Source organism: Bacillus rossius, chromosome 15, assembly GCF_032445375.1.
Source record: "Bacillus rossius redtenbacheri isolate Brsri chromosome 15, Brsri_v3, whole genome shotgun sequence".
Taxonomy (NCBI): domain Eukaryota; kingdom Metazoa; phylum Arthropoda; class Insecta; order Phasmatodea; family Bacillidae; genus Bacillus; species Bacillus rossius.
The window spans coordinates 42,167,128-42,289,023 of record NC_086342.1 but is presented as its reverse complement, the minus strand read 5'-3'; the positions used below and the strand labels follow the sequence as shown (position 1 = coordinate 42,289,023).

The 121,896-nt window shown below is 40.5% G+C and overlaps 3 protein-coding genes and 1 long non-coding RNA gene across 6 annotated transcripts; 2 read left to right on the top strand and 2 right to left on the bottom strand.

Moving 5' to 3' along the window:
* Positions 1-21,787: 21,787 nt before the first annotated feature.
* Positions 21,788-27,654, bottom strand: LOC134539491 (CCHC-type zinc finger nucleic acid binding protein-like). 3 transcript variants are annotated; one of them, XM_063381565.1, is made up of 2 exons: positions 27,451-27,654; positions 21,788-22,736 (listed from the first exon to the last, which is right to left on the bottom strand). In XM_063381565.1, exon 2 carries the CDS (start codon positions 22,729-22,731, stop codon positions 22,318-22,320), a length of 414 nt encoding a protein of 137 aa, XP_063237635.1. In that variant the 5' UTR covers positions 22,732-22,736; positions 27,451-27,654; the 3' UTR covers positions 21,788-22,317. The 3 variants fall into 3 exon arrangements, with proteins under 3 accessions (XP_063237635.1, XP_063237637.1, XP_063237636.1); XM_063381567.1 differs by having other exon boundaries at positions 27,510-27,640; XM_063381566.1 differs by lacking the exon at positions 27,451-27,654 and adding an exon at positions 27,343-27,405.
* A 6,621-nt stretch (positions 27,655-34,275) lies between these two features.
* Positions 34,276-37,072, top strand: LOC134539490 (uncharacterized). The gene is made up of 2 exons (XR_010076319.1): positions 34,276-34,774; positions 35,270-37,072. It is a non-coding gene; the product is annotated as an uncharacterized LOC134539490 (long non-coding RNA).
* LOC134539488 (putative nuclease HARBI1) lies at positions 35,249-42,619 on the bottom strand. The gene is made up of 4 exons (XM_063381564.1): positions 42,152-42,619; positions 41,910-41,966; positions 41,223-41,438; positions 35,249-39,942 (listed from the first exon to the last, which is right to left on the bottom strand). Exons 1-4 carry the CDS (start codon positions 42,440-42,442, stop codon positions 39,442-39,444), a joined length of 1,065 nt encoding a protein of 354 aa, XP_063237634.1. The 5' UTR covers positions 42,443-42,619; the 3' UTR covers positions 35,249-39,441.
* Positions 42,620-42,808: 189 nt separating this feature from the next.
* On the top strand, positions 42,809-99,709 carry LOC134539487 (serine/threonine-protein phosphatase PP1-beta catalytic subunit). Its single transcript, XM_063381563.1, has 8 exons — positions 42,809-42,898; positions 43,093-43,224; positions 50,044-50,274; positions 63,167-63,343; positions 65,749-65,900; positions 68,877-69,011; positions 87,717-87,829; positions 98,870-99,709. Exons 1-7 carry the CDS (start codon positions 42,847-42,849, stop codon positions 87,813-87,815), a joined length of 978 nt encoding a protein of 325 aa, XP_063237633.1. The 5' UTR covers positions 42,809-42,846; the 3' UTR covers positions 87,816-87,829; positions 98,870-99,709.
* Positions 99,710-121,896: the final 22,187 nt, after the last annotated feature.

Below are 121,896 nucleotides of genomic sequence, written 5' to 3'. Positions count from 1 at the left end.
ACTGCCCCTCCCACTCATAGTCCTGGAGATAGCGAGGGGCCGTCACGCAGCGCGTGGACCGGCGTACCTCGGGCCCATCTCCCGCGTGCATCACCATCGTCATCTCCTCAGGGGGCATGTCAAGCACCACGGGCTGCGCCCGGTCCACGTCACTCTCCCCGCTGAGGAGTCGCACTGTCAATTCGTCGGCCGTCGTGTCGCTTGTAGTCACCGGCCCCACCCCCCGGCCGTCGCACCCACGGGCGGGTGCACCCCCGTCGGCGTCTCGTACCATGGTCAGGGGGGGTCACCGTCGGGTCGTTCAGGTCGACCAGGTCCCCGGGGACGGTGTCGTCGGCGGACACCTCCTCGATGGTGACGTCTGACCTGCGCGTTCCGTCATCGTCGTCGTTCCGGAATATCGTGTCCACGAGGCGCTCCAGCTCGTCCAGGCTCGCACCCCGTGGTCTCCCTCCGTCTGACGCGTCAGATGTCATCGCTCCCCCCTTTGGCTCCTGAATTAGGCCGACGTCCCCCACCTGGTCACCCTCAGGGATCGCCTGGTACTGCAAGGCCCTGTCAGGCTCTTCTGCTGGGTCGTCGGCAGGTACGGGGGTCGGTAGGTCGTCATCGTCGGTCGAGTCCGCCAGTCGGAGGTTGTCCCTGTGAACCTTCGTCGTGCGCCCATCAGCACGACGGACGAGGTATGTCGTGCTCCCCAAACGAGCGACCACCTCCTGCGGCCCCGTCCACTTGGGCGCGAGTCCAGCGCAGAACCCCCTGTCGCCCGACGACAGATGGTGGCACCGGACGTAAACCCACTGTCCTGTCTCGAGCCGACCAGGGGGCCGGGTCGTCTGGGGTGTTCGTCGTGCCAGGAAAAGCTCCTGGTGTCTTCGGGCATCGTCACGTAGCTCGTCAACAGGTGTCACGTCGGTGTCGGCGAGTGCTTGCGCCTCCCCGGGCAGGGCGAGGTTGCGCCCCTGCACCAGTTCGGCGGGGGAATAGCCCGTGACCACGTTCGTCCGTCGGCGCAGGCAGTACAGCAACGTCGGCAGGTGCAGGTCCCACTTGGTGTGGTCCTCGTCCAACCGTATGCGAAGCTGAGTCTTTATGTCCTGGTTCCGCCTCTCGGTCGGATTCGCGCGCGGGTGGTAGGTGGGCGTCGTGCGATGCTCCACCCCCCACCGCTCACAGGACATTCGCCAGTGTCTCCCCACGAACTGCGCCCCTTTGTCCGTCAGCAGGACAGCGGGGTACCCATATCGCGGGAAGAACTCGCGCTCAAGCAGGGCAATCACGGTGCCGGCCTTCACGTTTGGCACTGCGAACGCCTCCGCCCAGCGGGTGAAGACGTCCGTGACCACCACGATAAAGCGCCGGCCGCGGGACGTGCGAGGGTACGGCCCCATGATATCCACCGCCACAGTGTGGAAGGGATCCCCGGGCCGTCGTGAGACCTGCTGCTCCTCGCCGTCGGGTCTCCCGGACTTCCGCTCCTGGCAACGCTGGCAGGCCCTGACATAATGACGTACCTCCGCCGCGTCCCCCGGCCAGCGGAACGTCCGTCGGATCTCCCGCAGTGTCTGCTCCGCGCCGGGATGTCCAGCCAGGGGGTGGTCGTGCAGGTACCACAGGGCCCACCGCCTGGCCTCTGGCGGCACGTGGGTCCGCCACCTGCCCGACTTGTGCGGCCCCCTGGTCTGGAGCACGCAGTCAAGACTCCGGTGGCCCGGTACCTCTTTCTCCCCGCACTCGGCCAGCCGGGACTGGGTGTCTGGGTCCCGGAGCTGCTCCGCCCGCACCCGCGAAAGCAAGTTGGCTAGCGTCTCCGGTGGCGTGTCTGGTTCGGGGACAGCGGGGCCGGGCAGCGCATACAACTCGCACGGCCGCGGCCCCGGGTTCTCGACGACGGGCTCGTGAATCGGGGGAAGCACCTCCTCCCAGCCCTGGTCGTCGCGGAACACACTCGTGGGATCCGGATTCCTGGACAGCTCGTCGGCCAGCTGATTTTCCCGTCCCGGGACGTGTTCCACCGAGAACGAGAACTCCTGAATCAGCATGGCCCAGCGAGTGAACTTGGACTTCCGGCCCTGAGCGGAGTCCAACCAGTGAAGGCACTGGCTGTTGGTCCTAAGCGTGAACGAGCGGCCTTCGAGGTGGTGCCGATAGCGCTGAAGAGCCCAGACGACTGCCAGGCACTCCTGCTCGTTCACGTGGTACCTCCTCTCAGCCGGCCCAAACTTCGCACTGGTGTACTCAATCACACGCCGGACACCGTCGCCGTCAACCTGGTACAGCACCGCACCCATCCCCTCCTGACTGGCGTCCGTCTGGACGAAGATGGGTTGGTCAGGTTTCAGTCGCGACAGCGTGTGACAGTTCCGGAAACGGTCTTTGACCTGGCGCAGGGCCTTGTCCGCGGCGGGCGTCCACCGGAACTTGGCCTTCGCGACAACAGGTCAATCATCGGGGCCGTGATCGTCGCGAAGTCAGGCACAAAAGACCGCAGCCAGTTCAGCAGTCCCATAAGATTTTGGAGCTGCTTCCTAGTCTTCGGCGCCTGCTTCTCCTCGATGAGTTCCAGCTGGGCAGGACGCGGACGGCACCCCTCCGCCGTCACCAGGTGCCCCAGGAACACGATCTGCTCAGCCCCGATGTGACACTTGTTCGGGGCACAAGTCAGTCCATGTCTGGCCAGCCTTTCCAGGACCAGCGCCAGGTGGTGCGCATGGTCCTCCCACGTCCCAGAATAGACGATGACGTCGTCCAGATAGGCACTGGCGAAGACGCTGATGTACCCGTCCAGGACGCGCACCATCATAGACTGGAACGTGGCCGGGGCGTCCATGAGCCCGAACGGCATGGCACAGAACTGGTACCCGCCGACCGTCTGGCGCAGTGAACGCCGTCTTCGGACGGTCGGCGGGGCATACCGGCACCTGCCAGTAGCCCGACTTCAGGTCCAGCGTCGTGAAAATTTTTGCGTCCCCCAACCCGGCCAAGGCGTCAGTGATGTTGATCTGCGGGGGTGGAGAGCGCGGATCGTCAGTCTGTTGACGGCCTTAACGTTTACGCAGAAGCGTAAATTCCCGTCCTTCTTAGTGGCCAGCACCACACTCGAGTTGTATGGGGAGGTGCTGGGCTCGATGACCCCGTCGCGCAGCATCTCATCCACCTGGGACTGGATCGCCTCAGGTGGGGGTTCGTGCCTACTGTGGCCGGGACCGGGAGCTGGGGAGAGGGGGAGGTGATGAACAGGGCAGGAGTATGGGAGTGGAGATCGAACCAGGAAACGTCCGCTGTTAGTCTACAAGATGTTTTATTTAGTCCTTTTCCCTGAGCGCGCCTGACCCACAACGATGTTACGGGACACGTCCCCCGCCGTGCTGGGAGCGAACGCAAATTGCAGGTCAACCACGAAGGTGCACTACTCCGCGACTGAAGATGTCGAACGTGGGAGCTAACCGAAACGACGGTAGCGACGCTAGCAACGCGCGTGGCAGAGGGCCTACGAACTCGCGGAGCGCAGCGATACAGGACCTCCCTCGAGGCAGCCAAGCGGCGACTCACGACTCTCCGCCCCGCGCGGCCGCAGCGCCGCGCGAGACGAGGAGGGGGGAAGGGGGGAAAGCGGCACGGAGGGTCGCGTGTTTACTGCGGGCCAGGCGCGGCCCCTGTACAAAGCTACACGATTCAAACAAAACACATAACTACCCTATTTGAATACACAATTACACGTTAAGTTTTTACAAATAATTATACAAAGATGTCCGTCCTTGAGCGGTCCAGAAGCGAAGTTAGGGCGCACGCGGGTGCGTCCCTAGCACGGAGCACTCACTGCACTGCACAGAGGGGTTAGGGGGAAATAGCCCCCCTCAGGTACCCGGCGGTGGGCAGAAACGGCCTCTAAGTCTATGAGGGCACGACGACTGTCGTCAGTTTTGCTGGCTGACTCATGGAGCCAGCACCTGAGCCGTGGCTGTGGTTGTAAACAAACTTTCACTTTCGACCAGGAGGGACATGTAGTAAACACTTTCACTTTCCCTGGAGCGGCCTCTGTTTACATTCAGTCTTGTTACACCTGGCCTGCAGGACTGGCATGACGTCTAACAGTAATGTGGAGTAAATTTCAAATGGCCGACATGAATTTACTTACCTCTACGGAGTCTCCTGATATGACACTAAAGCATACATGGAATGATGGAGCAAGAGGTATTTCTATATATGGCGGCTGGGATATTTTATGGTGATGATCATAAAAAAAATTGGTTGTAAAGTCGATTTAAGGACGATAGTTTAACGTGACAACGTCATAACAACACATTGATGAAATTATTGATCCAGAAGAAAAGGAAATATCATATTCGGCCTGAGACTGAGTCGTAATAGGTTTTTGCAACCAAACCATTTAGGCATTAATAATATTATATTGTTTGAGGAAGAATTTTTATTTTTTTTATTTTTCTGTCTGTTGTATGATAAAATCTACCTCTACATACTTTTATGAATAAAATTTAATCATTTTTATTGTATTATCACTAATTTGTATGGATACAAAGGAGTGAAATGAAATCTACATTTTTATTAATACATTTACTTTTATTTGCATTAATTAATTCAAATATATTTATTACTTTTGAAATGTGTGCTGGAAATTTGGTATTTCGACACATTTTTTTTATTGTTTATATAATTTTAAATTATTTTTGGAAATTTTATTTTTCTTTATAATTTGGTTAATTTGGGTGATTTACTCTTTGTTAGGCTGGTGTACCCCCCTTAGTTAAACTTTGTGCCAGTAGACCGAAGCACCTTTCCCAGAGACGTATCTGAGCTTTTGCAAATATAAGACTTCGTTGGCAGCCCATTTGACATTTTCCTTGCTTACAGGCACCCAGGTTTTGCCGTCACCCGACCTATGGTAAAGGCCCGGGGGGTACCTGACGGGCGCTACGGGCGTCGCGGTGCTCTTGTTGTCCGGAGGGGCGCCAGGCTAGCGGACTGCTAGGCCGTTGATGTTGGGTCGTGGGTACTCTGCCCCCGCGTGCCCCGCCAGGTACACGGCTTGAACTACCCTGAATGGTTCTCTCTTGACTATGAAGGCCGCTCGGCCGTGTGGAGGACGGGAGACTCCGGAAAATTAGTATATACGAGTTGGTGAGAATTACCTTTAATCTAGTCCCGCTACAAAACACTCTCACCAACACTTGGCGACGTCTAGCCGTTACACGATTAATACAGAAAAAACATAACGCTAAACGACATTAATGGTTACCGCGGCAGTCTCGCGGGACGCGGGTCGATGCTCGCTGAAGACGGCCAGCGCCGAACATTAATGGGTGCAGGGAGTGCTCTATGAGCGGGCTCCTAAATTCGGCGAAACACTTACGTGTGTGCAGCCGGCAGGCATATGCACGGCGTCCTTAAGTAAAAACACTTTCGCTGGAGTCGGCCAGTACCGTACGTTTTGTGCTACGATACGTATCGCGGTATCACACTGAAGACGGTCGGGATAGGCCCGGCTCCGCAAAATACGCGCCGAGTCGACGTGGGCAGCGATGAATTAACAAAAGGTTTTAAATTTAAAGATTTAGTACAGAATAAAAAGTAATAAAATGAAAGAAACTTGGATGCTGCCCACGGACACACGTCTGTTCCCGGCGCGGAGTGGTTCGAGACTGCCGGACATGGCCGCCTCGCAAGGAAGAGAAACTTTCTCTTCTTTGTGAGTCGGCGTCAAAAAACTTATATTAATTTAATTTACTATCTTACCAGTTAAAACATGTTCCAGGTGCCCAATTAAAATGTAGCACCTGGTAATTGGTGCTTAAGGCTTAACAATAGTTTTAATGTATTTAATTATTTAAAATGTGACATCAAGTTGGCGACTGTAAATTTACTACCATGTTGTCCCACTGTGAATTGTTTTAGAGGGACTTATCCTATTCCGACATTCACGGGCATTTTAATTTAGGCCAGTGGCCGCGGTGACTGTTAATTTGGTTTGTTGTCTATTTGGGTCACGCCCGAGGCGCTCGCCTGACTCAATCCGGCTGGGCAAGGGGCGCGCTCCGAAAACGGGATACGATACTGGCGGTGCGGAGCACGGGCTTAAAGGCCATGGTCGGTACGACGTCAGTTTGTACACTGCCCACAGAATAAGATGATGCCTGAGTGACCATTACGGTAGCCTTGCCTGGGAGGGGCGGGTAGGGGTGTATATGGGAGGGAGGCCCAGCGCGCATGTGCAGAGAACGTATTCTGAGACTTTCACTTCGCATACCACCCTGAATGAAAACATTGACCAGTCCACTACGTGCTATCGTGACGTGTTTCATGTTTATAGCTAAAGAGAGAATAGTAAACTGAAACGTATTAAATGAAAGCTATCAACAAGTTCGCAGTAGTTGTTCTTTGTTGTAATGTATAAAATACTAGTAATTGTTTGTAAAGTGTTCTCTCGCAACGTTTTTTACCCCACGTGCTGAATATAAAAATGCCGCCTACGTTATCTAAAATAACACAGAAAAAACTTCATTCGCAGGCGCGAGAGGTAGTGTTTAATGTGTTAAATTTTATGGAAAATGAAGCTCGGAATGGTGTGATGTCGTTATCTATTCCTCTTGAACGTGTGCAACTGCGCACGGCGCAAGCAACGGGAGTTTCTCGTGCTACTGTACAACGTATAAAGAAAGAAGGTCAACACATTAACGAAGATGGTGAAGGATTGTTCGAGACGCCTAACAAGAAAAGAAAAAAGTCTTCAAAATATGAACTGGATGGGTTTGACGAAGTTCGTAGGATAATTTATAACTTTTAAATCACAGAAAAATGTGCGCCAACAGTGCCAAAGCTTAGGGAGAAGTTGAAGATGGTGTGCCGTTAATTAGTAATTTCGACACGAGATATTATAATTTTTATTATGATTTTAAATTTTTTGTGTGGAAATTTTATTTGCTCTACTATAGTGTGATTTTACTTTGTTAGTCTGGTGTACTCCTCTGAGTTAAACTTTGTCTCAGTGCTCTAAAGCCCCTTTCCCATCGGCGTATCGGATATTTTGCTGGCCTAATCCCTGACTGGCTGACAGCTTACCATTTCCCCGCCTTCAGTCACGCCTCAAGCCTGTAATATCAATTCTCTTCGTGACCCTAACTGCATAGACAAGCCTGTAGGTTGCAGGCGACCAGTTCTCAGAGACGAGCTGAGATTGGCCTTTTTCATCACGTATTAGTGTTATGTTCGCTCCTCTGCAGCCACGACGGGGCGGAGATTCCCAGCAGCGTTGCATTTTACCCTCCCCCCCCCCTTCCCAGTTCCAAGTAAGACCAATGACCGGTCGTAACCCCCTGGGCAACAGTGACCGTTCTCAAGGTCTCCGCACAAAAACGAGGGCCTTAAAACTGATCACAAGCGCTACCTAGCGACCAAGTCGCGAACTTCTCCGCTAGCCTACCCTCTAGGGCGCCAGAGAGCAGCACCTGCTTTCCCTTGAGTTATATGGACGCCGAGGGGCGAGTCGATTGTTTTCAACTCAGACCCCTCCGACAGATTTCTCTACTGTCGCCCAGTGATGCCAACTTCAAAACTACTGCCAGAGTTTTTTTTTCGCCCGCATTCGGGCAAGTTCGGAATCTTTCGGCGGCCCAGACCCCCCCTCCACCTGTAAGAGCCGGCGGCCACTTTTAATTACGAGACACGGTTTGCCGCGACACAGATCAACTCGCGTCGCGTCTGCAGACAGATCTCCAGCGAGTATCGGCGAATCGGCAGACTCTGCAAGACTTCATCCGACCGCTAACGACTATGTAGTCGCTTTGTATAAGGGATGCTATCCCTCAAGTCAATCCTAGTAGATTAGTCTGTCTGCATAGTTTAATTATTTGCCTTCGAAATTTCTATCTTTAAATGTTATCATGAAGAAATCATCCGCGTCCTGCCGCGCAATTCGCGAGCTCCAGACCCTGGCTGACTCCACGACTGCAGGGTGCTGGGCAACTCCCCTGTTTTGACAGGGTCGATGACAGGGAGAGACTGATTGCTCCCATCTCGTGGCCCCCCTCCTCCTGTTCCGTGGGTCACATTAGAATGACGCCTTCTGCCTTCTGCCAAGGTGATGTTGAGGGTGTGGAGTTGCTTCTGGGCGCCAACTAGCAATAATAGCTACGTGCTAGTGCGTAGCCGAGACTCTTGAATCAGGGCGTGACGTCGCCACGAGGCCGGCAGGCAGTAAGGGTCGTTCCGTCAGAGTTACCCCCAGCTGTTTTATCCACCAGGGACGCTATACTAAGGGCGTTGTGAAAGATACGCGGGGCACGATTCAAAGTGGTTTATTGTCAGGCACGCTATACATGCGCTGCGTCGTGCATGACCCGCTTACTGGGAGCCGCGCTCTACAGGACACGTTTCTGATGTGCTGAAAACTCACGCAATTCCGAGAGAGATGGCAAGGGCGGAGGTCGAGAAGCTCCGCGGGCGACTCGCGACTAGTCTCCTTGGAGGGCGGTGATTAACTGGCGATGGCTGTGACGTCCGCACGACTCCCCAGCCTCGCTCCCGCGAAAACGTGTCGTGTGCAAAAGTAATCCCGGGCCATGCACGCCGCCTGATCGCGCTAAAGTCCAGAAATACAATTAATATTTAAGCATAGTCATTACTTAATTAATATTGTTTTTTAGAGTGCTGAATGTTAATTTCAACGTCCAGGTAATCAGGTCACCTAACAGTACCCCCTTGGTCGACTTTCGCGCAGGCGACAGTCGATTACGCAGGGCAGCTTACGTTCGAGGCGTTGCACCACCCTGCACCCAGGTGCGTTCACGTCGCACACGCTCGGGGCGAGGCGGCGATGCGCCATAGCAATCTGTGCGGATTCGAGGAGCACTAATGTTTGGCGTCAAATGCCCCCCTTTTCCTGAGGCCGCTATGGTCATCGACGCCCCGATCACACGCATTGCCTCGTTGCACTGAGGCCAACACTGTCTTGGGGGATTGGTCCCGGGGCTGCTGTGTTTTGGGCGAACGGGGGAAGCAGAGATATGACACTGAGGCGGGGTACGTCGGGGTGTGGTTTCCGGTCTACTGGTGGTCGTAGTGGGCGCCAAATGAACTCCCTGAGGTGCCCTGGATTTTGGCGGACCCGGGTGGACTGTCGTGGTCCCTCGGCACTAATGTTCCCCCCTCCCACTCCGGGAGCTGTCTGGTCACCACCCTCCCCCTTGCCGGGGGGAGCAATGGGTACCTCTTGGCTGCTGCCCTCGCAGCATCCTCTCGTCGGCGCCCTGCGCGCTCGGTGGGACTGCCTGACCTCTGGCTGGTCGGGGGGGTAAAATACCTCGGGGCATGGCTGAGGGGTCATGGTAGTTGGCCCGCTGGGGCATTCGCCCCCTGGGTCCAACCGGTCAATTATACGCCCAAGTCTCCTTAGCTTGCTCCTCGCACTTCGGCTAAGATGGCGGGAAGTCGTGACAGGTGACATGGTCGGTGACGTGGGGCGTGTGACTGGTGATGCGAACGGTGACATCGGTGATGGTGCGTCAGCTCTGATGGTGGGTCGGCACACGTCCTGCGTGTCGGCGGGTGAGGTGATGGGTGGTGGTGTGGCTGGTGGCATGGCTGGTGGCGTAGGATGGGGAGCTGGTGATGGGGGTGGTGATGTCGGTGATGTGGTGTCCATGGTGGTGGGTTGGTGGTAGGGTGATTGGCCGACTGGTGACGTGGCATGTGAGGCTGGTGCGCTTGGGGTGGCGGCCCTTGGGCACTCCCTACCCTCAGAGGGATCCTCGGCAGTGGAAACGAGGTGCAGGTCGTCCCTGTGGATTTTTGTGGCCCTATCATTTGGGAGTCTGATGAGGTATGTGGTGGGGCCTAGGCGTCGCAAGACCTCCCGGGGGGCTGCCCACTTGGGGCTCAGCCCCTCGCAGTAGTTCTTTCTGCCGGACGACAGATGGTGACACCGGGCATAGACCATCTGCTCTGGCTCCAGTGGTGTTGGGAGAGTGGCTGACTGCGGGGTTCGGGTGGCCAGGAACTGGGCTTGGTGCCGTCGTGCCTCTTCCCTTAGGTCAATGGCTGGTGGGCGGGTGACTGCCCCTGCTGACTCAGCGACCCGCAGCTCGCCCGGTAGGGCGAGATTCTGACCGTGGAGCAGTTCCGCGGGGGAATGGCCGGTAACGGCATTGACTCGCCGGCGCAGGCAGTAGAGCAACTTAGGCAGGTGTACATCCCATTTCGAGTGATCATCCCCCAGGCGGAGGCGCAACTGAACTTTGATGTCCTGGTTGCGTCGCTCCGTCGGGTTCGCCCTCGGGTGATACGTCGGGGTAGTGTGATGCTCAACTCCCCAGCGTCGGCAGTCTGCCGCCCAACGTCTCCCTGTGAACTGGGTACCGTTGTCTGTTAGTAGCGTCTTTGGGTACCCATAGCGAGGGAACACCTCGCTGTCCAGGAGGGCCACTATCGTCCCTGCGCGTGCGTTGGACACGGCGAACGCCTCTGACCATCGCGTGAACACGTCGGTGGTCACAACGAGGAAGCGCTTTCCCCGGGTTGTGCGGGGGTAGGGCCCCATGACGTCGAAGGCCACAGTATGGAAGGGCTCCTCTGGTCGTCGGGGGCGCTGCTGTTCTACCCCGTCCGCATGGCGCGCCTTGCGTTGCTGACACTGTTGGCAGCTGCGCACATGCACGCAGACATCCCGCGCTACCCCTGACCAGTGGAACAGCTTTCGGAGTGCATGTTGGGTCTGTTCAGCCCCTGGGTGGCCTGCCAGATCATGGTCGTGAAAAAATTGAAGGACCCCTTGCCTCGCCGCAGGGGGCACATGGATCTGCCAGCTGTCCATAACACTTGGGGCCCGATTTTGCAAAACCCCGTCCAGACTACGCTGATGGGGCTGAACCCCTTCCCCACACGCGGCCAGGTCGCGCTGCGTGTCGGGGTCGTTGACCTGGGCCTGCCTCACATGCTCCATTAGGGCGAGTAGGGTGGCTGGTGTGTCTGCCTGGGTGGTAGGGTTCGCCCGCTGGATGGCGTAGAGGGCCGCTGGTGCGGGTGCCGTGGTGCCGCTGGCTGGTGGGTGAGGTGGTGGCAGGAGTTCCTCCCAGCCCTGGGGGTCCTGGAAGACAGTAGTGGGGTCAGGGTGACGGGACAGCTCGTCTGCCAGCTGGTTCTCCCGCCCAGGGACGTGTTCGACGCGGAATGCGAAGCCCTGGAGCATGAGCGCCCAGTGGGTAAATTTGGAATTCCGCCCCTGGGCGGAGTCCAGCCACCGCAGACACTGGCTATCAGTGCGCAGGGTGAACGGCCTCCCCTCGAGGTAGTGCCGATAGCGCCCTAGGGCCCACACCACCGCAAGGCACTCCTGCTCGTTTGCATGATAGCGGCGTTCTGCAGGGCCGAACTTGGCGCTGGCATACTCGGCCACTCGCCGCTCCCCGTCCCCCCCTTCCTGGTAGAGCACCGCCCCCATGCCCTCTTGGCTGGCGTCCGTCTGGACGAAGATGGGTTCGTCTAGGTCCAGGCGTGATAGGGTGTGGCACTCTCTGAATCGCTGCTTCACCGTGGTCAGGGCCTGCTCGGCGGCGGTCGTCCACCAGAACTTTGACTTGGGCGATAGGAGGTCGGTCATGGGTGCGGTGATAGTGGCGAAATGGGGTTTGAACGACCGCAACCAGTTGAGCAGCCCCATCAGTTTCTGGAGCTGCTTCCTGGTGCGGGGTGCCTGTTTGCTGTCGATGAGGTCGAGCTGGGCGGGAATGGGCCGGCATCCCTCGGCGCTGACAATATGCCCCAAGAATTCCAGCTCCGCGGCACCGATGTGACACTTGGGCGGCGAGCACGTGAGTCCGTGTGTGGCGAGCCGTTCGAGGACCAGCGCGAGATGGTGGGCATGGTCCTCCCACGTCCGTGACCAGATGATCACGTCGTCCAGGTACGCGGTGGCAAACTCACCGATGTACCCGTCCAGGACGCGGACCATCATGGTCTGGAACATCGCGGGGGCGTCCATCAGCCCGAACGGCATCGCACAGAACTGGAAGCGCCGCCCATCGGGGGCCGTGAACGCTGCATTGGGGCGGTCTTCGGGACGTACTGGGACTTGCCAGTACCCCGACTTGAGGTCGAGAGACGAAAATATGCGGGCGTCCCCCAGCCCGGTGAGTGCTTCAGCGATGATAATGAGGGGTGTTGGTGCTGGGATGGTGATGTCGTTGACGGGCTTGAAGTTAATGCAAAAACGGAGAGATCCGTCCTTTTTGCTAGCCATGACGATCCGGCAGTTGTATGGGGATTCTGTTGGCTCGATGACGCCATCCTCTAACATCTCTGTGATTTGATCCCTGATAGCAAGCCGCTCATGAGGTCCAAACCCAAAGGGCTTCTCGAAAGGGGGCCGGTGTGGTATGGTTGGTATGCAATGTTCTGTGATAGTGGTGCGGCGCAGTAGGTCCGCGGCGGCAAACACCTGGGGCTGCTGCCCCAAGACCGCATCAAACATGGGCACATGTACGGGGGGTACACCATGGCGGAGGTCCACCAGGTGGAGGGGCTCGCCCCGCGGTGGTGGGGTCCTGTAGTTGAGTCCATATACCGTCCGTCTGCCCCTGGTCCCCACATGGACCCGCTTCCCCTGGACCTCGACTGTGGCGTCCTCCTGCTCCATCCAGGGCAGCCCCAGGATCAGGTCGTCGCGGAGGTCGTGCACCACTAGGGCACTGGTGCTACTAACAAAATCCCTTATGCCGACCCTTACCTGGGCACGCCCCGTCGTGAATGTGCTGGCCCCAGTGGTGGCCAGCTGGACGATGTCGACCTCCCGCACAAGGTCCGCCTCAAAGTTGAGGTGGGCAACGACGTAGGTATGCGTGGCCGCGGTGTCCACCAGTGCGGTGATGGGCTGGCCGTTCAGCTCCACCGGGATGCGGATCAGCGCCACAGCCTCGGGCCCCACTCGGCCCAGCCTGGGCCGACAACCCTGGGTGGCCCCCGCAGCAGCGTGCAGGGGCGGCGCCGATGCCAGGTGATCGGTGTCACTCGCCGGCGACCTGGGGCAGGCCGCGAACGGGTGAGGCGGGCCGCCCCCACCCGCGCCAGGTGGGTGAGACGGCAGCTGAGTGGCCCCCGCAGCTGCGTGCGGGGGCGGCGCCGACGCCAGGTGGACGGCGTCGCTCGCCAGCGACCTGGGGCAGGCCGCGAACATCGCGAACACGTGAGGCGGGCCGCCCCCACCCGCGCCAGGTGGGTGAGACGGCAGCTGATTGGCCCCCGCGGCAGCGTGCAGGGGCGGCGCCGACGCCAGGTGATCGGCGTCGCTCGCCGGCGACCTGGGGCAGGCCGCGAACGGGTGGGGCGGGCCGCTCCCACCCGCGCCAGGTGGGTGAGACGGCAGCTGAGTTGCCCCCGCAGCTACGTGTAGGGGCGGCGCCGACGCCAGGTGATTGGCGTCGCACGCCGGCGACCTGGGGCAGGCCGCAAACGGGTGAGGCGGGCCGCCCCCACCCGCACCAGGTGGGTGAGACGTTAGCTGAGTGGCCCCCGCAGCAGCGTGCGGGGGTTGCGCCGACGCCAGGTGGATGGCATCGCTCGCCGGCGACCTGGGGCAGACCGTGAACGGGTGAGGCGAGCCGCCCCCACCCGCGCCAGGTGGGTGAGACGGCAGCTGAGTTGCCCCCGCAGCTGCGTGTAGGGGCGGCGCCGACGCCAGGTGACCGGCGTCGCTCGCCGGCGACCTAGGGCAGGCCGCGAACGGGTGAGGCAGGCCACCCCCACCCGCGCCAGGTGGGTGAGACGGCAGCTGAGTGGCCCCCGCAGCTGCGTGCGGGGGCGGCGCCGACGCCAGGTGGACGGCGTCGCTCGCCAGCGACCTGGGGCAGGCCGCGAACATCGCGAACAGGTGAGGCGGGCCGCCTCCACCCGCGCCAGGTGGGTGAGACGGCAGCTGAGTGGCTCCCGCAGCAGCGTGCAGGGGCGGCGCCGATGCCAGGTGGACGGCATCGCTCGCCGGCGACCTGGGGCCGGCCTTGAACGGGTGAGGCGAGCCACCCCCACCCGCGCCAGGTGGGTTAGACGTTAGCTGAGTGGCCCCCGCAGCAGTGTGCGGGGGCGGCGCCGACGCCAGGTGGATGGCATCGCTCGCCGGCGACCTGGGGCAAGCCGTGAACGGGTGAGGCGAGCCGCCCCCACCCGCGCCAGGTGGGTGAGATGGCAGCTGAGTGGCTCCCGCAGCTGCGTGCGGGGGCGGCACCGACGTCAGGTGGACGGCGACGCTCGCCGGCGACCTGGGGCAGGCCGTGAACGGGTGAGGCGAGCCGCCCCCACCCACGCCAGGTGGGTGAGACGGCAGCTGAGTGGCTCCCGCAGCTGCGGGCGGGGGCGGCGCCGACGTCAGGTGGACGGCGTCGCTCGCAGGCGACCTGGGGCTGGACGCGAACATCGTGAACAGGTGAGATGGGCCGCCCCCACTCGCTACAGGTGGGTGAGACGGCAGCTGAGTGGCTCCCGCAGCAGTGTGCGAGGGCGGCGCCGACGTCAGGTGGACGGCGTCGCTCACCGGCGACCTGGGGCGGGCCGCGAACTTCGCGAACAGGTGAGGCGGGCCCCCTCCAGCTGTGATAGGTGGGCGGGGTGGCGGCTGGGTGGTTCCGTGGCGCCGGGGTGCGTCTCTCGATGGAGCTGGGCTGTTAATTGGGGGGTGGTGGCCAGCTGCGTCACCGCCCCCTAGACGGAGTTTCCCGGGAGCTTCACCTCGCCCCCTCGCATTCGCCAGACTGCTTCGCGGGTCGGGCACACCGTGTGCCAGTGGTACTGCTCTGTCGCGCATTAGCGGCAGCGGGGTGGCCGGCTGTCCTGGGCGCCCTGTGTTCCCCCGCGGTGGTCGTCGCGACGCGTCTGTACCGCGCCACGGTGAGGAGGGCCCGGTAGGGGCATCCCTTCCCCCATCGGGGACGGGTTGGTGGGCCGGTAGTTGCCCTTCGGCAGAGGCGGGCCCGTGTACGGCACTACGGCACGTTCGTCCTCTGCGCGCGCCGCCCCCTTGGTGGACGGGGCTGACCGGGGCGTCGCGACGCCCTTGGCGCTGCGAGCTGATTGGAGGTCATGCTCTACGGCTCGTGCTCGTGCGAGAAAAACATCCAGCCCGCGAGTCACTGCTTCGCGCAAGAATGGGCGAAGTTCGGGGGACACTAGCTCCACTATGAAGGGCAGTATGTCGCTAGTTTGACCCCCCGGTGTTAGGCGGCGGTATAGTCTGAGCTTGTTATAAACAAACGTCTCCACCGCCTCCCCGTCCCCTTGGCAACGGCTGAACATCTCACTCCGACATGTGTTCAGGGCTCGGGTGTCATTGAAGCGTGCCTCCAGCTGGCGGGCGAAGTCCTCCCAGTCTGCGTCGTAGCTGCCCGCCTGGGCCCACCACTCGCGCGCCTCCCCGCGCAACTGCGCGCTCACGCGTTCTGCCCGCTCTTCCCGCGGTATCAGGTGCCGCACGAACCTCGCCTCGCAGGCTCGCAAAAACACGCGCGGATCCTCGTGGTTGAGGCCCGCGAACTCCCGGAGGATAATAGGCCCGGTGAGGGGGCGGGACGTGGTGGCTAGCTGACCCCCTGGGTGCCCTCGTGCGCGTTGCTCGCACCCCCCACACAGAAAAAGTCCGTCCCGGAAATTTACGAATTCCAGCGCGTCTGCGCATGCGCGGTGTTTAATTGTTCCGCACTGCAGGCATCTCGCTATCTCGCCTCGGTAGCCGGGACAGTGGACAGCGGCGCACTGGGAACCCGCTTGGGTTCTGGGTTGCCCCTCCATCTTGACGCGTACCGTTTCGCAGGTGCAGTACAGGTGGGGGTACTCACCGGTGCTGTGGCTGGTGGTGTGCGGCTTGCCGCACCCGGCGCAATAGCCCTCCATGGTGATGGCTATGTCCGGCCTCTTGTCCATGCGCGATCCGCGGCTGTCCGACCCGAGCGTCGGGATGAAACGTCGGTGGCAGGCGCGGGCAGATCCGGGGGTGCGCCCCCTTGCGCTTACGACCGAGCGGTCTTGCCCGCACGCACGCGCCTCGCGGTTGTTTACGCGGCCGCGGCTGGTGACGTACTCTGGCGTCTCGGTGATCTTCGGGCGCGCTCGTTTGTCCTCGGCGCGCGATCGGTCGAGGGACGAGGAGTGGGGGTGAACCGTGGAATGCCGGGGGGAGTGAGCGAACGATCATAGTCGGGAGGGGGGGGGGGGGGTGGTGGTGTGGCCTGATTCACCCGGCGCGTCCCGTTCCGCGGCGCCTGCACGTCTGCGCACGCTTTCTCTCCCCTTTGTGCTGTCCCTACGCGTAACTCTGCCGGATTTTCTGCGATTCGGATGGCGTTTGCGGCGTTGTTATGTTGCCACACTAGTTGGGCGCCATTTGACGCCTTCTGCCTTCTGCCAAGGTGATGTTGAGGGTGTGGAGTTGCTTCTGGGCGCCAACTAGCAATAATAGCTACGTGCTAGTGCGTAGCCGAGACTCTTGACTCAGGGCGTGACGTCGCCACGAGGCCGGCAGGCAGTAAGGGTCGTTCCGTCAGAGTTACCCCCGGCTGTTTTAGCCACCAGGGACGCTATACTAAGGGCGTTGTAACAAATACGCGGGGCACGATTCAAAGTGGTTTATTGTCAGGCACGCTATACATGCGCTGCGTCGTGCATGACCCGCTTACTGGGAGCAGCGCTCTACAGGACACGTTTCTGATGTGCTGAAAACTCACGCAATTCCGAGAGAGATGGCAAGGGCGGAGGTCGAGAAGCTCCGCGGGCGACTCGCGACTAGTCTCCTTGGAGGGCGGTGATTAACTGGCGATGGCTGTGACGTCCGCACGACTCCCCAGCCTCGCTCCCGCGAAAACGTGTCGTGTGCAAAAGTAATCCCGGGCCATGCACGCCGCCTGATCACGCTAAAGTCCAGAATTACAATTAATATTTAAGCATAGTCATTACTTAATTAATATTGTTTTTTAGAGTGCTGAATGTTAATTTCAACGTCCAGGTAATCAGGTCACCTAACAGTACCCCCTTGGTCGACTTTCGCGCGGGCGACAGTCGATTAGGCAGGGCAGCTTACGTTCGAGGCGTTGCACCACCCTGCACCCAGGTGTGTTCACGTCGCACACGCTCGGGGCGAGGCGGCGATGCGCCATAGCGGTCTGTGCGGATTCGAGGAGCACTAATGTTTGGCGTCAAGAAGAAACGTTTCTACTACCCGAAGTGATCGTTTGAAGACCCCGGGTGGTAATGTAAATTCAACACTTCCCCCTTACCTAGCTACGAACTATCTTAAGCGGATGACCAACCCACCAGCGACCAGTGTTTTCCTCAAGAACATGTAGAACGAATAGAACTAATTATCAATGTAATCATCGGATCCATCCAATTTTGGGTGAGAAACTCATAATGCAAATGTTTATATTTAAAACTAAGAATGTAAATTGTTTTAAATAATCGCGGGCCGGCCCCTTTTCGTTTTCTTTTTTTTAATCTTTGAAACTTGTTAAAACCTTTTGTATGTAAAATAATAGAAACAAGATAATTCATCAGGGCAAATAAAACAGGGAAACTATAGATCAAGTTAATCGTGTAGTTTTTATTTATTGATTTTAACGATCCACCCACTTCCTCCTTGCTTGTTACAGGAAGTTCCTAAATTTTGTTTGTTCCCCACCTCGTGTCGCCTCTGGTAATTCAATTTATTTAACTTATTTTTCTTACCCAGCAGTTTCCAAGGCTCCTTTTAAAATAATTCAATTTTGAGGCACGAGGGGTGTTCCAATGGAGATAGGGTTTCAAGGTTGCGATAGCGCACCCTTCGTAAAATTCTGAAAAGGTTAGGCTACCAGTGGCGTAAAACGAAATCTCACCGCCTCGTTCTTATCGAGAAGCATGATATCAGGCAGAAAAGAATTAATTATATACAGAGCATTATGCGTTTCAGAAATGAAAACAGGAATATAATCTATGTAGATGAATCGTATGTGTTATCCTCGCATGTGCAACAAAAAAGCTGGGCAGATGAAACATTAAACAGTGTCCTTCGGCCAGTAGCGAAAGGGCAACGCCTTATTATGATACATGCTGGCCGTAAAGATGGATTCGTGCCAAATGCCCTCGTTATGTGGAAATCACATCAAGCTACTCGTGACTACCACAACCAAATGAACCAGGCCAATTATGAGAAGTGGATTAGGGAAAAACTCGTACCAAACATACCAACAAACAGCGTCGTGGTATTGGATAATGCACCCTATCACAATGACCGCGTAAACAAACCGCCAAAATCTTCGTCAACAAAAGATGATATGAAAAAATGGCTGCGAGAAAACAAAATTTCATTTACTGAAGACATGCTGAAGCCAACATTGTACGAACTTATTAAGATAAATAAGCCACGGCACATAGTGTATTCCGTCGACCAGATTCTTGAAAGTTTCGGTCACACACCGCTCCGACTTCCATCCTACCATCCCGACTTGAATCCCATTGAAGGTATATGGGGTAAAGTTAAGGGTATTGTTGCATCAAAAAATGTGTCCTTCAAAATAGATGATGTGAAAAGACTTTGCGGAGACCAATTTGAGAGCATGGGAAAAGAAGATTGGGTTCCATTTTGTAATCATGTTGAAAAATTAGAGGAGTATTACAGCCGGGATGTTCGTTTTGACATTGAAATCGACAAAATAATAATTACACTTGGCGGTGTAGACAGTAGCAGTGAAGATTCGAACTCTACCGAAGATGAAATGGAAGGAATTGGAATTCTTGAGAAGCGCGAGTAAATTGGTGACTTTATTATTATTAATCAATAATAGACTGTAAGTTAAAATTTTTGGTTGTGTAAACAACTCTTTTTTTTTTTCAATCGAAGAACTTGGACTTTCTGTTTTTTTTTTTTTTTTAAAGTGATTTTATTAACCTATAATATACTCAATGTTTTTGGTTTGTGTATACTACGCCAGCTTGCTTCCCTTCCCCCTACAAGCTTTCTGAACGTTCGTGACATCACCCAAGCATCAAGTTATCCTGCGGGCAGTGTAATATTACTTCACTTCATGACTAAAACTGCATACAACAGCTCTGGACGAGTTGTTACCATTTCTCAGAGACGAGCTCACCGTAGCCTTTACCGTCACGAATACGTCTTAGGTACACTCCCCGAAAGTCACGACTGGGACGCTCGTTCCCAGCCTCATTGCACCCCCACCTCTCTCCGGTTCTCAGAATTTAGTCCAAGTCCAATGACCGGTCGTACACCTCGCCAGGCAGCGACCGACTTCCAAAGACGACTGGCATAAAAAATGTATGTGCAAAGATGGACAACACACGACTTCTAGCGGCAGAAACCGTAACGTCTTCTCTTGGCGCCAGCTCGTGGAGCTGACGCTCGCAACACCTGTGGACGAGCTTGCTAACTCCCCCCCCCCCCCCTTGTCCCCTGTAGGCCGCCAGAGTGCAGAACTAGACTTCGCCCTTAACCCCTGGTTTAAGCAGATGTCTTGGGCGAGTCGATTCTTTTTTATTTCAGACACCCCTCAACAGGTAGTGCTAAAGTCGGCCAGTGCTACCAACTTTGACACATCTAAGTCAGAGTTTTTTATGATGCCCACTCGGGGAACTTCGGAAACTTTCGGTCCGGACGTCCCAGCTCCCAGTCCTTCCCCCTACTTCTGATTGAAAATTTACTTTTAATTACGAGACGCGGTTCTTCGCGTGACACTTCGCGTCGCGACTGCAGACGGACCGTTTGTGATTATCGGCGAGTCGACGAGACACTGCAAGACTTCCATCCGGCCGCAACCGACGATGTAGTCCATTAAATAACGGATGCTATCCCTGTAATCTGCTGTAAGTAGTTTAGTCCGTCTGCATAGTACAAAGTGTAATAGTTTTCTTTTAAATTATTTATTTTGAAATGATGAAAACGTCCGCGCTCAGCCGCACATTCGCAGGATCCAGTTCCTGGCTGGCGACGCATAGGAAAATAGAAGCCTATGTCCCTGTCTGACAGGGTCAGAGAGCCGGACGCTGAATTGGCATTTTCATCACCCTTCCTCTACAACACACAGGCGCCCTGGCATCATTTTCCCGATGGATCTCCGGGAAACGAAGCCCCGGCCTCCGGTGCTTCTGTATCTTTTAACCTTTTCTGAACTTTCTTAAACTATGCCGTTAGACGAAGTTCATCAGATAAACGTCATTTCTGGACTTTGAGAATACTGGGATGGTTTAAATATATTTGTATTTTTTTTATGGGTTTATGTATTTTTTTAAGAAACCTTTTTATAATTTAATTTGGGTCGACCCATATTTTTTTCTTTCTGAATATACCTGAGATCTGTTTAAGTACGTAATTGATATTGTATGTTTATATTGTTTAATACCTGTTATAAATTTTCCTTTCATAAATTTTGACGTAATTATATTCAGACGGAATCACACCTTGTTTCTGTTCATTTTATTTTAACATTGTGAAACCTTAAAGATCGCCAGCTCAAATGTTGCATGCGCCGTATTTATTTTTACAAGTACAAAAAAAATTTGCAGCTGTCGGGACTCGGGACCAGAGAGATGCCACGCATGCGTAAGTGGGACATCCGTAGTGGGACAATTTTTTGTGCGTGCAGCCAGCATTCATTGATTTATTAGACGTTGTCACATCAAAAAAGGTGTAACTTTTAGACGTGTATTAACTATGAGAAGTCAAGGTCACCGAGATCCAGGTCACCAAAGACAAAGTCACAGATAAAATTTACTACATAACGCCGTACAGTTACTGCGGTAATATTTATACACTAATTAAGTTCAATAAATCTTACACACTCTTAGCAACTAGTTAGCAGCAAGTTAAACGCTAAGCGACATTCATTTGTGCTTCTGTTGTCAGCTGTGAACAGAATGGGCGAAAGAACACGTGGCAACAGTGCAGTGTTGTCGGCTACCTGCCGCGCCACCCTTCGGTCAACAACACTCACCACACATTCTGGTGAGGGAAAACCGAAACTGTGTTTATAATGCACAAGCGGTACACAGTTTGTTTTCAGCACAGCAGAGAAAATCTCCATAATTACAAAACACATAAAGCATTTGAGTAATCCTTAAAAATTGTTTTACCTAGCAGCATACAATATTTCTATTATTTCCACTTCTTTGCACTTAAAAATGTTGAGTTTTTCACAACATGTTTTCACTACAATAAAGAAAATATAATTTGTTCTAACAATGTGACAAACTAAAGAAAACTGGAGGTATAAGAGCCTTTAGAGAATGTACTAGAGAAAAAAATTCCATTAACATTTTATCATCAAACAAAAATAAAAAGTTATTGTTAAAATAATGTCACTGAATGATAGCACTTTAAGCTTATACTCTAGCTCCAGTTTTCAGTCTTAAAAATAATGTTATCACATTAATAACAGCTTTAACTGCAAGAGCAAAGGTTATTCTTCATATAAGCAGCAATAGAATATATAACATTTTCAAACAGATTAACAGTGAACTATGCAATGAGAGCAAAATTAAAAAAAAAAAAAACTTTGAACCATTTCAAAGTCTTAAGTCAACTTAGCAAAATGAGTAAAAAATAAATACATACAACAATCACATACAGCTTTTACTCAACAGTTAATAATTTTTTTAAAGGGATTTATTTGAAGAAGCGTACACTTTTTTTTTAATTTTACGCTTCAAACATTTATAATAAGCATTTGGATGTCAAACATTTCTTACCAGTGAAGAATATAACATTTAGGAACTACATAACAACACAGGTATGTTTCAAAAAATAGAACAATTTTCAATGGACAAGAAATATATGTATATATTCAAGCATACAACTTAGTAACATAAATACAGAATCAGCTTATTTGAAATTTGTTCATAAATAATAAATCTGTTATTCAGCATACTTGGGTTCTTCTACTGCACAGGAATACAAGTAATACATAAAAGATTTCATCCCCAAAAAAAAAAAAAAAAACATTATTTTCCAATTTTACTACCTACTAAAAATGGAAACAAAATAATAATCATCTGTTTGGATTAAACAGCAAAAAAAATAACAATCAACATGTCAGATAATCCTTCCCTAACTAAGAACCATCATACAAATAACATTTTTATACATTTTTCCGTGATTATGTGAAATGCTATTTCTTAAACATAAATTCTCATTAAAAAATTTAATTATGGTCATGAAATAATGCTATTTGAAACAGGAAACCTTACTATTTACACATCAACTGAAATCTGACAAAGAGAAACCGAACTTGCAAGCACACGCACGGCCGGAAGGATGAGGTGGGCCACGTCGAGGGGAGATGGCTAGTTGTCGCCGTCGCAGTCGCGGCTGATGTGCCCCGTCTTGCCGCACTTGTAGCAGGACTTGGAGCCGGCGGTGGGGCAGTCACGAGCGATGTGGCCCGGCTTGGAGCAGTTGTAGCAGGACGGTCCCGCGGACGCCGTCTCGGGGCAGTCGCGGGCGATGTGGCCCGTCTTGGAGCAGTTGTAGCAGGACGGCTCTCCTGGGGCCTGCTGGCAGTCCCGGGCGATGTGCCCCGTGCCGTTGCAGCGGTAGCAGCGGTCCTGCTCCTCCTTGCAGTCCCGGGCAAAGTGTCCCATGCGGTTACACTTGTAGCACTTCTGCTGCGCCGCGCGGCGGTCTGCCCCGCCCCCCTCGGGACACTCGCGCGCAAAGTGGCCGGTGCGGTTGCACCGGTAGCACACGCTGGAGCTCATCCCGCCTGCAAGCACACAGCCCACGTTCCGCCCTGCAGGAGGCTCACGTACCACCCAGTTGCATCTTTAACTCTTATGCAGGACATTCATACAAATGCCCAATTGAATATTTAAGCACAAATGTCAGTAGATGAACAAAAGTTAAAGTTTTTTATATTTGATTACGATAGTTAAGTTTTCGGTGAGTCACATTTTTCAGGTATTATGTTCTAACACCTTAAAACAATGTAGGAAAAATGATCAAACCTTTATCTTAGCAGCAACACAATTTTATCTATTTAACGCAGTAAGAGAAGCTAATTTTTTTCATGGAAATTTGGACTGCCTGACATATAGGCTGCCGCGAAGCATTAATCACGTGAAGCTATCTGGCAAAGAAGTAGTGCGGGTTATGGCCTTGCCACCTCTCCCAGATCAGGACGTGAAACAGTACACCTGTCACTCACACACAAGACGCCAGCCTAGCTGCTCACTTGCACCAGGGGAAGTCACAACACGGAGAGGTAAAAGTAAGCACCCTCGGGGACGGAACACAGGCCCTCAAATTGCACACAGCGCAGACGGGCTGAGCTGTCAGCTGCATGCGCCTGCTAGGAGCGAATCCACGACCTTGTAACTGAACCAACAAGTGCAGGACAGGAGGGACAGGGGTGTCACACCTCTCTCACTCTGCGGGAACCCGTCCACACCAAGCGAGACCACTCAGTCATCTAAGCCTCTGTCAGTGTGATGGACGCTCTCCGAGGGCGTGAGAGTGTTGCCGTCATCATCCATTTGCACCTTCATAGCATTCATTAATTTGGTAAATATACGAACAAGAACTGCTTAATGTTGGAAATGAATCTACAGTGTCTTTGGCAATTAATCTACACTCTACAAAATTCTGCAATGAATCTAAAAAAAATTGTTTGGACAGTACACCTAAAACTGCTTCCAATGGGATTCAAACACATGTTCCCGAATCTCATTCAGTTAATTTTCCCCACATTACTTTTTTATTTGCTCTCAGCATAGCACGGGTTCAATCCCCGATAGTAACCCCAGCTATTTTTCAAATCCAACACACTTAGTCTCTCTACATCCTTTATTTTCCACTAAATCAATACCTAACTTCAACATTTCATAAACAACTGTAATGGACAGCAGTCCATGGCTCGCAGTCTGAAGCCCGGTCCGGGCAGTCAAACGGGGCTCGCACTTGCTACGACTACAGTACAGTCGGCAGTGTAGTCTGAACAAGCAACAGGTCTGGGCATGAGCTGCTTCCTCGGTTATTGTGTTAAACATGCTTCCAATAAACAGTTGTGAGTACATATCTGTTACTGACCTTGTGGTTAGATGTGTGAACATCAACTAAACTTTCTCTGAGTATAAAGTTAATTCAGCCATGGCACAGTGCAATGATTAAGTCAAAACAGCTAGTGTTTTGTATCACAGCTTTCCTGAAAGTGAGGAGGTTGGGTGAGCGTCGGTGTCGCACTGCAAGCCAAGCGGCAAGTTTTATTCATAACATTAAAGTCTGTTCTGTACATTTCTGCACTGATGACTGAAAAAGAGACATGCGGAATTAACTTTTAAAATTTCCACAAAGAAAAATCTTCATATAAATGCTGTTCTATTTCTGTGTATTGCAAACAGGCAGGGGAAATAACTTGCAATTTTCAGATTAGCCCTGCAGGTGATCCTGTTAAGTCAGGTAGTGATCCGATAACACACACACACACACACACACACACACACACACACATACATATATATATATATAAATGTATTTGTTTGTATTTTTGTGGAACAAAGTCCATTAGCAAAACGTCCTGGTGCCTAGAGGTTTGCGAGCAGACAGAGTGGTTCTGCTGCCCCGTCCTAATCGTGAGAGCTAGAGGCTCACAAACGTGCACCTCCCTCCAGATATCACATGGCAACGTCGCATAGCCCCTTCCCCCCACCCACAGAATATGGTGCCGAGGAAGATGATATGCCCATGATGAGTCTTCCACCAAACACAACTAACTACTAGCGCTCTCCAGTGAGACAGACTCACAACCGTGACCGTGAACAGAGCCCTTAGGCATTCAAAAAGACATTGAGAGAGATGATTTGACGTGTTAAGCATGCCATGTGTTTCTTAGCATAACTGTACAGTTGTTGAGAGAAAATTTAGTTTTGGCCAGAATATGTGTTCAAATAACTATCCTAATGTTCCTGTTAAAAAATATATTTACTGCCAAACACACCCACAACTTAGCATTTAGCGACTGCAAAAGATAACGCCAGATAATTTGGCGATTTCAGTCATCCGGGACCTTCAACTCCTGAATATGCTGGATTATCACACGATACCATTTTTGGAATATTTTTTTATAATGAGCAATTTTAGGAAATTACAACCATCCACTATATGTCTTTCCATTCTTTAAAACAATTACTCAATGCGCCTCCACAGTTGACGGTGTAATCACTAACGCCATTTCACTGGTGACTGGCGGACGCTATAGGTACGTGGAATCACGAGATCTTCAATTGCGTCCAGTCAGTAGTGTCTGCTAGTTCCATTTTTTGTTAAAAAAAAATTCATTTTTACTAATATTTTCCTACTTAAAAGTTGACATGTGCGTTACTTACCTATCTGCCTCGTATGTTCAAAATGAATTACATTTGCTTACATTCTAATGAGGTACAAAATAAAAATGCTCTTGAAGTTCGAAGGACAATCTAAATAAATAACATTAATATGTTCATGAATTTAAGGCAAGAGCAAGTAATTAGGTACCTAGAAGTGCACTTTGAAGGGGAAAAATGAAATAATTTTGTGAAAATATATATATATTTTTTTTTACTTCTAATTCACATTTAACTTATATCTCTTAGTACCTACTGGTGATTGTTTGATTTCACAGGTAAATGCTTTCAAGATTAGAGTTCCTCTAAGTGTTCCTGATTCTGCGATTGATTATCGTAAGAATGACACTAAAAATAAAAAGTAAACACCCAAAAATGGATTTATTCAGTTCCTTGTCTTATTTAATTAGAAACTCTGTGGAGGTGCATCCTGATATTTCTAAAACTTGACAGGCAACTATCGATTTTAAAGTTTGCCTGTGCAGTAACGCGGGTTTCGCCAAAGCGAGTCCCACGAAGCTTGCTGACAGCTTGTTCGATAATAACACGGACCCTCTCATGGCAACAAGCATCTAGTATTGTTACTAAGATACTTGCTGCAATTTTCAAATCAATATTTTTCTCATTTTTATTCAATTTATGAGAAACTCGCTAGTGGGAAGGGCTATGAAACCAAAGTAAATTGTGGGGGAAAATACAATGACATTCTGTTAATACACCACTTCACCTATAAATGTTAGTAGTTTATAAAAATCCAGTATAAATTTTAAAAAACACAAGTTTTGGATTATTTTTTTTTTTAATAACAAAATTCTTACATCTCGGTTTCACCATAAATAAGATAATAAACTCCAAAAATGGTGTTTTTCCAGTACTACGGCCATTTCCACTCTACCATTAAAACAGTGTTAGCAAATTCCTAATGGTTTCTGAGAAATTACTGTTCATAGGTTACATTTGGTAGCCTGTGCAGTGACATAGCCACTGCCATTGTGCTTCAGTGTAGCAACTTGGGTAACCTAAGATTCACACCAGTCCATTCCAAGGCCTGGAAAGTTCCGAAGTTCACTGAAGTTCACCACTCAGTAATACAAATTCAGTAGCGCATAAGATAAGATAAATAATGCATGTGATAGATGTTGATATCATTTTTTTTATAGACTTTAGTGACCAAGAAATTAGACAATGCAGCTATTCTAACCAAACCAACAATCCACTATTTAAATCTTTTTAAAATGCAGACTACCTAACCAAGCACAATTAATTAAAAGTATTTTTTAAGTAGTTACTTATCCAACCATTCTCATGATATCACAAATTTGTAAAATTTTTACCAAACCTTAAAATAATCTTTTTGTAATTTATTGTATTTTCCAAAATGTTGCCTTCCTTCAAAATTACCAATGTTTTTAACAAACCTGCAAAAAACTTTTAACCAAATAACCTGAATATAGAATTTAAAATTCAAACCCCCCAATGTATTGAATTAAGAGGGGGGGGGGGGATAAACTAAACATGAAACAATGCAGCCTCAGAATTAACTTTTCTAAATATTAGGTTTCCCAAGTAGCGTCAGCTGTGTTAATGCACAGGTAATGTACATATTGTAACCTTTAGAAATTTATCAATGCTGTTTCGAGAGTCAAACAAGGAACATAACCATTGGGAATTTATCATCACTGTTTTAGAATTGAGCCATATCTAAAACACTATTTTCGGAATTTTATTTATGAAAAAGCCAGAAAGAACTTCATTTTTTTTTCCAATTAGTCGCTAAAGTTACGAAATTTACTTCCCCCCCAACCACCCCTAGTAGCCGGTAAAAAAGAAATTTACTACATTGAGTTCAACTGTTGGTATAATACTGTTTTGTGATTCTGAAAAGATAATGTTGATTCTGGCCGGGTCTTACAGAAAAATTAAATGTAATTTACTTGATACAAATAGTTGTTAACTACATCAGAGACTAACAAAATCACAGTTCACGCTTACACGATACATTCGTGATTCCACACAGGCTAGTCCTACATTTCTTTCCATACTAAAAAATTACAAAGAAACAAGTATTTTAAAAAACTACAAAAAAAACCTTTCAATTACCTCAAGTGTACTTCAAAACATGAATTAAAAACAGATTCAGCTTCATTTAATAAACGCACCTCTTCAACTAATACCCTCCGAACATAAAATTATTTTGAGATGGCGAAATTTGATTCAAACAATACACTAAATCAATCACAAGCAAATTCTAAATTCTTTACGTTCTCTGTTGGCAAACCTGAACAATGAAGTAGAAAATTTCACAGATAAAATAGGAAATAAAAGAGCATTTTGTTAAAGGTTTAAGGTGCAATTTAAAAATTAAGAATTATAATTTAGGGATCAGTAATGTTATTACGTTATGACTTTAACTGAATACACAATTGAAAAAAATAAAAGTAACAGTTGTTAGTTTGCACAAGAATTGACCGCCAACGATTTTGAAACTATTGATTCACAAAACCGCATAGAATGGTCGTGTGCATAAACGAGAAATAAATAAATGCACAACCACTACTGGGAATTGAATACAATTTTGGTGGGATTACAGATTTTTATATTATTATAAATAATTTGGTGCAAAAAATTGTCAAGATAATACAAATTCAGGTGTGTGTAATTCCTATAATAAAACTTATTATTGCTATTACTACTTGATGTCGTCCGGCCGGAGGCCGTCTTCAAGCCCGACTTGCGACTGCCCGTACTTAGTCCCGCTAACGAAGCGCGCCCCTAGCCACCCGGTCGGAGTCAAGTGAGCTTCCCGCCACTCCATACCACAAAGGTAAATTGCGGTAATTACTGAGGGCTCGAGTGCCCCTCGCGTAAAGACGAGTAATTAAGGGAGCCCAGTAATTACCCTAATTTTTACAAACTCTTCACAAGAAAAGTGCGTCGTAGGAGTGTGCCACTTACTTCCGTGGGGAACTTGAAATCACACGTAGCAAGTGCTCCCTTTGCGGCCTTCCGCCTAAACTAATTAAATGACTCTTCCATCATCATTTCCCCCCCCCCCCGTACTAACTTGTCTGTAACTGCTGGAGTAGTTGGTTAACTAACAAACAGTCTCCAACTTGACTCTCCTTCCTTTTAAGTACATTTAAATACAATTAATGTAACTACGATTATTATAGGCCTTCCGCCATTAGAATTAAGCCTTAGTGATTATTGTGTGAACATTGTAGTGGTTATGATCGCTTTAAGTTATCTTTAAATAAATATAACAGTAAACGGCGAACTTTGGCACGCAGGATCAGCCTACCTCTCCCCCGCGCCAAGGCTACCACGCCAGTATCGAACTACTCGCGAACCGGGCCGGACGTCCTTAGTGCCACGGGAAGCCATCATCGCTTTGCAACCACCAAGTAACGCTGGTAAATATAGTCACTAACCAAACCTTCCTTTTTCAGCTTCCCGTGTGCGTCCGCGTTCATTTACGGTGCAGGGCTTAACCCGGCCGCTCCAACTTAAACTGGGCGACGCGACTCCGGTCCACCGCGCAGTGTCTATTTACGGTACGGGCCGACTCCCGCCCCTCATTTACTACAAGTAATAACATCGTGCACACAAGTGCCGATGCTAACTTCATGGGCATTCGCAAGTAATTTAACACGGACCGCGCTCACACAAGTGACCCGGCCGCTGCTAAGAACTAAGCTTACGGGATTGGCCGCCCCCAATCACCCCCCTTCCCCCCGTTGCTATGGGTGGAAATGGCGTAACGGCGGAACTTTCAAGTGTATAATGTAAAGTATAGTTCCTCTCCAATTGTCTGAACTGTAACGTGTAACTCAGTGCTCACAGCGCAAAAGGGGTCAGCCCCGAATAAAACCCAGTAACGTAATCAATTGTGTTCTTCCGTAGTGTTGTTTGCCCCCTCCTGCTAGGGATCAGTGTACTATATTGTGTAAGGAGAGTATTAGATAACTAGCTCTACGAAAAAAAAACCCTCTTAAATTCAATCACAGCCGAAGGCCTAGTGGTCCACGCTGGGGCAGAAAGTATCCACGCCCAAAACCATTGGTTAACGACTGTGCTAGCCTGTCGCCCACCGGAACATACCCACACACCACCACTTCCCACTAGGCCCCGCCCAGGTCTCGAAGCCAAGACCGCGGGTGACGGCATACTAATAAAAATGTGTGCGACGGAAGTGAAACTTCTTACTTATTTTGTACGAATAGAGATAAAATATTAATATTTTTGTATTGAACAAGGGATAATAATTGAGAATAGTAAGGATGCGCGTATGATCTCAAAAACATAAACACTTTTTTCTGCGCCACGTACTCCCGCATACATTAACTGGCACATTTTTTCGCCTCTTTTGGCAGTTTGTAGGCACATTGATATTGATAATAACTTTTATCTGCTTCTGCCTTTTTTTTTTCTAGGCATGATGTTAAATCACTATCTCCAGCTGTATAATGAACGAACAAAATATCACTTCATTAGAACATAAATTATACTTATTGACGTCGTACCTCCGTGCCTCTGGGTTAAAGCCCGGATCACAGCCCTGTCCGCAGCGCGCCGCGGCTTTGGGAATGACGTCACTTCCGCTCCGTGCGCGCGAGAGCAGTGTGCCGGCGTCCTGGTCTCCAGTCCCGTGCGAGCCACCTTCGAGGCTAGACGCGGCCGCGAGACGCTCCATAAACTCGCCGCTATTATCGCTTTTGGATTCTGTTCTATAGTGTGTATAATCTCTTTTATCGTTTTCTTTACCGTGTGCGTGAGTGTTGTTTTGTATCTGGCGTGTCCGCGGGCCAAAACACGTGGACTAACACAACTAGCCTGCACCGCACATTTCTCCAGCGCGCGACGTCCCTCGGCAGCTACACGGGCCGGACGGTCCACCCCTGCCTCTCCGCAGGAGGCTGCTCTACGCGAGAGAGCTGGCGCCGGGCAACACTAGAAAACGACCGAGCGACGTCTGCCACGTCTCCACGCATTCTACGGAGGCGGGTACGCGACATTATAAAGACTATTTCACAAGTCCCATAGTACTTTTGGCACTTCAAATAACAGTGTTCACACACAAAAATAAAATTAATTATAAAGCTGGCACATTAAAGGCCCTGGCAGAATGAACAGTGCTGATGGCAATGCTGATGGCTGCTAGCTGCTGATTGGTGGCAGAATCAGCCAATGAATAGGGCAAATGCGATGCTGATGGCAGATCCCAAATTCACTAGGCACATCACGGCCGATGGCTGATGGACAGATCGCCGCATCAGCGGTAGAATCGGCAGTCATGTTGTAATTTCGTCTGTCAGTTGTTTGTTTGCAAACTTTGACGCTCGTGTTATCTGCTGTGATGAACAGCAATTCTCGCTGCCAAACACAGTCTATTAACAAATCAGTAATGTCGTCCAGCTCCATACTAATTATTAAGAACAAACTTGTGAATATCCAGTACAGAACTCAGCAACAACTGACCAGAAAAGTCGTTTTCGCGGCAAAACGACGAATAATGAAGTGATTGTCGTCTTTTGTTCATATAAACATTAAGAACAGGAAAGGGTTTATTTATTCCTCCGTTTTAAACAAGGAATAATGTTAACACATTTAAGTTGCATTACGATTTATCTTATTCTGTAGGTTCCCAGTTGACAGCATATTTTAATGTAAACAAACGTCCACGTCTGCTGAAAATCTATGAAATTTGTTGCGCCCAAACCAAAACATAAACACAGTTTACTGCGCATGCGCGAACGCACAGTTTTCAAAATACATTACAATTGGTTGCTGGTGGTTGTCACATGATGGCTGGTGTGCTGACCAGCCATGAAAAGATGAAGTTGGACGAACTTGGCCAGCCATTAGCCATCAGCCACATTCGAATGCTGGTGGTGACGTAGTAGTGGAACAAATGGCCAATCAGAGTTCACCAGCCATCAGCATTGCCATCAGCACTGTTCATTCTGCCAGGGCCTTAAATCTATAAGTCTCGTTTACATTTTCAATTATACTTTTTGACGCCGACCGCCAATGCTCCTCTATGTCGCATAGACCACAATGCCTCATCAACATCTCGCAAAGGCGTGTGCACCGAACGCGATCGTGCGTGCAACAAAGTGTAGTTCGTGCGACGAGGCGAACGCCAGGCAACGAGTGCTACGTCGGCGGAAGGATCCGGCCGGGTGTGGCATATCCCTCCGCCGAACTACAACAAATGAAATTATGTATATTTTTCCACAGGTTTTTATTAGACATTATTTTCATCAATTAATATTTCAGTCCTTTCAAAATCATGTTTCACAGTGCGTCTTGTCCCGAACCTGGCCGGTTCAGTTTCCCGCGAAATTCACACTTTTCCGCGGGAGGGCTGGCGGGGTGAAGGGGGGTCGCGCGCGGCGACACCGGCAGTGTCCTTCAGGAGCTCGGATAGGCCGGCAGCCTTCGCGCGACGCGGAACCATCAACTCTTGCTTTCACCGATATGTAGCTTTAATAGTTTTAATCTGTCTTAATCGTTTACGAACAGTTCTGCGGTCGGCCTCAATTTACCATGAGGTATTTCACTTAAATAAATCAGTGCTCCAAGATGGGTGTTCAACGTATTATGTAAGTACTGTGGGGAAGTCTATGAGACATTACGACGGCGCTTCATGCGACAACTTAGCTTACCGGATATTTAGTTGTAGCCCGCACGGGGCAGCCAGAAGGCGACACGTGCCACCAAACGTACTAACGAATCAGTCTCTGGGACACATCTAAGAATCACGTAGAGTTGCCAGAGATACGGGCCTACGTGCCATTAGCCCAGTATAATAAGTATTGTGTATTAGTGAAGTGTTTATTCGTCGAAGTATAAGTTGTCATGTTAGAGTTTAATTGTAACCGCTGCACGGTATTGTGCCACCAAATGTACTAACGAATCAGTCCCTGGGACACGTCTAGGAATCACGTATAGTCGCCGGATATACGGGCCTACGTGCCAATAGCCCAGTATAATAAGTATCGTGTAGTAGTGAAGTGTTTTGTTCGTCAAGGTATAATTTGTCATGTTAGAGTTTATTTTGTAATCGCCGCATCTTGTGCAAGAGTACGTCCTTCACGCGCAGTAAAATTGTGAGCCGCCACTGAGGAAGTGGGCTGCGCGTGTGACTATTCTATTCGGGACAACCGTTACGGCCAGAACGGGCAGCACTATGTATAGGGCTGTGCCATAATAAATTCGTCAAGTATCCACCAGTAACTTTGTGTTCTTCTTCAGGCGTCCCGAGTGGCCATAACAGCTCGGGGGGCCCTACTGCGTTAACCCCTACCTCTAGCCACAAGGCCGAACCCTCCCTGAGATCTCGAACCCAAACAAAAATCATGTAAAAATCATAGGAGGTAGCGGGAACGGCGTCATTTTCACATAAAAATTAATGATACTTATAAAGTTTATTGCACAACTCATTAGATTTTCCCACACGAATAATAATAAATTGTAGATTCTTTAAATAAAAAATTTTGTAGCATCGTAATGCTCGAAAATTCTAGCCCTTTCAACAAACGTCTCTACAAATTGGAGGCTAACCCCACCAGGCACTGGTTGACACGGCCGCCAACCTATCGTTTGTCGCGGAACATTTGGTTTCTCCTGCTGAGCTGGTGCACGAGTGGGGCCCTTGCAGCTGGTCACACAGGACGGTGTCAGCACCACGGTGTGTTATGCAGAGCTCACTATCCAGATCCAAGACTTGGTAGGTATTACTACCGCGCTTGTTCCTCGACTACGAGGTGACCTAATCTTTGGAATGCTATGGCTGACACAGGAGGATTCCATGATTGAGGTCCGAGAGGGAAAAGTGCACCTGGGCATCAATGGCCACCACACTGTATACACTTTGGGAGTGCTGCAGCCCGCAGTTCCCGAGGTTAGGAGTTTGTTGTTCCAATTGAAACACGGTGATCCACAGAAGCAGCAGGATGCAATGAATCAGTGTTGCAGCAGCAGCCATCAGTGTTTACAAAGGTGGATATGCCATGCTGCATAACAATGGCTGTTCTGCGTGACATACCACATTTTCTTAAAGCTAGTAAATTATTAAAAAGTTAAGTAGAAACATGACATATTTAGTCCTTAGACAGCTCACGGGCAAAGTTAGGAAGTCCACAAGTAAAACCTCCTACCTGAAGATAGGTGTGCATGCAGCCTGTCAACTACAAGGAAGGAAATGCAAAACTTGAAAACTCGTAATACTGAATTAAATAATTAAGTTATTCAGTGGGTTCCTTCAAACCACACCGAAAGTGGGGCAAGCCAGAAACCGACAGTATTGCGGCTACATACAGTAGTGGCAAGATGTTGTGGGCCCCATGGTGTTTGGACGTGCCTGTCCACTGTGCCATTGGTGTGGCCTCAGCAGCTCGGGGCCCCTGAGGGCCACGTTTTCCACTTGTAGTATGCGGAGCACGAGTAAGACTCGGGCCGAGATTTGTGGCCTAATCACACAGTAAACCAGTAAACAATATTCTTTTAAATATTAAGACTAATTGCCAATTAAATAATTACATAACAAAGTCTGGAACCTTATCTGGTGGACGAATACAAACATGGCGATGGTGGATGAACACATTATCATTTAATAGCTTCACTGGTGTCCTTTCGACTCATCAACCTCTGGGTCATTCTTTTCACTGCATTCACAGTACCGATGCGTTTTGGTACGCACACTTTACAGGGGAGGGTGTCGATGTGGTTTACTGACGTGTGCGACAGAGGAGCGCCGATGGTTGGAGTCAATTATTTACAAGTCCTTGAATTCTGTGCATTTATTTTACAGTGTTTCTGAACATAATTGTACGGTGAGTGTTATTTTGTAGCAAAATTTGCGAATAAGTGTTGACTTAACTTATTTCGAAAATTTGTTTAATCTTTATAATTTAACTTATTGGGCCGTATGCACAGATTCTACTAGAAGCCAAGTGTCTACTCGTACTTCCTTTAGTGAAGGATTTGAAGTTCACTAAATTTCGTATGTTAGAAATATTTTAGTATAAGCCCGGCTAGGTTTTACAAAGTAAAGTGAAGAATGCTACTTAATTACGAAGGTGGCCGAGTTTACTCGAATAAGGCCCGAAATCAATGACGTCGTTCATGACGACATAACCTCGGCCAATAGGAAACCTATATTGTATATTTGTTTTTTTGTATGTGAAAATAATAAACATTTCTTGTGTATCCACCGATCCACGTGGTCGTTATGGATTGTGCTCCGAGGCAATTTGCCGAAAGGTTTTCTATGAATGAGAAGTCAATTTTATTTTCATTAGTGGAAAATAGGGCAAAAATAGTGGAAGCCAAAAAAACGGATTTCAAAAACGTCGCCGAAAAGCGGAAAGCTTGGCAGGAGATTGAAAAAGATTTCAATTCTTATTCAGAAGTCTCCAAGGTTAGTAGCAAATTATTAAAATAAAGGAACGTACTTTAGTGTTTTTATATCATATGATCTGTTGGACTGCATATAGTACCCAATGTTTCATTATAAATTTTTTTATTAACTGCCTCTCGTTAATCCAAAGTTGATCATGTATTTCTGCATAATTCTAATACACATTATTGAAAGCAGCGACATTAAGCAGTTAATAATTTAATTATTTTACATTGAAGGGTGTATAAAAATTTTCTAAAATATCTCATCTGCAAAGATTATTTTTGGCCGATTTTTTCTTTCACATTTAACTATCACTTAAATTAACTATTTAAATAGGCTAATAAAATCAGATTGTGGTATTTTAGATGGATTATATTCTGCATAAAATATACATTTTATGCTTTCAGAAGTTTGTGTTTTTCCATCATTATTGAAATAATAAAACTGTGCATGTTGGAAAAGTTATCAGAACTTATGGCATTACTACAATTGTTTTTACTTTTTTTGTTGCAGCGTACTGCATCCCAGCTAAAGAAATGTTGGGAAAATGAGAAAATGAAGAGGAAGAAGATCCTTGCTGCCAACACAAGGCAGCGAATGGCCACTGGTGGTGGTCCATTTGTCCAGGAGCCCTCCACGAACCCCGAATTGGAAGTGGCATTAGCTGGGACACAGCACTTTATTGTAGATGGTGGCGATCATGACATGGTCGTTTCCGCAGACAGTGCTGAAAATGCTGCTAAGTACCAGGCAGTAATTGCATTGGACCATGACTATGAGCTGCCCATTTCAGAATCTATGTCTGAAGAAGAAATTACTTATGAGGTGGAGGTTGACAGCCCACAGGTGAGAAAGAAGGATGCTCTCCTTTCTGGACGCTCCAATAAGTCAAATACACGTCGTGAAGTAGCAATTGAAGATGAACTGCAGCATCGCCTGCATAAACTTAACAGTACAGAAAAGCGGGAAATTGAGCATCATAAGCTTTTGATGCTTGAGCAGAAACTGCGAGTGAGGGCAGCAAGAACTGCTGCAATATATACAAAAGAGCTTCACGAGCAGGCAAAGAATCATCGTGAAGAAGAACACAAGTTGCGAATGGAATTAATGAAATCAGGAAACGGGAAAACACTGTAAATTGCTTGCATATTACAGTCGATAACCATTTTTATATTATGCCCTTATTTGTATTTATTCTTTCCTGTGGTTTCTAAATTGCACTTAGTAAAATTCTGCAAAATGGCACGGTAAAATTGAAAGAAAGCCTCTTAGCTGAAAAAAAATCCAAAAACCAGTTTTTATTAATGTCCTAACATATTTTCCAAACATTATCTAAGAGGGCATTGCGATATTGTTTACAATTTTCCAGATTGAATCTTTTTAAGGAGTGGTTAGATTAAGTTATATAATAGATAGTGTAAAATTGTGAGAGTTGTTGGTTATTATGTTAGCTAACTGTGAAATTGTTTAAACAGTTAAGTTTGTTAAGCCATATAAAAATATACTGTTTGAAGTTGTGTCAGCGACTGGTTAGGTTAGTAGCATTACAAATATTAGAGAGTTAGGATGGTGTGTTGGGTTAAATGAAGAGACATTTCAAATTGGTAAAACTAAGAAATTATTTAAATGATCTGAAATGTTTCTAGCATAGCTTAATTAAATACTAATGATCCATAATACTTAATCAAGGATTTTAAATTGAACTTACCACACCTAATATATCCCATGCCCACTATTTGATGTAGCAAACCCATCCCTTTTCATAGTATCACACAGTATTTGAAATAAATATACCTGACTTATCTACTTGTTAAAAATGTAAACTACTGCAAAATATTTGAAGTATCTTACAGAGAAAAATTGCATAACATGTAAGTAAAAACATCAGAATTTTGATTAGTTTTTTTTTTGTTCAGGAAAGAGGCTTTCCTTTAAAATTACCAAATGCAGCTGAAAATTCAATGTTCCTAAGAGAAGGTGTATACAACATAAATGAGCAATGTGTTATTTATTTTTCATATGTATGATTAGGAATCCAAATTATAATTATTGGGACCATTTACAAATGACAACATTCATAAGCAGACAGTAACTGAATTTATTAAAATTTTGGGGGTTCGTTAAAATATTGACAAGTGTGGTCATCTGTGGTGTTGTGGTGTACTCCAACTAATGATTAGAAAATGTGATTGAAAACAACTAGTGTTGGTAGGTATTGAACAGTGTATTTTATTTGTAATTGTATGTTTTGCTTGACCATAGACAATACTGATTCAATTTCCAACTGAAAATATTGAAATAAAAGTCTGAAAATTATTTTATTGAGCTTCTCTTATTTAGTTTGATAATGTTATCTAACAACTTTGTGATATGTCAAGGAAATAAGTGGTTTAAAATACTTTTATACATTTTTGCAGATAAGTAATCAAAATAACCATTTTTGAATTTTGTTTCTCCCGTAAGTGCACCTACTCTTGGAAATTACTGTATGTAGTCTTAAATATTTTTGCAAATATGTTTATAAATTTTCATGTAACTACATTAGCACCCTCTGAGACATATATGTATTAAAAATTAAGAGAAAAGACTGTTTAGGGTAGGTAAGCAACATTAATGACTAATAAATTCCCTAAAATTCCAAGATTTATACAAATAATTAATACAACTGACATAACCAACCATTTACGCATGTTCCAATTCATCTACTTCTAAGAAGCTGCTCAGAAAATTTTTTTTATTAATATATTGAACAGTTTAGCATAGATTTAATTTATTATTAATATAGCTTATATAAGAAAAACATTCAATTTAGTTATTATTCACTTTATTTCCAAAGATCTTCTCTTTTTAAAATTAATGGCTTCTTAAAAAAATAAAATATTGTGAAATTTTAGAATGACAATTAGTTGTTTATTATTGTACACATTGTTAAAGATCAAACATTTATGCTAAGCTTCAAAAATGTTGTTTCTTCCTTTATTTATCTCTGTATATTTATACAGCGATGTTTATGCATTTTGAACCTTGCCTGGTTTTGCACTGGTCCAATGTGATATTCTCTTGAAACCTAATCTAGCAATAGGTTTGTTTTATATTGCTATGTTATTTAAATTAGTGTTAGAACTTACTGTGTTAACTGCTGCTATAGTTTAGTCCCGTTTATAAACTGCAGTGAAACTTTAATGTTAAACAGCAAAATAGACAATTAAAGGCATAACAGTATGCATACAACATTTATAATAAGAGGAAGGTTTGGCTAATTTTTAAGCACATTAAACAGTGTACATAGTTACAACTCTAACATCAGACTAATAATAAATGTAAATATTTGACATTATTTCGACTTTCCATCATTTTGTAATACCTGCAAAAATGTTAAAATTGCAACAGACCATTCCAAGAGGACTCATTAGCAATTTATTGTTTTTTGCATAACCAATGCTTTTATGACCACTAATCTCTAAAAACAGATCTCTTGTCTCTCACTCGACTTTACCATACACAGCAATAAATGGTGCTGAAAGCAGGGTGATAAGCTATTTATATATCTCTAGATAGTTGGTTAAAACTTTTTAGAACTTATTTTACTGCTATATACATACACTAATTCTAAGAGTATCTGGTATCTACTATTGTCAATTTTTCTTTCATTATTTAGAAAACCAGGTTTCAAGGATACTAAAAATTTTTAACTTGCTGCAAAAGGGCTGAACACTGGCCAATTATATTGTCAGACACACTCCTCCATTGTGATCACTCTCATCACTGTGGACCTTTTAGCAGTAATCTTTCCGTTACCTGCAGTGTCAGTGTGTCTAGTCTGTCTCCAAGCAAATCTCACCCTACACCACACAATACACTTACATTGGCACAAGGAAAAGGGGAAAAAAGACACACATGCTTTTGTATTAAAATCATTGAGACTTTATTCAGTGCAATATAAATCTTGTTGAAGTATTTATTCTGCATCTATATAGCTTGGTAATTATTATGAACACACAAATCACTTTATTTTAAAATCAGTAATTACGAGGCTTGAGAAATGCAGCTGGTTAAATTAGGGTATGTTCTATCACGACATTAATATGCATGAATAATTAATAAAAAAACTCATTGAAATTCATTGATAATATGCACTTTTCATTTATATACATAAGGCTTAACTATTTCTCCGATTCCCATAGGCCTCACATAACCCACATCATGAAATGCTAAAGTTTTATTAGATACTTAAGATTTGCAAAGTGGTTAAATAAATGTTAGGATAAAGACTGCTAACTGACACCTTAAAAAGGTATATTTTTTATGTAATCGCTTAACAACACAGAAACCTGTTAAAAGAAAACAAAAGCTTCACTAAATTTCAATTGTATAAAAAAACTGAACAAATAAACATCATTACATACACATTGCAGGAAACTTACCCATTTACTCACATTTTTGACCCATTGCACCAGTTTCCACATCACCTTAGAGGAAGCTCTCTGGAGGTATAGTGCTCAATGCGTTATCTCCTATATTTATATACATGGCGAGATTCCCCAAGAGGCCTATTACATTCCATGTTCTAGACTGTGCCTGGAAAAATAAAAAAAAATTAATTCACTACTGAAACTATTAAAAAAAATTAAAAAATACATTTGAAGCAGTTATGTACAGAAAACCACGGAAACTACGTAATGCATTCACACAAAATGACGTTCAATAAACATTGCTCTCATTGCAGCTCCTCGGTGGTTGCGTGGACGCAAGTTTGCAACTGGCACTATGGGTAAAACACGAAGTTCTTCTACTGGAGGTGGCAAAGGCTCTTCATGCTGAACCGCAATGTTGTGCAGCACAGCACATGCAAGAATAACCTTGTTTGAAGTAGCCAGTTTCGTTCGTAGTTTTTGCCCAAGGCATGCAAACCGCCTCTTCCACACTCCAAATAACCGTTCCACAATGTTTCTTGTTCTTCTGTGAGCTAAATTGTATCTGATCTCAGCTGCTGTCGTTGGAACCAGTACTGGTGTGTACAGGAATGGTAACTGTGGATACCCATTATCTCCTAGAAGTATTCCTGGGAGTCCTTGATTTTCAAACCTAACCATCACCCTGCTGTTACTAAATATCCTGGCATCATGGGTACTGCCAGGCCATCGTGTTACAATGTCCATGATCTCGAGGTTAGGACCTGCAACAACCTAATGTATATACATACATTTGTTAAATTACCCAAACACTTAAAATTCATATAATGTTTGGCTGTACAAAAAAAAAGTAAATACTAAAGAATCTCTAAAAATGGTTAACATTTAAAAATCTATATGATTAACGGTTTAATTTAATTTTAAACTTGTTTAAGGTTTTTACCGAATGCAGAAGCAGGTTACTAAAAATAAATTCTCAATTATCATCTCAAGTACAGTAATGAATTCAATTTTTTGTTAAATTCTCACACCGCTGCATTTTCCATTCATTAATAATAAAATTCCTAAATAATTTTTTTGAACACCTGAAACATTCCTGTAATTTTCCTGAAAATATAATTTCTAAATTCCTACCAGATTCCGAATATTCAGTTTATAGTGCACATTACAATGTGTGTGCACTGACACACCTGTAGCCATTTTTTCTTTCCCACATGGGTCTGTGTATATGATTTCGAGAACTCAAGTCAAATCATGAGACTGGTCTATTAAGTTAAATAACCTACACAAAAAATACTGTAAAATAATGTTATCAGTTGCTAAGGAATTGCTAATATAAGATACAGCTATCCTCACCTAACCAACCACACACAATTTATCACTATTTTAAATGTAGCTAACGTAACCTAATTACCAGCCCACACTATTTTTAATATTTTAAACAAAGCTCAAAAATTAATTTCTCTGTCATTTAAGTATATGAAAGACAATATAGACATCTTTTATTCACGTTTTTATTTATAGTATGTACAATTATTGAAGTTGCTTGTGCGAACTGCAAACTTCCGTGACCTCCAATGAATTTAGGAACTGTTTAGGCCACAGAATGCACTGATATTAATTGGTTGTTATGCTACATGGCAATTCCAAAGCTACCATTAAAAACATCTAACAGTATTTTTATTGTAGCTATACTAATTATATCAACCCATTGAAATATTTTAAAATAACTTAAATGTTACTAACTTAACCCATCTCCCATTCTCACACTATCACAAACTTGTAATATTTATGCTGAACATGCACAAATGTGGCCTCGGAATGGATGTTGTGAACGTGAGGTTTGCCCACCTAGGAAAGCAAAAAATGAGAGTGGCCACATCAATGCAAAGGTAATGTAATGTAATCAATAAACTGTGATTTTTCAGAAATCAGTAGCAATTTATAAACACTATTTTCAGGTTAAAATATAAGAACAGCTTTAGTGCTCCAAAAAAGTGTTTTCGAAATTACCTCTCTTTTACGACACAAACATAATAATTATCTACACAAACCTGAACATTCAAGGACATGTACTGTTTTCTGTTACGGTACAACTCAGGAAACTGGCCACCAGGATTACTAATACAGATGTGCGTGCAGTCAATACAACCAGTGACTCCAGGAAATTCACCCAAATCGTAGAACTTCCTCTGGTTACTACGAATACCTCCTGGTCCTGGGAAGTGTGCATACTGCAGCAAATGTCCTGCCAGCTCATTTGAAGTTACCTGTAAAATATGTTTCACATACTTATAATTTAAATATAAACTACTCACTCCAAACTCATAAAAGTGTAGGTAAATGCCTCGTAATTTTAACAATTTAAACAACTGCTCTATAATATTTATTGCCATGATTACCAACATTAATAGGGCAGCACAATGTATTACCATGACAAATTAACTTGTTTTGTTAGTCACTACTTTATCGGTTCATTTAGCATGTAAACAGTAATCCACCTACAAATTTTTCCAGAAAACTCTTAATACCAAACTGTTATTAGATAGACAATTTGGGGTAATAGCCTAGTTTGGGGTCTCTTGCTAAAAAAAAAAAAATTATTTCGAAATATTTATTTTCAACTTTTTTCCCAAATGCCCTGCTCCTACTTTTTAATGGAAATTAACATGTCAAATGAAGGGCACAAAACTGTCATCCAAAATGATGATGTACATAACCTAAACTTAAGCAACTCTAACCTTGATAATTCTGCTTACTGTTGCTTGATTCAAGTGGATAAGGTCACCACAAACAATCTGAAAAATAACGAACACAGGTTAGTAATTTCTCTCTTAAAAGAAATATCGGGTAAATAGGCATGTTTATGACAGCATTACGAAAAAAGACAATAAATAGGTAAATGTATTTCTATCAGTTACACCTCATTTACAACCAACATACCTGTCGTCAGACACTTTAAATAAATTTTACTCTCACGTACCTGAAAACTGTTACTACCATAAAAGCGTAGTGCAGTGGTAACTTTAACAATTGCTGGCACCGGCAAACCACGCTTATCTCCATTGTCAGCCGCAACAAGGGGCACGATGGTACCAATTACAGTTTCTTTTGTGAAACGAAAACGTTTCACAAACTCTTCATCACTAAAACATTCCAATGGATTATCCCCATCTCGAAGATACTTTCTAGGCGGCGGATTGTAGGGAACATCCCTAGCATATCGCACAAATTCCACAAACTCGTCATCCACAATGCGTCCTACAGCTTCCATGTTGTGAAAAGTAGCACTAAATAGCAATTTAGTACGGCCAATCGGCGACTAAATATTCTCTGCACGAATGCACTTAAAAAATAAGCCCCACTAATACTTCACAACCTGTGCATACCGAAATTCCGATTTAGTTAAACTTAATACTAAATTTTAGTAATAGTATGGTCTATGCATTCGGCCCATTGTAATATTTGTGAATTTTTTTGTAAAAATATCCATTCTAAAGACGTTAACAACCAAGAAAGGCCAATTTTAAAATTCAAATTTTTAAACATTTCAATTAAATGGTTGCATTTTAAAACATTTTAGCGCTAGTTTCGATGGTTGTTTGTGTACATATTTTGTATTTGTTGTTCTTCTGTTTAGCCTACTCGTTCTCACTTCTATAGTGATAATTTAAGAAGATGGCTGACACAGATTTGAACGTAGATAGTTTAATACAGCGACTTCTTGAAGGTGAAAATGTATTTTTTAAAGCGTTTTATTTCATAAATATTGTTTTGTAACTGGTCACTATAATTTCTTAATAAATTGTAGTTTGTAGCTGTATAAAATTTAACAGTATTACTAATATTTTTAGTTATCTGGTTATAGTAGTTTTTACTGTATATAATGTGTTAAAAGTATTTTTGTTACTTGTGTGTGTTAAGTCCGAGGATGCCGACCTGGCAAGTCTGTTCAGATGACAGAAGCCGAAGTGAAGGGGCTTTGCTTGAAGTCCAGGGAGATATTTCTTCAACAGCCTATTCTGCTGGAACTTGAAGCACCCCTGAAGATTTGCGGTAAGGGAATTTAAGGTAATTTCCTAGTGTAGGCGCTCTACTGGAATCAATATTTAAATTACAAAAAAAATATTTTCATAATATTTTATTGTTCCTAATCTATACCTTTAAAACATTTTTTTTTTATTTTGTAGTTATACAGTGGTGGAGAGGGCTAAGAACACTAAGTTAATGGTGGCGTATAAAAACTTTTAAATCAGAACATTATTAAATGTCAATTATTAAAATTGCTAAAAATAAAAGAAATGCAAGCAATTTCAATAATAGTCAATAAAAGTTACTGTTTTTACATGAATAACACCACAAATTTCATTGTGTACATACGTGTTAAATTATAATTTGTGCACTTTAAAAATAATTGTTGAACTAAAAATACTATTTTTTTTTTTTTTTAATGCTCGAGCATTGTGAAATTGAGTTCACATGTTCTCCCTAAATTGACATTGACATGGGGACGTCACCTTTTGATAATTATTAATTATAATTATAATAATAATTATAAATATTAAGCATAAATATGTTAATTTCCTAGAGTAGGCGCTCTTATTGAGAAATTAAGGAATTTTAAAAAATAATTTTGAATACGCTTTATTCCTAAAAGCACGATGAAATATTTGAAATTATACTAAAATGACATAACCAATTATTGACACATGTAGATAACCTAACAAACTGTCTGAAACAATAATATATAGGTGAATTACTTGAAATAATGTAATGCTGTTAACAGAATTACCTAATAAAATACTAAGAAATCAAAAATACAATTTTCATTAATTTTTTTTCCCCAGGAGAGCATCTACAGTAGAAATTTGCAATATGTTAGTTTAAGGTGTAAACTATAGCTTATATGAAATCCACTTCAACTAATTTTTCCATTATTGTATGTAAAGTTATTTAATTGAAGCCTAAACTAACAAATATATACTCCAAATCACAAACTATTTGTCTAGAATAAAATAACACTAATCAAAATGTAGGCCTACTAAATTCAAACTCGCTAAAACTTCTTAAACTGAAACCATGAACTAAACCAAAAAATTAATTAGAAGCAATATAAATTTAACACCACCTAATGGCAAACTTTTATAATAGTTAAATATGTATTGTACGGATTAGCGCCAAAAAAAATCGTACAAATATGAAATAACTTTCATTATATGCTCTTTTACGTCCTCTTTTCAAAACCGCCTGCGGAGATTAAAAATTCCAATTACTTTTGGAGATATCGCCGTTCTTATTTTGCAATACAAGCCCTATGTAATCATTCAACAGACGCCATTTTATATTTTGCCGTGTGTGCGTGAATGCCTAAATAACAGAAATTTTCCATTAGGTAAGGTTAGTTACATGATAAATACTTCAAAATAAACGGAAATTAAAAATAATATCAATTAATTTTACTTGTATAGTTTTAAGTATTTATAATGTAACTGACCTGACCTAACAAAACGGGACAAAGGTGGATTAGGTCAGGTCAGCTACAGTATAAATACTTTGAAACTGAACGGACATTAAAACTAATAAAAATTAATTTTAATGGTTGTTTAGTTTTAAAGTATTTATAATGTAGCTGACCTGACCTAACAAACCGGGAAAAAGGATGAACAGTAGGAACTCACGTAATTTTCTTTTTACGTGATGTAGTCGTTCAACTACGTCGCGAAAAAAAAAACAACATAATAATACTTGTAAACAAGCAACAATGGTGAACGCGGGAAGCCTACGATTCACTCATCTTTCTGGACATACCCGAATACTCACGTTGGAATGAATATTAAATAAAAAATTAAAAAATCTCCGCAGGCGGTTCTGAAAAGAGGACGTAAGATAGCATATAATTAAAGTTATTTCATATTTGTACGATTTTTTTTGGCGCTAATCCGTACAATACATATTTACCAATAATTATGTTTATTCTGTAATAGGATCATCACCGGTCCTAGAAATTTCTGTAGCACATAAGACCCAAAAAAGCAATTCTCCAACGTGTCACACTGGAAATTTGCTTTATTCCTGAGTACGTACGGCCTACACAATTCTTCCTGCCCAGCGGTGAAGGAGTGTTGCAACCGGCCCTTGTATTGGGTGCTTACTTTACTCCGTGCCTTTTCCAAATTGTACGCAGCCTCTTCCCAAATCCTTTCTAGTGACTTCGGACTGTTCACCTGAAACCTCTCTGGGTCAACTTATCAAATATTAAGGAGGGGGTGACACAGGTCTCTGCCCAAAAAAACTTGGGTAAACTGGGTAAGGCTATGAACTACCATGTTGAAAGCTAAATTAAGAAAGCTTAAACTCCAACCCATTTACATAGGTCCCTTTGGTGAAAAATAGTTAGGTCTATTTTAATGTTTTTGTTCAGCCTTTCCACCAAATTGAGCTTAGGGTAATTCGGGCTAGTAGTAATGTGCTTAACTCCCAAAGAGAAACTCATATTCTGATAACTACTACTAACGAATTAAGTGGCGTCTGACAAGCTTCTCAGTACTACATAACATGACCCATAACTTCTACATAATACATCACGCAGGGACAACAATACAGAAAACTTTTTAAAACCATCAACCAATACCAACAAACAATTATACAGTTTATTATACCTAGGTAGCGGGCCAAATACATCCACAGATAGTTGCTCCCATGGGAAACTAAATTTTTATATTGTGTACAAACCCACTTTACTTTTTCACGTTTGCGTAGCACGTTTGCATAAATCACATTCTTCGACACATTTATTCACATCCTCCCTCAACTTGGGCCAAAAAAAAAAAAACTCCTAAACCTTTTCCAGGGTCTTATCGATACCTCCATGGGCCCCGATCACGGAGTCGTGGAATTATCTAAGCACTGTATTACGTGAACTTTCTTTTTGCCACTTCATAATTTTTGTACCCTTGTTCTTGTAATTTGCTGTGTATCTAAGGTGTTTCCTTATCCTTATCTTGTCATTCCTGATTCTCGTAAAACTTTCAGGAAAATTTCCCAGGACATTTCGACTCACCACCTCCTCTACATTCAACTCCCCTCTCTTTCTCTCCAGTTGGTCTGATCCTCCTCTCTAGCCTTCACCAAACTCCTGCGGATCGTACTTCTGAGGTAATGCGTCTGCTCCCTTTAACATGTTTAAATTTGAATTTAAATCTGGCGAGACTCAGGATCCATCTTCCGATCTTCCCTAACTGTCAGGCCTGTTTGTCAGTCCATAATTAAAATTCTGCATACTCAAGAAATCTTTGGATCTCTACAGGTAGATGTTACTTAAATCTTTGAATATATTTTTGTAATTCAAGACACTAGGAAATATTACACCATATTGTCGATCAATCAAATTTATATGCAACACAGAAAGGACAAGTACATACTAAACTTGAGTATTAATGAACTGAAAGTCATATTTGGAATCCTCATTATAAGATTTCATAATTGCCAAGTCTCAGAGGGTAATGGTCAGCTAAGCCTTAAATTATATGTCTCGAATTGCAAAACTTGTACCATTGAAAAGATTTTTTGAAAGTTGTCAGATTTATCCATCTCATTGACCATTCTGTTATGCCTAGGAGAGGTGAGCAATATTTGATAAACTTTATAAACTCAGACTTCCTATTCGCCACTTGAATGAAGTTTTCAAGAAATCCTTCAACCCCAGCCACTGTCTGTAGATGAAGGCATGATTGGTTTCAAAGGAATTATAGCTTCAAGCAATACATGCCCATGAAACCAGTGAAGCATGTTCAAGGTATGATAAGTTGCTTGTGCTGAACGGACAGTGCTATTTCTTTCGAAGTCTTTTCAGACACTTGGATATTGCTTAATTTTTGATAGATTTTTCAGTTCCGTACCACTACTTGCAACATTTTTGCAAAATAAAATCTTTGGATGTGGAATGATAAATCAAACAAGGAAACATTTCCCTAAAAACCTTCTCAAACCTTAGAACTCGGAGAGTACTTTGAATATACCCCTCGAATCCAAACTTAGGTATCAAAAGACAAAAAAAAAATTTAATTTTGGTGTTGAAACATTCTACCTTTTAAGTGGTTGTTTCATCAATTAAAGTTTCCAGAAAAAAAAATATTTATATAAAATTACATGATTAGAAAAACAATATCGCAGAATGATAAAAGGATGGATATGAAGAAAAAAATTACCTAGTAAACTTCAGAGGTTTACCAGTGTTGAACTTATTAATTTACTATATTACCTTTAATATTTTACTTCAAATATATCAAATCCTTCCAATACTAAGGATTTTATGATATTTGAGGATTTGATTGATCTATCCCTATATATATATATATATATATATATATATATATATCTCTGTGTGTGTGTGTGTGTGTGTACAATTAGAGGTTTACTTTACCTTTTGTTGGCAAAAATTTGTGCAAAATGTCATATTTTGGAGGTGGTCTTCTAATGAACCACCATCCATTTATACAAAAGTTCAAACCATTTGAACTTCATTTTTAAATTGTTTTGGTCAGTATTATAACCACATGCTTTCTTTAAAAAAAAGTTATATTTTATAAGTTTAATAATTTTTCAACATTAGGTTTGACTTCTTTTATAGCTAGCAAAATGATGGTAATAAAAGTCTAACTTAACTAATATTTTGCCCCACAAAGGGCTAGAGGAGGGGTGGAGCACTACAGGAAAAGGGGGGGGGGGGGTAGAGAGACACTCGGGCACCTGAGCCGTGCCACGTGACTTCACGCATGAGATCAGGTCCCCTTGTGCCACTTTGGCCAGTCAAAGGAATTAAATTTAAACAGCTGTCGGGAGAACTAAATAAGGACTGAAACTATTAAGAGTGATGTGGGAAACTACATGTTAAGGTATTTGATTAAACAGAAATGAAGAAAAAACTTATATCGTGACCAAAATTGTGCTAATTAAAGGCACAAATACTGAAAATTAAATAGACATTAAATACCACAATAAAAACCTTGCGACAATATTTGCCTATAAGCTGAAGTGCCCGGCATTGCCTGGAAAGAGACTTAATTATATAGTGAGATTAGTAATTTGATAATAAAGATTTAATGATTTATTCCAGAAATTCAAACTAGGTGGATGGAAATTTTGGTCTTATTTTGAATGTTGAGTGTTCCAAATTTCATCAAGAAGTACTAAAAAAAAATTTTTAAGGGGTGGGAATATAGATAGGAGTGGTTTTTCACAATCTTATGTATACAGTGACCTTCCCTACTTCCCCCCCTCCCTCCTCCCCAAAAAAAATTGTTGGAGGCTGTAATTTTTTAAAGTGTGAAAAATTTTGTTAAGAGGTACCAAAATTCAGGTAAAAGAGAGATAAAAATGGGATTGGTTAGTTTTTAGAAAGCTTGAGTTCACAGTTGATTTTCCCTCTTTTTTTGATACTGAGCCAGATAGTAATTTTCATTTTATTTTATTTTTCATTTGGGCAAAATTTTGAAGGGGACGGAGTGGTTTTCGTGAAATCTCATGTAGACGGTGATCTTCCTCTCTTTTCCACTTAAATCAGATGTAGACAGTTATGTTTCTTTTATTTTGAATGTCAGCTGTGTGAAATTTCATCAAAAAGTATCAAAATTTGCTTTAAGCGATGGGAAAGGAGAATTGAAGAGGGGGGTGGTGGTCAGTAATCTTATGTAGACACTGACATTACTCTTGTTTTGAAGATAAAGTTTGTGAAAGTTCAAGCTGGAAATAAAAAAATTTGTATTAAAAAAGCATGTAATCAAACATACAAACTCATATTTATATCTATGTATATACATGTATTCACATTGCTAATCAATCTATTTGATTGTTAGTAAGATTTATCTTTATTGTAAGTAAAAATTAAATGTTTTATGCCTACCTAAGGTAAAATAACTAAACCAAGAGACTCAGCTGAAAATTAAAAGTAATTAAGAAATAATAATATAATTTTCTTAAACTATAGCATTAAAATGAAATAATCTTTTTATAAAATAGGATGTTGGTATGTATGTACGACGTTGATAAACTCCGACACTGTTAACATTCGCCATGAAAGTTGGCACATCAAAGTGTTATTTCATGGAGAAGATTTTTATGCTATCAAGTTTTTTGTAACTCACCGCTAGATGGCGCTACAGTGCATCAACGTCTAAACCATTCAACCGATCACCATGGGTAAACAGAAATACAAATAGCAATTGTGTGTTATTTCTGTACATCCACCACACTGTCATATACCGCTATCCATTTTGCTTTAACTTGCGGACAATATATCACCCTGTGTTCAGCCTGGGCATCTAATAAGTTGTTATAAGAAAAAGTAAAAAATGTAACCTTCCATTGACTGGATTCAAACCCACTATCTTTGAGTTTGAAACCACACATTTAACCAATGAGTTGAACAGCACTATATATTTTACGAATTAAATTATTTGTACTTAGTTGCAATTCTAAAATAACAACGTATTTTAAAATTTGTGATTATTATTATAATATAATATTCCAGATTAGTTTTGCTATCACAAAGATTTATTTGGCACACCTTTACGCTTGATCTGTTCCTAGTTGTTTATGTAACGAATTATACATAGTTAAATGCTGATGACTTCGGCACATGGGTGTAGCAGAAACATGCTTTAGACTTCATGTTAAACTACCATCCGTGCGCACTTCATTGTGTTTCCGTTGCTTGCTAGTATTCACCGTGAGCGTGCCTAAGGAAGTATAACTTCAAAATAACCAATCTTTGAATGCTCTAACGCAAGAATGACTGCCATGGAGCAGTGTTATCAGGACTTGACACTCGTCAAGGGCTGCGACACTGGGGACGAGTGCAGAGACGGTGTGTTGCAGGGGACATCCACGGTCAGTACACAGACCTGCTGCGCCTGTTTGAGTACGGGGGCTTTCCCCCGGAGGCCAACTACCTGTTCCTGGGCGACTACGTGGACCGAGGCAAGCAGTCCCTGGAGACCATCTGTCTGCTGCTGGCGTACAAGATCAAGTACCCGGAGAACTTCTTCCTGCTGCGTGGCAACCACGAGTGTGCCAGCATCAACAGGATATACGGCTTCTACGACGAATGTGAGTACCCTCAACGTGCTATCGCAACGGGGGTTGAAGTGTTCGTCGGAACCTAGGGTGCCACCACATGTATGATGGGCATGTGGACCCGGCTACTCTGTTAGCCCGTGTGTGGCGAGGCTCGTTTCCCCCTGTATCGCTGACAGGTGCGTGAATCTCCTTCCTCTAGCAGCGCTCGCGACTCACTGCCTGTTTGTCCTCGCTCTCCAACTTTCGGTAGCGGAGCACTGACGTCACATTGGCGGGCGCGGGCCGACACACGCACGTGCACACACACTTCGGCGGGCGGTGGTGGAAGGAGGGGGCTCGCAGCGTGTAAGGGGGGAGGTGGTGGCACATCGGGCTCAGGGTGCAGCCCAGGACGAGGTCATGCGCAATGCCCTGATTTGTTCCGGGAAAATTTAATGTATAATTTTATGGTAAGGTTATGCATTTTACTTTGGCATGATCGACTCATTGAGTTTGTCAAATCATCTTTGTAACAATGGTAGCAATAGTACAGATGGTAATTTTGTTAATAAATGTTTGTTTGCTGAATTTGCATTTCTATTTTATGTATTTTGAGCTCATTTATGTTTTAGGTCTACTCAATGTTTGCCTTCTGGCAGGGAAGTTATATTATGCACATCACGAACCCAGTGATACTTGGTGGTTTGGTTCAGCATTTGATAATTATTAAAATTTTTGAATTATTTATGCTTATTGCCGGATGTGCTGTGTTTGCCGTGCCTTCCTAGGAAGGAGAGGGTTGGTTATTGCCTGATAAATAAATGCCATTGTTTTTAACCTCCGTTTTATTTCTGAAGCTCCGCGTTTATCTCACCATGTGCTTTTTGAGTGGGGGGTCCAACCTTAGTGCTTCGCTTCGCATTGTAGGGTACGCGGACAGGCACCATGCTCATGAGATCGGCTGACACCAGTGTGTGCTTTCAAGCAATTCACCGGCACGGAGGCGTACCGGCCTCAACGTTTCTGACCAGCAGCAAGTGCCATCGTAAATGTACAAATCACCATTTTAATCCAGAGATAGTAGAATACTGTGCAGTTGTACTTGTAAGTACATGTGGTGTATGAGCACTGTGTAACTCAGCAAGTGTCCACAGTGTGTGTGTAGCTGAGGGCGTACACGGGCGTCAGTGCTCCAGCACGTGTGACGTCCCTCGGTAAGCTACGATCCTCTTCCTGCGAGAGCTGTACCAGCCCGCGTCTGTGGTCCAAACAAGTCTGCCTAAACTAATTGTGGCGGTCTGTTTGGAATGGTTGATTGTAGTACCAGTACCAAGTTTTTGTGTGCCTGCTTGGATGTTGGTCACAATTCACAAGATATAGTTACTGACGTGCATGTGGGGCCGGTATGTCTGTCTACTCAAAGCTTCCAAAAAATTTTTTGGCACCTTTATGATTCAGACCTACATGAGTTTTCCAAACTATTTGGTTTATCATCTGTTTCGGTACGACACATCATCAAACTTCGATTCCATTTTGCCATGCCAAAACACTATGTCATTACCTGAATTACAATACTTCCTATGAATTTATTATATGTGTTAGGTCAGTATTTCTCAATTTATTCTCTAACTTCTGACAGAATTAGTCTTCCATTTGTTAGTTCAAAAGATACTCAGAATTGTTTTTGACTAAAGAATTATTTTCCAATTCGTCTGTCAAGGTGTTTGCTGCTGAAAGTTCCTTAGCACGGCTGTCATATGAAATTTATTTATTTTTAAATTTGTTACATGCCCACCAGCGGGCATGTGTGTGCGTGTGTGTCTGTCTATGGATATCGCTCGGCATTATTTTAAAGATTGTTACGATAAATTTTGTGTCCAAGTATTTTGGCCATGGACACAACAAAGAGAACAAACACAGGACAAATATAAGTACAGTACAGTTACTGCAAGCTCTTGGCCGCTGGCAACCATCATGCACCAGGCAGGCGAGCGCTGCCTGACCCCTGAGTAGTCACTGCCGCAGCTGGGCAGACAGCACAAACCACGCACCTGCAGCGACCACTGTAATTATACAGGCACAGAACACAAGGACAATAAGGACAGGCAACCAAACATACTGACAGCAAGGACGGGTAAATACAAAATGATTAACATTGTATGTGTAGTGAAATAACATAGCAACAAAAATAAATATAATGCGGCACAAAAAAATTAAATTGAATATAAAAATAAATTAAGTATGCATGTATATTTTACTGTAATGAAGACAATAGATAAGCAAAACAACAACAATAAATATCAAGACAATTGACATACAAAAAAAAATAACTAAAATATGATGGTTTGTAGTGCTGATTAAAAGGATACGGAGCTCATAGGGTTTTTGTAATTAACGAGAAGGCTGATATTAAACGACGATTGAATTGGGGCACTGAATTGTCTTAAATATATTTACATTTGATTTTTTTACTGTAACAATTGTAAACAAAGAGTTCATCTAAATAGGCTCTACGATCAGAAAGAGAGATTAAAGAAGATTTAGGGGAATTTTTTAAAATTAAATATTATATAATTTTATTTTGAATATCCTCTAGTTTATTACTATTCATGGAATCAGAATTAGCGGCATGATATGTGATGTACGTACTTAATTAGGACAAATGTTCATCGGGAACTAGAAAATAGATGATAAAAATAATGGTGAAAGTATAACTTTAAATCTAAGGTGATGCCTATGTCTTTTAAAGAAGTAGTTTTAGAAATTGGTTCATTGTCTAGATTCTATTGATAATTAAGGGGTTTATATTTCCTTGTAAAATAAATAGTTTTAGTTTTTTTTATTATTAACCCATTAAAGCCCACAATTATAAAATTATGTTTTTTGTATAAAAATCCTTACACATGTATATCTAACCACGAGGAACACTTAAACAAAGTTGGTTTGCAATTATTTATTTTTTTAACCTGTTTTTTGACATGGCAACTTAAGTTACCACTGGGCTGTAACATAGTCGAAAATGGATAAAGTTTATCATTACAATATAAAATGTATGTTTTACTACATATTAAAATTCCAAAATAGTAAATAAAATTTTTTTACAATTTTTTTTGGTTTATATATTATAATAATTATTATTATTTATATATATAATTATTATTGTTATAATGAATAATTATTTGAACTATCAAAACATGTATGTACAACATTTTCATATAATGAACAGAATTTGTGCAAAGTTTTTTCCGCTTGATTGTTCTGAAATTTACATTGTATGGAATGCTTTGAAACACTCATTAGGGTGAAGTGGAGCATCACATTTCTTGCACACATAGCTTGTCCTGTTAGTGCAAACCTTGCAGCGCCTGTATTTCGAACAACCTTTTGTGATAATGTGATCAATACGGTCGGTGCGGATTTCTTCAAGAACTGATGAGAATGCCAAAGATGGACGAACTCCTGGAGAAGCTGCAGGTTTGCCATGTGTTTTCAAGAGGTTAGTTGCACACTGACGACGAAATTCCAGTAATGACAAGTCGTAGCCTAGTCTTCGGTATAACAACCAGCCCTGAACACAACATACATCTACAGTCTATGCAAAGAATGGCCACCACCACTTTTTTGATCTGATACCACATCGGTTTGTAGAAACAAATTGATCACAAAGGTCCACACCACCCATGTTGGCATTATATTTGGCAATTGGTCCTGGAACTTCAACAATTACAGTTTTCTTTTCAGCGCGAGAATAGCGGGATGACTTTTTCTTAGGCTCAACTTCATCACAGTTTGTAAGAACAGTTACAGCATTATTGTCATTCCACCTTACTGCAAGGAGGTCATTACATGATGACACTGCCATGTGTCCTCGTTTGTTTTTTCGGAATGCTTTCTTGTCTGGTAGCTTCATTACAGCTGCGCACCTATTCTCTCTCAGTGTCCCTGTAGCCCCAATGCCATTAGATTTGAGTTTTCTTATAAGCGCAATAGAGGTGAAAAAGTTGTCAAAGTACAGCCTGATTCCCTTTTTGAGTTTCAAATGATCTACAAGACCCATGACAACATCGTTACCTTGCCCATAACCTGTGGTCGGAAATCGAGTAGATGTACCGCAGTATGGTTCAACGTGGAAAATATAGCCAGAGGGATCAGCAGCTACCCACAGCTTGAAACCAAATCTAATAGGCTTTCCTCGAATAAATTGTTTAGCACTGTGACGTCCAAAATATGGAATCATACTCTCATCTATGCTAACTGAATCACCGACAGAAATTTGTTTGAAGACAGAATTCAAATGATCAAACAATGGACGCACCTTGTACATTCGGTCTGTACCATCCATTTTTGAATTATCTGCAATGTGTAAATACCGCAAAATTTCATCGAAGCGATTACGGCGCATAGCTTCTGCAACAATAGACACATGAACATCTGGTTGTGTCTGCCAGTACATCCTTTTATGAGGTAGAGAATGGTAACCAGATAACAGGAAACATTTAGGTTATGTTCAAGATGCTGACCTGCATACCGATTTGTTTCTTCTACAATGAGAAATACAAGTTCGTGACTGAAAAAGGATGTGAATGCATCAAGCGGGCAATTTATTTGTTGGCGGAGAAAATCTTCAGCATTTGGTAGAAATTCAACTTCACGCTCTGGAATTTCGCTAGAAAATAACTTATCGTGAGGTAGCCAATGAACTGTTTCAGGTAAACATCTGCGCTTTGGTGGTGGCATTGCTGGTGAAACCCCCATTGTTGCAGTACGCCTCTCTGTTGACGTACTTGGTGAACAATTATCAACACCAAAGTCAGAAACATTTTTGTCTGCAGTGTTAGAGTATCTTACTAATACCTGGCTTCTCAAGGAACGGCTCGGTAATCTGTCCAAATTACCCTGTGCTTCTCCATCGGATTTATCAGAATCTTCGTCGCTGTCAGCGCCAGGTCCTTCGTCAGGTGGAGAAACAGCTACACTCTCAGGCATTTCCCCATCATCTTCTTCCTCAAGAGCTGCCAAAATTTCATGAAGAAGCAGTCCTTGACCATCTCTTCCTCTGACGAACCTGCAAACATTGATGCGTACACAATTTGTATTACATCAATGATGATGAAAATAATATCATATTATCTAATTATGCACGAGTTCTTGAAATAATAAAAATCAATTTGGAAGTAAAAAAAACCCTTATAAACATTGAACTTACAGAATAACTAATATTGTAACATTGAAATGAATATAAACCTCTTACTTCCCAGTGGCAACTTTAGTTGCCACAAATATTTGAGAAGCTGCAACAGTGAATGAATATATAAAAACTGCCAGTTTAAGCGCACCTAACAAAAATTTATACTTTTCTGTTTATTTGAGTAATATGTAAAGTAAAATTATAAACAAAATAAAAAAACAAACTTACTTTGAAGGTGACCATGCCATGATGATGATATCCAAGCATGCGCAGGCTCTCACAAGAACCTCACTGCACCACAGACTGTGAAGAACTGAGCTCCACCAAAGAGATATTCTTCAGGCAGAAGTTTCAATGCGTAGCTAAGCCAAGGAGAAATAAATTCTAATCCATAGTTAGCAAAGCACACAGCTGATATTGGTATGGCAAATAAAGTTGCCACTGAGCTTTAATGGGTTAAGTGTAACTAAATTACATTTGCACCATTTATATAATTTATATAATTTTGAATTACAGTAGAGCACCCCTCAACCGTAATTCCCACCAAAGGAACTCCCGATATCCGGAACTAATTTTCCAAAAAAATTAAAACATTATAAACATCTCCAAAACATTTCCGCACTGGAACGAGGCGTTTTTGCTTTTGCCTGACTGTACATGCAGGTGCGCGCGCGCACGTCTGTCAGAGGCTAATTATAGCCAGGCTTTCCCGCTCAATGCGTAAATACACCGCTGGTTTTCGCGTCTGACGTGAATTACTATAAATATGTTTATGCTATAAGTAGTTTTATTGTTTCACTACGTCAAGTAAACGGAAAATTCCGGCCGGCCCGAGAGTATGTACACAGACTCTCAATACACACGCTGACACACGTGATAGCGAGTAACATTTACTTCCAACGTGTGATGCTTTCAGTAGACAATAATTTAGTGTACAAATATGTATTATGTACATATTTATATGTTAATATATGGTTAAACAGTCTACATTTACCTGTATTTCTCTATCTCTGTGTTTTTAAACTAGATGCTTGAAGTGTTATTCTTGTGTATGTGAAATGTAAACTGTGCATGGCAGTGACTATACACACTCCAGGAAGTATGAATCACTATTCTCCATTCACTCTTAGCTGAGTTCTGAAATAAACAAACACCGCCGTATCACTGCGCCACGTCAGCAAGTGATAGGCTGAATTTATCTGGCGCGCCAAGAACTAGTTGCAACACACACACTTCAGTACAGTCGGTGCTAATAAAATAACGGAGACGTAATATAACAGGAAGCACCGTAGCACTTTGTTCAGCGTAGGTGGTTCATTTGCGAAGAAAAAACTGTGCACTTTACGCCTAATAACCGTCTTCACAAAATCATCACAAGTTTTTATAACAGGATACTCAAGTTTCCTTTTCTTCCCGGAAGATGTTAATGTCCCGGTGTCCTGTAATTCTTTCCTTGCACGAAGCACACTGCTCTTCGAAACACGCCTAAATTCCGCAGTTAAACTTGCGATATCGTTCACACGACAATCCGGATATTTGTCTGAAAATGTTTTAAAAACATTCAACACAATAGTTTTCTGTGCACTTTTCAAAGGCTTTCCCGTTCTGTGTTTTACAAAACTCGGTCCGACGTCAGCCATAACAAACCGTGCGCGCGCGAATCCGAAATGCAACTGTTGCGCCGAGCATCAACTGTACACTGTACAGTACCTTTTGTCTATGCCACCGTACACACGGCGTCTGCTAACATAATTGTAAGTACATACTTGCTGACACATAAAACTGTATTGGAAATTAATGATGAATCGCTATAATGCTATATATCAACAATTGTTATAAAAAAGACAGTGTAAAAATACTTACAAATGGTACGTAACCAAGGGACTATTTCTTGCGCACGAATAATGTGCGCGGCGGCCGGCAGCCAATGAAAATGTTTGTTTACAAGAGGCTTTGTTTATTCCAAAACTCAGGTAAGAGTGAACGGAGAATAGCACGTCAACACAGAAGTAACACAACACTGCAGCTGTAGTCCTACTACCTCCCCCGAACCCTCTTCATCATCCTCTTCACTCACGCACGCACCCACCCACCCACAGAGATAAGAAACACCAGCTTGCTAGAATGAAGGTAATTCAACCAGCCCGGAGTTTTACGACCCGGCACGTTTAGAAAACAGTACGTATGTAGATCTACATATTTTTTATTGTATGGTTTTATAACTGTGGAAAACATTTACAGTAGAACTTTGGCTATACATGTAAGTTAATATGTGCAGCATGTAATGGCTTTTTTCTTTGCCTCCCTACCGTAACTCCCCTTACCCGAAATTTTCCCATAACCGGAGTAAACCTCCCCCCAATGATTCTGGTTGAGAGGTGCTCTACTGTAGTAATAAATCCAATGATAAGTCTGGGAGTCGACTAAGAAACTCAGCTACTACGTTTTCTTCGCCTCGTAAGGGACATATTTCAATGTCTCTTAAATGAGTTAACCTGCTACCAAAAATTCTTCCTGCTTTCAAGTGGTAAATAATTTTAACTGTTCACCCAAAATAGATCTCGGAATAACTATAAAAACCTAAGTATTGCCAAAGTTTCTCTTTCAGTGACCGTGTAGTTCCTTTTGGCACTATTCACCATCCTACTTGTCATCGCTATTGTTTTTTCTACTCAATTTTGTCTATATTATCTTGAAAAGATTTGTGCAATGGGAGTGCATGACTTGATGAAAGCAATTTGTGATTTTTGTCTTTTGGTTATTTGTAGTTTTCTTCTACAGACATACATGTGCTTAGCATTGGCGTACTATGTCCAAAAGCTCTATTTTGCTTAGCTGCCCCAATCTTGCTCCCAAAGCAAACGCAGATGCATTAGTATATAAAAAAAAATCCTCATCGTACAGTATGTTAGATAACATGTTCTTTAGAAAAAAACTGCTTTTAGGTTTGGAAATGATGCCTTTTCATTGTCATTCCACTTCCACAATCTGTCATTCTTAAGCAGCTCGAACAACAGGACAGCTATCTTAGTCATCTGGCCAGTGTAATCTCGGTGAACCCTGATCACTTTGGGAAATACTCTTGATTGTGAGTATGCGTAGGAATGGGAGGGATGAAGTGTGCTGGTGGCCATCTTGGCCATCAGGTCTGTTGAAATGCTTCTCGAGGCACACGAGAGTAGCGATGGAGAGGCGTGGCCGTCGTCTCTGTCGAAGAGTAGTGATGAAGGCAGCCATCTCGGCTGACGTGCCTGGAGCAACTATCTCGGGAGAAACTGTTGAAGACTTCAGATTTTGTTGATCCAGCACAGTGTAAATCCAAGCAGTACCTTAAAAGAGTTTAAAACTTGTTACAACCTGAAAACGAAGGGTTTTGTATAAAAGAAAAACACGCAGTAAATACTTGAGTCAAAAAAATGCTTACTTTACAAATTGTTTCTTTTCAATGCACACATATGCTGTATAAATATTCATCTATTTCTTACACTATATAAATATATGTCATTGTCTTGATGTATATAAAATATCGATGAGAAGTTGATGCTCACTGAGGGGAAGGATTGAGAAGTCCTAGTGTTTTCTTACAACCGCCTCAGCAGACAATTGTTTTCAAGATGCTGGTGGTGTGAAGAGGCAGTCGTGGCAACCCAGTAGCACAGGTGTCGGGAAGGAGACTGCAACATATTACCCAAGTAATGACGCTTTCTTTTCACCTCACCTTTGAAGGATGGTGGGGAGGAAGAGGATAATAGCAGAGTCTCTCACTCACTCACGCACGCTCAGGCCGGGGAATAGGAGGAGCCATAGCGGTGGCTCAGTGGCAGTGGTGACGGGTGACGCGTGAGTGATGTGGACAGTGACTAATAGTCGGAATCAGAGTCTCAAATGTATTCAATGTCTTGGTCAAACTTGAGAGGTAAATGCCGAGGGGAGGCAGGTTCGGGAGTGGGGTCTAATCTGTAATGTCTCCAAGGATGCATGGTGATGTCATCGTTGGAGATGCACCGCTCTTCATCCTCTGCAGACGCCACCACCTTGGTCACACATGCCGTGGTCACAATAAGAGTTCCCCAAACCTGAAAATGTTTTTGGAGACACTCTAGGTATCGGTCATTCAGGAGGTTGCGGAGTATGCACGTCCTAACGCCCTTTCCCTTAAGCTTATAGGACTTATCCTCCATCTTATATGCCCTAGGCCAATGTGATGATCTCTCCTCCGGACTTATCCATCTTCGCTCGTGTTACCCCCTTATTAATGGGCGGGAACCCTTGAACTTTATCGGGAGCTTAGTACTACGTGTCAAATTGCCCAGCCAAATCAGCGGTAATGTACTCATAGATGTCTCTACACTCGACGTGAGTCAGTATCTGAATACAGAAGTTGCCTGCCTGTAGTTGTAGTGGATGTTATGGAGATACAGTTTGGACAACTTGAGGGTGGCTACACTGGTGTAGAGGGGCTTGTTGAAGGAAATAGACCTTTTTTTCTCTCTCGATGAAGACAAGATTATCATCGTTGATTGTCCTTGCCTTGAAAGTTGGACGGCCAATCAATTCTGTCGCTCCATAAATACTGTCATACTGTGAAATAACACATAAAACAACTTCTGAAAGGTTTTCGCAGCCGAGCACCAGCGTTTAATATTTAAGTTTTTTGTAATTAGCCATCCAGGTCTGCTCTAAATGTAAAACACGTAGAAAATCGTCCAGTATGGCCCCCATATTGAATGTAATACTGCAGTGTTTTGGCAGGCAATAACTAAATTAATATACTTTTTTTTTGTGAAAGTTTTTCCACGAGAATGTTCAACATGGAAAAATAATCCCGTTTGTATGAATAGTTAAAAGTATCTGCGATTCGTTAAAATAAAATGTATATAATTATTAACTGTAAGTCGTTAAAATGAACTTGTGAAATAATTATCTACAATGTGATGAAATGTGAACTCACTAAAATAAACATGTGAAATTATTTGTTTCAAAAATACATTCGTTATCTTGTAAAAAGGTAAGTTTTTTAAATCACAAATTTGAATTAATTATCTTTTAGGCCTGTGTTTATTTAAATTGTGTTTATTTTAGTCCCAGTGTAACTTTTATACAGCCGCAAATACCCATTTTATTTCTTCGGGGTGATGAAATATGTCCCCCTAATGCCATCTGGCGACGCTCAAGCGAACCAAAGAAGCGATCATACATTGACCAGCAACTGCAACTGTTTGTCCGCACCCCCACTCCAGTCTTCCTCGCGCTACTAAGCAGAAAAAAAGTGACTGTCAAGTGTTCCTTGCGCTGTGGTTGTCCTAGCAACAAGCATCGAGCCACGCCCATCCCCTCGCCCGGGCGTGGGCGGTCCGAGGGACTGACTCTTACCCCATCGGAGAGCGGAGCCTCCGATCCCCGGGAAAATTCCGCTCACCACTAGTGATTGTTTGTAACTGATACAAACAAAAAAATTATTAAATGCCTAGTTATTAAAATTACATTACTCTTAGCACATAAAACACGTATATAATTTACCATTCAGTCACACATACAATTAACCTGCATGTGATGGTATAATGGTTTACCCTTTGCCATCCGACATTGTGTAAAACACATTATTTTTTTTATATCAGATAGCAGCCGCGTTGCTCAACTAGACAGAGATTGTTTGATTGAAGCATTTTCTAAAGCGATTATTTCAGATGTCGCTCAAAAGTGATTGATTTCACAGACTGTTCTACTGAATGTTGCTATTTTAGCATCAAAATGCCTTTGTTCTCTTGAATGTTTAACATGGGAACTGTTTTAAACATTACCTCTGCAAACACCGGGGTTTGCTCTGAAGATGAGGTTGCGCTGTTAGTGGAGCTCTCTCACACACGTCACGCACTGGCTGACGATCAGAGAACAACTTGGAAGCTTCATCAAGCATCTTGTATACTTATGGCATTATTGATTTTTCTTGGAAGGTCTCTTCCATGTCCATATAAGGAGCAAAGATGGTCCTCCCAACTCAACCTATGACACAGATTGTTGGTTGGAAAGTCATCGAAGTTGTGTAATGACAATGACACATGTCATTTTAAGTGGCTTCTGTATGAGTCATCATGCGAGGCTTGCACATACATCTTCAACCAATTAATTTTAAATGACCAGCATGACTCACTGTACATGTGCCCATCTCACTAATTGCACGTGGCCAGTTAATTTCAAATTATTTTAATTGATACCACCCTGGATTAGTCATGACTCGGTTTTCCGCACAAATACAACAAGCCTTAAGTGCAAAAAGACTTCAGTCTGTTAGAGATAATCTGAGGGGAAAGGATATTACGTCTAAAAAATTAAAACTTAGTTTACGTATTCACATACTCACATACAGTTTTATTTACACAAAAGTTAAACTTGCACATCCTTCTTTGCATGCATGCATGCATGCATGTGTAGGATGGTGAAAAATGCATATTTTTAAAAATGTCATACATTGTTTCACTGATATTAACACATTAATTTCCGTAGGCAACTCTAAAATACATATGACAATTTTTGTTTAATAGGTCCAGCAAAAGGCTTCGTACGGCCACATGAGCTAGTTCTACACTTGTTTCCTTGGGAAAGCAGGGATGGGTTGCTGAGCAGCTGCTGGTTGCGGGAATCTGTGGTTAGCTGCGCCATCTTGGCCGGAGGTCCCCTCTGCCGATGTCTCGAACGGGCAGGTTCCAGATCGTCAGCTGGAACTGAGCTGATGCAGTCTGGAGACGTTTACAATGAATACTTATAAACCTCTTCCACGCTAGCCGGCAGGGGCGTATGATGTACACAGCACTTGGCTTTGTACAGGACAGGCGATGATCTCAAGAGGTGTGTTATTGTAAGCCAGTTTTAATGTTTGTAGTGTATGAAAAATTCTGTCACAACTCTCAGAATAGTTTTACAAGACACCCTCCTTCCACATATTGTACTACACGCAGCTTAGACCCGGGGAGGCACGGTACACTGCTTATTACCAGGATGAAGTCCAGTCATTCTTGCATTAAGGTCTTTCCACTACGAGGTTACAGATAAACTAACATCTCAGGATGAGTGTGCAACTGTTTTTTTTTTTTCAACAAACCACTTGAAATATATTTTGGTTATGCATTTACACCCGTCACCAGACCACAGTTAATTTTAACACTTTTCAGTCTTTTCTACTTATTTATAAAGGGGCCCCCTACTGTCCATTGCTATGTTTGTCAATGGAAAAGTTTTAATTTCGTAGCATCTATGCATATGTGCGATCTAGACCAGCAGTTCCCAATTTTTTTTTAGTTCCGGGAACCCTCAGATTGACTTTTCTTTTGGTGGAACCCCAACTCCTTCAAAGAAAGTTATTTGACAATAATTGGGCCTGCTTCATATGACATTCTTCCTGACTCACGGAACCCCAGGGTTCAGCGGAACACCTTTTGGAAACCGCTGATCTAGACCAATTTTGAGCTAGCCGGAGTTTTGGATTGTAATACGCTGAGTAAGTGTGGTGAAAAAGTAATTATTATTTGGACTCTCGTGCTACTCATACATAGAAATAGCGATGTTCGGAGGTTATTCTCTTGCTCATCGCACAATGGTGGCACCGGCGTGACAAGGCGATTGGGCAGCACAACCAGCATTTTAACTGCAATGAAATAAGGCTTGGCAACTTCTGAAAGTAGTACAATATGTGTGTTGAATGGCAGTTGTGGCAGAGTGCAGAGTGCAGAGAGTGTGACTGTGTGACTGTGTGCGCAGGCAAGCGCAGGTACAACATCAAGCTGTGGAAGACGTTCACGGACTGCTTCAACTGCCTGCCCATCGCTGCCATCATAGACGAGAAGATCTTCTGCTGCCACGGAGGGCTGAGTCCCGACCTGCAGGGCATGGAGCAGATCCGCCGCATCATGCGCCCCACCGACGTGCCAGACACAGGTGTTGTCACTTTCGCTGTTGTGTGTCGTGTTTAGTAGAGTTACACATTGACATGTCGTAAGACACATTTATTTAGACAACACAATGTGGCAAGAGTAGAGAAAGTATGTAACAGATTTTCTCTTACCTATGTTCTAACTTTTTAAAAATTTAATTTTTTATGGTAGTCACCTATTGCTTGTTGATTCCATGTCAGTTATAAGGCTGTTTGACTTGTATTCAAGTCCATGGATTTATAGCTCTTCCCTTTTTTCTCCTAATAAAACCAAATCTTCTCCTATCCAACACCTTTTTAAAAAAAATCATTTTGATATAATTAAAATGAGCTGGTAGTTTTTTTTATATTTGAAATTCATACAAAATTAAAATTTTACTTGATTAGCTTGAAAGTAATAAAACTTTGTGGGCTCTCACTGATGACTGTGGTCAAAAAATTCTTCTTAACAGTTCCCAGAAGGTTTCATGATCAGCGTAGCTCGGACCACAGCCATTAAATTTGCTTTTTCATGCTACATTATTATTTATTTTGCAAACGGCCACCTGACACAATCTTTCACCACCTTGTTGAGTGAAGAAGTAAAATATGGCTACTCCTCCACCGGGAATGAATGACTCACTGACATAAACTTTAGACATTTTTAAAAAAATCAGGCAATCCAAACACAAGTTACAATACATGAGAAAACTCTGCAACTGTATAGTTGTGGCGTTCTCTTCTCTCTTTCCAACACAATGTCTGTAATGCACTCATTAATGTACTACTACTATTACTATTAAAGTTGTATTCCTAATGTAAATTACAGGCATATTAAGCATCTTGCTTCCAAACGAAAACCATAGCAAACAATAATAAAAACAAATACTTGAACATACATTAAAACTTCACCTACCAGCAAAAATTGGTAAAAATAACCTTTAGTGGTTTTATCAAAGTACATAAAATAAGTATTACAGTCAAACCTCATTATTACAAACCTTAAGAGACCATAATTTTAGCACTTTGTAATAACGAGAGTTTGTATTAACCAAACTATTGGGATATCATGACCAAAAAAATTGATTGACCTTTAAATGCCTATATTTACAATTATAAAGAAAATTATATACAGCGTTGGTAGTATAAGCTGGCTTCACTACATGCATGACAATATGTAAACACTGAAGAAAACAAACACAATGCAACACTTACAGAGTAAATCATAATACAAACTTCAATAAAATTGCATTCATGACACATTTTCTATTCAAACATTTGGTTTAAAAAAAGCATCAATTCTGGTTTGCACTATCTTTTTCTTATAGGCATTGTTTACCACATTTAACTTTGGTCGTATCTACTGCTGCCGACTCCCTACACATAGTTTTGCCAACAAGATTGTTGCGATCCTTAAACCGTTGTAGCCAACCATTGCTGAACTTGAAGTCTGAAATTCCTAACCTCAGTGCTAGGTAGTCTGCCTTCTTCTGAATCATAGATCCAAAAATTGGCAAGTTTGCTGCATACATTTCTTAAAACCACTGCAACATGGTAGCTTCCATTTTTTAATGTTTTGGGCCTCGCATTCTTTTTCTTGTTGATAATCTGCACGAACTCGCAAAAGCCGATTCAATCTTTTCACGATTTTTTAGTATTGTCGACAACGACGATTGCGGGATGATAAATTCTCTCGCAATTTCAGTTTTCGTTCTCTCTCCATTGTCTACTTCTTCTATAATTTTAACTTTAACTTGCAATGTAAGTTCGTTGCGTTTACGTTTCACAGTCATATTACAAAACAACTAACACTCAAACTTGAGGTTAAGATACACGTGCGTGAACAATGGAAAATATCAGAACTTTTTTCCATAGATTGTTTAAACTTCTACGCATGTACACTTCCGACGACTAATATTAATACGGTATAGAGTTCTTTCCTTTTCGTTTTCCGTTTACAACATGGCATCTTTTCTAGTTTAGTTACTAACATCGCCACTAGAGTTGAACTTTTCATCTTGTTTTTCGACCATTTTGCGCTGTAGGATACATACATGTATCTTTGGAGAAACGTTTGTTTACATGACCGTTATGAAGACGATTTACTTTAGACTTCGGTGGTGAAATTTGTATTAACCGTTTACTTATACACGTTAACAGCTACTTGAGGGATCAAAGCAACTTTGTAATTCATATTAACCGTATTTCGTATTAAAAGTACTGAATAACATAGGAAATCATACTTTATTTTCCGGGACTGTGAAAGTACTTTGCATAAACGGGAATTTCGTACTAAGCGGATTCGTATTAATGAGGTTTGACTGTAGACACCCTGAGAACATGCACTGACCCGTTGATGATTGGAGAAGCTGTCTCGGCCGGGAGGCAGGGAGGCAGGCAGGCAGCGGGTACAGGAGCTGTGTTCTCGCAGGCCTGCTGTGCGACCTGCTGTGGTCCGACCCCGACAAGGACGTCCAAGGCTGGGGAGAAAATGACCGCGGCGTGTCCTTCACCTTCGGAGCGGACGTGGTCAGCAAGTTCCTCAACAGACACGACCTGGATCTCATCTGCCGGGCGCACCAGGTGCGCTGGTTCGATCATTTACACACAATTATTTCCTGCCAGACTAATTTGAAAGAACTCCTCTGCTGGCAGGTGTAGTAACCGCCACTTCAGGGAGACTCTTTTGATCTGGAAATCCTGGCTTTGTAACAGAATGTTGAATATTTTGTAATTACGTATTGGTTTTTGTAGCTAGACCTTTATCATGGATTTTAATATTTATTTTTAACTTGAAAAAAAAATGTAATTAATTGTATTAACATTTTTAGTAACAAAAACATAGTTAAAAAAATGTTTACAGCCTATTTTAATCTAAGCCTGCTTGTGAAAGTTTTTAGGATAAAATAGCAGCTCACTTGTAGGTGTAAGGAAACAAGATTTCACTAATTTTTTTTGTGTAAATAATATAGTATGTGTCATTTTAACTCTTGAGAGATTGATTCTCCATCATTTTCTTCATTATGCACTTTTAGTTATGAATCTGAATTCATTTTATTTTGAAAATTAACTTATTAAATTTGCATAACTTGGATAAGTGTAATGTTTATAGAAAAGGCCAGTGCGTGGCTACTGCAGTCTGCAGGTCGGACTGAGATTCTGTTGCCTGTCACCAGTCGCAGTCCTGCGCTGACTGTGTTCGTAGTTCACTCACAGTTTATTCACATCTGGCTAGCTCCAGTTGGTCTAAATTGCACATAACAGTGGAACCTTGTTACTACGAGAGCTGACAGTGGCGGGAAAACACCTCATAACTACGAATAAATACTCATAATAACAAAACATAATAAATTGAAGTCAAAGTTAAGATTCCCGAACCTTCTAAAAATATTTTAATTTCACACTGTAACTCGAAAATGGTGCACTTTAGTGAAAAAAGTATTGAATTTAAGTTGTTGCAAATTAAATTACAGATTGAAAAGGTCTGTATGATTTTTTTTTGTATCTGCAATGGTTTTCGTTTTAATCGGGAATGAATTGGTGTAACACATGAGGGAGCAACTGAACACAGCTAAGATAGCAGCTGGGACCACGGTCGCGTCATGAAGGAGGGAAGTTAAGTGAAGCGGAGAAAGGAAAATAAAAGAAGTGCGAGAAGACGGAAGCGCGAAGGGAGGAGCGTGGGCTGGTTTATTTTTAGATTTCCCCTACAGTCGAATGCCAGCGCAGCAGCTAGCTACTAGAGGAGAACCTTGGCTGACGTAACAACACACAGACGCACTCTACGGCGCAAGCGCAGCGGTGAACGTAATCAGTTTATACCTTCTGATTAGGTTATATTTGTGCCAGTCTCACCATAAAAGTGGAAGCTTTGATGCATTTTTCTATCTTTTTTTTGTGAGCATTCACGTGCTGCTGAAAAATTCCTTCACCCCCTGCCTGATGTGCCTTTACAAGCATTTTGTTCAGTGTCAACCTTCAACCTAGGGCAGAGAGATAGAGAGGACAATGCTGGGGAGTGATGGGATGAGGAAAAGAAAAGGAGAGGATGAGTAAGAAAGGAGGGGAAGTAGTAGTCACCTCGAGTGAGAGAGCCACTAGAGAGAGAGAGAGCATGTTAGTCACCACAATCCCACCCACGGCCCCTCTTCCCCCTTCACCACTGCGGAACACTCTTAATTATCAGACAAATTAAGTATGATTTACGTAGTCAAACTGACGGTGCATTACAAAACTCTCGTATCTTCGAAGGTCTCGTAGTATCCCGTACTCGTAATAACGATGTTCCACTGTACACAAAAACACTTAAAAAGTTGTTGGGTTCTAAAGTACTGTTCAGATTTCGTACAAATGTTGCTCTAATTGCAGGGTTTTGTGAGTTGTAGATTTTGGTTATTTAATACTTTATAATAGAATAGTAACATTCTTTAATCGAATGTGAAAAGTTTTGAAGTTGATTATACGTCATGTTTTGCTTTGGTGTATTACAATACACAAAACAACAGAGTAAATATCGTACACAGATAAAAGTTTTAGTAGCAAGGCTAAATTCATTTATATAGCATCATTTGTTGTTCTTGAAGTTTAATTTGAAAGAAACTTAACACAGCAGTGTCCAAATGTTTTTCTTAAATGCGGTTTAAGAATTTTTTCTTGATTTATAGTCAAACTAATTGAACTTGGAACTAACAATTAACTAAACAAATTGACAAAGTTTAAAAATAATGGCAAACCATTTTTCTCAGTTGCTTTTGATATCAAGTTAGAACTCGGTAGTAACAAGATTGTGTTTGGTTATACTTGAAGTGTATTGTGAACTGAAATAGCCACTTGTCATTGTTGGGAGCTATTAACTGCAGTCAGACTTCTGATTAAACTACTTAGTTGATTGAAATTTTGATGTTTGATGCATCATGTACTAAAGATAAATTATTACGCTATAGAAAATACTTTATTGATAATAATAAGTTTACAATTTTATTTAAAAGTGTACATTTATATTGGTTTTAAAGAAAGAAATGCAGTTAGGAATTTTTATTTTAGTAGTAAAATTTGAGCCTTCTTTAACCCATTAGTCTATTCGGCCACCGAAGTTGACGAATTATATTTCAATGATACATGGATTTTATCAAAACTGGAGTGTGTAGGTCATTGCATAAATTCTAATTGTCATACTTATGGCTATGAAAAAAATTAAATTGTTTTATAAATTTCTATTTTATTTATTAATATTATAATTAAAGCTTAAGATATAAAAAAAACAGTGTTATATAAAAAAATTAAAATATCTAAGGAATTGAGAAAGTGTCACTGAAAGGCCTAAGAAACCATGAAAGAAAATAAAGTAGTTTTTGACCAATAGGACAGTACTAGTTTGATTTCAACCTGCAAACAGTCCTATCATGTATTTATCCAGTTGTGTAGACTGCTTTGAGACTGGCCAACTCTAGGAAGTCTCTTTGACCCTGAGCTGACGTCAGGTTCAGTTATGCTGTGTTAGCTCTGTGCTTCTTAATTTGGGTGCATGTAGTTCAAACAAGCATGTTTTTTTCTGTTTAGGTTGTAGAGGATGGCTATGAGTTTTTTGCCAAACGCCAGTTGGTAACTCTGTTCTCGGCACCAAACTACTGTGGAGAGTTCGACAATGCAGGTGGAATGATGTCAGTTGATGAAACTCTCATGTGTTCGTTTCAGGTAAGTGACGACACTACGGTGCATGTCTATGTCAAGATGGTTCAATATTTTTAGATGTTTGGTTGATTAGTTCAAAAATATAGTGTTTCCCAGCTTCTGAGCTTTTTTTACAGTCTCTTCCACTGTAAATATGTAACCTAGAAGTATGAGCTTTCTTCCTTGACATTCCTTTTTAGAAGCAGTTTGTAGGACGGATATTTCTGGATTCTCATAGTAGCATCTCATGATTAGAGGTACTCGAATTTCGTTAATGACGAAATCGCGAAATTTTACTAACGATTTCAGAACTACATTCTTAGCACTTACAAATGTGTTTCCAAATGCCTATTTTGATTTTACAGCATTTCATTTTCATGAAATAACTGGCGATGCCGCGAAATTCATTACTATTCGCGATATTCTTGTTGTTTCACGAAATATCCGCGAAATGTCAGAATTATAACGCAATATCAATATTAAGTTTCACAATAATACTTTTGCCGCAAATCGTATTCATTTAGTAAACAAAAACATCGTAAGCCATCTTTATTACGAGACGCGCCATAGATAAGTTGAAGCAAAATAAATACCAAACACTCAGCCTAAAAGCTGCAACCATTTATCAGCGTTTCTAGCGGTATGTGGATGAAGTTAGCCATTTGGCCATATTCGTTTCCGTTGCAGAGATACTTATCTCTGTTCCGTAGTTGTATTGCTTGTAAATAATAACAGACAGGTTATGGGATTTGAACGTCGCAATACGCCGGTCATGTGAAATGACCAAATGAGTAGAGGTGGGACGATACCACACTTTCGATACTCGATTCTGTATTTTTTTTCTGTTCGATACTTTTGATACTTCGATACTCCAGGGAAAAATATTTTCCCATTAAGTAACAATTATTACAAATAACATAAATTAGTTTTAAACTACAGTCAAACCTCTATCTATCGAACTCGCATGTATCGATTGTCCGTGTTTATCGTATACTTTCTACGGTCCCGCCAAAATTGCCATACAACTAAGGTTAAAAAAGTCCGCTTGTACCGATGTTCGAATTATCGTTTTGTCCGCATTGATCGTACAAAATATGTGGTCCCGTCACTAAATTATAATAAATGATCGTTTAACCATAAATATTTTGCAGAAATAACCATTTCTTAGACAGAAACCGTCATAAAAACAGTAACGATTGTATAAGTAAAAATCACCTTAAATCTGCAGCCGAGTAATGGAGCACGTAAACATGAAGAAAAGACAAATGAACAACAAACTACGAAGAAATATGGATGATGTACTATAACTACAGTACAAACCCAATTGTTATCTTACGATAATTACCATAAAAAGAACTACAGATTCTTTGTTGATACCATAATACTACAGAAGCACGATAGCTACCACATTTGCACTATAGTTACCGTAACAACCGAAATGTATATTTACCGTGATGGTAATGTACGTATTTATTTAAGACATATTAAAATTAAAGAACATTACTGAAAAAAAAGCATGTTAAATATTTATATGTACGGTTAGCACATGTTGCGAAGAAATAATGCGATCTGAAAGAATGCAGTACTACTACGAAAAGTGAAATGGGTACTCGTGGATTTTTAGGTTATGGCAGTCTCTCACGTTTTTTCAGTAATATCGGCCGAAAATTAACAAGCGTATCGGAAGTAGGCAGAAATGCCGATTCAACTAAATATTGGCAAAATCGGCTTCTTCAGTACACATCTATATTTGATGGCATGAGTAAACATTTCAGACTTCAGGATATTGAAAAAGACTTTAATTTCCATGTAGGTTTATTGTGTGTATGTTTTTTTTTTTTGCAAGTGTAAATTGAATTAAGTAAAATGCTTCCATTTTTATTTTTTTCAAATGATTAAACTTTAATGACAAGTAACTGATATATTTCTGACACTAATTTTGAGGTTGAAATATTTTTTTTCAAAATCTAAGAGTGAAGTCCACATCTATTGAATGTCCGCATCTACTGAATTTTTTTGTTGGTCCCCTGAAAAACGATAGATAGAGGTTTGACTGTATATAAATTCAATCTATCATACCAGCACTAGTGATGGGTCGATTCCGATTCCGGAATCGGTCGGTTCCAACGATTCCAGTATAATCGTGGGATTCAGAATACAATGGTTTTGGAATCGACCATGACCGATTCCTGCATTGTTTTTAAGTTTGCAAAATACATCTCCTACGCAACGTAAGAAAATATTAAAATGCATGCAAATATAATTTTTAAACTACATAATACAATCTTTTTTTACGGAACTGATTTATGAATTACGGTGATTAACGTATTTATTTACTTGCACCGCCATTTTTCCTACAGTACAAATGCAATATCAACTTTCCCGCTTTAAGCGAAAGCATTTTTCAGAAATTACGTTGCAACAGCACTGCATTAAATAGTAAACCTTCAAAAATAATTAGACAAAACTATAAATGTTTAAAGAAAGTTATGTAAATGTAAACGCCAAATAAAATAATGTAAACGTTAACTATTTGATCATGGCAGCTACATTTGCCATTGTAAACAACCTAATTTTTATTTTTTTTTTGTGCTACCTGCCATGGTAAACCATACGGCCATGAACCAAATCTTTGGTGACGTGAACGTGAAAATTAAGATGTTTCACATCTCTGCACTTTAAACTTTAAAAAATTAAAATGAAATAATTTTTGAATGAGATTTTACCCAAATTCACAGTGGATTACTGCAACCATATTAAAATAAGTTTAAAAGCAACATAACCAAATTGCTGTAAATTGGCGTTCTTGTGCCTGTTCAGCGATGCTCGTTTTACATTAGATATATTTTGGAATGGCAGTTGGCTAATCTGTATTTCCAAACATTGCTACTGAAACGTTCGTAAATTTTTATTACCAAACATAAACAATCTTTTGAAAGTAGTTGTGTTAGTTAAACAGAATTGTTTCCGATAAATATCTGAAATGAATTAAATGTTAACACGCGATTATTTGAAGAGTTTAAATATTTTGTGTGAGAAAATCTCACCATAAAATGTGGACATTTTGAGATGCTAAAACATGCACAGAACTTTCTTACTCAAGAACCGAAAATTTATTTTCTCTTTATGGTTGTGAAGAACTGCAAGATTTGATTGATTTATTATTTTCACCAAGTGAGATAATTAAGTTCTAGGTAATATATTAAAACGTAAGCATCTCTGACATTTTATTTTAGTGTGGTGAATATTTGTTTCTTGTCATTTCCATCATAATGAGATAATAAAGTTTTATTTTTACACTTCCCTCTTTTTATTTTTTTTCGCCCTGGTCCCTTGAAATATGTATAAACGTGGTTATATTGTCATTTTATTTGGATCATTATTTAGGTGTGCTTGAAAATAAAATTCTTAACCTAACCGTACAAACCTCTTTTTTTTACAATTATTTAATTTAGTTGATAATGAAAGTTATCTAAAGTTGGTTAAGTTATAACATTATTTACAATTTATGTCATGACATATTTGATTATTGACAGTGTATGAAAACGTGTTTCGTCTAACTATATGCAAGGTTAAAAGGCCAAATTGTGCTAGAAGTTCAAGGTAGCGTAATTTGATGGTAATGAACATACTTTTTAACATTATATAAGCTGTATATTATGTTAATTTCTGCACAGAAAATGAAACACAATGCAATTATATTTTTAAAATCATAAACAACCTTTTTTTTTTCTGAGCATATTACTCTGTTGAACATTGTCAGATAAAAATTAAGGAATCGGAATCGGATTCGAAGAATCGACCCATTAATTTAAGAATCGAAAATGGAATCGGAATTGGTATATTTTAGGAATCGGCCCAACACTAACCAGCACAATGTCAGATTAAACTTAAATACATAATATGTAAATAATTTGATTATATTAATGAAAGATATGAATTCATCATTATATATACATATAATAAAACCACCAGAAATGTAAAATACAGTCCAAAATCAAGTAAAGATGACATGAGAAACAGTGGCCTTACAAAATGTTTGAAGTCCTTTTTTTTTGGGGGGGGGGGGGGGGGGGGGGGGAAAGTCACCAAGCCTAAATTAGAAATAAAAAATTAGGCTATTGTAAAAAGAAAATCAGAAATGTTTGCTTGTTTGTTTCATTTTACAAACAACTTTATGCAACAGAACTTTTCAATAAAATTTTAACTTGAGAAACGTAAAATACAAAACAATCAGATCGTAAGAAAACAATAACAAACGGGTATATTCAGTTCAAAGATTAATGAATGCACAAAATATGAGATCCGTGCCTTGGTAAAACGCGTGCACCATTTTCATAATCATTGCTAGTTTGCGCCAGTAGTCTCGCTTGGTGCTGGCCATAGATGCTACTAGCGAAGTGCACAGTCTTCCTGATACTATCCATATCTATGGTGCGATAAAGTTATTTTCTTACGTTTGCAAAGGTAAACAATGAACGTTTTTCAAAATAAAAGCATTAATTAAAACGTAATTTATCAGGAGGAATATATCTAACATAAAAATTTTGAATTTTAGGACTTTTCCGCTTCGTAAAAACGTATGAAACGGGAAATTAATGATTTTATAAGTGTATGTTCCAGGAAAGTATACCATTGTAAATATAGTACTTTCGGCGGGACCAAAATTAATCGGCGTATGACACGGGAAAATGTATGAAACGGGAACGTATCAACGAGGTTCTACTGTAGTTGTGTTTTGTACGATGGCGACTCAAAACTTAATTCAATACAAATGAACAAGCATTCCGGTATCGAAAAAATGTATCGAACTAACAGTTTCGATACTCGATACTTTGCGATACCGTCAAGTATCGAAGGTATCGAGGTATCGAAAATCCCATCACTACAAATGAGGTTTGAAAAGATCCTATGTTCCATGTAAATAGTTAAATGTTAACGAAAATAGGTAGTTGAGGTTTGTTTTGTTTGAAGTTTACTTGATACTTCACAATGCCTAAGGTCGTATCAGTGTTTGAACGAGCTAAAGAATACAAGCATGAACATGAAGGATTAATTGTTTTTAATAAAGAAAAGCGGATAATCATGTGTAAATTTTGCAATGCGGTAGTAGATTGGAAAAGGATAGATACTTGCGAAAAACACTGCAAACAGCGAGCATCTCATTTAGAGAAGAAAAAAGTCAAACATCACCATCTGGTTGTGGAGTCAAAAGGCAAGTGACACTCGAGGATAATATTGTTCTCCATAAACGAGCAAAGGAAATTAAAGTCAAATTTGCAAGCAATACAGTGCGTGCATTTGTTTCTGCAAATATTCCCCTAGAGATGCTAGATCTCCCAGATATGAGGGAATAGTTAAATGAATACATGAAGTAATGTGTTACGGTTCTAACGTCCTAATAAACGCAATTTGATGGGAAAGAGGCTGGAAAATGGTAGTAAAACAAAATTATAGTAAATTAAAAAAAAAATTTGAGCTTGAAATTTTACATGTACTATATAATCATTGTAATTAACTAATTTTTTTAGGGAACCCTTTCTTACATGTTTACCAAGCTATTTGGCCAAAGTGGCCAATTCTCCTGACAGGAAAAATTTAATTCTATAAAGTTTTGTGCAGGAACATAGCATAGGCCTCTTTAATACTCAAAATCTTTAATTACATAAACACAGACTGTAAAATTCTAGACACTATTTGTGATGTAAAATTTAAGTAATGTGTATATACGTACTAATCTACTAGAAAACATTTCCACTTCTGTAAGGCTTACACAGGAATCTAGTGATTGCTGTATCAAATATCATGTACAGCTTTGTGTGTGGTTCATGAAATTAAATAATTAGTAGAACAAATGCACTCATTTAACAAAAAAAAATTTTTTTTACCGAAATATAGCATTGAAATCCTATTGTTTATTTACCGAAATCAGGCAGTTTTATTTACCATTTTTCATGGGCTCTACTCATGATGCTCTAGGACAGGCCTTCCAAGATTTGTTTCCAAATCCTGTTTGTAGCATTTAAAAATCCTGTAATATTCGATACCTAAATTCAAATTAGGTTTCATGGTAATTTAACTGTACAAAATAAAATAATAGGGATAAATGTTGAAAGTACAGGCTTATCGAAATTAAGTGAATTAATGATTATTTGTGTACAGGCTTAAGTAATATCACTTTTTTTTTTTTTGCTAAAGGGGTGTTAAAAATAAGTGATTTTATTTTACTTTAAGGTTGTTGATTTTTGCTTCTGGTAAGGAAGGCAAATAGTAACTAAAGGTTGGGTAGGTTAGGTAAGCAATAATAATAATAATACATAAATTATGATTTTAACTAAAGTGACATGTTATTAATGTAGCTTACCTAACTTAACCAATCCTTTATTTAGTTACTGTTTGACTTATTTCCTGGAAGCTGCTACTCTACAACGTTTACAGGTAAATATCACTTGTAATATTTCAAGCCCCCATCAGCAAACAATTTGGTAGGTAATGTTTCTGCAAGCCAATACATTTAGTTAATTTTTTACTTCCAATAAGCTGCAACTTTCAACATTTTACCATAAGAAAGTTCCTAGCCGTTTGTAAAAAAAATATTTCACTTTAATTAATCTCAAATGGCACCCATCAAACTATTAGTTTGTTTACACTAAATGCATTTGCTTCAAGTGTAAACATAAAATACAAGGTAAAATATCAATTTCAAACCCAGGCCACCTCAGTATTCTCCTTGTTTACTAAATAAAAAAACTTACAACCAAAGTTATTTAAAAATTCAAAAGGAAAGTATGTATTTTACATCATTGTTTAGATTTTAGCATTCTCGCTTCTACAATGCACAGGCCATTCAGCATTGATAGTGCACAAATTTTCCTGTAGAAGTTTTTTTGCATTTGTCATTGTACTGTCTGGTTTTAAAACAAAAAAAAAATCGATCAATTTTGCTATGCGGCTCAATTGCGTATGAACAATGTTTACATACTTTCATGCTGCCGAAGATCTTTCAACACGCCCTGTCCATTTTGTTCAGAAGTTCAGGATGGTTGAACATTTTGTTTTAACAAACCTTAACCATTTTAACGGTTACTTAGAATTGTTTTATTACTTTATTTGTACAATGTTCCATGTGGCGATGGATGTCGTTTTTTCTCCATCATAACAAATTTAAATCTTATAAACTTATTTAAACAACATGGCATTGAATACTAAAACTACAAATAATTCAAGAACAGAGTGCCTCCATGACACCCATAATCTTTCAACATACCAAAAACATTAATCTCATGACCATAGATATTGCTGTAATTCAATGCTTGAGTGAAAAAGATACCTTTGGGTAAATGTTTTTGGTCTGTTGATAAGAAGCTTGGAAGTGTCATGGCACCATACATCATAGGAGTTGTTCACCGTCAGACGTCTGTGTTAATAGCGGAGTAAAATGTAAATATTTACAGGAACTTGAATGGGAAAATATTGGCTTAACCATTCGAAATATCCGTTAATGTTGCTGTTTTTCGGCCTGTCCGTTTTACTCTTGAAATATCAGTGAAAACGTATAAAAATCCTTGAACACAGAAGCCTTCTCTAGCTCAATAATTTTATTGATACCAATTTGTTGTTGGACTTAATAACATTTTGTAAGGCCACTGTTTCTCATGTCAGCTTTACTTGATTTTGGACTGTATTTTACATTTCTGGTGGTTTTATTATATGTATATATAATAGGGTTGTGCGAGAATGAGATTTAGGCCTCGAGAAATTTTCGAGAAAGAAAATATTTTTCTCGCGAGAAATGAGACGAGAATGAGAAATTTTTAATAAATCAAGATTTACTCTAGATATCACTTTCAAAATATATTGTTCTGTACATAAAACTGTTGTTTATCATATAGAATGTCAATTTAGTTGCCTGTGCACAACCTACATGCACTACATGTTATGTAAGCGTACACTAAATTATAAATAAACATTCACTCACTTAGGTAAAAGTCTAGTAGCTAACATGTTAATCGTGGTTCCCGTTGACTTATCGCCACTTTTAGTGTAATACTGCCACACTGATATGTCCACATCTCCCATTTTACCGTGAAATCAAAGTTTAATTTGACAACAAAGTTTACTTCTGTGTAACTGTTATATTCCCGCAACACTTTATTTTCCACTTGGTTACGCCGCAGTTAGAGATAAAGCAGTATTAGGAAATTATTCTCATATTCCTAATAACATTTTACAGGCGTCACATTATTTATTCATACCCGCAGAGTAGCTCGCGTAAACGGGAAACTCTGGTACTGTAATGAAAACAAAGAAATTGATACTAGGGAGGCTTTGGCGGGATTCTAAGCCCTTTTCACAATACCGCGATGCGACGCGATGTGACGTGACGTCATACCAAACCAGCCAATCACAACTACATCGCCCGCGATGCGCGACAGCTCACTTGGCGACGAGGCTGTTTCATCGCTTAGGCGATGTCGCTAATGACGTCAGAAATAACAGCCAATCAGAAACAAGATTGTGGTAAAGAAGAAGAATAACTGAAAACAAGAGGTAAGAAATGATGTATTGATGCATCTAAGTAATGTTAGTAAACAACACGTGGATTTTGTTCAATTGAAATGAGTTTTGAAGACTGTCTGATTGATTAAGTTCAGAAAAAGCCGTGTTTGTACGATGTTTCTAGTGACAAATATTGTAATCAGACGGAGAAAAATAATGCTTGGTTAGAAATATATTATGGGCTTCGCGATTCCTATCCATAAATAAATGCTTCTACCAGTCAGTCAGTGTACAAATATAATAACAACAATCTGAATATACATACCTGCCAAAAACTTTTGCTTACAACCATGTTGTAAAATATCCCCAGCAGAGTGCAGGCTGGTTCGGTTTTTTTCCGCCAGTTGCATGGCGATCGCTTCGCGCTATTATGAAGTGCGCTAGCTGGCGACATATATTTAAGTCGCTGCCTTCGCTACATCGCGTCGCCAGATCACGTCGCATCGCGGTATTGTGAAAAAGCCTTTCGTGACGTCTTACGACTGAGTGAAACAAAGGTGGAAAAGGAAATGGGATGAACATACTATTTATTCTGCCTTTTCAACGGGTTTGAACACACACATTCACGTAATTTTACGTAATACAAGGGCGTGAATTGTTCTGCGTGTTCAATACATTCCTTTACATTCCAGTCCATTTAATAATCACATGACTTGCGCAGTCTTTTATTGGAAAGAAATAAGAAACGGAACAGCGAAGCAGACTCGGTCTGGCAGCATGACCACCATTTCCTTTTGTTCGTTAAAAAGTAAATTTTGTATTTTGCCGTAATAATCAACATTTCAGTATGCTATTAAACATTACCGAACAAAATATTATGACTAAATTAAAGGTAATGCTTTTAATAACTTTACCGTAATAACGTGTATGTAAACAAAACCAATTTTGTAGGTTAGGTTCGAACGTATTTTATTATGTATTACGCTTACGTAATTTAAAAATTAAATACGGCAGTTTTTTCTTTCAGGATAAATTGGAATTTCATATGACAGTTTTTATTCACAGTTTCGGTTATTGATAAAGGTTTTGGATGGTTGACTATCGGCTAGTCTAATATCTCTTAATGATTGCATCATGTTTGCTTTGTGTTCCGCCAAATCATTTTTCGTCCAAACAGGCAGACGCGTTTGGTATTTTTAAAACATTTAAACTAAAATAATGGCAGTGTGTGTGTAATGTTCAACATATAAAATTACAACTATCAATGGAGTTGTTACCGGTACCAAAAAAAATTCTCTTTTTTTTTTTTTTTTTCGAGAAATTATTTTTCTTGCTCGCTGTTCGAGAATGCAATATTTCTCGAAATTTTTCTCGAGGTTCGAGATCTCGCACAATACTAATATATAATGATGAATTCATATCTTTCGTTAATATAATACAATTATTTACACATTATGTATTTAAGTTTAATCTGACATTATGCTGGTATGCTAGATTTTAAAAAAAATTATTATTGCCATTCTCTTTACATACACTTTCCCGCATCATACACCATTTTTGTGGCCTCTGTTGAAAAGTGTATGACAGGGGTTCTACTGTACTATAACAGCTTATTAGCCGTAATTATGATAACCAATAGGCTTACATCAGAATAAATTATAATTATATAAGTTGTTACTGCAACTTGCCAATAGTAAACAAACGGTAAAGTAAGGTTAAGTTGTTTTTGTTTCGTGTTGAAGAAGTTACGTTTTTCGTACGTAACACTTCTGACATTGAATTCACAAGAAATTTGAAAAAACAATTGTAGAAATATCGAGCACTTAAAATTCACATTAATTGACTCCACTCGCAATCCTTCGCAATAGTAACAATAACACGCCTAGTAATAACAGTCAACATCATAGAGTAAGTACGTGTCTCGTCTCTCGTGTATGGTAAGTACCAGATTTTTGTATCAATATTATGAATGTTTTCAATTGCCGCGGTCGTATAGTGACGTAAATTGGCGCCACCAGCGCGAACTATCATGGTTTGCGGCAATTTTATTTAAGAGAGCGCTATCTTTATTTACATTTGTTCCCGGTAAAAAAAAGTGTACTGGAAAATAAAGGGCTAACTCTCTTGAAGATAGTTTGTAGGTATTTCGCTTCTGTTTTTTATATTGATTTTTATACTCAAATCTTTAAAGTTGTTTGCAGTTTGTATTTTTGTAATAAAGAGGGAATTTATATAGTTTAAAACTAATTTTTTTTTTTTTAATAATTGTTACTTAATGGGAAAATATTTTCCCCTGGAGTATCGAAATTATCGAACTGAAAAAACAATACAGAATCGAGTATCGAAAGTGTGGTATTGTCCCACCTCTGATTAGAATAAACTGTAGTCTATTAAAATTGAAATAATCAAAATATAAGCATATAAGTATTGACAATATGCACTCATTAGTAAGTACAGGTTGGCCCAATTCTGTTAGTTTTATGAAGCATATATATAATGTATATAAACACACACACTACTGACCCGAGAGTGCTGCTGTCCTCTGTTCCGCACTGGCAACTGTAAGTAGGGGAGTAGGGGGACTGCAGAGCATCAGCCACTGGGTTATCCACCTCACGGATGTGTGCAATTTTAAATATATTACGAGAAGCATCAGGCTAATTATCTAAAAGGACTTGCCAGAGGGGCACAGCCCACTTACAAACACAATTTAAAATTAACCTCCCTGACAGTAGGAAAGGTTACGTGGATTGTGGTTTCAAGTAGCAGCAAATGAAAACAATCGTATGGTTTGGTTTCATTAGAGGCTTTTACTGTTGATTAGTAGTTTAGTATCTTTTTCATTGCCGGTTTCTTACATTTGAAAATATCTTACGGCATTACAGCCATTACAAACAAAACAGGTAACAATTTTGGTTTCTTATTTTTGATACATTACATTGAGTACACTAACGAATAAAATAAAAAAGGGAGGCCGGGGGGGGGGGGGGGGGGGGGGAGGAACACCATTTCATGCTATACTAAGTTCAACTGTTTAGGAACATTGAGCTCGCAGGCTCATAAAACAAATATATGTGTTTAAAATACAATATTTTATAATAATAAGGAAAAGTCCTAAAACTGGCGGAGTTATAAAGCTGTTCTTCACTTCTTTTTGAGGGGTGCCGAAAGATGGAGGGAGACTCCGTTATAGAGGCTCACGAGTTACATTTTGAGGTGCAAAATGTGGCGCCGGAACTGGGCCGCCATCTTGAACTGGTCTGGGGTCCTTGAAGCACTCTGGAATTCTTGAGTACTCTGGGATTCTGGAACCCTCTGGGATTCTGGAACCCTGCCTATAACCAATAATCCAAATGGATTAGCTTGGTTAGCAGGCAGTTTATGCCGGGCAAAGTTAAGCCCAAAAAAGGCAACCTAACAGGTTTGTGTGGGACGAAGTGCAGCTTACCTTAGCTGGCAGGGTGAAGTAGATAGTGGCTGTCCCTGGGGGTGATCCGGGGACGCGCGGTGCGGGAGCTCGCGGTAGCCATAGAAGAAATAATTATGACTAAAACCAAAAAAAAAAAAAAAAAAAAAAACTAAAGTTAAACTTAACTATTTGGGCAGCTACGAAGAAAAACTAAAAAAAAATCTAGGCGACATGGCCTGGCTCAGAAAGCAACTACATTATTGCCGAAAGCGGATCACGATAGCTGCTGGTCGTTACTGCGACCTGTTGCGAAGATGCACGCTGGACGAGAGTTGCCCTAAAAATCCCTGAAATGGCGCCGGGACGCGAACTTAAAATTAAGCCCGGTCGTCTGTTCCTCTGGAGGAGGGGATCGGGAAACCCGAAGTGCTCCGAAGGGCTCTGAAAGAAAAAACAAAGGGCTCCTGCGACCTATCGACTGAGTGTGAGGTCGACTGTTTCTCCTGGTGGGGATAGGATGGTCAGTAGTGCGCTCTCGCTCTCAGCTGGTTCGTCCTTTCGCCGATAGATGGTGTGGGCATGCGGATCGGAGTCTCGCAGAGACCATTGCGGCACTTGGTGGCCGCCATCTTGCAAGGGGGGGGAGAGAGAGGGGGGGGGGGGGGAAACACCTGGTGAATGACCTGCCCTGGGAGAGTTCGCCGTCCAGACGTTGGGACATGCGGCGGAGCTTGAAAAAAGGACACAAAAACGTGTTAGAGACCGCAAACTTCAGCACACCTCTGAAAAGGGGTGGAGGCGACCATGGGAAGCTTAGGGCGGCTATTTCGTCACGCGTAGCGCTAAACTCGTGACGAAACGCGACGGCCAGTGGATACCGTTGCTGATGATAGCCCTGTAGTCGGCTAGACCCAGAAAATTTGGTGGGAAACGGTGGTGAGAGCACTATACTGCTCAACAAGCTAACCTGCCGGTACACTCGACCGAACAAGTTTGGATGGGGCGAAAGCAGCGGGCGAAAGAGGAAAACTTAAAGTTAAAAAAAAAATTTAAAATTTTGTAAAACTAAGAAAATTAAAAAAATTCGTGCCTAAAGTAGCACTGATTCGGCACAAAACTGATCTGAATCTATGGTTTTGTGTTGGGTGTAAAACTCCTCTCTTTTACCATGGTCATTCACAGTCCTGGTTGCTGTGTTTAACTTAATTATGTCCATGAATTTACATTTGCTTTACAACCCTAACCGATCACAATACATTTTTCAGTTAACTGTGATTCCTATTAACAATATATTTAGTAATAACTCAAGCTATCGTGCCACAGCAAATGAAACGATCAACATAAACGTGCAAACGGTTCATATTGTGGGAAAATTTGTTCGCACATGGGCAGCAACATTTATTTTACTCAAAAAATAAGACTTAAGTATTTTATATAAACTTTTAATACATCATAAAAACAATTTATTACCTAACCTTTTTTAAAGTGAGAAATATTTATATAAAAGTTAAAAACTTAGCCTACTTAGAATTATTTACTTAAACATGGCATCATGGTTGCTTGTTGAAGTTTGATGTGAAATTATGTTTACGAGTGAAGAGTAAAGTTGCATTAATATTGTATTTAGGTAATAAAGTTACTACAGTAAATCCTTGTTAGTAAAATAATCATGTTACTTAGAAATTTGGGCTTATTAACAGGTAAATTTTATTAAAAGGGTAAAATTGTATTTATTTATAGGTCCAGTTTTAATTTTTTTAAATTCATTATGCACAAAATTTTCTTATGTGGGATCTACTCTTTATTGAAGTGACATAATGTTTTTCCCTTAGGAGAGAGAGACAACACACACAAACACACACACACACACAAATTGTGGCTGTGTTTTAACTATCAAAAAATTTACCTTGTCTTTTTTTGTGTAATGCAAGGCAATGTGTATAAACATTGTGAGCACACGGACCGGAAAATGGCAACTGTGGCAAGACTCACTCAGTGTATGTGAATCTTTTTTACATCCAAGTACAGGATGTGTATAAAAAACAGTAACTGCTAAAGATCACAAAACTTAGTTTTCAGCATCCGTTTGCTGAATTGGGTTTGGTTTTTTGACGTCTCACTTCAGTTTATTGTCACGCATTAAATATAAATTATTGGTAACCTAAATCATGCAATACACCAATCCCTCGCATAGCACGTCTTCAATTAATGCGAATTCAGTTAGCACGATGTAAATTTTACTGCCCTAGTCTCGAATAGCACGTCTGTAAATTTCAGTTAGCACAAAATCGCCACAGGCTAAAAAAAATCTCGGAAACGACGCGACGTCAGGTATGGAATTCGAGGGGGGAAGAGATGCGCACGCAGATAAACAAACACCGGGCCGCACTGTTGATGCCCGGCCGCAGACCAGGCCCTACCGTTGATGCCCGGCTGCAGACCAGGCCGTACCGTACAGAAACCAAAGCAGATGAAATTGGACACGTTTTTTAAAAAAAAGCAAGATGATAGTGTTAATTTCACCCCAGAAAATATTTAACTAACTCTTATGTTTTGTATATGTACATATTGTACATACAGTAAACTCCCGGTATATCGCGCCCCGATTGATCGCAGAATCGGGTATATCGCGGGTAAAACCATGTCCCCCAGTCAGAAATGAATAATAATAATGGAATAAATGGTTGACAGCCGATTAGGATAATTTTGCGTTGTAACTAACAAACTAAGCATCGGGCAGAAAAAAGCCTAGGCGTAGAAAATGTCCGCAGTAAAATTCTAAACAAGATATCTCCGTACATTATTCCTCTATCTTGTAGGGTTTTCAAATTATGGTCCAATCCAGCCCAGTGATATTTTCTGAAACACTAGTTCTTAACGTCGCTTTATCTCACAAATGAAGCATTGGCAGGGGACCTGATAAAGCCCACCGTCCAGCGACATCCAGCGTGACTCGGCTGGGGATTGATGTTGGATAGGCTTGGTTGTCGGCAAGCGCTGGGTAGGGAGAGGCTAGCCGAGAACATTGAGAGAGGTAGAGATTAGAGTGGGCAGGAACACCAGGGGGAGTGGGGGAGGGAATGTGTTCACGCAGCACACAGGCAGAGCATGAGTCACTTGACTGAGCAGCGTCGCTGCGTACAAGGCAAAATCAGGTAGTCCGGTGTTTAAAATTCCACTCCAGAATCTTAATTGGTACTTTACTGGACATCTGTATATAAATGTTTTGTTACAACTTAAACCTACAGACGTAATATTATTGGGTAATTCATTGTATTATACAAGTTCATCTTTTTACTTTGGTATAATTTTTTAACATTAAATAGTAAAGTAAATCGGCTAGCGTATTTTTAATCTTTGCCCAGGAATTCACAGTGGTCCAATATTTACGTGAACCATACTGTACCACTTTTGCCGTGAGGTAGTAAACAAGTCCCGGAAATGTTTATGTGTAGCGGTCTCCCGACCTTTAAACAGAGGCTGGGGAATATAACACTTGCCGATCCGAGCCACACACACTCAGCAACTCGACACAGCGTTTGGTGAAATAAGTAAAGACAAAGTTTAACACGGTTTTTAATACGGCGTCACTGATTGCGCTAAAATTAAATTGGCGCAATTTTTGTTTCCCACATGTGACCATTTATAATTTACTGTAAGCATGGATAATAAAGTTTAACCACTTGACACGATAGACGATTCTTTATTTTTTATTGTACGAATGCTAGAATCGTTTTTTTCCTGTATTTGCGGCCTGCTTCTACAAAAAAGACAAGCTATCTGTAAGTAAATCTAGAATTTTTATTTTGGTAATCAAACTCGGTACTTTGCGATTCATATTCGGTTTGAAGTATCACTACGGCCTTTCTTTTTAGAAGACTTTGACCACAGAATCGTGTGTAACCGCACACACTGCACTTACTTTGTTACGGACACTGACAAAGCAGATACTGTGGCTAACACCACGAGACTGGCAGCAGCAGCTTGTGTGCCGCACGTGTGTATGGCGGCGTGTGGCGCGCTCGTAGGCCGTGCGACAAACTGTGCGCGGCACGCGGAAAAATAAAAACAATTCAACATTTAATATTTATCTTTAAAATTTATTATTTTTATTTTTTCACCCGTGTTTAGTGGAAACTGCGGATGCAAAGTCCGCACAAAGGCGGGCCGTCTATACTGTGCGTGCTTGCCGACCTATTAGAACACAGGCGGTGTTTTATGCCTTTTGACCTTGGTCACATCGAAACATCGCGGTTATGCAACAACGCGGGTAAAAGTTATGTCCCCCGACAACCGCGTTAAATAGTGAGTGTATCCGTATTTTAATGTTATGTTTGTGCTCTAGGGAAAATCTAAATCTGTTTATCTGTTAACTGATTTGTTTACATAGCCGCTTTTATAAGAGGTGTGCATAACAAATTAAATGTTTACATATGGCTGTGTGTTTTAAAGTTATATAAAACCGGTTCTTAATTTCATAAAAGTGTTTTAATTTTGTTAAGTTTTAAACATAATAACAAAGGATCCAGCTGCTTGCAACAGCAGGCAGACAGACGCGCGCGCGTGTTGAAGGTCACGCCTGGGCGGGCAAGCCAACCTGCTGACTGACGGTAAATATGTTACCACTTATCTCCCGTTACACTGTGCCATTTTTTCTTTATCTAACGTATTCGGTGGTAGGCTTAAAAAGATAAATGATATGACATATGCATTTTCAAGTATTATTCTACGCATTTATATTATGTAAAGATTACTTCCCTACACATCTTGGAACACATTAAATAATTTAGCCTTATATTTATGGGGACTAATGCTTCAGAATACGCGATTTCGATTAACACGAACATTTTTAGGAACGAATTAGTCGTGCTAAGTGAGGGATTGGTGTACTGCCAAATATCAAGGCAGGGTGAAACCAGTGAATTTTTGAAAGACATGGGGAATTATTTTTCCAGCAAGTTGAAAAGAATTTAGTTGAAAAAATGCTCGTCATGCCTATGAACTGCATCATTTATTCTATTTTAAAGTCCAGTTTCGTCTCCATTAAATACATCCTTTCGTGCATAGTCAAGAGATGATGATGTAACTGTTCTGTTTTCCAGTTTTCAAAAATTTCTGTGTTCATACTTACACATTGGCCTCATATTCTACTGAACACAACGTTAGTCCTTTCCTGGAACCTGCAAATCCTAACCTATTAGCTATTTGCAGTGCCTTCACACAAAGTACAACTCCTTGGTTAGGGATGTTTGCCAACTGTGCTTCAGTGAAATACTTTTTCAAAATCTCTTCTAGCTTCTCAAAATTTGTTATCCATACATACTGTTGCTTCTTCACAGTCAGTACCCCACAATTCATAGAGTTTTCTTCTAGTGTGTCTTTTCAAAATCATGTTTGGTTTTGAACACAATCTTAAGTTCGTTGGCAAGAGATACTTGCTGTTCACGTGCACATCATAGGGTATCAAAATGTCCAATTCTTTGATTGTGAGTGTTTTTTTTTTTTTCCACTTTTTTTTGGACATATTGAATAATCCTATAGTAGCATACAATTTATTCCATAATTTTGAAGGGATCAATTATATAAAATAAACACAACCACTTTCAAACTGTCGCTACGGTTATGAAATAGAGAAAAAAAAATTATATTTTTGTTGCAATGTTTGGAATTCACTGGTGCCAATTTCTTCCAAAAACATTTTTTTTTTGGATATGAGTTAAGTACAAAACAAAATCATTAGTAATTGTAATATAAACTATACAGTTTATATATTATGTATGCTTTTTTTTTTTTAAATATTGCTAACATAAAAAGACCTTTTTTAATTTGAAATCATAAATACTAAGTAGTTTTGAAAAAATTTACCTTCAACTAACATTTTAGTTACATGAGCATCACTGAACATCCACAAAGACTCCATATTTGCTGGAATTTATGATTAACATTTAATTTTTCATAATCTAATTGTAATATATGCTCAATAATGGCAACTGCTACTGTAATTTCACGAATACGTATAACCTCATTTACCAATCAATACCTTTACGTATGGAATATTTTTAGTTTAACTGGATTTTTCATGTTCATCATCACAAAACCGTTAGGTTTATGACTGTATAGTTTACTGTGACACACAAAACAATTGGAATTGAAGGTTACTTACAATGGCAAAGCTGCAGTGATCGCAGGCGTTGACGTATTGAAAATAATCATAAAAATATTACCTTTTGATTGTTAGTGTTCTGTCTGGACTTTTTCCTGATATTCTATCAGATGCTGCACTGTGGTGATGTAAACTCCGGGAAATGCTTTTGCATGAAGGTGGAAAGTAATATCCAGGGAAAATGACAATGCAAACAAAACAATACCTATAAGAATTTTAAGTTTATTTTTATATTTCTTCTGTGGTGATGATAATCACAGTTTACACAACCTATGTAGCATGCGTAAGTGCTGCTGTCGAGAGTCGTTTTACAATATTGAGCATGGTTGCAATTGTTCTCGATAGATGCCTAACCTCTATAGAAGTGTTTTACATTTATTTTACTTCCAGCTATTTCTAATTTAAGTTCAGCATTTGTTTAGGAAGAAAGCCAAAATTGTAAATCAAAATGTAACATTTACACATCATATCCACACAATCTGTTTGGAGCAATGAGAGGTACTTGGAGCTGTTACGATGGAAGGTTAGGTAGTTGTGCACATCTTTCCTTCTAAACTGTCAGCATCTAGTGAAATTAGGTGACATGTTACTTGCATGTGTTAGAAGTGTGTGTTTATGTGGCGAGCTGGGGACCATCCAATGAGGTTTCTTGTTCCAGATCCTGAAGCCCTCGGAGAAGAAGGCCAAATACCAGTACACAGGCATGAACTCCGGGCGCCCCTCCACACCTCAGAGAAATCCTACCAAAAAGAAATAATGGTTTCGTTGCAGGTATTAAGTGAATCTGTATCATGTAAAAACATAGAATAATGATCCATCAGGTGTTTCTGACGCTGACACTTGTGGACTTGTGAAGACCATACGCACACCAGTCTGCTGGAAACTGGGTAGCCCGTGCACAACACGGATAATACTGTCACAAACAACTTGGTTGAGGATAATGTCATGTTGCATACTTTGGCCAGCTATGACTGAGCTCTTCTCTGAGTAGGCGAGCTAGCCCACGTCTTTAGTTGCAGGAGCAGGATCAAGATATTTTCATGAATTGCTTCTAGATAGGTACTATTTAGTGTAGTAAGTTGAATGAAAGGAAATATAACATGGTTAATTTTATATTTGTACTCTACATCTGATGACTAAGTTATGCCTAACATTGGTGCATATACCGTGTTTTCTCGCATAAACGTTGCAAATTTTATTCTAAAATTAAGTTTGAAAAGTAGGGGTTCGACGATTATGCGGGGGGAAAAAATTTTGTTAGGTAAAGTTATTTATAAAAACAAAACCCGTTCGTGGAAAGTACGTTTATTTAAAAAAATGGTGGAGTATACAAGAGCACCCGAAACAATTTATATTAATAATTCATTAAACAAAAACCTTTCTTCAACTTTAAATAGAAACACAAAATCTGTGACCCGAACACAAGCGACTTGAAGCTGTGACGTGAACTAACGCGTAACTACCGTCGTAGTATAATCTTGCCACGAAAGAGTGCCGGCTATCAAATGCACCTGACAGAGAGCACGCGTTGCATGAATTGGCGAGATATCGATATTCGACTACGTGGGCACGCTCTATACGGGAAGCAACATAACCAAACACGAATGATGCCAACTAGTGCTGGCTACATGTTTAAGCGGTACACCGCAGCGACGCAGACGATCAGATAAAGGAAATAAGGTTTAAAAACGTCTTTAAAAGAAAGTTTACACGTCAGACAGCTTGGTATTTCTGTCAATTAAATAAGTAAGTGGTAATGTCTGTATAAATATTAGATTTATACTTTAAAATACATTGTTTTATACGTAATAGATAGAGACCCCGAAAAATGGTGAAGCGCGAAATTCACGAAATAACGCGAAAATTTGATACTTTAAACGAATTTTGCGACTTTCCTTTGATTTTGACATAGTCGCGAAATTCACGCTTTTTCGCACAAAATAATGTCCTTATGTCGTAAGTTCTATTTATTTACGCCATCATAAACATAGGCGTGAAATAAACATAGACTGAAAGACTAGTGCCGTGATATTATCTTCGTTTTGACACGTTACTAAAATTCACGTATTTTTATTACTCTGTTTACAAACAGTAAATATTGCCATCGCAAATGAAAACAAAATGTAAAAATTGTCAACAATCGATATGTGCGCACTACCAACATAACAAATTGACTCCACAGTTTTATTGTTTTGAATAATGGTCGTTTCTGCCGCAAGGCGCACTGGTGTCGATTTTTCTAACCTAATTTAATCGCATGGAGCTAAGATGGCAGTCATTTTTGCGTGCACATATCTATGAGTGTTTACAACTACCGTCCACATTTTGTAAGTTTTGTGATACAATTGAATTTGTGGCTAAGATGCCGAAATCTTCGACAATGTTTGATCGCGAAAGAGAGATAAAATCGGATGATTTTATATTTTTGATCAGCGGGACAAAATTATGATGTGCAAGTTCTGCAACGTGCGGGTTGATTGTACACGCAAAGACACGTGCAAAAAGCATGTGGCAAATGACACACACAAAACAAAACATAAAAGACAATTATTTTGTCAAGCATTCTACCGTGTCTAAACAAATCTCGATAGGCGATAGCGTGAATAAAACAAACAAGCTTTAAAGTGCAGAAAACAATTTTTTTCTGATTTTGTTAATATGATGCTGTAAGTTAATATTCCTTTGGAAAAAGCTGATCATCCAGCTATGAGGGAATGGTGTAACACCCATGTTGAAGGTTAGCCTTATTTATTTAGAAATGTTTTCCCCCTCTAATAAAAGTTCATAAGCATATGTAGGCCTACAATTATCAATTAACTTACCTTTAGACCCAACTTACCTTTATTTCAAATAAATATGCAAGTACCTCAGATTAACAAACACATAAATAGAATGGATTGCATTGTGAAATGGTGAGCACACCACAATATATTTTTGACTCATTGATTGATGGTTTGACTCTGTAATCCAGCAGTACCTAATCTATAAAAGGTTAGGTTAGGTTTGGCTAAGAATTGTTTTGAATAAATTAGCCCATTAGTATTTTCAGCGATAACCTTATAAATGCTACCTATTTATAAGTATGTTGTAAGTTATGTATACATTTTAGGTGCAGGGGATTTGCCATCATCAGCCAACACACTTAGAGAAACTTATGTCCCAAAAATTGGCCAGGCAAATAAGGAAGCAGTAAGGCTATGAGGTTTTTTTTACACCACCAATGGCATAATTTTTTCACAATTTTTTGGGGTCTACTGATTGCTTATTTTTACACCGATTTTTTGCACCGCTTGCTAATTTTTACACCGGTTTTTTGCACCGCTTTTGTAATTTTTTTGCACCGCTTTAGTCATTTTTTTACACCGAAATGAGCCAGTTTTATTTACCATTTTCTGGGGTCCTTAGTAATAGATACCTACACAAAGCGCTCTGCATCTAATAGCGGGACCAAAAACAACATGCAATGTTTACGCGAGAAGTTTTTTTTCCCAATTTTGACGGGTTAAAATACAGGTGCGATGATTATGCGATAAAAGAGGGTAATGAAATCACATTTTTGAAGCTTTGATGGTAAAGTTAAAACTTATTTTTTTATTGTAGAGTATCATTCAAGAATGATAAATATTTTAAAGTATATAAGAAAATATTATTTACTTAAAAATGATTGCACATTGCCAGTGGGTGAAAGTGGCAGATTTCAGGCACTGCATGTTGTCAGGCAACAGTCTTGTACTGGTAACCACTAATTAATGTTTTGAAAACAATTAACAAAAAAAATTTTTCAGTGATATATAAAAGAGTGGGTGACCTACTATGACTTAACTGCTTGCATATATATATATATATATATATATATATATATATATATATATATATATATATATATATATATATATATATATATATATATATATATATATATATATATATATACATACATACACTCATGTGGGGATGTGGTTCCATGCATGTTGAACATGAAACTTCACAGGCTTGTTTTAGAGCTAAAATATGAGTGTTAATGCTAGTATACTGTACAATTGTAAGTTATGTTTTGAAATTTATATAAACTTGAAAGTACAGTTCCTAGTAGGGTCAAAAGGCTTAAAATATTACTCTTGTGTTGCCAGTGAGGTGCAAGTGGAACAACATTGTGCAGTTACACCACTTTCTTCTCGAATGGTACTCTTCCAACAACACACTGAGCATTACATCTGTTTTCGTAACCCACTGATGCCGTCAGCACCTTGACTTACACTACTGACTGTCAGTGATCATGATCCACCTATGCTGTCACGTGTGCTCAAGGAAAGCTACACATGAACTGAATTACATAGGGCTTGTAACTTTTAAAGCTTAATAAGTACAGTCAAACCTCTATCTATCTTTTTTCAGGGGACCAACAAAAAAATTCAGTAGATGCGGACATTCAATAGATGCGGTAATCACTCGTAGATTTTGAAAATAATATTTCAACCTCAAAATTAGTGTCAGAAATTTATCAGTTACTTGTCATTAAAGTTTAATCAATTGGAAAAAAAAAAATTAAAATGGAAGCATTTAGAGCTGGGCCGATCACCTATTTTGCCGATCATGCCGATGCCGATCATCTGCTGCAGATCTTCCCGATCTTCTAAACCGATTAGAGCCTTTCAAGTACCTCTGAATTGTGATTAATTTTGTAATAAACATAATTTTAAACAACCTGAAAAAAAAAACTGGAAATGTGTGGCCTATCCAAGCAACATCACAGGATTTAAAATTGATATTTTTTTAATGTAAGTGTGAATTTCTTAAGGAGAGAATTTCAAATTTAAATTTTCAATACTAATTACATTACAGTAGAACCTCGTTAGTTCGTGATGGTCAGGACCGAGATAATCACGGATTACCGAATTTCACCGACTAGCGATTAAAAGCCCGGAAGGTCTTGTCAAGCTTCTCAGACACCGGTGTGCAGCTGGGTTAAGGCCAAGGTCATGTGAGGTAACATCTCCCGATCCTTACTGCGCCTTGGCAGCAGATGGATAAAATTATTAAACTCCCCATTATTCGTGTTAATTGGGACCCGTCGATGCCCGGATAATTAAAATCCTGTAAAAAAAAAACCCCGGATAATCCGTTCACGGTAAGGGCCATCTTCGAATTAGTGTCTCGGCTTAAAAAAATACGGCACTGCCTAGCCATTAGTTCACGGTAGGGATGGGGCGACCGAATCCAATATCCGCCGAATCCGCCGAATCCTAGGGATTCGAAGGTTCGGCGGGTCTGATATAGGATTCGTCAAAGGATTCGGTTTTTACTATTTACGGGGAAAAAATACAGTAAAACTCGCTTACGAGGTCCCGCATGGTAGGTTTTTCCGTATAAAGCGTTTAAATCGCCCGAGGTCTCGTCATTTACGCCATTAAATGTGTGATATAATGTCCGTTAAATTTTTTTCTGAAACTTCTTGTCTCAAATAATGGCACACGTAAATATGAAGAAAAGACAAATGAACAACAACATACGAAGAAATATGGATGATGTACCATAACTACAGTACAAACCCAATAGTTATTTTAAGATAATTACCATAAAAAGAACTAAAGATTCTTTGTAGAGTACCATAATTACTACAGAAGCATGATAGCTACCATATTTGCACTATAGTTACCGTAACATAATGTATTATTTATTTATGACATATTAAATTAAAGAACATTGTTAAAAAAAAAAGGATGTTAAACTTTGATATGTACGGTTGGCACATGTTGCTAAGAAATAATGCGATCTGAAAGAATGCAGTACTACTACGAAAAGTGAAAATGGTACTCGTGGATTTTTAGGTTATGGCAGTCTCTTTCGTTTTTCAGTAATATCGGCCGAAAATTAACGAGCGTACTGTATCGGAAGTCGGCAGAAATGCCGATTCAACTAAATATTGGCAAAATCGGCTTCTTCAATACAGCTCTACATTTAATGACATGAGTAAACATATTTCATACTGCAGGATATTGAAAAAGACTTTAATTTCCATGTAGGTTTATTGTGTGTATGTTTTTTTTTGCAAGTGTCAATTGAATAAAGTAAAATGTTTTTATTTTTATTACTTTCAATGATTAAACTTTAATGACCAGTTACAGATATTTATGACACTAATTTTGAGGTTAAGCAATTTTACTAAAGCATTCCAGCCAAGCAGGTTGCCAGCGACAGACGCTTCTCTTTTGATGGAAACACTATCTCCAATCGTAGAGCTAATTTAACTCCTGAACGTGCAGAACAAATTATTGTTCTGCATGATAGATTAAAGAACAGAATTTAATACTCTGTGACAATCTCTCTCAGAATTATTGTGCTGAAAAGTGGAAATGTTGAAACATTGTGAATGTACTTTTCAAACAACATGTTTTTTGGTGCTAAGTTTGTTGAAGCTCAGTAAGGACTCCAGAAAAATTGACAAGGGTGAAATTTTTCCAAAGATATGTTACATTTACACAAACATATACTTGGTTATGTTAGTTGGATGATATCATTTACTAATGAACCAATGGAAACAGGTAAGATTCAATGAAAAAAAATGTTATTTTTTTTCTAGCAGTGCAAAATGTAAACACACTCTGTAAATAGTTACCCAAAATTAATAAGCCCACTTCATTTTAATACTTTATTCAAACATGATATTAAGTTTAAGATAAAAATAATTTCCCAAAAGTGTAACTGTACCACAAAAGCTCGAGCTCGGCTCGAAGTAAAATTTTTAGGCTCGCAGACCTCTAGCATATTTATAGAAAAAATACTAACCGCTAATCTGTACTAAAACTGAAATTTCTCAAGAAAAAATTTTTGTCTTTATATACACTTATACCAGAAATGTACCAAACTACATGTGATAAAGTCAAGGGACTTTTAGTGCAAGCAGAATACATCTCACTTACATTAGATATGTGGACATCATCTATTAAAAGATTCGGGTTTGGGTTCGAGATTCGGCAATTCCAGTCGAGGATTCGAGTTAGGATTCGGATTCGAGGAAATCAGGATTCGCCCCATCCCTAGTTCACGGTCATTTACAACAGCCGAAGAGAGAAAGATAAGATCGTGCTGACCTTGCACACATTAATTTATGGTAGCCCCCCCCCCCCCCCCCCCCCCCCCCTCCCGTGCTCAGCCCAATGCAAGCCAGACACGTCGGCGCCTGCCGTGTTTTGGCGGGCGGAAAGTAACTCAGCAGCACGTGAAACAACATTCAAACAAACGGGAGAGGGGAAGCAAAAGTCAGGACATCCCCCTCAAGAGTGACAAATGTGACAACTGAAAGGGGGGCGACACAAAGGATCGGTACAAACAGTGTTGCAGAGTTTGGCGGCCCACGCGATGGCTTGTAGTGTTTGCCGGCCGCCGGCCCGCGTGACGTTAATTTTAAGCGCTGACAATTTTTACTTCTCTTTTTTTTCTGCACTTTTAAAACGTCCCGGATTATCCAATTCCCGAATTAGTGCGTCATGGATTAACGAGGTTCTACCGTAGTGCGTTAAAATTTAATGAGGTCAAACCAAATCTTTATCTAATCACAACTCCGTCATTCTGTGATCCATGTGTGCCGGTAGACGTCAACGATGATAATTTTATTGCCCTTCTTTCCCCCCAATGCCGTCAACAAACTTTCAATAATTCCCAATTGTAATTTAATTTGTGAATACGAAATACCTCTAAATGGGGAACAAAACTCTTCATCAACCAGGTTTTTATACAAAAGGAAAATAAGCTCTATTTCTCGCTAAACAGGATAAGAATATTAATTTTGCTAAACAAAACTTTCAATCGGCCATATTTAGAGAGAAAATACTAAATAGATAAATTCCCGAAGAGGTAGTTGTTTACTAACCACGAGACTACTAGAGCCATTAATCCGTACGAATTCCGTCGCGCGTCACTCCAATCTCTGGCGTCACATTACCAACCTAAACAACAGTCGCAATTCGCCATTGCGGTATCATTAACCGTAAATGGTAAACAAATACATAGTTTTCGGTTCGTAAATGATAAGAAATAACTTTGCAAATAGTATAATGGAAAATTATTTTACCGAAAGTACCGTAAATATACGTGGAAATTTATACTTAGGTATGTAACTGTTCAATGTTAATAAAACTTACGCTATTTGTTTACTTTATTGGTATGATTTTCGTGTGTGGGTAGTTTTAAATTATTAAATCCTATTATTTTTCGATGAATAATTGAATTTTCTTCCCGAAAAATACCATAATCAAACATGGAAAGTTGTTAGGTATAGGTAATTATTCAATGTTATGAGTTTGCAGTAGGAGACCAATCAGGGGTGCAACAACTAAATTTCCAAAGGGGGGGGCAATAAAGAATCATCGATCCCCCCCTATTGAAGTGGGGGGTCCGGGGGTCCTCCCCCGGGAAAATGTGTATTTCAAGGTGGAAAATGGTGCTATTTAAGCAGTTTTATTATCTAAAAATTGATTACCTAGCACTTTCTTTGCCCCCGTTTGCCCCCACTTCAAGGTTTCAGAGAGGGGGGGGGGGGGGGCAAAATACCCTTGACCCCCCCTGTTGTTGTGCCCCTGAGACCAATGATCGGCTACGTTTTGCCGATCATTATGATCGGCAAAATTAACAAAATCGGCCGATTATTACGATCGGGGATCGGCATCGGCCCAGCTCTAGAAGCATTTTACTTAATACAATTTACACTATGCACAATAGACCTACAAAGAAATCTAGGCCAGTTACGAAAAATACAAATCAGGTACAGTACATACAAAAAATTAACTCACCTAGTCCTTGAGTTCCTCAATGTGTACTTTTACTCTCCCTATTAAAAAAAAATTATATGTAATAAAAAACTAATTAAAAATAACACTATAAAATTTTAAATATTCTGTATTTAAATTGCACTTTCACACTAACTATTTTTAACCACTTTATTTCTTCTTGAAGAAGTCATTTATGGTTGACTGTCTTACATTCTCTCTTCTCACGTTTAATAACATGGCCTCCATTTGAAGCATGGTATCTTGATCCTGCTCACTCATTCTGCGAGCGTAGCAGAAAGTCTTCAGTATTTCCAGTGCACAATGCGCTTCAGCAAATGATGGGACCTTCTCTTCTGGCAAATCGCTTCTTCTTCCTCTTCTTCACTGCTGTGCTGATATACTGCTTCTGTAGCCTCGCACATTTCATCCACGCTCTGGACACCACAAGTAACCACTTTTTCATCACAAGTAGCATAAGTGTCAAAGCCTACATGATTCTCATCAAGTTTTTTGATATCATCTTCAAAGTCGACACAGAACTAGATGGAATTTCTTGTGCAACTCCACACTTGGAAAAGCAGTTCTGAATCACTATGGGAGTGATCTTCCATGATGCTGCTATGTAATGAATAGCTTGAATAGCTTTAATTCCACTTTGGAATTTTCACTCTTGGAATCAAGAAGCCCAACAACTTTTCGCACGAACATTTTCCGGTACTCATGTTTAAAACACTTGATAATTCCCATGTCAAGAGGCTGGCATACACTAGTACAATTTGCAGTAAGAAGACAACCTTCACATTGCGAAGAAATGCGACGTCTTTAGGGTGTGCAGCACAGTTGTCCACAAACAGAATTATTTTCCTGCAGCGAGTTCCCATAGTGCAATCCAAAGTACGCAGGAATGAAGTAAAAATCTCCACAGTCGTCCAAGCATTTTTGTTTGCATGGTATTTTACCGGTAATGTCTTAATGTTTTTGAAGCACCTGGGCTTCTGAGATTTTCCAATGACAAGAGGTTGAAGCTTGTCGCTGCCATCACTGTTTGCACACAGTAACACAGTCAACCTTTCCTTCGACATCTTACCCCCGTGACAGGCTTCACCTTTCATGGCCAATGTTCTGTCGGGCAGGCAGTTGTAAAAGAGGCCTGTTTCGTCAGCATTGTAAATATCTTTAGGTGCATAACCGTCTGTAATTTAACCAATCAGTTGTGGTTTCAACACTCACACCAGCACTCTTGCCACACACCTTCTTGTAAGTTAAGCCGTGACGCTCTTTGAATCTTGCTGCCCAACCATTTGATGCAGAGAAATTTTCAATGCCCAACCTCAGGGCAATCTGCTTTCCTTTTTCTTTTAATATTGTACCATCAACAGGAATACCATTAGTTCTGGCCTGCTGATACCACGAGAATAACACATCTTCAACTTCTTTGAAAGTCGACTATCTACCATTTTTTTTGTTTTTTGCTTGATGGCCCGTACTTGCTTGCTTGTAAACGAATGTCCTCTTTTTTTGCAAAAATTGAACATAAAGTGGAGGCTGGTAGGCCCAGGCGCTTAGCTGCATCCACATGTTTTTCACTAGGGTTATTTTCAATTTCTTCAATAATCCTAATTCGTTCATCAAGTGTTCTCACCTGTTTACTATGCCGAGACATTTTAAACGCTCTAAAATGTTAACCTCACTTTTGCACTTTTTATTAACCCTTTCCTGCCTAGAAATGTAAAAAAATTGAATTTTGTAATTTTTATTTTAAATTTATATTTAAGTAGGCATAAAAGGAGGCCATAATTTTTTCCAAATTTTTTTATTTATATTTAATATATTTTTTAATTATGGGAATTTTAAGTCCTGACAGGCATTTATCATATGTCCAGCTCAACAAACAAAAAAAGGGGCGCTCCAGACTGGTGCAGTGCTGCCGTTTTAGTGCTGCAACCTCTTGGCTGTCAATCGAACTTCTTCGAAAACTGGCAGAGCGGAGCTATACAGGGACCCAGAGGTCCCGACAGGCAGCATGTGTTTTCAAACATGCACACACTATTTCTATGGGGCTTCAAACATTGTGGGACTCACAAGTACCGCCAGGCAGGAAAGGGTTAAGTCAACATTCACGCACATGTAAAGGAAACACCGATCAGAATCAGGAAGTAACATGTGCCATTGATTAGGATAGCATGCCCGAACAATGAAATACCGGCTTACAGAAATGTGTTCACGATGCTGCACAGGAATCAATAAATTTTCAACGGAGCGGACGCCATATTGGTTTCTTTGTACCTTATAAACGAGACGTCTCAATGCTCAGTCATAATAAGGGACATGTTTATTCTTGAAGTGATTTTATATACGTACTGTATAAAATGTTTTGTTTTTTACGTTACCATTTTAGCCGACATGAAAAAGTTTCCTACATAAATACAAGTCGATAGTGTGGCAACGTTTCGTGACGAGTCGATTTCACGGAAATATGGCACCAATGTTAGCCATATACTGTTTGTTGACTGTTCACTCGTTGCTAATTATAAAATGGCTGCAGATTTAAGGTGATTTTTACTACTTCTGTATACTATTGTTACTGTTTTTATGATGGTTTCTTTCTAAGAAATGTTTATTTCCACAAAATCTTTATGGTTTAACGATCATCTATTATAATTTATAGTGACGGGACCACATATTTTGTACGATCAATGCTGACAAAACGATAATTCGAACATCGGTACAAGCAGACTTATTTAACCTTAGTTGTATGGCAATTTTGCCGGGACCGTAGAAAGTATACGATAAACACGGACAATCGATACATGCGAGTTCGATATACATATAGTGGTTTGACTGTAGTTATAAGTATTAATAAGCAATAATTTGTTTTGGCTTCTTTTGTTCTGTTAACAAAGTCCAATAGTCTTGGCATTCTCGAGTCACTCATGAGAATCTGCAGGCTGGAGCTGGAGCTGGAGCTGTGGTGGAACTGGAGAGATGTGCAGGCCAGGGGCGTACAAGTGTGCTCTAGCAAGGGTGGGGACGTGTGTTTCAGGAGCAAGCCGTGAGAGAGCGGTGTGTGAAGGGTACATCGCTGCAACCAACTCGTGTAAGCTGTGGTGATTACTACCCTGTTTTTTGGTATAAACAATTACAAAACTTTTCACCACTGCACTACCAGCGACTGTAATGTTGAAAACTATTCACTTTTTATATATAAATGTATTTATTTTTTGCCATATAGTATTGATCTTGCTATTGAAGTAATGATATGCTTTTAGTATAACCACCATTTTGGGTGCTTGCATTTGATTGGAATAAAAATTTTGCAATGTCATTGTTTTATTACTAAATTTTGAAGTTGTCATGAGATATTTGGTTTAAAAAAATATTTGAGTTCTTCAGTAGTAGTGTTCAGTTGTTTGTTGAAAATAATTTGTAACAAAGGAATGTGTACCGCCTGCCAGTGCCGACAGAACTACGTGTCTGTCCTGCTACAGGCGCCTTCAGGTCATCAGCCTGTCATCAAATGGAGTTGATCCAAAATCCTTCAATGAGTTTGGCTATCATGACTAAAAGAAGTAACCAGATTGTTCTTGACTCAACAACTCTAGTAGTTGCTGTTTTGTTTTCAGTGATAGTGCAAGTGGTGTGTTTGGCTAATGTTAGGTTGTGTTCGGGTTGTTAATGCTATGGTTGCTTCCGGTCTTAGCTTACACTGGAATCACTTTGTGTACACTGCTAGGATTTTTTTTAAACACCTAATTTTGCTTTATGTATGTGTACTTTAATAGTTTTATTGATCATTTTAAAATGTATAACCAGATAGGAATAAGACTTGTTCTGAAATGCATATACAGCTCATCTTTACTTATGAATAAAAAAAATTATATAACTTTGTGTAAGCTTCTTTAGTGATTCTGAAGGAAAGATACTTGACCAGAAAAGAAAAAAAAATAATTAAAAATGTATTCCCCCCCCCCCTTCACACTTCCTAACATGTTTTCTATTCATTCTCTAAGAGGGTATTTTGATACTTCTAGAGGTTTACAGTGTTAATGAGTGGTCAGGTTACTTATTTTGAAAATACTGTGAAATTTTTGCAATGTTTGGTTAGGTTGATTTTACTCAACAAAGCAGTACACCAACTCTGTCTTTTGGCATAAACACTGCAAAACGTACACAATATGTGAATTTTTAGATGTTGTAATAACTAAAGTAAATGAAAACATAGGGATGGGGCTAAACTAGTGATGGGTCGATTCCGGTTCCGGAATCGGTCGGTTCCACCGATTCCAGTATAATCGTGGGATTCAGAATACAATGGTTTTGGAATCGACCATGACCGATTCCTGCATTGTTTTTAAGTTTGCAAAATACATCTCCCACGCAACGTAAGAAAATATTAAAATGCATGCAAATATAATTTTTAAACTACATAATACAATCTTTTTTTACGTTACTGATTTACGAATTACGGTGATTAACGTATTTATTTACTTGCACCGCCATTTTCCCTACAGTTCAAATGCAGTATCTACTTTCCCGCTTTAAGCGAAAACATTTTTCGGAAATTACGTTGCAGCAGCACTGCATTTAATAGTAAACCTTCAAAAATAATTAGACAAAACCATAAATTTTAAAAGAAAATTATGTAAATGTAAACGGCAAGTAAAATAATGTAAACGTTAACTATTTGATCATGGCAGCTACATTTGCCATTGTAAACAACCTAATTTTTTTTTTTTTGTTTGTGCTACCTGCCATGGTAAACCATACGGCCATGAACCAAATCTTTGGTGACGTGAACGTGAAAATTAAGATGTTTCACATCTCTGCACTTTAAACTTTAAAGAATTAAAATGAAATAATTTTTGAATGAGATTTTACCCAAATTCACAGTGGATTATTGCGACCATATTAAAATAAGTGTAAAAGCAACATAACCAAATTGCTGTAATTCGGCGTTCTTGTGCGTATTCAGCGATTCTCATTTTACATTAGATATATTTTGGAAAGGCAGTTGGCTAATCTGAATTACCAAACATTGCTGCTGAAACGTTCGTAAAGTTTTATTATAGACTTGCGCATAATAGTTCACGACCGGGAGCGCTCCTTTTAGTTTGCAGCTCTTTGGCGAACTAGGTCACTCTTTTAGTTCGTCCGCTCCCATCACGAATTCAAAGAAGACAGGTCATAGATAGTTCGTTCGCTTTGCTACCGCTACTGCAGGCGATCTTCTTTGTATGTTATAGTAGTTATTTTTTATAATGATCAGTGTTATGAACGCCTAGATTATTATCAAATTTTGGGTTATTATACATGAAATGAGTAAATAAAACAATAATTTACATAATTGGGTAAAATCACGTATATAACAGTTCTGTTGTTTTTATTATTTACTTAACATACACTATAATCGAAAAAAAATTAATTTATAAAAGGATTTATTTTATAGCTAGTTTAAGAAATATTATTTATGAAATGTGCTTATTTTAGTGAATAAAATACTGTTTTATAAATATGCAAATTTAAATTTTTTTATGTTTTAGAAATAATCAACCAAAAATGCATTATTATGTACAGGCAACAAAATTACGTACATTATTAAGAAAAAAAGACCCAATACTCTTCTAATTTGTTACCTTAAAATTAGACATAGAAAAACTAATAAAAACTCTTAAGTAAGATTGTATGCTAATATTACTTAAGAATGTGTATGTTCATTAGGACCTATATATAATTAACTAAATATTAGCAAGTTCATCAACACTTAACATACACTATAATCGAAAAATTTTAATTTCTAAAAGGATTTATTTATTAGCTAGTTTAAGAAATATTATTTATGAAATGTGTTTATTTTAGTGAATAAAATACCATTTTAGGCCTATAAAAATACAAATTTTAATTTTTTTTAAGTTTAAGAAATAATCAATAAAAAATATGTTATTATGTACAGGCACAAACAAAATTACCTACATTATTAACAAAAAAAACATTACTCTTCTAATTTGTTACTTAATAGTTACACATAAATAACTAATAAAAACTCTTAAGTAAAATTGTTCGCTAATATTGCTAAAGAATGTTTTGTACTTTACCTATGTATAATTCACTAAATGTGGGCAAGTTCATTATCACAACATTTCACATATTATTATGTAAAAATATTAATTTGGAAACTTTGTTGGTAGATAATAGTGTTCTTCGTTCATTTAGGATATGTCCTGTCGCCGAAAAAACACGTTCACAGGGTACTGACGTCGCTACTACGCAAAATCTTTTTAACATATATGCGTAAACATGAGGATACAATTGATGACGTTCGTGCCACCATTGAAGGGGATCTTTTTTTCGGTCCAAATACTCTTCGTTGAGGTATTTATCGAGTTTGCGAATACCAGCAGCAAGTTGGTTATCTGGTGAAATTATTTTTCTAATTTCTTGGTCATACTCGTCCCATATGCTTTCCTTTTTATTTTCATTTCTACTGCTACTGGAACTAGACGCCGATGTGTCGCTAGGAGTAGGAGCAGCTACTGAAACATCTCGATTCTCCCTTTGAAGTAGTTGCACTCTGCCGATTTTATTTCTGAGGCCTTGTATTGCAACTTCACATGCTCTTTGGTTTCTGAATCCTCTCTGCCTAAATCGGGGGTCCAGAATGGTACACTCAGCGTACAAAATTGTATTCTCTATATCTTTAAAACGGTCTTCCATGCCTTTTTTCAGCACTGACTGCACAGTGACTATTTTTTCATTGTTAGAAGTATGTTTATGCAGAAAACCTTTAAGCAAGTTACAAAACACTATAACTTTTGACAAAGTCACATTTTCTTCAGCACTTATTTCTACTGTGATTTCATAGAATGGCCTGAGTAAGGGCAAAACTCCTTCAATTATCTCCCAGTCCTTTTCTTTTATTGTGAGATCAGAGCGTAGAAGTGCAACCGTAGCAATCACTGCATCCTTTATCTGGACTATCCGCTGAAGCATATCAAAAGTAGAATTCCAGCGGGTCTGGATGTCCTGTTTGAGCTTGAGGACAGGCAAATTCATTTGCTGTTGTGTAGCAATCATTTTTTTTTGTCCTTGTGTACTACGATTGAAAAACTCAACAATATTTTTAACTTGCGCTAAAACATCTGATATTTCTTTCGTAGCTTCTTGTACAACTAGATTTAGAGAGTGAGCGAAACATGAGATTGACCACCAACCACCAAGTCTGACAGCAGACAAAATATTTGCAGCATTGTCGCTCACTATAGCAGCAACTTTGTGGGAAATATGCCACTCAGCCATAACATCTTTGATAAAATTGCATAAGTTTTGGCTGGTATGTCGCTCATTATAATTTATACAACCAAGTAATGCCGATTGAAGTTTAGTCTCTTCATTTATAAAGTGGGCTACAATGGCTATATAGCTATCATTATTCTTGGACATCCAACCATCAGTACTGAGACACAATGCAGATACAACTTGCACTTTCTTTTGTACTTCATCCATTATGTCATTGTGAACACTTGATATTAAATTTTCTGATAATGTTTTTCTTGACGGAAGTTTGTAGCCTGGGCAGTGAGAAACTAATTCAATAAGTTTTTGAAATTCTTTTTCTTCCACGATTCGTAGAGCGTGATGCCCTTTAGCAACCATCTTGACAACTTGTCGATCTATTTGTTCAACCTTCCGGATTGGCGGTGGTCTACGTATGTATTGATTCATTGACTGTTGGGAGCCTGCTTCATTTGAAGATGCCGAAATAATATTCTCAGACTCGGATGTGGTTTTATTTGATTGAAGTGAGTTTAAATGAGATATTATCAGTGGTTGTCTTTCAAATGTTAATGGGATCAAAGCGTGTTTTGTTTTCATATGCCGAGTTAAATTTCCATTTGAACCTACTGCAATACTGATTAATGTCGAACAGTGGTTACATTTTGCTTTTTTCTTATCTGTGTCTTTTTCTTCAGTAAAATGTGTCCATAGGGAACTGTGTTTCCGTTTTGATGACATCGCAATGAATAAGCTAAAACAAAACATTAACCATATAATCAAAATGATATACATTACATTACTTCAAACATTGCATTGTTAAAGTCACAAAATATTTTGATAGTCATTTTACATTACAATTTACAAATATAAGGTGGTTACCTGTTAGCACATTATCAGTGTATATTCGCTTGCCGCGCCTAAATAAGACAGTCTTGCCACCAACAATATATAATACACTCCACTAAAAGAAACTAAACTGTACTGAACGATGAGATGCGCATGTACGTGAGAATCGTTACTCGTAACACGAGTCGGAAGAACGAAAATGCAAAGAGAAAGACATAAGAGAACCAGTTTGCCGCCAGTCTGATTCGTTCATGAATTGACTCATTTCTTCGGGAGTCGGAGGAATCGGTAATTGAAACGTGCACATTCACAAGAGCTAAAGACATCTGATCAAAGAATATAGCATATAGGGTAACATGAAAAGTATCTACAGTCGACAATGTCAAATGTTAAGTACATAACAGTTAAGAATTTTTTTCACATACACACACGAATTTTGAAAATAATAATAATAATAATAAATGCAAACAAAAAATATGAGTGAAGTTAACAAAAAATGTGCTCCACACTTATTATATTTGAGATAATTACTTAACACTGCATGTACTGGCATTCTAAGACAATCATAAAAACAACTTGTTTAGTTAATTTTTTTTATTAAACGACAAATAAATAATGTATGAAATGTAAAAATAAGTTTATTTAACAATGGTTTTATATTAGTCAAAATTTTAATATTAAAGTTGTCATCAGCTGTCAAAATTATTTTATGAATATTGAAATCATTTTGTAAACACTGATATAAGTACCTAATGTAACTATGTCTGACTTGTTCTCTGTATAAACCACAGTTTCCCCACCGCGAAGTTACCCTGGGGTAACTGTGCTCAGACACGAGTATAAAGCTATCATCATCAATAAAACGATCATATGTGAAAATGTATCATTGCAGTAAACATTTGCAGCGATCAAGAGTCAATATTTTTGTACAGTCAGTATCCATTAGACGTCTGAAATTTCAGCTATCCGACCCGAGCAGATAACGATAGCCGGCCAAAAAGACCAGCGACAAAGCCGTAATTAATACCCGAAAGGGAGAACGAGTGACGACTTTTGATAAGAGCCAGATCATGTGCACAGAACTAAAAGGAGATCGGAAAAAGAACGAACTAATGAACTGAGGAGCGAGGGATCTGGGAACTAGTTCGTGTAGTTCGTCTGTGGGAGCGCTCTTCCGAACTAGTTCGTTCGCGAACTACACAAGTCTATTTTATTACCAAACATAAACAATCTTTTGAAAGTAGTTGTGTTAGTTTTACAGAATTGTTTCTGATAAATTTCTGAAATAAATTAAATGTTCACACGCGATTATTTGAAGAGTTTAAATATTTTATGTAAGAAAATCTCACCATAAAATGTGGAAATTTTGAGATGCTAAAACATGCACAGAACATTCTTACTCAAGAACCTAAAATTTATCTAAAATTTATTTTCTCTTTACGGTTGTGAAGAACTGCAAGGCTGGATGGATTTATTCTTTTCACCAAGTGAGATAATTAAGTTCTAGGTAATATATTAAAACGTAAGCATTTCTGACATTTTATTTTAGTGTGGTGCATATTTGTTTCTTGTCATTTCCATCATAATGAGATAATAAAATTTTATTTTTACATTTCCCACTTCTTATTTTTTTTCGCCCTGGCCCCTTGAAATATGTATAATCGAGGTTATATTGTCATTTTATTTGGATCACTATTTAGTTGTGCTTGAAAATAAAATTCTTAACCTAACCGTACAAACCTCTTTTTTTTTTTTACAATTAATTAATGTAAGGTATCTAAAGTTGGTTAAGTTATAACATTCATAAGACATCTTTGATTATTGGCAGTGTTTGAACACGTGTTTTGTCTAACTATATGCAAGGTTAAAAGGCCAAATTGTGCTAGAAATTCAAGGTAGCGTAACTTGATGGTAATGAATATACTTTTTAACATTATATTTGCTGTATATAATGTTAATTTCTGCACAGAAAATGAAAAACAACGCAATTACATTTTTAAAATCATAAACAACCTTTTTTTTCTGAGTATATTACTGTGTTGAACATTGTCAGATAAAAATTAAGGAATCGGAATCGGATTCGAAGAATCGACCCTTTAATTTAAGAATCGAAAATGGAATCGGAATCGGTATATTTTAGGAATCGGCCCAACACTAGGCTAAACATACGTTAAACACATTAAAACATGTCATCATATACCATTAACAATTATTTATTGGCTTAATTTAGAAATATATGAAAACTTTTATGTGTAAACAAATAAGAAGATAGTTTAATTCCATATTATTTTCACATTTCAAGTCTGGACATTAATAATGGGCTAGGTGCCAAAAAAAGGTTTTGATAAAAAATTGAACTAAATTTTTTTTATTTATTATCTAGGCTACAGTTCATATTAATATTGATGAAATTCTTTGAATTCTCTTCCTCTGATGAATGAAAAGTATTTTCTTCAGAAGAATGTAGGACATTAGGTAAGTTTCAATGATAGAATTCTCAAGCTTATATTGGTAATTATAACCATTTAGTACTGAAATTTTACAACAATAAACATTGCACAAGAATATTGAAATGTATTTAATTATTTTGAATTTTTTTTACTATTAAAAAACAAAAATAAATTTTAATTTTATTAATACTTTGAAGAATGCTCGGATTATCTTCCTTCAAATAGGACAGAATCTGTTGCAGACAAGTTGTTCAGAGACGGTCGTGATGGTAAACCAAGTCCTGGGAAGTCCTATATATTAGTGGTACCCCTTTGCTTATAAACCTGCAGGTGCTTCATGCTTCAAGTTTATTAAACATGTTCTCGTCTTGCTGACTATGGGTGTGTCTTTTTCAGCTTTGATCCAACTGCACTTGGAAATATTTAGTTTTGTCGTGTTGATTTATTAATCAACTGCTTGTTTGAAATCAGACATCAACGATTTTTGGAGCATATTACCTAACTTCAAAGGGATTATTTGTAGATCTGTACCAATACGAATCGGCAGAAGCAGATTTTGCCAATATTTAGTTGAATCTGCGTTTCTGCCGATTCATGATACAGTTCTTAATTTTCAGCCTATATTATTGCAAATTAAAGCGAGCCTGTCATAATCTAAAAATTCAAAAGGACCTTTTCACTTTTTGTACAATTCATACTTTGAACAATTTCTTGGCTATGTGTGCCAGCCGTACACATCTAACTTAAATATCCTATGTTTTAATAACGTACTTGAATTTAATACATCGTAAATAAATATATCACCAGCACGGTAAAGTTAGATAACAACAAAAACTTGCTTTACTTAGAGCATGGCTACTACTATAAACAATGGAAAATACCATCTACTTGAACAGCAAAGAAAAGTTCGTAATATTGTGATCGAGTCATTTTTTAACTAACTTACGTAAAGTTTTTTAAATAAGATAAAAAAAAAAAATAATATAGGACTCCACATACCTAACTAAAATTACTTTTACGGTTTCTAGTGCAAAGCGACCACATGAAATGCTTTTCTGTATAAATGTTTGGTAGGTACTGTAAATTTTCGCCGCCGCATTAGATGGTATTGGAATTCCTGTTCTTTAATTGTAAGCATGTACAAAGTCTCGCAATTTTGCACTTTTTAAATTAATTTTTTTAAAACTTTGTATTTTGTGAATTAATTTTTTCATAGTCTTATTTTATATAATTACGTATTAAATAATAATATTTTCCAGCCTCCATTAGTAAAGTCATGTTTCAACAAGCAACTAACTGGTCATCAACAGAGTAAAATAACCTAAAAATACGAGTTAAAAAAAGAGAGGTTATAATGTGCAACAACTAAATGTAAAGGATTCCGGAGACCCCGGTAAATGTTTATGTTTAAAAACCAAAATTTATGTTAATTTTTGTGTGCTCATTTGTGTTAGAATTAATCAGCTCATTCTTTAAGGCATTAGTTAATGGTACATACCTATTTGCGTTATTTGTGGTATTTATTAAGTTACAACTTTCAATAAAGCCAATTTGCGAATACAGTATTAGAATCATTTATGTATATTAATATCACAATTTTTGAAGCAATAGGTTGTTATGTATTGTGAAGTAACAAGGTTAACCTAACACGTTTAGACCTTTAACAAATACGTACCACCTTCAGTCTCTAATAAAATCTTATGAAATTCTTAATTTATATGGCAAATATCAAGATACAGAACAACAAATTAGACAATATTTTATTAAAACCTATAAATGAATTTAAAAAACCCAAATCCTGAACCTGAAAAGTCCTTCAAACAACCTAGATCCTGATAATGTTTGGGTCAAAACTAAATATCTTTTCTCTGTATGGTTGGTAGTGTCAGAATCATCTGCAACTGCTTTCAGAGAAAAAAAATACAGGATTATGTTTAACCTGAGAGTGAAATTTCTGTTAACTTCTTACTTCTATACTCCTTGTGTGGTAGCATGTAATATTAACTATTTTCAGTATCATAATAGGCCCTATTTATGACTAAGTATTCCAAAACACACATACAGACCAATGCAGGAAACCCATGATTCACAACAGTTAATTCCATGACTGCATTCGTGAATGTTTGGTTTTAAAATCAACATTATATTTTCAGGGGTTTTGGTTAGAATTTTGTGCAGGTTGGTTACAACATTGGTAATTTTGAAAGAAAGGAACATTTCTGAGAATTGAAAGAAGAAAAAAATTACAAAAGGGTTAGCTACATTAAAAATACTGTTGATGGTTGGTTAAGTTAGTTTAGCTACATTTAATTCAGTCAAAAATAGTGAATTGTTGGGTTATTTCATTAGTACAGTTACATTATTTCATAGTATTTGTAATGTAGCTATCCTAACTATCTGTTCACATTTTTTCGCAGTGTTTTTATTGTAGTTAACCGAACAGTTCACTCTATTTTAAAGTATTTTTAACTTAGTTTGTTCACTAAAGTCTATGATTAACGATATTGACATCTTTCCACATGTTTTTATCCCATGTACTACTGAAGTTACACGAGCGACGAACTTTGGTGAATTTTTTAACTGTTTGGGTCTCGGAATGAACTGGTGAGAATCCAAGGTTTCTCAAGTTACTACGCTAAAGCGGGAGGCTGCACCAGGCCAACATTGTGTCTGGCTGATGTCACGTTTAGGTGGCAGGCCTGGCTTCTCACTTGCTCAGCCGTTGCCTACGAGATTGGGAAGGCCTTCGCATCAATGATTTCCAGGTGGAACATTGAATGTAGTTCGCACAACGCCGCTAGAGCGCAGGTGTTTACACTGTAAATTAGCACATGGCTTATGACATGAAATGTCGAATTGTTAATGAAAGAACATTTTCCTGGAGTTTATTTGTTAGCCGTGTGCAAGAAAGTGGACTTTACCGGTTATAAGTTGCGAGAAATTAATGATTTCGACTATTTTGCATGTACTTTGGTAATATAATATTCTAAAGAGTTATTTGATATAATGGTGCAAAATGATGAAAACATTGCATTATAAACGCTGTGCTAGTTCGTTTGGCTATGGATTTAATGATTTTGATGTGTAAAACTCTTTAGAATCGCTGCACACTGTAAAAAGACATACATTTACTTATTTGTTTATATTTTAAGATGGTGTATTGATGTGTACCATTTTGCAAAAGTGATTCCTCACAGGTGACTGGCATTTCATTTCATCAGTTTCCAACAAATTGTGATTTGCGTGACAAATGGCTTAAAGTCATTTCACGACAGGAAAGTCCTGATAGCAGTGATAAATGGCAGCCTTCAGCTAGGTCAGTTGTCTGCAGCAAACATTTTAGTAATGAATGCTTTAGTATTTCTACTAAAATCAAGAGACTACTTGCGAATTCTGTTCCTACTATTTTCCCTGGGTATCCATCATACATGGTTGAAAATAAAAAACAGGCCCGTAAACTTCCCAAAAAGAGGACACACGATTGTGCATTCCCTCAACAAAGAAGTACTATTACAGAACAGTGCTGTAACTCAGACATTGCAGATAGCGATGCGAATTTTAATGCAAATTCTGTTTCAGTTAAAATTGATCTAGACAAAATCAAATGTCGATGTTCACATAAAGTGGTTGCAAAGAAATATTCGTCACACATCATTGTAAAAAAGAATAAAATAATCACCAAATTACGAGCAAAAAATAAAGAACTAGGAAGACAGTTAAAAGAAAAAAGAAAGTTTCCCATGCTGAAAAAATGTATTCCAATTTAATCGCAGCTAAAAATGATAATAGTTTGAAAGCGAAATTTATATTGGAGCAACTGCGGATGTTTGGTAAAGGAAAATTGCCATATTCAGAAGAGACATTAAAAATTTCCTCTCTTTGGGAAATGTTTTCACCGAAAGGTTACAACATCGCAAGAGAAATGAACATATTACACTTGCCGCACAAATCCACCATAAAAAAAAATGTAGGGAATTGTTCTGGTCAAACAGGAATCACTGATGAAATCATACAGAGACGATGATAACAGAATTTGAGGCACTAAGCACATATCAAGAACTGATTGGTTCACTCATTATTGATGAGATGTCAATTCAGCCCAAGTTGTTATACGATAGGCAGCTTGATCAGTTTCATGGTTGGAACGAATTATCAGACGAAAAAATGGACAATGGTGATGAATTGGCAAATATACTTCTATGTTTCATTTTTAGAGGAATTATTGCCAAGATACAAATTCCTGTTGCATTTTTCTTTTGCAAGAATTTAGATGGCTCGCAACTGTACACAAAAACTCTGCAAGTAATAGAAGCCATTGAAAAAGTGGGATTTTGTGTGCTGAGAATTGTTACTGATAATTCCATTGTAAATGTGGCAATGTATGAGAAATTATGTGAAGGGCCTGTCACATCAGTGATAAATCATCCTACAGACAAGACAAGAAAAATATTCCTTAGCTTTGACCAGAGTCACATAATAAAAAATATCAGGAGACAGTTTCTGGAGAGGACATTCAGGCTAAATGGGACTCAGATAACAGGAAAGCATGTGCAAACTTTATATAAGTTACATAAAAACTCTGTGTTTACCCCTGTTCGGAATTTGTCTCGGAAGATGGTATATCCTTCAAATTTGGAAAAAATGAATGTAAAACGAGCAAAACTGTTATTTTCTGAACCAGTGACTGCTGCTCTTGAGACATGCAGCACACTTTCAAGTGAACACTTTCCCGACAAAGACAGTCTACAGGCAACAGTTCACTTCATGAAAATAGTGAGAAAGTGGTTTGACATTCATGATGTTTGCAACAGAACACAATCCTGTAGATCAAGGAATATGGACAAACTGCACTTCTTTTCCGTGAGTGATGAACATCTTCAGTGGCTTACACAAACATTCCTGCCTTATGTAGCTTATATTCAACAACTTGGTCGAAACCGAAACGAAACCTTCAGCTCAGAGACCTATGAAGCACTTGTAATCACTACAAAATCAACAGTTGCCTGCATAACATATTTGCTGGACAATGGTTTTCACTATGTCTTAACTAGAAACTTTTCGAGTGACGACATTGAATTGTTCTTCAGTCATCTAAGGCAACTTGGAGGTTTTAATGATGCTATGGATGCTCGGTCATGTTTGCATGCAATACAAACAACCCTACGCACTGGTATTTTACCAGCATCAATGTATGCAAATGTGGAGAGTGATTCAAGCTTTTCATCTTCAAAACAATGCCATGCAAAGCCCAACTCTTCCCAGTCGACTGACGTTCTACCAAATTCTGTGCTGGAAATCCTGAATCGTCCATTGAACAGTAAGTATTGATACCCAATCTTAATTATTAGCGAGTAAAGTTGTTTTTCATTTTTACATTTGGCGAAATTTTCTTTGCAGCCTGTCCAGCAACAATGAAAACTGCATCAGTTGCCTTTGTTTGTGGCTATCTCGTAAGAGTTGCCGAGGAGAACACCAACTGCATTCACTGCATTGACTTGCTAGCCACAGTATCCAGTAATTCACCGTTAAATATGCTAATCCATAATCAAGACAGAAGTGGCTTGAGATATGCTAAGGCTTCGTTTGTTTCTCTTGTGATGATCATTGTGGAATTTTGTAAAAGTGCATTAAAATTTTTGCCGAGCAAAGGTGTACGAGAATCGCTCACACAATATTGTAAGACAAGATTTATTGACACTCTTAAATGTTCGAAATGTGACAATAAGAAACTGTGCTTGTTGTTGTTGACGAAGCTGCTAAATCCATTGTTGAGCAACATTGCGATGAGATGTACAGACAAATACTATCGCGCGAAACAGTTCAACAGTAAACCTTTATGCAGAAAGTTACTGAAACTGTTAATAGTATAGGTAACTATATTTCTCGGGGCTGTGAATATTTTTTGTCGAGTAATTGTTGTAATGTTTTAAACTGCAAGAAGGAATTTTCATGGTATTCGTCACATCAACAAGAAAAAATTGGTGAGTAGAATTTGTAATTCATTATTATGATGCTTATTTTATTATATATTTTATATGTAAATGTAAAAGTACATACACATTTTTTTAAATGTAAACACCCAACTAATTCCCGCGCTAGTTTGTTTTTATGTTAAAATTTACAAATTTTGAAGATAACTCCCATATACGACAGCGTAAATCTACAGCGTAAAACCCTGCCATCTTGCGGTGTTTTTGGAACTACCGTTGTATCGACACTTTTACATGCGAAAACCGCAGCGATGCGAAGGCCTTCCCAATCTCGTAGGCAACGGCTCAGCAGTACACTAGTCACTGTCAAGTAACAAACAAACCAAACTCCCCAATAATGTTATACTCTATTTCTTAAAGTATATAGCCACCAATGGTTCTGTTACCACTCCAAAAACGTGAGTAAAGCTGCAAAAAAAAAAAAAAAAAAAAAACAGATTGCAAAGTGTTTTTAGAATACAATTTTCTTTATTGAATGATTTTGTTTTCCTAGGTAAGTAACGCAAGAGTACTAAATATGAATCAAGGGTCAAATATCAAAATCAATTTTTCTGAAAATCAATAAAAATAACCATTTCGTCTCAATCATCTAATATGTTTTGGCGTTTTGGGTTCTGAGTGCTCTATGACATGCACAAGTGAAATAGATTTAGAAACTGCTGTCTAAATAAGTTTTAATTTTTAACATCATTAGGTATTTTATTTATACGAGTCGTGTTGCCAAATAGTATGTTTATTTCCAAACAAACAAATATTTACAATGTGATCACTAACATGTTCTACACATTTTAGCATGATAAGCCTAGTTAGCATCATTGGTACGAAAAACTTGTAAATCACAGATCGTAATCAAAAGAACTTTCTTTTTTAATTTTTGTAAAATAAGTTTGGGAAAACTTATTGCCTGTTTGTAAAAAAAAATTAAAAACCTGTATCTTATAGCTTTCTCGTATTTAATCAACTAAGCCATTGCACTTAAAGATAGGCTTTTAAAATCACAATATTAAGTTTGGAATGTTATAAGTACAGCCTCTGCTCTCGAGAATTTTAGTTCATATAGGTTTTCAATTTATTTATGAAGTCATTTACTAAACATAAAAAAATAGGATTCATCATAAACTAAATTTTTAGGTTTGTTTTTCAACATTCAAAACCTTGGATAGTGTGGTGTTATAACATTGCAGTCAGCATAAGCCAGTAGCAATAATTATTTAATCATAAGTTTTGAGTTCTGGCAGATGTTTCAGTCAATTTTTCAACACACAACAAATCTGTATTCTTTTAATTTTCATTTGTGGTGTTTGGGCATAGTGCTAGAATGTGTGGTGGTTAGTATATTTGAATTTGGCGCCATTGATCGTGAGTGCGCCACTGTGGCGGCCATCGTGTTCAGCAGTGCCATCTGTAAATAGTTTCGTCAGTCTTTTACCGTTTCTCCGCGTTGCTGGGCATCATGCAGCTAAACTATTAGTTATAATTCAGTTTTGTGAACATTTTTTGGTCCTCCGGGCCGGATATCTGTATGTTTGAGCCAGTTTATTCAGTGGATCGCATAAACAACGTAAAAACCATTCAGATTTCGGTCTTCTTTGTTCGAAAATAGACATGTGCAGTACCGTTACGAATAGCGTTCGTGACTTTATCCGGGATTATAGTGTTGTGCTAGCAAGAAAATATCAGTGTATACGCAAACAATGTATTATTTGAGCTCATAAATGTACTGTACGTAATCTTGATTGCGTGCAAGCGATTATAGGCAACACGTGTGGTTTTAGGTTAGGCCTCGGTTACCTATCTTGCATTGGTTCGTGTATTTCCGGTGCGTCCGAACGTCTGCAAGACCGTTACTTAAAATGTCACATCAAGCCAAAACGCTTTTGCGCCTCGTTAAGTGCCGCATTACAAGACTTCTGACGCTCGCCGACGAAGTCAAGCGCAACCCGAGTCGCGCGGGACTTTTCAAGGCCACGTGTACCGATTTACACCAGTTGAAGACAGACTTTGAAGAAAATCACATGCAACTTGCTATTCAAGCTACAGAGACCGAGTCGTTAGTAGAATCTGAAGCCAGCGAAAGGGAACTTAAGGAATTTGATGAAGCCTACTATAGGATACAGGAAGTATTTAACAAGCTCAATGTAAACGAAACAGGCCAGAACAAACAACGCAATCAAATTGCCACGACATCTTCGAACGTTAAGTTGCCGAAGCTGCAGTTGCCAGAATTCAAGGGTCTCTTGATGTTTTAGTCGCTTTTATATCTTGTAAATGCATTAGTTATACAGCACAATCTTGTAGGTAACATATCTTTAATTATAACTTGTTAACCACATACAACACACACTGAGATGGCGACATACCGCCTTCAGTTGTTACTGACTACACAAGGTTGCCAACTCTAACATAGATAACATCTACAACACCTTCCCTCTTCTAGATTAACTCTTGACAAATCACTTCTTTAATTTTAACATAAAAATACTAACTGCTTACACATAGAACACAGCACAGAATAAACCCTTCAACACAGAATACACATAGGATACAATAACACATCATACTAATAGACAAATGCAGAGATCTATAACACCTTCCCTGTCAGAGGCTAGTTACATGTCATTATTCACAGATCCCTTCACAGATCCAATCTCTTCACTGGCTTGACCACCCTTCCACTTCTTGTTACGGCACACTGTCCTGTGCCTGGCTCAAAACCTCGGAAGTCTGATTCCAGTGGGGACGAGCATGAAAGTGGACCCAGCTCCTCGCTACCTTGATGCAACTCTGCGTTGCCTGACTGGGTTCCACAATCAACTTCCATCAGGACCGGAGTGGCCACTTTTGGCTGCTCAGACACTTTTGACTTCCGAATGTGGATGACATTTCGACGAACTGTTTTACCTCGTGACATGCGAATCCAATATGAGCGGGGGGATGAATGCTGCCCTACTATCACACCAGGCTCCCAGGTGGCAGAACTGCTTGTCCTGACAACTACCCTGTCCCCCCTGACAAGCTGCACCTCCTGTCGTCGAGCTGTTCTGTCATGAAAACCCTTCATCCGTTGCTCCTTGGAGACAAGAGCCCGAACCACATGACGAGGATGGATGACCTTAGGTTTCAGGGAATTGTACGACACAGGTAATTTGGTCCTGAGCTGTCTATTGAAAAGCAACTGAGCTGGGGACCAGTCCAAACCAGGAAGGGGAGTTGTCCTGTATTCTCGAAGCATCTCTCTATAGTCATTTCCTTGGCTTTTCCGCAATAACATTTTACTGACTTTAACCCCCATCTCTGCCAGCCCATTGCTGCGTGCATAATGGGGACTGCTAGTACACAACTCTATTTCATGCTGAGCGAAGAATTGACGGCACTCATGAGAGCTAAAGGGATTATTGTCTGCCCACAAAAGTCTTGGAAAACCATGAGTGGCAAAAACTGTTTGCATAGCTTGAATCACAGCAGTAGAAGATTTTGCCGAGAGTTCACAAATATCGATCCACTTAGAGTATGTATCCACGAGAACAAGGTAAGGTTTTCCCGCAAATTCAAAGATGTCTGCACCAACATGTTCATATGGGAGATTTGGAGTGGGATGTGGATGCAACGGCTGCGTGAAATTGGCTGGGCGGAACATTTCACAAATCGAACATTGTTGGATGAAAGTAACAATATCTGATGACATTGAAGGCCAATAAAATAACTGGCGGCCTTTGGATTTGGTTTTGGTTTCTCCACAATGGCCTTCATGAAGTAATTTGAGTACGTATTTCCGCAGGGATAAGGGAACCACTACTTTGTCACCAAGAAATACAATGTCCCCTTCAATGCACAGATCGTCTTTCAGTTTGTAATAATGCTTACAGTCTTTAGGCAATAGATTATATGCTGGCCAACCTGACTTACAAAATTTGGATACTAGACTCAATGAGGGATCTTTACTTGTTTCCGACTGAAATTGGGTCAGACGCTGTTTGGACATGGGCAGGTGTTTGCTAACCGAGTGAACTACCTCCATCATTGCCAGGTCTTCAGGTACTTTGTCCAGAAGATAGGCTCGTGACAGGTGATCTGCAAAATACATGAACTTGCCCGGTAGATAGGTTACATCCAGGTCATACTTGAGCAGCTTTAGGCGTAACCTCTGAAGCCGTGCTGAGCCAATTTGATGAATAGACTTGGCCATTACGTTAACAAGGGGCTTGTGATCAGACTGAACTTGCACAGTTCTACCATAAATATAGTAATGAAATTTGGAGGCAGCAAATGAGACAGCCAACAGTTCTTTTTCAATTTGGGAGTAGTTTCTCTCTGAGTCAGTCAGTGACATGGAAGCAATATGAACAGGTTGAAAGCCATTCGGGCCTTGTTGAAAGAGAGTCGCTCCCAAACCATTCTGCGATGCATCACACTGAACTATAAGAGTACATGATGGGTCAAATGTTGCAAGAACCGGTGCGCTAGAAACTAGGGACTTAAGATGAGCAAAAGCTGCATCATGACATGGCAACCAGGCCCATTCCACATCGGACTTCAGGAGGTCGTACAAAGGGCTACAAATACTGGCCATGTTAGGGACATAAGAACGGACATAATTGAACATACCTAAAACTCGTTGGACTTCTTTGCGAGAACTGGGTGCAGGGAGACTGGTTAAAGCTCGAACTCTCTCTGGATCCGGTGACATTCCCTCCGCAGAAAATATATGACCAACATAGCGAACCTGCGAAACTTTGTACTGCAGCTTATCAGCATTAAATTTTATCCCCAGACGTGCAGCACGCTCAACAACCTGCTGCGTACACTCATCATGTTCTGTTTCAGTTCGTCCGGTGCACAAAATATCATCAAAAAAAATCACCACACCTGGGATGTCACCGAAATTCTCTTCAATAAACTTCTGAAAGGTCTCTGGCGCATTGGTAATGCCATATGGCATACGCAGGTAGCGGTAGCAACCAAAGGGGGTGGAGAAGCAGCACTTCAGAGATGAATCTTCGTCCAACGGCACCTGATGGAACCCCTCCTTGAGATCAAACACTGAATAGGAGCTCTTGCCAGTCAGCTTCTCTGACATCTCTTCGAGTGTAGGGATAGCGTGATAGTCCCGCACAATGACCTTATTAAGTTCCGTTGGATCCAAACAAAGTCGTAGTTTGCCAGTAGACTTTTCAACGAGAACAAGGTTGCTTACCCAGGCTTTGGGATCAAGTTTATGCACTTTACATATGACCCCTTTCTGCACCAGTCTATCTAGCTCCTCTTTTAAAGCCCCTTTTATAGCTCGGGGTACTCGTCGTGGAGGTTTGCACACAGGCTGGCTAGCATCCCTTATACGTATTTTGCATACTTGCGGAAAGCAGCCAATACCCGAGAAAACTTCAAAACTATTCTTAACAAAGCTGTCTTTAGCAACTTCAGTAGTAGAGTGAACTCTTTTAACCAGGTTAAAGTTAACACAGGACTGCAGTCCCAGCAGTGGGGTGCTATCAGAATCAATAATAACAAACTGTGTGTAGCATTCATGTCCCTTGACAGAACACAGTAACTCAACGACTCCAGTGGCGGGAAGAACAGTGCCACCCCAAACTTCAATTTTAAGAGCCGTTGGTCTAACTTTAAACTGCTGATTTACTTTCTTAAATAACTTGAGAGGCAGGATATTGACCTCAGACCCTGGGTCTAGTTTTATGTCAATGGGCTTGCCCTCAATCAACACTTGCTCCCTCCACTCATTAGGATGCGATGTTTTAGAACTGCGAGGGCTTACAGAATGAATGACTACAGTGTCACAATACAACGATTCATTGGAGGAATGTTCTACTTTCACCTCCCGCACTTTGCGAACTTTACACGACACAGCAAAGTGGTTTAAGATACCACATTTGGCACACTTTTTCCCATAGGCGGGGCACTGCCTGGGTTTGTGCTTGGTTTGGCACCTGGAACATGTGTACTCACCATTGCTACTGGCTGCAGGGTGAACATTGGCCCTAGGTTTTGCAAATTGCCCCTTTCTTGTTGCTACGAAATCGACCGGTGCCCTTATACCATCCTGAAAACAAGTCTTGGCCTGAATTTCTTTGGCTTGCTGTTGACTCTGTTCAACCAGCCGACAGTGTGTCACTACTTTAACCAATGTTGCATTCTCCATTCGCAATAGCGCCTCTCGAGACGTTGTATCCCTGATTCCCTGAACAATACGGTCTATCAGCATGTTTTCCTCTTGCGCTACTGGACGATCATAACCGCACAGTTTCACTAGCCGACGACAGTCCGTCAGGAAATGGTCAAAAGTCTCACCCTCATGCTGTACACGCTGGTGAAAAATGAATCGGTCGTAGAGAGGATTGGTTTTGGGCGCTACAAATGTTCTATAAGCATCTTTCACTTTACTAAACACTAACTTGTCTGCTGCAGTAATGTCAAACGTTTCAAATAGAGACCGTCCTTGCGAACCAAGCATGTTCTTCAGAAGGGCAATCTTCACCTTGTCAGGGAACTCATCCTGACCCGTGGCGATCAAGTAATTGTCGAAGTCGCCCTCAAAAATTTCCCAGGCCTCGCGTGCAGTAGAGCTCTGCAAATCAACACTCTCTGGAAGTTTCACAATATTGAGGCCGGCCATCGCAAACGTCAGTCACTCAGAAGCTCGGTACACTAATAATCCGACACACATCCACAACACACAATCTCGTATGCCACACACCAATTCTATTCTCGCTGTAGAATGTGGATAGCGCGACCAACCATGCTTGCAGGTTAATAAATCGCAAACAAACATCCCCGTGAAGAACTATACATGAATAGGTTACATGAAAAATCCACTAGACTGCGCCATGTTTTAGTCGCTTTTATATCTTGTAAATGCATTAGTTATACAGCACAATCTTGTAGGTAACATATCTTTAATTATAACTTGTTAACCACATGCAACACACACTGAGATGGCGACATACCGCCTTCAGTTGTTACTGACTACACAAGGTTGCCAACTCTAACATAGATAACATCTACAACACTTGACTGACTGGCCCACATTTTATGACCTTTTCACATCCTTGGTGCATAATAATGAGGGCCTGTCAGATGTGGAGAAACACCAATACCTACCTCCTTACATCACTATCAGGTGAGCCATTTAATCTAATAAAGACACTCCCACTGTCTAAGGAAAATTATATTCTGGCATGGCAAACTTTGGTAGATAGGTATCACAATGTCCGGGCAATTGCAAACATGCATTGGGACAAGATTGTGCAACTTCCTTCTGTCAATTGTCGCGCCTGACAAACTGAGAAATATGGTAGATGTTCTAAAGGAGAATCTGGGTGCCTTGAAAGTTCTCAAGTTGCCTGTTACTGAATGGAGCTTTGTGTTGCTGAATCTAATGTTACCAAAGCTTGATCCAGATACAAGAAATCAGTTTGAAATAGCACACAAAAATGTTCAAATGCCCACATTTAGTAAATTGTTAGAGTTCGTGGAGTTGCAGTCTAAGGTCTTGATGATGTCAAATCACACTCCAGCTGTAGTGCCTGCCGCACGCCCTTTTCCAAAGAGTTCACTGCCTCAAAACCCAAATTTTAAATCCTCATTTCTAGTGACAGCTGAAGCAGAGACCTGTAGTGCCTGTGGAGACATGCATGGACTTCACAAGTTCCCTGTTTTTATGGGTCAGTCAAGCGATGACAGGATAGAGTTTGTACGTAGGAAGATGCTGTGTTTTAACTGCTTACAAGGTCACCTTCACACTGCGGTTCCCAATCAAGAAGTGAAACTACCTGCAGGTGAACCCATCCAAGAGATTACTATGCCACAAGCAAGTCACAAGGAGGATGCTGCGACAGTGGTATCACTAACTTCTTCAACTGCAGTTTCAACCATTGTCATTCTAGGTACTGCTATGGTATGAGTCCAGGATGCAAGTGGAATGCTGCAAAATGTTCGAGTACTACTCGATTCAGGATCGCAGAGCTCATTTACTACCGAAGAATAAGTTCATAGGTTGGGGCTAAAGTTCCTGTTGTGGGTCTGGCTCACTCTGTTGTTGTTGCTAACAGTGGTGCAGTTACTTGTTTTCTAACATCATGTAAGGGCGTAAGAACTGGCGTTGTTACTGATGCTTTAGTGTTGAAGAACATAGCTGCCAATTTACCCACCATTCCCCTTCCCCACCATGTCAGAGACATGTATCGACATCTGGAACTAACGGACCCATCTTTTGATACTCCAGGAGCAATTGATATCCTTCTTGGTGCTGATGTATATCCAGACGTGTTTGATGGTGGGCGGTACCAGCCTTCGAAGGGAGTTCCCGTAGCATTGCACAGTATATTTGGTTGGGTTATTATGAGTAAGGTGACTCAGGTTGCAGATACTTCCAGTAGTGGTGTTGTCTCAATGTATGCGTCATCAGATACAGCCCTAACAGATACCATCCGCAAGTTCTGGGAGACCGAGGAGTTACCATCTGTCCAGCATTCCAGCCTAGAAGACACAAAATGTGAGAATCATTTTGTTGAAACTCACTCACGAAACCCAGAAGGAAGATATGTACTGAGACTACCATTTAAGGAGAGAGACCCAGATTTAGGAGATACACGTAGTCATGCAGTTAAGAGGTTACGTCAGTTGGAATACAGACTACATCACCAACCGGAAGCCTATACCAAATATTGCATGTTCCTCCGTGAATATGAGCAACTGGGGCACATGCATTGTCTAGATGATGCAACTGGTCAGGAACGTCGTTACTACATCCCTCATCACTATGTGTGCAAGGAATCCAGCTCAACAACAAGGTTACAATTTCAGGGAAGTCACTCAATGATGTTTTGATGACTGGACCAAAGCTTCAAAATGACATTGTGGATATAATCACTCACTTTCGTCTTCACCCTGTGGTATTAACTACAGACATCTGCAAAATGTATCGTCAGGTTCTCATGTATCCAGACGATGCACCATACCAGGTAATTCTGTGGAGGGAGAACCCTGACCAACCAATACGTGAATTCAAACTTGACACTGTCATGTACGGAGTCTCAGCTGCTCCATTTATGGCGATGAGAGCCTTACAGCAACTTGCAATGGAAGAGGGTCCTCGGTATCCGATGGCTGCAAGGGTTGTAATGGATGACATGTTTGTAGATGACATTGTGACTGGTGCAGCATCAGTCACGGAAGCTCTCGCGTTACAGCAAGAATTAATAAATCTCCTGAAACATGGTGGTTTTGAACTAAGAAAATGGTCCAGTAATAATAAGGCAGTTTTGGATGCAGTTCCAGAAGATCACCGGGAGAGTCCACTTAGTTTAATGTTAGCAATGAAGTTATTAAGGTACTTGGTCTTCAATGGGATTGGAAGGCAGATGTTTTCTCATATCATGTTCAGCATGCTAGTGCAGCAGTCACCAAGAGAACCATCCTTTCAGAAATTGCTAGGTTATATGATCTGCTAGGTTGGATTACTCCAGTCATCATTCGAGCCAAAATATTTCTCCAAAGGC

Excerpts from the sequence above, each read along its gene's own strand:
- LOC134539491 (XM_063381565.1), bottom strand. The coding sequence starts at position 22,731 with ATGAGCTCCAGCGTGTGCTACCGGTGCAACCGCACCGGCCACTTTGCG.
- LOC134539488 (XM_063381564.1), bottom strand. The coding sequence starts at position 42,442 with ATGGAAGCTGTAGGACGCATTGTGGATGACGAGTTTGTGGAATTTGTG. Across the intron at positions 41,967-42,151 it reads ATGGTAGTAACAGTTTTCAG|ATTGTTTGTGGTGACCTTAT; the intron begins GTACGTGAGAGT and ends GTTATTTTTCAG. Across the intron at positions 41,439-41,909 it reads CAGTAAGCAGAATTATCAAG|GTAACTTCAAATGAGCTGGC; the intron begins GTTAGAGTTGCT and ends CATATTTTACAG.
- LOC134539487 (XM_063381563.1), top strand. The coding sequence starts at position 42,847 with ATGGCTGACACAGATTTGAACGTAGATAGTTTAATACAGCGACTTCTT. Across the intron at positions 42,899-43,092 it reads AATACAGCGACTTCTTGAAG|TCCGAGGATGCCGACCTGGC; the intron begins GTGAAAATGTAT and ends GTGTGTGTTAAG. Across the intron at positions 43,225-50,043 it reads AGCACCCCTGAAGATTTGCG|GGGACATCCACGGTCAGTAC; the intron begins GTAAGGGAATTT and ends GGTGTGTTGCAG.